Source organism: Dipteris shenzhenensis, chromosome 4 (assembly GCF_047967505.1).
Source record: "Dipteris shenzhenensis isolate YYH24624 ecotype China chromosome 4, Dip_SZ_1.0, whole genome shotgun sequence".
Lineage (NCBI taxonomy): Eukaryota > Viridiplantae > Streptophyta > Polypodiopsida > Gleicheniales > Dipteridaceae > Dipteris > Dipteris shenzhenensis.
In genome coordinates this window covers 9,042,261-9,186,439 of record NC_141599.1, presented here as the reverse complement: position 1 = coordinate 9,186,439, position 144,179 = coordinate 9,042,261, and the positions used below count along the sequence as shown (strand labels likewise).

Sequence of the window (144,179 nt, the reverse complement as noted above, 5' to 3'; positions counted from 1 at the left end):
GCAGAGAAATGGGGGTGCATCTTCTTCAGGAGGAACTTCAAAATTCAGTGGAGGCAATGGAGGCTGAGTTTGGAGTTCATGCTCGGGGAGAATACAAGCTGAGTGGATGCTCGGATGCATAGATGCAGAATCTCTATCGGTGGATACTCAAGTCTATGTTTTTGCAGGCCAAAACTTATACAATCACTCCTAAGACTCGAGGGATGATTGTGATTGCTGAGCAGCGGATGGTGCCATGGGGGCAGATTCTGAAGGAGCAGATTCATGCAGAAGCTTTACGGGTGGTGACAGCAGTGGAAAAGAAGCAGACGGTGAATTCAAAGATTGGGCAGATTCTGGAGATATTGTTCCCCTTGCATCTGGAGTCTACGGCACCTCGACGGACTACTACATTGGTACTCACTCTTCAGCCTGAGGGGCCTACATAGGAAGAGGATGAGGGGTCTACTGGAAGAGTGGCTAAGAAGCAACGAAGAAAAGGGCCTCATCTTAGTCTCTACCCTTGCACCCTTGACTACTTCTCATGCAGGTGGAACGGTGGGTGTCTTCACTAGTGGGGTGGCATCAACGCAAATTCATGTAGTTCCACCACTTGCACAACTGGTCATGGCAGAAAGGGTGATGGTGACTCTAGTGACCACTACATCGAGGATTTTTGGAGGTACTTCAGACATATTGCGGTGGATGGTGTGGGCAGAATGGGACAAATAGATTGCACGCTGAAGTATGGCTGTTATTTCGTAAACATGTCAGGAGTTGGTTCTGCATCAGCATTAGAACGGATGGAGATGCAGGGGCTAGTGCGGATTTCGATCTGCAAAAGAGTACACAAATAAGGGGAAAGGAGTTGTCACGGAGTCCGTGCAGATTGCGGAGGATTAGCAAGCAAAGTATGAAGAGTTGGGGGATGGCATTGTGGAATCCATTGTTTGTAATAGCAAAAGAGTGGATGTGCTAAAGCGACAGAGGCATTTCCTATGTCTATGGTTAGAATTGTGCCACTCCTTTAGTCTGACATTGTCTCCTCGTCCTCCTTGGTGGAAAGAAGCGGATAAGTATTTGGAGAAGTTCTATAATAAGCACATGGCTTTCCCTGGATTGCCAAATCCTCCTTCTTATGAACCGATGGTGAGATTTAGACCAGTGATGGCAAAGGAATGATGGCAACAGCAATTGCTTAGATAGATGAGATGCTGCCCATGGAGGAGTGGCCTGAACAGCAAGTGGTTGTAGTGGCTGATGAATCTGGAGTAGGATCGCAGGCTGAAAATGTGGTTGCAAAAGAGGCAACTAGAGACTACTGCTACTGGTTCAAGTGGAGCGATGACACATTTGCAAATGGAGTTACCTGAAAGCGGTGATGTGGGACTAAGCAAGGTGGGTGTCATTGATGCACCTGTTCAGTGTATTTCTAGTTCAAATGAAGAGTAGGACTACGGCAATGGCTATGGAAAGGCCTCGTAGAATAAAGATAGGAGATGTCCGAAATGTGGGTTGCTTTTGGACAGGCAAGATCAAGGATGTTTGAAATGTGGCGATGCTTTTGTACAGGCAGGAGAAACAACAACGGACGTTCAAACAACCATTTTGACTAATGACAATGGATGTTTTTCTGAGTGTTTTTGGAAATGAGATGCTTTGTAATTCATGTGTACTGAGTGAAGGGTGAGAATTAACTTCCTTCACCTGGTTCTATATCGAGGCTATGCCTAAAATGATTGTTGCACTTACACTATACACTATGTAGGCATCTAACTTCAGTTCCGGGGATGTGCATGTGTGGTTTGCACAATCCACCATGAATGCCATGTGTTATTGCATAACCATATGGGTTAGCAATAGTGACTCTGAGGGGTGTGCGAGGGTAGGTTAGCCGCAAGGGTTGGTGGTCCAGATCTCCAAGTGATTGAGTCTTCAATGGCCACTTCTCTAACCGCCAGATGGTTCTGTACGCATGCTATTACTAGCATTCCAATGTTGTATTGTACACAGTTGTTATGTGAGCTCTTGCTTTGGAATATAGTGATCTTTAGTGTTTGGTCTCTATTGCATTATCTATATTCCGTTCTCATGGATGTTACGTGTGTTGTTTATCTTTGTTTCCCATAGCATCTACGCGTATTTATGATGCTACACTCCCAGTCAATGTGCTTGATCTCATAAATGAAACCAGCATTCAATAATTTTTCTAGTTTTTCATAGACATGGGTGCCATACTTTGGAAATGTTCTATAGGGTCTACATACCTTAAGCTTGGATCCTTTCCTAATTGGTATGGTGTGTATTGCAACTTGAGGGGATATCCCTTTCATGTCCTTATAGGACCAAGCCATACAGTCCCTGTAATCCATTAGCAGCACTTTTGGTTCTTTTTCTTCCTCTTTAGTAGGTTGCTTGCCAATGTACACAAGTTTTTCCTCTTCTCCTTCCAAGGCAAGATCCAATTTTTTGGCCTTGGCCGGCGGTCCCTCATAAATAAGGGTTTCCCTTAGTCCTTTTGTTTTCTTGAGCTCATATTCTTTGATTGGTCTAGGCATGGCCATTGTCGTGTTTCCCCTTGTATAATTTTTGAAATAGTCAAGTACTTCCCTAAGGCTCTCATAGCATTGTGAGGTGCTAGCCTCACTAATCATGCTACTTCTTGATGTGGAGGAGTCTTGATATGTTGAATTGACATGTACTTGCTTTTCATTTTTCATGTGTACTATCTAGCTTAGTCTTCATTCGCACATTAGGTTTGAACTTAGGCTTTCATAGCATTATGAGGTGCTAGCCTCACTATTCATGCTACTTCTCGATGTGGAGGAGTCTTGATCTGTTGAATCGACATGCACTTGCTTTTTATTTTTTTGTGTACTATCCAGTTAGTCTTCATCCACACATTAGGTTTGAACTTACAAACTTCTTTCTTTGGGAGACTAGTGCTAGATTCTCAATGGGCACTTTGTTTTCAAAGAGTGGTCCCTCCACCATGCATGCACCCTCATGACCCTTTGAGTCCCATTCTAATTTTGCTAGTTCCTTCAATTGGGTGGGCTTGGTTAAGTATAGTTCCACCACTCTGGATTGCATCCTTTCAGACTCATTGAAGTTCTCCACCCTAGTCGTTTGGAATTGCACACCCTCTTTCTTCTTCCATGACCATATGTTGTTTGTTTCTGCTAGAGGATCTAACCTGGGATAGTCTACCACCATCAATGCGTGAAGGATGGCCAAGTCATTATCAAAGATTTGACCTTCTAATGTGGTATTCTCCACTTTTGTTTCTAGATCCCAATCAAAATCTTCACCATAGCCTTCAATTATGGCCTCTTTAGGATCATTATCCCATTCAAAGCCTGTCATGAAGATAGGTACATCCATCACCTCTTATTCTTCATTCCAAATTGGTGGTTCTAGCTGTATCATTTGTGCATCCACATCTGGTGGCATTGGATGTGCTATTTGCAGTTGTCATTGTGGCCAATGCTTGTATCCAATTGTTGATGTCACTTTGGCTATCACCTTCTATGGGTTTGAGTTCAAGTGATGCGTGACTTATGGCTATGGTGGAAGAAGTGTCATCAATATTCCTGTGTATAGCAGGCTTGATTTCCCCAGTTCTCAACTGGATTTTCATAGAAATATCTCAATTCTAGATTGTAATCCTATTTGTACCCCAATCATGGAGTAATGATGTCTCTTGAAGCCATGGTTGTCCTAATAATATCTAGTATGCCAGCCAATCCTTGGGGAAAATCTAGTATGGTGAACTTGACTCCCACAATTTTTGTTGCCACATTGTCAACAATTTCTAGTGGTGTTGAATGTGGCATTCCTCATTGGTGGGAGGTCCCATTCTTCATAAAGATCCTTTGCAATAATGTTAACACCCACCTCACATCCACTATTGCAGAGTATTGATCGAAGGTTTTATGCTTTTGGGGGATGGTACATTTTTTATGTCATCCCTAGCACCAAATTTCATTGATATAGCCTTTATCCTCTTCAAGTGGTGGGAAACATTGTGCCGATTCTATCCAACCCTTGAAATTCTCCCACATTGTAGGACAAATTCTCAATACAACAAAAATTCAATAAAGAAACCACATGGATGTATCATCAACAGTGGTTAAAGAAAAAGCAAATGTAAAACACTAGTACAGGTAAAACCTTACAATACCATGATATACAAAAGGGATACACAGATGTTGTTTAGTATGGCTATCCTTGAAAGAATAAAAGTTATGAGAGAAGGTGGAAAAAGAGAACTATGACCTTTTGCTTTCTGAGCAAAAATTAGTTTTTGTTGTGTTGCTTCGTTTTTCTTCCTTGCTATCACTAGTACTACTTGGGATGCAACACATGGTGTTGCCACATTGTGATTCTCTATGCCAATGATTCCAAGGGGCACATCCAGCTTTGCTTGATAGGGAGATAAAGGCTTTGCTCTGCATGGGAAATCTATGCACACATGCCTAACTCCATAATCTCTGCACACGTGTTGGAAAGTACTTGGGCTACCTTTGTGAGGGCACCTAGCAATCTAAAGGTTTTCTCCACAACCAAAGTACTTGATGGGCGCTCGATATGTGGTTGCTCTTACTTGATTGGCATACACTGGAATGAGTCCTCTGGCACCATCCATGTAGTACATGGTGTATTTTATTCATATTCATATTGTGGTTCCAGTTCTTTAGGTTGGAGGAACTCTGGAGCAAGATTGGGGGCTCGAAAGTTGTGCGGAGGATTGGGCTTTCTCAATAGTTGAGGCACTTGTGTCGTCGCAAGGATGGGATTGAGCCATGGCACTTGTGCATTGGGTGCTAGTACTAGCTACCTATATACTAGGATTGGTGGCCGTTGGTACTGTTGGGGTTGGGATTGTGCAACCCTCATATTGTAGAAGCATGTGTTTACATCATGGCCTACAACATTGCAAATGGCACACCATAACCTTGGGGTTTGGGCCACTTCTAGTGGGATGAGCATGCTCCTTAGGATTGGCACTCATTGGCTATGCAGTTGGCCATATAGTGTGGGAACCAGACATTCTCCCTTCTTGGGTACTATGATGGCTAAGAGACGTGCAAATTTTGCGCTATGGCTTGCATCATCTCTTCCTTCACCCTTAAGTCCATGGCTTCCACTCGGCAGTCCTCAGTGGTGCGATCCTTGGTGGAAGTGCTTCCGTTCTTAGAAGACTTGGTGCTTCAAGCTTTCTTGTTTTTGGTTTTTATATTCTTTTGTTTTTAAGGTCATTTACATGAGCATCTCTAATGGAAGATCTAGAATCTAAATGATGCCATCCAACTTTAGGATTTCCTCTAGGTTACACATATAATGACATCCCTCCCAAAGTCATCAAATACTTGTTCAAAAAACTAGTCCCAAAGCTAATGTTCTGAAGAAGGAAGAGAAGGAAAACTTGGGCCTTCCCAAGTTATAAAGAAACATTATTGAGATACAAATGATTAGGCTAAGGTTGACTTGTGTGCACCTCATGCACACTTCTAGGAAGGCTTCCCATGATTAGTTTAGATCAATAAGGAGGCTTTTACTATTCTCCATAATTAGTGTGAGTAAAAGCATGTGTACATCAGTTTGGATCAATACATGTTGAACCAATAGATCTGTAAAAGCCTATGTACAATAGTAAAAGCCTGTCTACATCAATTTGGATCAATACATGTTGAACCACAATCCTTGTAGACCACAAGGTTCAGAATGGCTAAACAAGTTAGAAATTGCATCTTTTATAGTCCCTCATCTCTCCACTACATGGGACAAATGGAACAGTTTCATGCATACTGATGTACACATGCTTTTACTCTTCTCCACAATTAGTGAGTAAAAGCCTATGTACATCAATACATAGGCTTTAGTAAATTTAGAAGGAGAAGAGTAAAATCTTGTGTACATCAGTACATAGGCTTAGTGAGAAGAGTAAAAGTGTACATCAATAAGGTGGCTTTTACTCTTCTCCACAATTACTGAGTAAAAGCCTGTGTACATTAGTTCCATTAGTAAAAATTTGGAAGGAGAAGAGAAAAAGCATGTGTACATCAGTAACTCACTAAAGCCTGATTTACTCAACTAGATTGTGGCTCACTGATGTACACAGGCTTTTACTCTTCTCCTTCCAAATTTTTTTCTTGGCCAGCCCCTCATAAACTAGTTTCCCCTAGTCGTTTTGTTTCCTTGATCTATGATTCCCTAATTGGTCTAGGCATGGCTATTGTTGCATTTCCCCTTGTATAAATTTTGAAATAGTAAGGTACTTCCCTAAGGCTTTCATAGAATTATGAGGTGCTTGCCTAGCTATTCATGCTACTAATTGTTGTGGGAAGAATCTTGATCTATTGAATCAGTGCCCACTTGCTTTTTTCTTTTGTGTATAATATCCAACTCAGTCTTCATCCACACATTGGGTTTCAACTTGCGAAACTTCCTTCTCTTGGATATCAGTGTTGGATTATCAATGGGCATTTTGTTTTGAAAGAGTGGTTCCTCTACCACCATGCATACACCCTCAAGGCCCTTTGCGTCCCATTGTAATTTTGGTGGTTCCTGCACTTGGGTGGCCTTGGTTCAGTATAGTTCCACCATTTTGGCTTGCATTCTCTCAAACTCGTTGAAGTGCTCCACCTTAGCCTTCTAGCTTTGCACACCCTCTTTCTTCTTCCTTGACCATCTATTGATTGTTTTTGCTAGGGGGTATAACTTGGGATACTCTATTGCCATTCATGTGTGAAGGATGGCCAAGCCGTTATCAAAGATTTGACCTTGTAATGTGGCATTCTCCACTTTTGTTTCCAAAACCAATCAAAATCTTCACCATAGCCTCCAATGATGGCCTCTTCATGGTCACTATCCTATTCTATGCATGTCATGAAGATAGGTTTATCCCCACTACTTTTGATTCTTCATCCTAGATTGGTGGTTCTAGCTTTATCATTTGTGTGTCCACATCTAGGAACATTGGATGCCTTGTCTTCTAGTTGTCAATTGTGGCCAATACCTATATCCAATTGTTGATGCCACTTTGGCTATCACATTCTATGGGTTTGACTTCAAGTGATGTATGACTGGTGGCTGTGGTGGAAGAAGTGTCATCAATATTCTTGGGTATAGTGTGCTTGATTTCCCTAGTTCCTATATTGATTTTCACAGCAGTATCCCAATTCTAGATTGTGATCTTATCTATACCCCAATCATCAAGTATTGATGCCCCCAAAGCCATGGTCTTCCCAATAATATCTGGTACGTGTACACGGCATGCGGCACGGCATGCGGCACCCGATGGACCAGACACTCAGGGGAGGGTGTGCAAGCAGAATGAAGGGGGGGTTAGAGGGAGGAGAGAGGTGAGAGGGAGAGGGCTTAGAAGAGGGGGTAGAGAGAGGTTAGAGAGGGGGGTAGAGAGAGTTCAGAGGGGGTGTGTAGAGAGAGGACTAGGGAAGAGAGAGAGTGAGGGTTGTGTGAGAGTGGACATGAGGGGTGAGGGACGAGAGTGAAGAGTATAATTAGGGAAATAATGGAGGAGTGAGAAGAGAGAGAGTAGAGAGAGGTGACATGCAAGGGGGGGAAGATAATGGATGGTGAGGAGAGAGGAAAGAGGGAGGGTGGAAGAGGGGTGGTGGAGTAAGAAAGAGGGTGTAGAAAGAGGAAGGGGGTAGTGGGGTGGAGAGAGGAAGAGGATGGTGGAGTAAGGAAGAGGGTGTAGAGAGAGGATTTGGGTGGTGGGGTGGAGAGAGGAAGGGCGATGGTGGAGGTGGACAGAGTAAGGAGTGGAAATGGAGGCAAAAGTTTACCTTGAGTGGTGGAGATGGAGGTGATGGAGATGGGGGGGTTGGGGGCTTTGACAAGAAAGCAGCATTGGAGGGGATGGATGACAAAAAGTGATGGTGGAGGGGAGGGAGAAGGTGGAAGGAAAGTGGAGGAGGTAGGGAGCTAGATTGAAAAAGTTGTGGTGGTAGTGGTGGAGATGGTGGATGAAAGGTTGAGGATGGAAAATGGAGGTAGACAAAAAATAATGGAGGCTCGACAGAACTTGGATATGGAGGAGAGATGGAAGTGGCTTGCAATAGTGAGATGAAAGAAATGAAGGGGGTGTGGTGTTGCTTTTATAGGATTTGGGGCGTTTAAGAGTTAATTTTTTGTGATTAGTGTATCAATGTGCTCATCTAAGTCAACATTGTTTAGGATGTAAATCTCATCCTTTTCCACCAATTGGAATCATTTTTGCACTCTTTGGCATTGAGGGGTGTCTTGAATGGTTTTCTAAAGGGGGTTCTTTTTCACACATGCAAACACGTGCTCCGTTTTCACTTTAAATGCTAACCTCCCATTAACCATGCAAAAATGTCATCATTGTCTCTCCCAAGTCTAGGTTCTTAGGGTGTTGGCCACCTATAGTCATGTCAATTCTTGTTGTAGCATAGGGCCTTGGGATGTATTCCATTTAGGCTAAAGCATGGAAATTAGGTCTCATTTGTGTCTAGGCAAGAAAGATGGATGGAGGCTATTGCCTCTCATGGGAGTTCAAGGGTTGAGAAGGGGGTTGCAAGGTTTAGAAGAGGATAAGGTTGAAAGAGCTAACTAGGAGTTCTAGGGTTTAGAGAGGATTGCAAGACTTAGGAGGACTTCAGGGTTGAGGAGTGGGAAGATAGTCTCCTTCGCAACTTCAAGGGGTAAAGGATTGAGGAGGACACACAAGGGAGGAGAAAGGAGGAGGGGGAGGAGGAAGGAGGACGAAGAGGTAGGAGGAGGAAGGGAGGAGGGGGAGGAGGAGGGAGGAGGAAGAAGGATGAGGAGGGAGGAGGAGAAAGGAGGAGGGAGAAGGAAGTAGGATCATGGAGTACAAGGGTAGGGAGTGCAAGGGTAAGGGCATGCTAGAACATGATAGTGTAAGGAAGCATGGATGCAATGAAGATAAAACATATGAACACAATAATGAGCTCAAACACTGAACCCTAGAGAGTGGGAGCTTCATTCCATTGAGAGATATTTATACATTTTGGTCTCTACACAATTCATAGGTAGCTCCAGGGGGGACCTCTTTTGTAGGGAACCTCGTGGAAAAGAGTCCCTTCACTTTTAGGGGGACCTTAGGATCTCTACACAAAGTGGGGAAACCTCTAGAGTCCCCCACAAGGTGGGTGGAACTCTTGGGTCTCTACACAAAGTGGGAGAACCTCTTGAGTTTCCCAAGGAAAGGATGAGGATAGCCAAAATCCACTCAAGAAAAGATCCAAGCATACTTGCAAAATCAGGATCTAGAGAGAGAAATACTAAAAGCCTACCCTTTTTGAGGTCCCCCAAAAAAGTGGAGGGACTCAAACAATGCATTAGGGTTTACAACTTTTGACATAGGGAGAGCTAAGAGAGGGAGCAGTGAGTGGTACATGCCAACCATATGCCAACCATATTGTAGGATGTATTTGGCCATCTTCTCACTCCAAGGGATGGAGTGAGGTGCAAACATCCTCACTAGGAGCCACCGTTGTTGCAAGAAGTAGGTAGCCATCTTCTCTCCAAGGGATAGACTGAGGCTAAACATCCTTGCTAGGACACATTCGATGGCTTGAGAATCGAGCATCTCGTAGAGCCAGACTTGATATCTAATTGCATTAATGGTGAGGTGAAATTTGTACATGAGCTTGGCAAGAGGGAGTTTCTCACCTTTGTAGACAAGGTGGAGAGTCTTGATAACAAACAGGAGGTGATGGTGATTTGTGTGAGTGGAGGCCTTTTTGAGGTCTCTAACAAAGAGGCTAAGAGTATTTTGCATGTACATATCAGAGCCCAAGACACAGAGCAAAAATCATGGCCGAAGTCTAGCCATAATTATCCCTATTGTTTTGAGGTGCCTATGGATAGGATTAGAGTATGTTGGTTTGGGGAGGTGTTTACCTTTTCTTCATAGGGCATGTTACTTCCTTTGGTAAGTTGGGAAAGTTTTTGGAATATGTGAAGCTCCTTAGAATGGATATGAGGCCAAATTCCTTAGCGAAGGGCTCTTTCTCCTATGTTGCATGTCGAAATTGATCCAAAATGAGCTCATCAATCATTCATTTGTCTCCACTGGCATTGTTCTTTTGGTCATTCCTTGGACCCCTTCTTACATTGTGGATGAATTTTTGTACCATGGGTATCCTTTATGGATAATCTGTTGCTATACGACTAGGGGGTGCCCTGGAGAATTTGGCATGTACATTGGAAAAGACCTCCTTTGGCAACCTTTGGGGCTAAAAGCGTGTGGATTTTATGGGATCGGCCTTAGAAGGTCCTAGGACATTCACACATATTAGGTATGTTTTTTGGTTTTTTTTTTAATGTACGTTTTTTTTTGTAAAGAATAAGGTCATTATGCCTACAATTGCCCCTTGAAGGTGTAGAAGGAGTTGTAGGTAGAAGGGAAGGCTTTGCATGTCACTGACAATGTTGTTGTTGTTGTTGCAGCACCTCATGAGGCTTCTAGGCTTTGTTCCTTGAATAGAATGAGCAGAAGAGTTGGGTCTTGTGGCCGGAGTGGCTACTAAGGGTGTGGCCATGGTGAAAAATATGTTCGAGTTAGGAATAAAAGAAAGGTGGTGGCTATGGATGCAAGCAAGGGGGCAAACGAGAGGGTCGCTAGGATCAATGGCAATGGTGTAGTGGGATACTGCCAACTTTGATGGATAATGTTAACCTTGTGGCAATAAGGGCCAAAAGTGCAATCTAGAGCAATGACGATGAGATCATTATGTGCATAGAGTAGTGACAAATCTCCGCTTGTAATACCTTGAGCCTCAAAAATGGTATGATGAATCTTAAAGGATGAGGATAGCCAAAATACTCTTTAGGAAAGATTGAATCATACTTGCAAAATCTGGATCTAGAGAGAGAAATACTAAAAACCTACACTATTTGAGGTCCCCCCACTTTGTGTAGAGACTTAAAAGGTCCCCTCACTTTGTATAAGGATTCATGAGATTCCCCCACTTTTTGTAGGGACTTATGAGGTTCCCCTACTTTGTGTAGAGACACGAGGGGTCCCCCCAAAACTTGGAGGGATTCTTATTTGAAAGGTCTGTTGGAAATTGGTATCATCCTAAAATCTAAGGACGAAAGAGAAAGACAAGGAAAGTACTCATGATAGAAGGCACAAAGATCTAGATTGCTTTATTCATGATGTGACACTACAATATATAGTGCCAAGTACAATGTACCACACACTAATCTATATGGGATAAATCCCTAAGTGCCACATGGCACACCTACACACTCACACACAAAGGACCACACACAAAGAGCACTCCTAGTGGAGCACTTACACCCAACAAACCCTCCTTAAGTGATACACTAGGAGGATAAAAACCACAAAAGAACCAAGATCCAAAGAACCCCTCCTCAAGGAATATCCTCATACTGTGTCAAGGATAAATCTAGGCTTATGGTTTCTCATGCCAGTGTCTCTGGTCAAGGATAAATCTCATAGCACTAGTGTCACATGCCAGTTATGGGTTTCCAAAGGTAGAGACAAGAGAAGGATCTGGTAAACACAATCACATAGAGAGAGAGAGAGAGAGATGGACCTTGCCACACAACCCTCCTCAAGAGACATCTCTCCTGCTGGTCAAGGATAAATCTGGTACTCATGGTCCAGTTTCTCATGCCATGTCAGGGGTGCCTCATGGGTAGGGACAAAATAATAAGGCCCACAACTCATTACACATATCAAAACACACATAAAAGAGAGATCTTCCACATGGCCTACATCATGGGGTGGCCAAAGGTGTGTACAAAGGTTGTACCAGGGCAGAGTACCCATAATCATAAAATATCATCATGGAGAATAAATCTTTTTATGCACAAGGCAAGTGCATAGAACCCAGCAGAACCATGAAGCAAATGGGAAGGTCTTACCACTTTTCGTGGCAGTGTCTAATCCCTTACATGAGAAATAAGATTCAGTTCTTTAATATCTTTGAGAAGAGAACTGAAATAAAAATCTGCAGCTCATAAAAAAAAATACATCTTTTTGTATGGCAAGAGAACGCAACAAAGAGCTGAGATATCAGAATATCTGAGTGAAAACAACTCCCTTTGGAACCACATAATCAAGAGCAGAAAAATAATTTGTTCTTCAGCAAGATATCCAAAAAGAAGCAGAACAATAATATAACAGAGGACAGCAGAACCTCGAGTAGAGACCAATCACAAAATGAATGTGTGCAGCGCAGCTTGAGAAGGAAGTGTGGCGCACTGCTGCAGCATCACGTTATATCGACGATAATGAATAAAGAAGAGATGGCTGTCGACATCTTGAGCAGCCAAGCTTTCAAACCGGTAGATCCAGAAATGTCACACGCGGTTGTACCCGAGAGAACTCCTTCAAGCTGAACTGAAAAAATGATGATATCTCCCTGTCATTCTACCTCGTCATTCTCCTAGCTGGTTGAACCATTGTCCAAATCCTCTAAAAGCTGGGCGACGAGATGGAGAGAGGGCATGTGTACAGCCCAAAGTTTTCCGGTCAGGAGCAGCTCATGAGATGCGCACAATCTTGGAAAGGTATTCGTAGCCAGAGGTAGGTGTAACCAGAACCATGGCGGCCTGCAACCAGAAATAGAGGAGTTTGGAGAGGATAATCTCGAGCTGAGAGGGAAGAAGAATCTACGTTAGGCTAGGTGAGCTATGACTGAGGTGAAGGAGAGGAGAAGAGAATAAGATGAAAGGGCGCTAGGAGATAAGCTAGAAGAGGGAGAAAAACTAGAGTAGACTAACTATGAGCTAGGAAGAGGGAGCTATGGGTGAGGAGTCTATGGCTCTGATACCAATTGTTGGAAATTGGTATCATCCTAAAATCTAAGGACGAAAGAGAAAGACAAGGAAAGTACTCATGATAGAAGGCACAAAGATCTAGATTGATTTATTCATGATGTGACACTACAATATATAGTGCCAAGTACAATGTACCACACACTAATCTATATGGGATAAATCCCTAAGTGCCACATGGCACACCTACACACTCACACACAAAGGACCACACACAAAGAGCACTCCTAGTGGAGCACTTACACCCAACAAGGTCCCCTACAAAAGGGGTCCCACCCTGAAGTACCTAAGGATTGTATAGAGACCAACATGTATAAATCTCTCTCAATGAAATGAAGCTCCCACTATTTGGGGTTCAATGTTCAAGCTCACTATTGTGTTCATGTGATTGATCTCCATTGCATCCATGCTCTCTCACACTATCATGTTCTAGCATGCCCTTACCCTTACACTCTCTACCCTTATACTCCCTCCTCCTCCTCCTCCTCCATCCTCCTCTCTCCTCCTCCTTCCTCCTCCTCCTCCTCCTCCCCCTCCTCCCTTCTCTTCCTCCTCCTCCTTTCTCCCCCCTTGTCCCTCCTCCTCAACCCTTACCCCTCTTTGGTTCACGACTCTTTTCTTTGGGTCCTATGAGAATTTGTTAACAGAGAAGGTTTTCATGCAACATGTTTTTTTACCCATCTTGAGCTTGAAGGGGGTATTGATAACCAAGCCTTGTTGGGCTAGGATTAAAGAGGGGTAGATTAAGCTTGTGTCAATTGGCTACTATGTGTTGTATTGCATGAAAGCTCCTAGTATGGCTATTTTATGTAGATGGAACAACCGAGATCATAGGCAGCTTCCTGAGAAGATCACGTAGATGATAGAGGAGGTCTAGCTCATGGCAGCATTCCATACCTCTACTTTAGTGATGGCTTGGTGTTCAGAGACTCTCTCTTGTCTCGCAATGCAATCTCTTGAGTTTTGCAACTCTATGAATACATTATCCTTTCTTCTCAACATCTATTATCTTGTGCATGCATTTAATTGGTGTGGTGGGACATAGAAATGTGAATTATCACCATCTCTCTCCACTCCATCTCTCTCCACCCCACCACCCCTTTCGTCTCATCCCTTCCATCCTCTCTCCACTACCCCTCTTCCATTCCCCCTCACCCCCCATTATCTCTCCACCACCCCTCACTCCTCACACTCTCTCTCTAGGTCCCTCCAATCTTGCTCTCCCTCCCTCACTTATTTCTCTCTCTAAAACACCCCACACCCTCTCTTTACATCCCCCCTCTAACCTCTCTCTACCCCCTCCTCTCTAAAATCTCTCTACCCCCTCCTATCTAACCTCTCTCTACCCCCTAACTCCTAACCTCTCTCAACCCCCTCCTCTCTACTACCCCCTAACTCCTAACCTCTCTCTACCCCTAACTCCTAACCCCTGCTATCTCTTGACCCCCCTCAATTCGCTACCCTCTAAAGAGTCATGCCTCGACAACCTCACAAGCTCGCTTGCATGCGGAGGCGATAGCAGTGGTGCTCGCTCGTCAACCGATCATGCCTACGATGATGACATCATTAGCCCACTCGCCGTCCATAGAGCGACAACGGTTGCATCCATCTCGGTGATGACCCCAATGCACCATGTGGCACCTTGGTGTGGCAAGGCCCACATCGGTATGCCTCAACTCTGCCCCATACTCCGTGCCTCCACCAACCATGCCACAACTCTGCCTCATGCTCCATGCCTCTACATGGCTACAACCCGCTCCACCCTTCGCGCATGATGCCCAAGGCCACCATCGCATTGCCAAAAACCGCCTTGAGATGCCCTCGCTCCACATTAACCCTAACACGAGACTCCTGCACGTGACTTAGATGACAAGGGAGAGGAAGAAGAGGAAGAGAGAGGAGAGGAAGAGAGAGTGAAGAGAGAGGTAGAGAGAGAAGAAAAAGAGGAGGGAGGTAGAGAGAAGAAAGAGAGGAGGGAGGCAGAGAGAGGAAAGGAAGAGAGAAAAGAGAGAAAGTGAAGAGACAAGTAGAGAGATAAGAAAGAGAGAGAGAGAGAGAGAGAGAGAGCAGATAGAAACTAACTCTTAGGTAGTTATAACTAATTATATTAGGTTAGGTGATTCTAACCAACCCTTTCAAGCTCAAACAAAGAAGAGAGGATAACCCTTAGGATAGTATAGTTAACTATAGTTAGTATTAGGTTAGATTAACCAATCCTCCCCCCCCAAAAAAAGAGGAAGGGCTTTTATAAAAAAATGCCCATTTTGGCCCTTTCTTCAAGGGCTCGTATCTTGGCCATTTGGAGGCCAAATTGCACCCAGTTTAGACCCATATTTCATGCACGCAAAGGTCTACATCAAAAGAAATTTTTGGAATCTTTTTTCCATCATTTTGGGTCCCAATAGTCACCACCACATAGGCACTAATTTTGACCCATCGATTGCATATTTTTGCCATTTTTGAGCTACAAAGGTCGAAATCAATTGTGGACTTCACAATCAGATGCATCACTTTGAGAGACACAATTGAGAATTGTGTATGCATTTGAGATCAAGATGAAGGCTAGCACCTGCCTACTTCTAAGAACTTTCTTCTATCCTCAATGCTCTCCAAGTATTCAACCTCTCACCATCAACAAGCAACATGGAGGATTGAAGGATTGAAGAAGAAATAAAAAACAAAGCTTTGCATCCCAAAGATTTCTTCAAACAATGACACAACAACAACAATAGAAGAATACATTTTGGAAAATTGTAAATGCCAAAGTACAATGGATGAGAGGATCCTATTAAATTCCTTCAACTCTTTGACACAGCATATTGTGCTAGAGGTGACCAATCAAATGAAACTAAAGCTACCTAGTTCCTATGGCCTTAACGGATGAGGCATCAGAATGGTACCTAGACCTTCTCATAGAAAACAGAGTCACATGGGCACTGCAATCCAAGTATTTCAGAAGGAGGTTCCAAATTGAAAGGCTACAAGATGACCCCACCTTGCAATTGGAAAATATGGAAATGTAAAAAAAAAAGAAGGTCAAAACATTCTTGGGAAGAGTGAAAAGATTAATAGCCAAGTGTGTTCCCCATCCTTATGACAAGCACCTCAACACATGGTTCATCTGTGGACTAAAAAAGTGCATTCGTAAAGACATGAAAAAAGTCAGTAGCAGCTATGTGCATTTTAGCGATGCTCTTGAAGCTACAATTGACATCATGGATGGCATGATCGACTCAGATAGTGACACTGATGACTATAAATCAAGTCATCCTAAAAATCTTGAAAGATAGATTTATTGCATTGAATTAGTTTATATCAATATAGCAATGTTATCATTGTATCAACTTATCAGCTATCTAACAACTACCCAAGTGATATTTTTGTCTTTTATCAACTTATCGGCTATCTACTAACTACCCAAGTGATCTCCCTCTAATTCTTTTGCCTGTCCTAGGGGGACCCCTCCCATCCCTATTTTTTGCGATCCTGGAGTGTGGGTACATTAAAGACATAGGTAATCCATGGATGGTAGCAACAATATTAATAGCAATACTAGAAGTGTATGAAAGCTACCTTGAATAGAGTTTAATACTACTTTAGATGATGCAAGCAATAATACTAGGAAAGATTGTACAAGCTATCCTACCAATGTTTAGCACCTCATCAACTATGGAAGGAAGAGATGAGTCAAAATGGTCGTGAGAATAATGGATTGGGCATAAAGTGGAAAATTGCATATAGTTTGGCTGTGGAGTAAGGTAATGTATAACCTATGGCAATATATATGCAAAAACCTTGGAACACCAAGGCACATCATCTAGCATGACTCAATGTTGACATGTAAATGTTTCATGATGCTTTTTTTAATTTCCTAGGGAGAAATTTAAGAGAATAGGTTGTACAATATATATGCAAAAACCTTGGAACACCAAGGCACATCATCTGGCATGACTTAACGTTTGTTTCATGATGCTCTTTTAAGTTTCCTAGAGAGAGATTTAAGAGAATATATAATTTTGTAGATGTTATTGCATAACCATGTGGGTTAGCAGCAGTGACTATGAGGGGTGTGCAAGGGTAGGTTAGCTGCAACGGTTGGCAGTATAGTCCTGTTGGAGTCTTCAACAGTCTCTAATTGACAATCGGTTCTTGTACGCATGCTATTACTAGCATTCCTTCTCTGTTCTTTACACATTTGTTGAGAGAACTCTTGCTCCAAGAATTTAGAGTTGCGCACTATTGTGATCTTTCTATTCATGTTCTCTCTATTCTTTTCATAGATGTTGCTCATGTTGCTTTATCTCTATTCCCCATAGCATTTGCGCTGAGTTATGATGCTACACATTGGCAATCATGATGTGCATTCTTACTATCATGAAAGGAATTCATGATCTAGAAATTAACTTACTTCCAGTAGGATGTGTTGGCGATCTCATGTCGTCCTCTCCTTGCTGTCACTATAGAGGCACTTCACATGGAAGGTTGCATGCATCGGCACACACTCTAAAGGAGGTTCAAGAAGAGATTATAGTAGTGAGGCATCACATTCATGACTTTCAAGTGAAATCCAATGGATGTGGACTGACCCTCAACACTCTGCTTATGGTCAAGCAAGTGCAGAAATTCCCATGAAGAACCTCATCCGACAGTCTTGGCAGCGCATTTTATAGTTGCTATCTTTTCAGTAGGCATGCATGCAAACACGCTCACAAGGCCCTCCTGGTTCTTTAACACTGACGATATGGTTACAGCAAAGGACGAGTGATCCCGAACATGGAGACGTTATTGAGAGTGCTCTCAACGGAAGCAAGAACGGAAGAGGGAGAGAGAGAAACAGAGAGCCACACAAGTTTTAGTGGGTGTAGAACCACCCTAATCTTCTTTTTCATTCATTTATATATGTGTTTGAGTATTGTACATAACCAGGGTAAAGGCATAGTGACCTTTAACCCCCACAACCTCCTACTTAAAGGACAATGTCCCTTTAAGGGAGAACAACCAGTGAGCATACTATCCAATGCCCATCAATACACGACAATACTCAAGCCGCTGACTAGGTAGACTCTTCGTCATCATATCTACAAGGTTATCATTTGTATGAACCTTGACAAGCTCTATGCGCTTGTCCTCAAGTACCTCCCTGATGAAATGGTACTTGACCTCAATGTGTTTGGTCTTTGCATGAAAAACCAGATTCCGTGCTAATTGAATAGCACTCATGGAATCACTATCCAATGTCGGTACACCTGTATGAATCCCCATCTCCCACTAGCCAATCAAGCCATATAGCCTCCTTGCAACCCTTTGTGGCTGCAACATACTCAACACCTGTGGTAGACAAAGCAACGCACTTCTGTGCATGAGACATCCACGACACTACACCACTTGCATAGGTGAACACATAACCGAAAGTGGATCTCCTACTATCCACATGCCCTGCATAGTCTGAATCTGTGTACCCAAGTACACGCATGTCTCCTTTACCAAAGCAAATGCACATCTCCTTGGTACCCTTCATGTACCTCATGATGCACTTAACTGCCTGCCAATGCCTCTTTCCTAGATGAGCCATATACCGGCTAACAACTCCCACTAAAATACAATGTCTGGTCTAGTAGCTATCATAGCATACATAAGACTCCCAACCACTGATGCATAAGGAACCTTGGCCATCATGGCCCTTTCCTCATCTGATTTGGGACTATCTAGATGACTCAGTTTCACATATGGAGGCAATGGAGTACTCACTGCCTTCCCCCCCTCCATATTGAAATGTTGCAATACTTTTGTAACATACTCTTTTTGTGAAAGCCAAAGGAGTTTCCTACTCCGATCACGCATGATGCGCATACCAAGAATATGACCTGCAAGTCCCAAATCCTTCATATCAAAGGCCTCATGCAACTTGGCCTTTAATGCATCTAGCTCATAAGTACTTTTGCTAGCCAATAGCATGTCATCCACATATAGTGCCAAGATTATCAGGCTATTATCCTTAGCCCTTTTAGTGTAGAGGCAGTGATCAATTTCACTCCTTCTAAAACCCTGGGACTGAATGAAAGCATCAAACTTTTGATACCATTCTCTAGGCGCTTGCTTAAGACCATAGAGACTCTTCTTTAGCTTGCAAACTAAATGCTCTTTGCCCTTTTCTTCAAAGCCTTCCGACTGCACCATGTAAATTTCCTCATGCAAATCCCCATGCAAGAAAGCTGTCTTGACATCCATCTACATAAGCTCCATATCCTCTACTGCCACTATGGTGGATCATCTATTGGTGGAAATGATGAGCCAAATGTGGCTGATATGCAGGTGGGATAGCAAGCTGAAATGCTCTTGAGAAAATCATCTAGAGTGTCTAGACCGCATGATAGGTTTGTTCCAGGAGTAGACTATGTGATGCTTACTGATTGCGGGGAGCCTTCTTACTACAGAGAGGCTATGATGTGTGAGGATCAATGCAAGTGGGAGTATGCTATGCAATCAAAGATGAGTTCACTTATGAAGAATAAGACTTGGGACTTGGTTTCTTTGCCACATGGAAAGAAAGCATTGCCATGTAAATAGGTCTACAAGATGAAGGTAACACGTGATGATGTGCCTAGGTACAAGGCCCGTTTGGTCGCTAAAGGGTTCAAGCAAGAGAAGGGTGTGGACTTTGATGAGATATTCTCTCTGGTTGTGAAGATGACCACACTTAGATGCATGCTTGGAATGCTGTCTATCAACATATGCAGGTGGATTCACATCCTGGAAAGTGATTCTCCTCATTTCCACATCCCTCATGGGTGCCTTATGCATCTTCTTCTCATTGAAGACTACATCATGGCTGCATATGATCTTCTTTGCTTCTGGATCCCAGAGACAATAGCCCATCTCTCCACTTTCACCATAACCCAGAAAGATGCATTTCCTAGACTTAGGATCTAGCTTCTTTTGAAGCTCTTTTGGCACATGTGCATATGCCTCACACCCAAATATCTACAAATGAGAGTAAGAAGGCTTCTTGCCACTCCATGCCTCTTCAGGAATACCACCATTCAAACTCTTACTAGGTGATCTATTGATCACATGCACTGCAGTCTTCATTGCCTCAGCCCAAAAACCAGTAGAAAGACTTGCATTGGAAAGCATGCATTACAACCTTTCTTGAATGGTACAGTTCATCTTTTCTGCAACTGGATTTTGCTCTGGAGTACGAGGGGGTGTGAGCTCCCTCTTAATCCCACATGTATCACAGAAATGCTGAAAGTCATGAGAGAGATACTCTCTACCATTGTCAGTCCATAGGCATTTAAGCATTCTACCTGACTGATTCTCAACCAAGTCCAGCCATTTCTGAAATACCTAGAACACATCACTCTTCTGAGCTATAGCATAAGCCCACACTTTCCTAGCTGCATCATCAATGAATGTCACATAGTATTCAGCCCCGCCTAATGACCGTGTAGGCATGGGACCACATACGTCTGAATGCACCAAATCAAGCTTTTCAAACTATTTCTTTCCCCTTCTTTTATGGGCTGATTTAGTCTGCTTCCCATAGAGAAAATGCTCACAAAATTCAAAATCAGAGAAACTCAAATGCAGTACATAACCCAAATGGCATAAGAGTTTCATCCCATTTTGGCTCATATGGCCCAACCGTCAATGCCATAAAGAAGTGCTTGGCTGCTCGGTTATTGCAACAACATGATCAAACACCCTTGATACATGTAAGGGATACAAAGTCCCACACTTGTCACCCCTAGCCAAAAGCATAGAGCCCTTCTGAATTTTCCAACTCTGAAAGCCAAAAGTGGTGTGAAAACTAGCATCATCTAGCTGACCCACTGAAATAAGACTCTTGGTCAACTTAGGCACATGTCTCACATGTTTCAAAATAAATGCAGACCGATTTGCAAAAGAAAACTTTATGTCGCCTACTCCCACTATGTCACATGCATAGTCATTTCACACAACCTGTCTTTCCACTGTCATAAGTGGAGAACCATTCCCTATGGGGAGTAACATGGAATGAAGCACTAGAATCCAAAATCCAATCCTGGGAATATGCATCATCTGAAGTGGTAAGCAACTCTGCAGATAAACTAGACATGAAGAGAACGTCATTGTCACTATCATGTGTGACTGCATTGATCTCCTCAATCTTCACTTTTCCTTTGTCCTCCCTTAGACTCTCTTCCTTTTGATTTGCACCCCAATTTGCATTCTTTTTCTTATCCTTTTGCTCTGTTTTCAGCTTGTAGCAATCCTTTTTCATATGGCCCTTCTTGCCACAGTGGTAACACTCAATGTTCTGTGCCCTGGATTTGCTACGAGACTTCCCTCTTTCTTGGGACTTCCCCCTGAACTGTGATCTGCCCCTTTCCACATTTGCTTGCAAATTCAAGATTGAGAGACAAGCACGTAGTTTAGACATCCTAGCATCCTCGTATAACTATGTTGATTGCAACTCTCGCATTTTGACCTCAGACTCTGACATCACGTGTACATGGGATGTAGTGCCCCTAAAAATAGAGTCCCATCATGTCGACCATACTCATCATCTGGGAGACTATAGTCTTGCTCAAAGTGTGAAGGTATATGCGTATCCTCGTCAGTCTCCTCATCCTGTTTTAAGATTTCGTGTAAATATAAGATCTTGTCTCAAGGTTTCTAATATTAATCACGAACTCAAATAGCTTTGACTTACCGTTAATCCATCAACACGTACAACACCAATGGTGGGTACTAGTTCAGGTTCCTCCCCATACATCCATAAGTGGCCAAGGTTGCATCCTTCTTGTTGCCGTCCATAAACTTTCGTCTAATCTCCTCGGCCAACAAGCTACCCACAACATCATCAAATTTCAGTACTCCACCAAGTGCAGAGTTACTAACAGCTGTAAGGAAGGTATCCCATGAGGATGGCAATGAACATAAGAGAAATATTGCCTTAGTCTCCGCATCAAAATTCATCTTCTGAGCTTGAAGCTAGCTGAAAATAATATTGAATTCATTCAAGTGAGAGGCAATGGAGACCCCTTCCTTCATCTGCAGCTCAAACAACCTCTTCATGAGGTAAACTTTATTAGAGGCAGTTTCCTTCTCATAAGTGGCACACGGTTTCTTCCACAAATCTTCCGTAGTCTGCTCATTTACTACTGTGAAATAAACTGACTCTGCAAGATGAAGTCTAATGGTAGATTTTGCTAATGCATCCAACTCATTCCAATCATCCTCAAACATATTTGCAGGCTTAGCTTCAATCCCTACCAAGGGTTTAATCTACTTCTTTTGAATAAGCACATCCCTTATTTGTTCTTTCCACAAAGAAAAGTTTGTCCCATCAAACTTTTTAATGTTGAAAAACTCCTTTTCAGACATGGAAGAGGATGCCATAATGCAAATGAAGCAAAAATCCCAAATGCTAGTGCCTACACGAGATAATCACACCAGGTGCACCCAAATGTGTATGCCACAATAGAGTGAAATATCACCAAAAACTCATGTCTCAAAGCATCTGACTCATGTGCATATACTATGCATCCATATGAGCAAATCTGGCCCAAAAGAAAATGCCAACTGCAATGGCAATCCAAAATGCCAACAAATGACTCAAGCATAAACACTGTCCACTGGCATATGCATTAATAATATCTCATCCAAGAGAGCATAGCACTATTAGTGCATCACCTACAATGTGTCAAAGCTATCCCTCAGCATAAAATAGCATCCATGTGCAAAGGGTCCATAAAAATAGCATCCCACAAGGCAATTTGGGCCTATCAACACATCTAATAAGGACCGCAATGCATCCAAATGGCCTATAAATCATCCACTGCAACCCAATGCACACCACGAATGAGCGCACACTGCTCAAACTGCAACTAGAGTGATCTGCATAAGGTATGCTCAAGAAATCATAGTCCCACTATAATGACCGCTACTGAAAATAGAACCTGAGATGCCTCAAAACATGGATGCCATTGCATAATCGGCCTCAGTAAGAAAATCTACAAATATCTCTCTTCTGCTGGAACTCCAAAATCCCAACCAATGAGTGAGAAATGGGAGTCAACACTTATCCACTACCATGTGGCATAAATCTAAGGTTTCAAAACCTTAGAATGAAAAATGCATAACAGAGAGACGAAATCGAATACACAGAGATCTATAACTCTGAAAATCCTCCACCGAATCATGTAAGAACTGACAGGTGGGAGTTTTTGGGTGTCGGGAACGCAATGGGACGAACGGTTTTGGAAACCGTGGTCTCAATCATTGGGTCCAATACACGGACTGAAAAACGTTTTTGGACACAGAGCTATTGTAAACTCCACCGGAGTGCGAATGATGAGCAACATAGAAGTTTTAGGACCTCCTGAGTCCACTTGAACTGACAGATCTGCAAATGGTTGCTCCAAACTTGAGTTCCAACACCTGGACAGAAAAACGCAGAAACTGACACAGTGAGACAGAAATCCAATGAAATAATCCCAGATTCAAGAATGAAGGTGTTTCCAAGCTCCTAAAGTGAAGTGGACACCAAAAGTAAGCAATAGTTGCCTCTACAAGTCAATACGGAGTCTTTGTCATGGAATAGAACAGGGAAAAGCTCAAAAAATGACTTTTTCTTTGAAAACACTTAACAGGCTCTCAAAACCACTTCGCAAAACCAAAGTGACTTTTCCAAAGGTTCCTCCAAGGTCTCTACACACTCGGATGCAAGTAAAGTCACCACAAAGCTTCCCATAGAGTTTCTCCTTCCTCCCACAGAACTGCTGAGCTTCAAGCATTCACGCACGCTCAGCTAGATCACCCGGGCTCTGATACTAGTTAAGAGTGCTTTCAACAGAAACAAGAACGCAAGAGGGAGAGAGAGAAATAGAGAGCCACACAAGTTTTGGTGGGTGCAGAACCACCCTAATCTTCTTTTTCATTCATTTATATATGTGTTTGAGTATTGTACATAACCGGGATAAAAGCACAGTGACCTTTAACCCCCACAGTTATGTCTCAGGGCTCTCCAGGCGGAGCTGACCATCGTCAAGGAGCGCCTTCACATTCACTCTCATCACCAAGGTTGTGGTCAGAGTAGCGGGTATGGGTCTCATTGGATAAACATAGGGTGTTGAGTGCATCCTTGTCTCCAATAGTAGTTTCAACTACTTTTTGCAACCTCTTCGATTAAGGAGTACCATCAAGAGTAGGAGCACTGAATGTTAGAGTCATCGTGATGGTGGGTCAAGTCAAGTATGCTTCGTTTTCAGGGAAAAAATCCGATGACCCAGATGCTCATGTCCGACAGTTTGAGAAGGTCCATGCAGTCAACAATCCACCACCTATGGTACCACTCCAATAGGAGGCAGTGTTTGAATCAACCTTAATAGGCAAGGCATCAAGGTGGCTTGCGGAGTATGCGGTGGATCAATTCACCACATATGATCTCGTCTGCACCGCATTCTTGAGACGATTTTGTAAAGAGAAAACGATTCCACAAACTCTGGATAGATTGCGGTAGTTGGATCAGGGAGATCAGGATGTGGAGGATTATGCATCCAAATTCAATTTACTCATGCAATGTGTGCCACAAGTGAATCGGCCTTGTCAGGAGGTGACTTCATTTTTGGGTTGTTTGGGATGTGCGTACAGCATTGGCTACAGTGAATCAAACACAAACGATGCTCACAGCGGTCATGGCACAGGCAATGCGAGCAGGGGAATCTCTATACAGTAGGATGGCCAAGAACCGCAAATCCTCAAAAAGCAAAACCAAGAAGAAATTGGCAAAATCTAAGAAGTCAAATGATAGCGATGAAGATTCAGATGTTGCCACCTCTGAAGAAAGCTATGAAGGAACCAATTCAAAGAAATCCGACTCGAAAGCAGAGATAAAGAACCGGCGAGCCTCTAAAGGGGTTAAGGGTGCTCCAGGGGCTTCCAGATAAGGATTAGTTGTCAAAGGTTTGAAAGGTTTATGGTGCACTCACTACCACAATCCTAGTCATTCCGTAGTCGAGTGCACCCTCAATGCCAATTGGTGTGCGATCTGCTTGACCAACACCCACAACATAGTGGGATGCCATTATAATGGTGTGGGGGTTAAAGATCAATGTGCCTTTACCTCGGTTATGTACAATACTCAAACACATAGCTAAATGAATGAAAAATATGATTAGGGTGTTCTGCACCCACCAAAAACTTGTGTGGCTCTCTATTTTTCTCTCTCCCTCTTCCGTTCTGCTTCTGTTGAGAGCACTCTCAACTGGTATCAGAGCTCGGGTGATCTAGCTAAGCGTGCATGAATGCCTGGAAGCTTAACAGTCCTGTGGGAAAAAGAAGAAGCTTTGTGGGAAGCTTTGTGTGTGATTTTACTTGCATCCAAGTACGTAGAGACCTTGAAGGAACCTTTGGAAAAGTCACTTTGGTTTTGCGAAGTGGTTCTGAGAGCCTGTTAAGTGTTTTCAAAGAAAAAGTCGTTTTTTTAGCTTTTCCTTGTTCTGTTCGACGATAGAGACTCCATATTGACTTGTACAGGCAAGCATTGCCTGCTTTTGGTGTCCATTTCCCTTCAAGAGCTTGGAAACACCTTCATTCTTGAATTTGGAATCATTTTGTTGGATTTGTGACTCACTGTGTCAGTTTCAACGTTTTTCTGCCCAGGTGTTGGAACTCAAGTTTGGAGTAACCATTTGCAGATCTATCAATTCCGATGGACTCAAGAGGTCTAAAACTTCTATGTTGCTCATCATTTGCACTCCGATGGAGTTTACAAATAGTTTAGTTTCCAAAAACGTTTTTTAATCCGTGTGTTGGACCCAATGAATGGGACCACGGTTTCCAAAACCATCTGTCCCATTGCATTTCGGACGCCTAAAAACCCCTATCTGTCAGTTCTTGCACGATTTGGTGGAGTATTTTCAGAGTTATAGCTCTCTATGTATTTGATTTCGTCTCTTTGTTATGCATTTTTAATTCTAATGTTTTGAAACCTTAGATTTATGCCACATGGCAGTGGATAAGTGTTGATTCCCATTTCTCACTCATCGGTTGGGATTTTGGAGTTCCAGCAGCAGAGAGATATTTGCAAATTGCCTTGCTGAGTCTGATTATGCAATGGCACCCATGTTTTGAGGCATCTCAGGTTCTATCTTTAGTAGCAGTCATTGCTGTGGGACCATGATTTCTTGAGCATACCTTATGCAGATCACTCTGGTTGTAGTTTGAGCCATGTGCGCTCATTCGTGGTGTGCATCTAGTTGTAGTGGGGATGATTTATAGGCCATTTGGATGCATTGCGATTCTTATTGGATATGCTAATAGGCCCAGATTACCTTCTAGGATGCTATTTTTTATGGACGCTTTGAACATGGATGCTATTTTATGCTGAGGGATAGCTTTGACACATTGCAGTTGATGCACTGATAGTGTTATGCTCTCTTGGATGAGATATTTTTGATGCATATGCCCATGGACGGTGTTTATGCTTAAGCCATTTGGCACTTATTGGCATTTTGGATTGCCATTGCAGTTGGCATTTTCTTTTGGGCCAGATTTGCTCATATGGATGCATAGTACATGCACATGAGTCAGCTTTATCTTTTGATGCTTTGAGCTTTGAGTTTTGGTGATCTTTCAATCTATTGTGGCATACACATTTGGGTGCACCTAGTATTTGGTGTGATTCTCTCTTACAGGCACTAGCATTTGGGATTTTGCTTTATTTGCATCATGGTATCCTCTTCCATGTCCAAAAAGGAGTTTTTTAGCATTAAAAAGTTTGATGGGACAAACTTTTCTTTGTGGAAAGAACAAATAAGGGATGTGATTATTCAAAAGAAGTAGATATAACCCTTGCAAGGGATTGCAGCTAAGCCTACAACTATGTCCACAGATGAATGGAATGAGTTGGATGCATTGGCAAAGTCTACCATTAGACTTTATCTTGGGGAGACTGTTTATTTCATAGTAGTCACTGAAAAGACTACAGAAGCTTTATGGAAAAATTTGTGTACTACATATAAGAAAGAGACTACCTCAAACAAAGTCTATCTCATGAAGAGATTGTTTGAGCTACACATGAAGGAGGGAGTATCCATAGATTTGCACTTGAATGAATTTAATATCATTTTCAGTCAGCTTCAAGCTCAAAAGCTGAATTTCAATGTGGAAATGAGGGCAATATTTCTCTTATGCTCATTACCGTCCTCATGGGATACTTTCCGTACTGCTATCAGTAACTCTGCACCTGGTGGAGTATTGAACTTTGATGATGTGGTTGGTAGCTTGTTGGCCAAGGAGATTAGACGAAAGTCAATGGAAGGCAACAAGCAGGATGCAACCTTAAATGTGCAAAGGGGCAGATCACAGTCCAGGGGGAAGTTTCAAGAAAGAGGAAAGTCTTGTAGCAAGTCTAGGGCATGGAACATTGAGTGTCACTATTGTGGCAAGAAGGGCCACATGAAAAAGAATTGCTACAAGCTTAAAAGAGAGCAAATGGATAAGAAAAAGAATGCAAATGGGAGTAGGTGACATAAAGTTTTCTTTTGCAAATGGGTCTGCATTTATTTTAAAAAATGTGAGACATGTGCCTAAGCTGACCAAGAGTCTCATTTCAACGGGTCAACTAGCATAAGGAAAAAAGGGAGCTCATTTTGGGGCCCTGTAAGAAATTCACTATTTTCTCTTTTCTCTCTCTACAAAAGCAAGAAAATATAGATACTTGTGTGAGAAATGTCAGTGTGAAAAGGAATAAATATATTCTTTCACATGCTTTACATTCAATGTTCATATAAGAGCAACACTTTTCTATGCAGAATTTGGTGATTCTGTTGAAAGGTACCAAATCGCGTTTTTCTGCAAATCTCACTTTTCGGCATTTTTTGGCCGTTTTCGAGCCTCCAGATGTCCGATTCCAGTATTTCCAGTGCCGTTCTTGGGGTTTTGGGCCGTTCCTAACAGGTTTGCGGTGTCAAAATCACCAAATTCTGCACAGAAAATAAATTTTTTAAAGATTCAAATTAGATCACCTCATTAATGTGACATGCTTCTACGAACATATAGTACTATTTCTTTTTCTTATTTTCATCTTCTTTTGTTGAATTTTCAACGTTACGTTGGCCCACTCCTGATTGGTTGAGAGCCTATTTTCTCTCTCTTCTAAAAGGCCCCAAAATGAGCTCCCTTTTTTTCTAATGATGATGCTGGTTTTCATACCATCTTTGGTTCTAGGAGTTCGAAAATTCAGAAGGGCTCTATGCTTTTGGCCAGGGGTGCCAAGTGTGGGACTTTGTATCCCTTAAATGTATCAAGGGTGTTTGATCATGTTGTTGCAATAACCGAGCAGCCAAGCACTTCTTTATGGCATTGCCAGTTGGGCCATATGAGCCAAAATGGGATGAAACTCTTATGCCGTTTGGGTTATGTACCGCATTTGAGTTTCTCTTATTTTGAATTTTTGTGAGCACTGTCTCTATGGGAAGCAGACTAAATCAGCCCATAAAAGAAGGGAAAAGAAAAACGATTCTACTTGATGATTCATTAGGAAGGTCGAATGAGTTTGAAAAGCTTGATTTGGTGCATTCAGACGTATGTAGTCCCATGCCTACATGGTCATTAGGCAGGGCTGAATATTATGTGGCATTCATTGATGATGCAACTAGGAAAGTGTGGGTTATGCTATAGCTCAAAAGAGTGATGTGTTCTAGGTATTTCAAACTAGCCTTGGTTGAGAATCAGTCACGTAGAACGCTTAAATGCCTACAGACTGACAATGGTGGAGAGTATCTCTCTCATGACTTTCAGCATTTCTATGATACACATGGGATTAAGAGGGAGCTCACGTCCCCTCATACTCTAGACCAAAATCCAGTTGCAAAAAGGATGAACCGTACCATTCAAGAAAAGTTGTAATGCATGCTTTCCAATGCAAGTCTTTCTGGTGGTTTTTGGGCTAAGGCAATGAAGACTACAGTGCATGTGATCAATGATCATCTAGTAAGAGTTTGGATGGTGGTATTCCTGAAGAGGCATGGAGTGGCAAGAAGCCCTCTTACTCTCATTCGTGTATATTTGCGTGTGAGGCATATGCACATGTGCCAAAAGAGCTTCGAAAGAAGCTAGATCCTAAGTCTAGGAAATGCATCTTTCTGGGTTATGGTGAAAGTGGAGAGATGGGCTATCGTCTCTGGGATCCAAAAGCAAAGAAGATCATATGCAACCATGATGTAGTCTTCAATGAGAAGAAGATGCATAAGGCACCCATGAGGGATGTGGAAATGAGGAGAATCACTTTCCAGGATGTGAATCCACCTGCATATGTTGATAGACAGCAAGCTGTCCATGCACCAAATGTGCAAGAAATGGTACCACCAAGTACTCCCACAGGTATACAATCAAGGGTAGATGATGGATCATCTATTGGTGGAAATGATGTGGCTGATGTGCAGGGGGATAGCAAGTTGAAATGCCCTTGAGAAGATCATCTAGAGTGTCTAGACTGCGTGATAGGTTTGTTCCAGGGGTAGACTATGTGATGCTTACTGATTGCAGGGAGCCTTCTTACTACAGAGAGGCTATGATGCGCGAGGATCAATGCAAGTGGGAGTATGCTATGCAATCAGAGATGAGTTCACTTATAACCCCATTCTACTTCTCAAATTCCATCCACCTCGGGCACGACCTCTGTTGACCCTGCAACAATGATATGGTTTCTTGCTCCCCTTCTTGTCGATGGAGAACAATACCTCTTTCTCCATGACATAGAGGTTATGTTTGGCCTCTGGGAGGATGAAGCTCTTGGTATCTTGTGTGGATAAGAGGTGGACACGACTATGCAAGAACCTAGGTTTTTGGGAGCAAATGATTCAATAGAAGAGGTTCTTGCTTTAACACTGGCCCAAATCAAAGATGCAAAGACATCAATCTACTCCGACCTACCTGATGTTCCAGAAGAAGCCTCCACATCTCACCCCAGACAGTAGGACGCCTCTGGATTCATCCTCATTGACAAAGAGGAAGGGATTGAGCATGATGACTCCATAGTGGTAAGAAACTATGAGTTTTACTTTCTTCTCTCTTGGTATACTTTTTCTTTAATGGAATTCTAATGTAATGTTGGACTATTGCAAGAGGCATTTGAGGTTGACCTATTCTCATCTTGGCAATGCCTTGTTCGGGCCGAGATCACTCACTGGCACATTACCTTGGCCAAGCAAAAGGGCGCTTTGTGGTTATCCACAAAAAGTTTTCTCCACATGGCACTGATGACCTGAAGTGCAAGGCCTTGTCAAGAGTTATTGGTCATGTTGACATCAATTGCAATGCTGACAAGGTCATTTTGGTGAACAGCATGGCTACCCTCAATGCCTTTGAAACCAATTTTCAAGGTATGGCATTGACAGCAGTAGCCATGTCCCTGGCCAGCAACGACAATAGCATTGACTCTCTATCGACTAGGTTTAGAGCTAGGAGTGTATTTGGGAATTCAAAGCCCGATGTTCTCAGTGTTTTAGAGAAGAGAGAAAGGCTCTGAAGCCTTATTGTATAAAAATTTTATTTTATATGAATACAACTATACTTTTTATACAGTGTCCCATTTTGTGTTCTTTTACAAAATTTATTTTATACTGTCATTGTATTTTGTAACTTTAATTGTTGTTGGCATTAATATTTTCATTCACTATTCTGTTTAAAAGCATGCGATTAGATAAGTATTTGCACTATAATGGTCATTTTTGAGCAATCCAGTAAGAATCTCACCATGCGGCAGAAGGCAAATGTGTTCGGCATCGCGCGGGGAGCCCAAAAATGGTAAAACCCTCTATGGCACATATGGGGCCTGTTTCATACATGCCATAGCGGGTTTTACCATTTTTGGGCTCCTCATGCGATGTTGAACACATTTGCCCTCTGTCGCACATTGAAAAAACATCATTTGACCACTCAAATTCACACTGAACTTGCATAAACTGATGGAAAGCATCACGTAACATGTATAATAACATGGGAACAGTAATAGAACATAAAGATATCTTTTATTCATTGGCCTCAAAAGGCAGAGATTTACAAAATGATTCAGGTTAGACTAAATGAACCTAAACATCTAGGGCCTAAGGGAGGGATCGGAGCGGATGCGCTTGGCAAGTGCAAGGTCCTTGTCCATTGTCCATCACTGTTACTCTTTTGGCATGGATAGCACATAAGTTTGTGTCTTCAAAATGACCTATTGTCATCTGCTCCATTGCCTCCTAAATTGCTCCCATAGCACTTGAAGTGAAATGCACATCACTCTTGTAATGCTGTGCTATTTCACGTACAACACACTAGAAGGGTGCACGGGGAATGAGATTTGTCCACAGTGGTTTGGAACTTGTGGATATCCTGAAGTGCCTTCACGCCTGATTTTTTGTGCCTCTTAATCTTTGGGGGACCCTACACTGGTGGCCTTTGGACATGGCTCCATGGTCGCTTGTTTGCTTTGAACCTCTTTCACCTCTCCTCCCTTGCAACCACCTCTTTAGACTCCTCTTCCTGTGTCTGGTGGGTCATTCGAGGTGGCTTCTCATGCCTAGGGGTCTGCTTTATCCTTGGTCTCTTTTCCTTTTCACAAGGCTGTGAGACAGCAGGCTGAGGCTCTTGCTCAGCTCGTACTAGAGGCTCCTCATATTTGATCATCTCGAGGCACAAAGGGTTGATGGTGCTCTTCTGTGCAGTCTGCTTGGTTGGAGGATTGGGGCCAAGGTTCATTATATATGCGAGCCCGCCAAATACTTCCTCTTGTTGTGGCCCCTGTAATCTCTCCATCTCCTCTCTTTGCCTTTCTTGCTCCCCTTGTTCATCTAGATGCTCTACGCCAGGACCCCACGGAGGAGGGAGGGGCAGTTGATCAGGATTGACTGGACTATTTTTCCCCTCTTGGGAGACCTCTCTACTTCCATGGTTAGTTCTGTGGAAGGACTGAGAGGACCCCTGATCATGCTTGGATCCTTCATCATGTTGGGATTCCTCATGGTGTTGAGATCCCTAGGATCCCCCATGAGAGTCAAATGGTGGGGACTCGCGTTGCTTGGACTCTTGATGATGAGAACCGCCTTCAAATCCCTGGTGATCATTGCCCTCTTGGCCACTGGAGCTTGCAGTAGTGTGTTCAGAAGCCATGGCGTTCTGAGGAGGACAATGGGTAGCATCTAAATGGCATCCAATGGATCTAGCAGTTTGTTTAACTTGTGCCATAGAAATGAGGGATTTTAGGGTTTTGAAGTGCTTTATATAGTCTTTTTAAAAGCACTTTAGGGTTTTTCTTTTAAATTAGGGTTTTTTGAGTGCACCTCCTCCCCCCCAGTGTTTTGTCACCAGTTCGATAATGCTTAATCTTCACCACCCTCCCTCCCAACCCACTCACCCCTCCGCTCTACCATGTCACACATGCAATTCTGTAATTTCCAAACAAATTTGTGAATTTTAGAATCTATAATTGACTCAAAATAGTGTTAACTTTATTCATCAAACATTTTACATTTGGGGCTCTCTTAAGACCCAATGCCTCCCCTGTCTAACTCTACATTGCAACCAAAGTGCAACCCCTTGGCTCCCTATTGAGGACTTCCAAGCAGCACATCTCCTTGTCTTCTTGACATGTTGCACCACTTTGCCGAGACTTGAGACCTCTACCTTATTGTGCTTGAGAGTCCTAACCTCTAGACATCTATAAAACCAATCAAACATTTTGTGTAGTGCATTGCTTCGTGCGATACCACCCCCATGCCTTGTATCCTTGAAGTATGCTGCCTTTGCTCTGTAGTGTGATTTCTCCATTCCTTGAGTATTCCAAATGGACAGAGGGCCCCATTGCTCCACAAACCATGGTGCATGTGCGTAAAGAATATGTTGTAAAGAAAAACATTGTATTAGAAACATAAACTGACTCAAGTTTAAAGCACAAAATTTCAACCCAAGGAGGATTAACATGTAATGTGTAATATGTGACTTCCCCCATGCTTCTACCATCAATGATATGAATTCTCCCAATGTTGTCCTGAATCTTTCATAATAAAGCTCATCTATTTGACCTTGTCTAAGCAACTTTATAAATGCATCAAGCTTTGTCCACAGTTTTGCTCTTAAAGCAGCAATTCGCGGATGTGAAGCTTGATTTGTGATACACTCACACAAATCTTTCTAGTACTCCCAACCTAGGGTGCTTTGAGCCAATGTGTGTTTTTCTTTATCAGCATTGTGGTTGGACAAGAACCTCCTTGCCTCCTCCACCCATGGACACTTTAGTAGGAAGATTTTGTGTCTTTCCTAATTGTTTCTTGTTCTGCTGAAGCTTTACATTACCTCCGTGAAGTCCCATTAGTGAGAGTAGTTCTTCAGCTATACATTGTGTAGATACTTGCTGTGGCCTCAAATTCCAAGCATAAACTAGATGGAGATAGATAACTTATCAGGTATATGCAGTTCAGCATGCAAAGTACACATGTGTACCCGCTCCAATGGAATTGGTAGAATCCGGTCCCACTTATGATTTTTTTTGTGATGATCAGGGGCTACACTTTGGTTGCAAGAAAGGATGCCATTTTCCCACTGTAGGCTTCCCTTTTGCATCTTCTAAGAGTGGGTGCAAGACAAGCATGTCCATTTTGCATCTGCCCCTGTATCACAACCATACAAGCACTTGAGGGTCTTCAAATCACCAGCTAGATGCCATTCAACTTGAAACGTTCCATGCCCATCCACAATTAATGTTTGCCCTGCCTCTTGTCTTCAAATAATCAACGGGATGTCGGTTCTCTCCAAAACCCACTTCAATGTCTCGTGGCACTCCTTTGGGGTCTCAAAGGCTACAAGCCACCATATGTCCTTCTCAGATTGGACTGAGAAACTCTGCTCAACTTCCTCATCCCCTTAAGCAAAATGCAAGGCATCATTCGTAATACAAATGTCACTCTCTCTAGCTTGTGCTCGTTTACCAACTGAGCTTCATCCATTTTTATAACAAATACTAGCTTGCCATCTATACAATGAAAGAGAAATTCAATAAGGATATAGAAATCAGAAGAAATAAAGTTGAATGTGAAGAGGGAATTTTTCTTACCTTCTTCTCTCATTCCATAGAATTTGACCATGGCTCTCTGCAAATTCTCTACATCCACGTAAACATTACTGAAAGCATTCATCTCAAATGTTTGGATGCCAAATTTCTTTTTATTCTTCCAAGTCATTGTGCCACTTACACAATGGTATCCTCCAAGCTTTTCTCTAGCACATTGGTTTGTTTCTTGACATGCAAGCCTTACAGACCATGGTGTTGGCAATGGCATTGTAGATATTTTAAATTTTCCTCCATAGCAGACTTGAAAATTTTAAAAACAGAGCTATAAGCTTCATGACTTACACCAGCAGCATCACAAGCTCCAAGCACCTCCTTTGCTTGGATGAGGCCCTTGAAATCCTTCATTAGCTCTCTAGCAACTTGTTTACGTAGCCCTTTTTGTCTAGGGTCCTTCAACACTTCCATGACCACTTGGCTTTATTAAACTTCTTAGAACATATGATCACTATCATCCATTTCCATTGTTCCCATCACATCCTCCATGAAATTCCTAAAGTAGAGTACAAATGAGTCTTAGTGGAAAGAATGCAACACCACAAATATTTTGGGGTAAGAAATTTCATTGAAAATTTGGGGAATTAACCTTGTAGCCCATATTCTCCTCTTTCGGGCACCACTATTGGTTGACAATGCATCCATAGATTGCAATTGTCTTTTCCTCTCCTTCAGTCCCAAAAATGTTCCCTTCAACTTTTGTACTTGTTCTATCGACTTCTCTCATTCCTTCTCCATAGCACATTGAACTTGGCCATAGATAGACCTTTCCAAATCTTGTTTGCTTTTAGCAAGCTTCTGGATTGTTTCTTCCAATTCATGTTGCTCCAAGACGAGTGCATGTGCTTTGTCACTGAGTTCTTTGTTTTGCAATTGGAGATCCTACATATTATTATGCATTGCCACAATAGTAATATTTCCCAAATGTGCAAGTTCTTTTGCTTGGGCTCTCTGCACCTCGCTTGCTTGCATAGCCAATGTCTGAGAATGGTTCAATCGATTGCAATAACCGAGCAATCCAGCATGTCCCTTGCCAACAAACCGAACAACATCATGCACTATATGAAAAGGAGGACTCTTTTGGGTGGTAGGGTCTAAAGGATACAAGTTTCCATCCACCCAAAGGTCAAGATGTTTCTTCCCTTGCAATCAAAGACTGTGGAGCACACTTTGAGGAGTTCCACTATATCCCAAAGAGCGTGTGCTTGCATATTCTGCCTCTAATTGTAGGTTCACATGGTACTTGTTGGATATGTCCTCGAATGGTGCCATGAGTACTCAAAGAGAGGTATCAGTGATGCAGGCTGAAATGTAGAGGAGAGCTAGCAAAGATGGAGCAATGAGAGGGAGAGAGTAGCAAGGAAGAGGGAGGAGGAGAAGCAGATGAGGGCAAGAGGAAGAGGAGGAGAAGAGTAGGGTGACAGGTGTAGAAGGGAGGAAAGGAGCTGCTGTAGAAGGGAGGAGGAGGGAGAAATGCTACAGGAGGGAGGAGGAGAGGAGAGATTCTACAAGAGGGAGGAGCAGAGGAGAGGGATCCTGGGCAGCTAGAGAAGGAGGGGAGAGGAAGGAGGGAGGAGGAGCCAAAAGGAGGAGGAGGAGGGGAGAGGGAGGAGGGAGGAGGAGGAGCAAGACAGAGGAGGGGAGAGGAGGAGGGAGGGGGAGGGAGGGAGAGGGAGAGGGAGAGGGAGGAGGAGGAGGGAGGGAGGGAGGGAGGGAGGGAGGGAGGGAGGGAGGGAGAGGGGGAGGGAGAGAGAGAGAGAGAGAGGGAGGGAGGGAGATTCAAATTTTGAAGTTCAAATTTCAAAAAGTGGCCCCCTCCCCTCATTGATGGGGGGAGAGGTGGGCTCAAATGTGGGCTTAACCCACCTAGGTTGGGCTGGTGAGGCCTCTATGGGACCCTCCAAGCCCCTTGCATTAGCCCACTAAGCATTCCAACCAATCAATGGTGCATTTAGTTTTGGCATGTCTGATAACTCTAGGGGATACTTCTTACCTCTATCGGCCCTTCACCAAGCTTTTATATCATGCTCTCTTTTAGCTCTTTCTCCTTCATATTGTTTGAGCCATTTCTCCACTTCTCCACAATTGAAAGACAAGATATTGTGACAGACAGGGAGGAGGAATTTGTACGAGCTTACGATCTAAAGGTATGTAATCATTTAGCTTTTATTTACATTCATCTATATCCTTTTTATATAAGGTAATGAGAATTCATTACCTTTGTAGTACCATTCGTTCAATGCAATGTGGGCATATGGTAATCATTACCGAGTAGAGAAAATTGATGTAAGGTGCAACACATCTGATCGAGGAGTCATGTCCAAATTTTCACAAGAGAGTAGAGCTAGTGCAAGGTCATCACAAGCAAAATGGATTATGTTGAACCATACAAGATATTTTGCAAGTGAACTTTAGGAAATTCCAAGTATTTATATTTGATGTGAAATGGTTCAAAGTTGTTTGTAGAAGTGCTCAGGCTGTGGTTAGGAAGGATCTAAGTGGATTTTTTGCCATTGACTCAACAAAAATATGGGATGACCTTATTGACACATTTATGATACTCGCGCATTGCAAGCAAGTAAGCATTTCTTGTATGGATATCATTTTCTTCTCAACTTCATCAAAGATTGTATGAACATATCATGGATTTTTGTTTTAGATGGTCTTTTAACCCAATCAAGTGGACAACCAGTGGTGGTTTGTGATTCAAGTTGCACCTAGAAACCAACATGTATTTCAAGATGTGGAAGTAGAGAATGAAATGGAAGAGCAAGAAATAGATGTGTCGGAAGCTAGCACTTCCAATACACCTTCTACATTAGTTTTGGAAAGTGAAAATAGTTTGAGCTCTTCAGATGGTTAGTGCAAGGGGCTTGGAGAGCCAAGATTGAGTTGAAGCCAGAAAGCAAGCCAGTTGTGCAATGCTTAAGGTGATTGGGAGTGATCCAAGCTGAGGCACATAACACAACTACTTAAGGTGGAATTCATCTTTCCTGTTGATGATTTAGAATGGATATCTCGTGTAGTTGTCACACCAAAGAAAGGAAATCATTAGGGGAGAACTGGGGTCTCAAAAGGGCCTCATAATCTAGCATGGGATGATGACTTGCAGAATGGCAATTCATACGACATTAGATTAAATATGCCTTAACTATCAAAACCTACAAGGAACAACCAATTTTTTATTCATGTAAAAAAACAAGTGCTCATGGAAAACAACAAATACTTTGGGAAACTTCGATCATTGAAAAAAGAACAACGTGAATTGTTTGATGGCATCATGCTCCAAAAATGTCTATATCCGAAAGAGAAAATACATTTGTTCCTAATAGGAGGGGCCAAAATAGGGAAAATATATCTGTGGCTCCTAATAGTTCAAGGTTTGCTACGTTATTACAATCATATTCAGCCAAATGTGGACCAAATTTTACCTAGAGTTTTGATGTTAGCTTACACTGTTAAAGCATCATGGAATATTAATGGTAGCATAATCCACTCGACATTACACTCACCCACACACACAAAGAATCTTAGGCCATTCCCAAAAGAAAGCTAGGCACACTAACCACTCTATATTCAGAAATACAACTAGTTTTTTATGAGATCTCCTTGGTGGGAAAAAGAACATTGAGGAATGAAGGATGCACACCTTGAAAAAAAACCCTAAGCTTTTCTTTGGTGATGTGAATGTCATCACATGTGGGGACTTCTACCAAGCAAAACCAATGAAAGACTTGAGTTTTCAAAATTGATGATAATGACCTAGAGTGTCTTGTGGCAAAATGCTATGAGCTGAAATCCACCATGCATCAAAACAACAACACGTTCATCAATGCCCTCAATGCCTTTAGGAAATGCATGCACTCGAGTCAATACATAAATAGAATGTATTGTCATCTAGTGCTACTTGATCACACCTTACCCCACCTAGAATATACAAATTCTCAAATGAAAAAGCACAATGACAATGTCATGCATCTTGGCATAGGATAGAAACACGTGCTCACAACAATAGATCATTTCTCACAAACAACATACAACAAGGTTAAACTACTAGATGATCTGAAAAACACATGTGGCCTACACTCTAGAATTGAAATAAAAGAAGGAATGCTAGTAGAGCTATGTTTAGGGAATATCAACCAACAAGACAGTTTGGTAAATGGCACGGATAAAATTTTCATGGGAGCATCAATGTACACTGGAAAGGACATAGTTTGGATACTTTTTCATTTTAAAGAGATGGGATCACAAGCTCGAAGAAATAACATCAATGATTAGAACGAATGCATCAAACTGGAATGGACACCCATATTTTGAATTTCAAAAGAGGTGCCAATAGGGCCATCAAGAACAAACATCCTTATTCAAGAACAATTTCCAATTCAACCAACAACAACAAGAACAATACACCAAGCACAAGGACTAACATTAGAGAGGCTTGCATTTTCCACAAAAGGAGTGAGTGCACATGGCTTGGCATACACAACTTTGTCGCCAATCAGGGAAATCAATAATTTGTACTTGCTAGAGCCACTTCAAAATGATAAATTTCAAGTGGATAATGATGTGAAGAATGAAATAAACAAGTTGAATGAAAAGGCGACATTGGTGCATTTGAATTAAAAAACAAAGCAAAGCCACAACTTACTGGTTACATCCTTGAACACAAGATCACTCGCAAAATACAAACATGACATTAACCAAACAACACAATTAATGGATTCCAACATCATATGCCTATAGTTTGATGTGGTTGAAAATTTATCTCATTCAATTGGACAGAGGAGCTTTGAGAATTGTAAGCCTTGGCACGTCAAGAAACTCAAAGACATGAATTTTTGTTGTTGCAAAACACACATAGACTTTGACCTGGCTTGACAAGCTATGAATGACTTGATATTTGGTCGTGTTGGAGCATTGCTCCATGGGGATCGATGCCCATGCCTCCCCGATGAATGCGCATTCTATATGCCACCTTAATGCGCATCATCTGTTGCAAGGGAGGGCAAGTTTTATAGCCTAAGGTCTCTGTGGCTACTAGTATGAAATTCTTTATCCGCATCTTTGAGGAAATTAAAGTGATTTTCCTTACCTCCACCTGCATGGTGTGCCACTTGCTTGAGTCTCTTAGTGAGACTATGGCTAGCAGACGGTTTTTCCTTGGGTCCCCTTTCTTCAGCCTACAGGGCCTTAGGGGGTTTAGCCTCATGGGTTCTCTTCCTCTTCGTGAAATCTGGCATTTCTTCGTCATCTGTGCCCTTCACTTCCTTCGCTTTTTGCTCAACTTATGCTCACTGGGTAGTGGGGAGAATCCAGCTTGTAGCTTTTAAGCCAGAACTTGCACGATGAGGGAGGAGCTTCTCACACTACCTGATAGAGAATCACCAAGAAGCTCTTCATTGCATTGGCATCGTTTAGTGTGCTCGACATCCTCCACATGAAGTGTCTCTACAGGACCTCCTCATACCACCACCTTGTTTTCTCCTGACTCATCTCGATTAGCGCCAAGACAAAGACCAAAGGCCACTGCTTCCACCTCACCCTCTGAGCTGGACTCCTTGGAGCTACACCCTGTCTCTTCTTCTTCATCAGTTAAGTTAGAGCTTGAACTCTTTGATGTTGAAGACTCCTCCTTGACAACTTCCTTTTTGCGGTTTTCGATGTTGTAGCGCACCTTCTGATCATTTCCCTGCAAAATCAATTCTCCAATATCCCACTTTTGGATAGCCTTCACTTTGCATAGCCAAGGCCTTCCCAAAATCAATGGATAGGCACGTGCATCTAGCTTGGTAGGGATCACCTGAAAAGTAGTCGGCACAAAAATTCCACATACATCCACTTCTAGATTCTTCACAACTCCCAAGGTCTTTACCCTAGTGTTGTCAGCAAATTTGATGCGATAAGGAGAGGTAGTACTAGAGTATTTTAAATCACCATCTATCATGGTTTTCTCACTCATGACATTAATCGATGCACCTCCATCAATATAAACATTAGAAATCACTTGACCATTGATGATCACATCAACCATAGGTACATTATCACAAACCTCTATATCTACATTTGGAACAATAGGAATGGCGCTTTTCTTCTTTTTCTTCTTTGAAAATCGTGTGCTTGATAGCTTTCCCCATTCTTTCCATAGTTTTGGAGACAAAGCAAGTAATTGACGAAAGGTGATATGAGCTTCCTTTTCTTTAAGGTCGGACAACAAGTCATAGCTTCCAATGCCTTGTCTAAAAGGAAAGTTTGACTAGCTAATTCTCCTTCTAGATGCCTTCTTTTTCTTACTACGACATTCCTCTTCTTGATGTTCCTCATCTACTTCCTCCTTGCTTTTTTCTTCTTCTTTTGCTTTACCACGCCCCTATTTAGCCACCATCGTTACCTCTCTTTCCTCATCCCCTAAAGAAGCTTCTAACAAGGATACTTGTTTTTCTTCTTTCTTTCTCACTCTAGGACACTCAAGGCAATAGTGACCTTTTTCATTACATTCATAGCAAGTGATCCCACTCTTATCTCGAGGCCTATCCTCCCTCTTTAGTGCTTTAGGTTGTCGTGCACTGACCAAATGCAATATCAAATCAACAAACTCTACCATCAATTGGGAGATATTATGATCTAACTCACAGGACTTTGGTACCTGAGGAGTGCCCATTACCTCCACCTTAGAAGTTGAAGCTATTGAAGACACAAAAGAGGATTCGATCTTTAAAGAAGCTTCTTTCTTAGTCGCAATGCAAAGTGCCTCCATGTATGTTGTTGGATCTTTACTCATTACTTTCGAGCGAAGACGAGGCTCCAAAGCCATAATAAATTTGCTCATCTTTAACTGCTCCATCCCTACAAGACTTTGAATGGCCGATGATGCAAATGCCACAGCTCACAAAGCTACCCTTTCATACTTTGTCCATAAAGTTTCATATTGGATTGCCAACACAGAGACCATCTCACACCTTCATGGTTGGGAGAATTAAGTAGTTCCAAATTAGAATGAGGGACAATTGACCACTGACAATTCTTTCAATTCATGATGCCTATTTCAACCTAGACACAAGTTCAACATCTAACGAACCCTATAGTCCACCTAAGAGGACTATAGAAGGACACAGAGAAGAACATAATCTTCTATAGATAGTTATTCTATGTAGATACACTAGTCAAAGAAGGAACTATACCACGTGGTGGTAAAGAAGCTTGGTTTTTGGATATTAGAAGTGTGTAGTAAAGATAAATTTCAAGTCTTGGATTTTCATAAGCATGATATAATATTGGGTGGATAGTCTTACTAAAATTTGAGCCATGCTTAGTTTTGTTATAATTGAGTTACAAGAGTTAGAGATAAAGAAGAAAATAAAAATAGTATTTGCAAGGACAACTTTGCATGTGACGTACAAGAAACCTGAGCTATGCAGCTAAAGAAAGCTCCTAAGGAAACAACATCTTGTTTTGTTATTATATTTATAGGACATCCCTCCTAATGAAGAATAGAAACCTAAATACATAAAGAAACATTTATTGAGTTATTGGATCACCTCTTAGTCTTGATTATGCACTAGAACTTATACGAGGGGTTATACCTCATGTTGGGGCACCATATAGATATACATAATTAGAAGTACAAAATTGAAACTCTAGTTGAATGATTTTCAAAGAAAGGATTTGTTAGACTAAACATGTCTCTATCGAGACCTCCAATATTATTTCAAAAGAAGAAAGATAGAACTTGTTTGTGTGTGTGTGTGTGTGTGTGTGTGTGTGTGTGTGTGTGCACGCGTGTGCACGTGTGCATGCATGCATGCGTGTGTGAAGACTCGACAAAACCCCATTTCATAGTGAAATGAAAACAATTTTGGTAATGGATGTAGAAGAGAAAACTGCTATGAAGCAATACAAAAAAATCAAGAAATGCACAAATTGCAAAAGGTTTGTATAATGCTTGACTGTACAAACAAGTTTTTCTTTGATAAGTCATAGCAAGCATCATTTTTCTTGAACAAGGGAGTCCGCAATACCTACCACCATCCCAACAAGAAAACCATGGTGAGAACCAGCTTGAGCTTAGTTGGGAAGACCGGTGTCATAAACACCCCTCCCTTGTTATCAGGGTCACAATCAAAATTACCGCTTAACTACAAACTTTTAAAGGTATAAAGATTAAGAAGAGGAGAATTGATCTACAGAAAAGCAAGACAATTTTGGGTTGAGTTAGAGGGAAATTTATATGAAATTTTGGAAAGAGTAGAGGGGGGGAAAAGGGCAGGAAAGTTAATGTGATTTTATGCAAATAAATTTAATGTGGAGGGAAATACATAAAGGAGGAACAATGATTAACAATAATGGACTAGAAGTGTAATTGTAAGGGGAGAGAGGATGTTTTGAGAGGAGAAAAAGAAATAATTATAAGTAAAAAGGAGTATGACATTTAAGAAATAATTTCAAAGGAAACTAAAGAAAGAATTTTAAGAATTTTCAAAGAAAGAGTTTTAAGATATTTAAAGAAAGAATACTTAAAGAAAGAAAGAAGAATGAATTTTTTTAAAGAAAGAATTTAAAAAAAGGGGGTGGGGGATTAAACCTTTAAAAATGTAAAGAAAGAATTTAAGAATTTTAAAGAAAGAAGAAAGAAATTTGAAGAAAGAAGCTTCAAAATCCTATGTGTTGAGGACAAAATCCTCTTCCATGTTCTCTCCAATGTCCTCTCTTCCTATATTTGTTTACCTTTCTTTATATCTCTACCCAACTCTCTTTAATCTAGTTTAGTGTCTCTTCCTCTGGCAAAGGAGTTGGTTCCTCTACCCTTGTCTTTTTCGATGCCTCTGGCCCCTTACTATTCTCAGCTTGCTTCTCTTTACCATGATTGCTGCAGGCAGGACAATATTTTATAAAGTGTCCACCCAATCCACAGAGGAAACATGAGTTTGGGATATTCTTGTGGAACACCTTTTGTATTAGTTTAGACCCGACGCCATCTAGCAATCGAATGGCATTGGGAGGATCTATAGACAAATCCATAAGAACACAAGCTAGTGAATTTACTCTAGGACCTATGAATCTTTCCATTTCTAATCTAAAAACTGGCCAAGAGGGAGACAAAGCACTTCCAACTAGGGGAAGAGAGACAGGGGAAGGTCTGAAAGCTCTATCCAAATGGGCGCTTTGGAAGGTAGAGATAAGTCTAGATTAAATGAGGGTTTCCACAACTGGGGACAAAGAGGGGTTGGTTCCTAATCATCCACGTGCCTTTCTGCACTACTTCTGTCACCATCTCTACCTTCTCAAAGAGAAAGACAATATACTCGTTCCTCAAGGAGTGAATGCTTGTGACATTTAGTCCTTTGTGCGGCCAAAAATTCCTAACCCATCCCTCTAGAAACACCATAGGAGGATGAGGGCTGTGAATGTATCCAACAACTACACAGGAACACAGCCATTTGGTTGTTTCATTAAGTATTCCATTTTGGACCTTCGCGGTAGGTAGCTTACCTTTGAGAGTGCTTCCATCTGTGCTAATGAGCTTCTCAGTTGGTCCGGTGCTGGAGGTGTCGCCGAAGATTTGTTTGGCCCTCGGGGTGAGCTGTTCCCACAAGTTTACTTTGGGGCATGTGGCACTTTGAAGAGGCTCCTTCCTCCACCTTGAATAGCTCCAACGTAGGAGCCTCTCGACACGTCCTACATGGATGCCCCTACTTGGGGCTGCTACATCAGATCTTGTCATGGAGCTCCACTGGACTGGTGTGTTTGTTTTTACACTGAAAAGGTGACTCCTTTAGAGTTTTCTATCATTTTTTTCCTGAGAATGATGGGAAGCTATCAGGGGCAGTTTTGAAAGCGCTTAGAAGTTCTCTGCTGGCTACAGTTCCGCCAGTGTTTAGCATGTCACTATCCTCCACTTGGAATGTGAATCCCTTTGTCGTACCATCTTTTTCATTTTCTTTGGTTCATTCAAGATCTTGCATGATGAAGTCTATCCAACTATTGTCTTCATGATTCAAGGTTGGCAACTCAAGTTCACAAGAAAAGAGGGGGCTTACTTTAGCAGGGTGATCTCCCACCCTATCTCTACTGCCATCATTGGGGGAGGCCTTGTCCTCGCTGCCATTGCTATGGGGCACCCTATCCCTACCGCCATTCCTAGAGGACACCATATCACTTATTAATCCCGAGAACTTCTCGGTGTATGCTAGAGACCAGAGCTCTTCTGTGGGAAACCGTTCGCTTGGCAGACAACGTGCTTCTACTTGGAGGCTTTAATATGGTCGAGAGTAGAATGGACAAATGGGAAGGGATTGGCACTGTGAGATAAGAGGCCATGAACTGAATACATGGACTCACCTCAAAGAAATTGCAGAGCTAGTTGACATATCAGAATTTAAATTCTTTTTGTATGGCCTCGGGCTCTAAAGTTAATCATGATAAGATGGGGATATATGGCACCTTGAGCCCTCCCCCCCTTTTCCTTTATAATAAGGGTTGTAAAGAGATCAGAAAAAGAGAGGTTTTCATACTACTGGGAATCCCTATGCAAGATAGATGGGACTAGGTCCTAGAGAGGGTCAAATGCAAGGTGAACAAATGGCAAGGGCTACACAACCAACACTAGCAAGAACAAATTTTGTCCTCAACCACTACATCTACCCCTCCATTATCTATTTCATTTCATGCCGATACCCAACTAAGAAATTCCTTAGACAAATTAATAGCTTATTTAGATCCTTTCTTTGGGGAGGAGACGTTGTCAATCACAAGATTCCTAAAGTCAAATGGCAAACATGCACAATGCCAAAGGCAGCAGGAGGCCTAGGAATTGTAGATGTGGAGAAATCTACGGCCAGATTCATGGCTCAGTGGATCATCAAGGCGGTGTAGAATCCGAAAAAGATTTGGGCCTAATTAATCCTCAAAAATATTAGCAAGGCCAAGATTGACAGGTGCAAGCATTGGAAACACCTTCTGGTAGGTTCAACCCTCTATGGTAAAGAAGTCTGCATAGCAAAGGGGTCAGACTTATGGAAAGGTATGTGGTTAGCTTGGGAGTCTTTGAGACCTTACATAATTTGGAAAGGATTCTCTAGGAAAACGGGTACACTCTTGTCCAAGGACTCAATTTGGTTCTCAACCATCTGGACAAATGCCCCTCTTCATGAGATGAGGAAGTTAAGAATGCCTTGCACCTCATAAAAAAGGGATTTGAGTCTGGGGAGATATGTGGGACATAGATCAAAGGAAGTGGATAGAGAATGATATATTAAGAATTAGATTTAAACTAAACAGATATGACTTGGAGCTGCTCTCTGAGAGCAAGCACTATGGGATAGAGAAGTCATCTCGTGGATAGGGGGAAGGTCCCCTCCATCTAGTAAAGAATTTAGATGGGCAAGGCAGGAATTACTCCATCCCATCCATATCTTTGTGGAAGGACAAGAAGAGCAGATAGCTCAACTGAATCAGAAATGGATTAGAAAAGATTCAGAAAGGACTTGAACAAAGAGATTCGAAAAATTGTGGGACACAAATCTGCCAAAGAAGGAGGCTTGTCTCTTATGGCTCATTATGCACAAAAGAGTATGGATTGCCAAACGGATAGTAACAATTGGACAGGGATATGAACTATGCCAAAAATGTAACAGAGCTCAGGAAGACATCCCCCACTTGTTTCTTAAGTGCTGCAGGTTCTGGAGAGAGGTTTGGGACAATGTGCACAATCTATTTGGTTTTTCACGGTTAACTACATGTTTCTTCTATTGGGAGAGGTACCAACCAGAGCTCTGTACATCTGGAACACCATGCGCAGCTCCATTCTTTGGTCTCTATGGGTGTAGAGATGCTCTAAGGTTTTTGGTAATGTGCTTTTTGATACTAATGAAATCGTGATGAATGTATGGTTGACCATAGGAAAGAGCTGCAAATCTTGAGATGATCTCCCGATTGCAGCAGCAGTAAATCCAGGAATGCTGCAAGAAGGATGAACATATCACAAAGAAATAGACTACCCTGTTGTGGCACAGATGCAACAATAGGTGGGAAAAGAAGATATGCCCTGGGGCTCCACCCCTCACCTGGTACTATCACACAGCCAAACAATGCCAACCACCAAGAATGCTAAGCCTTTTCCGTTCTCCTTCCCTATGCTTACGAGTCAAGCTTCTATGGACTCCCCTTTGGTATAGCCTTCCCTTACTGCTTCAAAAGCCCTGCAAGGATCTTTGGCGCATGCTACGCCTTCTCCTATGGCCCCCCCTCCCATGTTTGTTTACAAGAGACCTGTTTCACAAAACGATCTTGTCGGGGTCACTATCAAAGTTTGCAATGAAGTCACACCACCCGACTTCAAGTCCCTTGCTCCCAAACCAAGAGCCAGATTCCAAAATCCATGCCCTCATCCACAAATCCTAGGCATCATTATACTTCGGGTGGTGGTGCGCTTGGCCCTCAAAGAAGAGCCACAAGACACGACTGGGTAGTTTGATGTTTTTTATTAGTGTTGTTGATGCTTCAGCTGAACAAACTTTTACTACTACCATTACTGTTACTGTTAGGTAGGATATTGTTATAGATCAGAGCAGGATTTTGAAGTCTTAAGGACTTCTTTGAAGTTGTATATACTTGACTCCTTCATATTAATACAAACCCACATTTTTCAGAGAAAATTTTTTAAGAAAGAAATTTTAAAGAAAAAGGGGGGATTTAAAATTTTAACGGGGCGGGGGGATGAATATTTAAAAGAGGAAGGTTTATAAATACATTGTAAAGAAAGGCTAAGGGAGGAGTTAAAAAGGGAATTTTCAAAAATTGAGATTTGGAAAAAAAAAATGTAATAATGACAATAGCGAGAAGAACATAATAATCAAACCTACAAATCCATGGTGGAAGGCGACACAGATGGAAGTAGGCATGAAGTAAAGGAAGAAACCAAAATTGTATCAACATTCAAATATAGGTTGCACAAAAAAGTCTCAAGACTCAGAGGATCACACAGGTAGGGATGGGAGTAAGGACGGCACGGGGGCCAAGAGACACAAAGGGATCATGACTCATGAGCTCAACGAGGCGACAAGGTCAGACTGTAGAGTACTTGCATAGGGGAACCATGCGGAGAAATGGAATGGGTGGAGAGCACAGAGGGGTGGGGAAGGGGGTGTAAAGCTTTGGAGGCCTAAGGTATGGTCAACCAAATCAGAGCATGAAGGCATCACAGTAGCATCAGGGAAGGAGCTAAGGAGAGCAAAATGAGAAGAAGGGATTTAAATAGTTAGGAGAAAGCAATCGGGAGACGGAGGGTTGAAAGTCGGGAGGTGGTGAAGAAGAAGAAGAGAGATGTGCAGTCAAGTGGGGGGTAGTTAGGTAAGTTAGGGTGTAGTTAAGAGAGAGGTTAGGTAGAAATTAGGGAGAGTGTAAAGCGGGAGTAGTTAGGGGGTACTTTAGGGAGTAACTAGAGAGAGAGGGGAAGACAGTAAGAGAGAGAGTGGGAGAGCTCTAAGAAAAATTAGAGAAAATGTAAGGGGAATTAGGAAAAAATAGGGAGTGTTTGTGAGAGAAATAAGAGGGCAATTGAAAAAAATAGGAGAGAAGAAAATGGGGGAAGGGGGGGGGAGAGAGAAATAGGAAAAATGGGAAAAAGTTTGGGGAGAACTACAAGGGAAGAAGAACAAGAAAATAAGGAAAATATGGAGGAAATTAGGGAGAAGGGTAAGATAAAAATGGGGTGGCGGGGTAAGAAAAGATGGGGGGGGGAGGGAGAAAAATAGGGAGAATTTAGGGAAATGTTAAGAAATTTTAGGAAAACAAAATAAAAAATAGAAAAATATTAGGAGAAATTTTAGAAACAGGACTAGACTAGGGGAAAGAAAAGGGGGGGGGTTAAGTTGGGAGAGAGAGAGAGAAAGACAGAGAGACAGAGAGACAGAGAGACAGAGAGAGAAAGAGAGAGAGAGAGAGAGGGTGAGAGGAAAAAAATGGGAAAGAGAGGGGGGGAAGTTAGAGAGAGAGTGGAGGGAATTTAATTTGGAGAAAGAGTGAGGGGAAGGGAATTTTAAAAGTATTTCCAAAGGGGTATAAAGGGGAGAAGTGTAATTTTCATGGATAAAAGAGAAAAAAGAATTGTGTTTTTGTGTGTGTGTGTGTGTGTGTGTGTGTGTGTGTGTGTGTGTGTGTGTGTGTGTGTGTGTGTGTGTGTGTGTGTGTGTGTGTGTGTGTGTGTGTGTGTGTGTGTGTGTGTAACCCCATTTTATAGTAGTGAAATAAAAACAATTTTAGTAATGGATGCAAAAGAGAAAACTGCTATGATGCAATACCAAAAAACCAAGAAATGTGTGAATTGCAAACAGTTTGTAGAGTGCATGACTGTAGAAACAAGTTTTGCTTTGATAAGTCATAGCAATAAGCATCACTTTTATTGAAGAGAAAAGTCTGCATTACCTATTACCATCCAACAAGAAAAATATGGTGAGAACCACCTTGAGCTTAGGTGGGAAGACAAGTATCATAAACACCCCTCCCTTGTTATTGAGGTCACAATAAAAATTACTTCTTCACTACAAACTTCTAAAGGTATAAAGATTAAGAAGAGAGGGTTTGATTTGTAGAAAAGCAAGACAATTTTGGATTGAATTAGAGGGAAATTTATATGAAATTTTGGAAAGAATAGAGGGGGGGAAAAGGGGGGGGAAGTTAATGTGATTTTATGCAAATAAATTTAATGTGGAGGGAAATATATAATGGAGGAACAATCATAAAGAATAATGGACTAGAAGTGTAATTGTAAGGGGAGAGAGGATGTTTTGAGAGGAGAAAAAGGGAAACTTATATGTAAAAAGTAAATTGAAAGGAGTATGACATCTAAGAAAGAATTTCAAATGAAATTAAAGAAAGAATTTTAAGAATTTTTAAAGAAAGAGTTTTAAGAATTTAAAAGAAGAAAGAAGAATGAATTTTTTCAAGAAAGAATTATTAAAAAAAGGGGGGGATTAAACCTTTGAAAATGTAAAGAAAGAATTTTAAGAATTTTAAAGAAATACTTTTAAAGAAAGAAGAAAGAAAATCAAAGAAAGAAATTTTAAAGAAAAGGGGGGGGGGGAGAGGATTAACTTAAGAATGTAAAGAAAAGGGGGGGATTTAAAATTTTAAAGGGGTGAGGGGGGGGGGATATTTAAAAGAGAAATGTTAATACAATACATTGTAAAGAAAGGAAAGAAAGGTTAAGGGAGGAGTTAAAAAATAATAAAGGAAGAAAACTTGCAAATCCATGGTGGAAGGTGACACGGATGGAAGAAGGCCTGAACTAAAGGAAGGAGCTAGACGTTGTATCAATAAATCAAATAGAGGCTACACGAAAAAGTCTCAAAACTCAGAGGATCACACGGGTAGGGAGGGGAATAAGGATGGCACAGCGGCTGATAGACACAAAGGATCACGACTCATGAGCTCAACGAGGCGACAAGGTCAGACTATAGAGTGCTTGGGTAGGGGGACCATGTGGAGAAACAAATCGAGTAGAGACACAGAGGTGACGAACCAACAATAGCAGGGGCGGGGAAGGGTTGGTAAAGCTTTGGAGGCCTGATGTATGGTCAACCGAATCAAAGCATGAAGGGATCGCAGCAGCAGTGAAGGAGCTATGGAGAGCAAAAGGAGAAGGAATTTAAATAGTTAGGGGAAAGTAGTCGGGAGATGGGGGGTCAAAAGTTAGGAGGTGGTAAATGAAGAAGAGAGAGGTGCAATCAAATGGCAAAGAAGAAGACATAATCGGAGGGGTTAGTTAGGTAAGTTGGGATGTAGTTAAGAGAGGTTAGGTAGAGTAATTAGGGACAGTGTAAAGCGAGAGTAATTACTTTAGGGAGTAACCAGAGAGGGAGGGGGAGAAAGTAAGAGAGAGAGTGGGAGACCTCTAAGAAAAATTATAGAAAATGTAGGGGGAATTAGGAAAAAATAGGGAGTTCTTGTGAGATAAAAAATAGGGGAATTAGAAAAAATAGGAGAGAAGAAGAGGGCAGGGGGGGGGGAGAAGAGACAAATAGGAAAAATGGGAAAGGAAGTTTAAAGAGAACTACAAGGAAAGAAGAGTAAGAAAATAAGGAAAAGGTGGAGGAAATTAGGGGGAAGGGTAAGATAATAAATGGGGTGGGGGGGTAAAGAAAGATAGGAAAAAAAAGGAGAAAAATACTAAGAAATTAGGAAAATTTTACGAAAATTTTAGAAAAATATTTTGAAAATTTTGGAAAATAATAGGAGAAATTTTAGAAACAAGGATAGATTAGGGGAAGAAAAGGGGGGGGAGGAGAAAGAGAGGGGGGGAAGTTAGAGAGAGAGTGGGGGAATTTAATTTAGAGAGAGAGTGAGAGGAAGGGTAGTTAAAAAGTTTTTCCAAAGGGGTATAAAGGGGACAAGTGTAATTTCATGGATAAAAGAGAAAAAGGGATCATGTGTGTGTGTGTGTGTGTGTGTGTGTGTGTATGTGTGTGTGTGTGTGTGTGTGTGTGTGTGTATGTGTGTGTGTGTGTTCAATCTCTAGTCACACATATCAGTACTCTTGCTTTCGGTCATTGGCAACCCACTCAATGGGATTTCTTGTTTGGATGCATTGATGGCACTTTGCATGGCTGCCCTATGGTCTCCAACTTGCTTCTTGATTGGAAGCATATTCTGTCTCACTTGGAATGGCATGGTCGGTAGTCTCCTTTATTGGGAGGCGGGTTGGCTAGGTGCCTACAACTATGTGTTAGTGTAGAAAACCAAGATAGGTATAGACTAGAGGGCTATGGGTAGGTAGAAAGTGCAGGGAGGGGGTTCATTAGTGTAGGTAGAAAGCACTAGGTTAATTTGGTTTAGGTAGCAGGCAGTTTTGGTAGTAAATAGGATTAGGGGTTTAATTAACAAGGTTTACGGATAGAAAAAGAATTTAGGAGTAGTTTTGGTTAAAAGGGGTTAGGAGTAGATTAAATCAAGGGGGTTAGAACTTAACGGAAGAAATTGGAAAAAACAGATGAAAATAAGGGAATAATTAGGAAAAGAAATAATTAGGGCAAAAAATTTTAAGAAAAAGAAAAAAAATCAAGAAATTTTTGAAAACCATCATGAGGTCAATGAGCCAAACAAGGGAGCGATGGGTAAGAGCTTTGAATGAGGAGCGAGACAATGAGGGGGGGTAGTGAACGGAACGGGGAAGCGAGAGATTAGCAGCAGGGAGGTGGAAGAAGGAGATAGGGAGGGTAAGTATTTATAGCCAGTAGGATTAGTCGGTTTAGTTACAAGAGTAATAAAATCAAGGGTCGGGAGAGGAAATGATTGAGGGTCAAACAGGTAGATGTAGTTACGGTGGGGTGAGGGAGATTAGGACAAGTGTAAACAAGTGGGAGAAGTGAATAATAAGGGGGGGTAGGGTATATAGGATTTTAGACAAGGGAAAGAAGGTAAAATAGGGAAAAATAGGGGAGATGAGGGAAAATAGAAAAAAATAGGAAAAATAGGGTAAAGTAGGAAAAAGAAGAAATTTTATCTATAAAAAAAAGCTAAGGAAGATTTAGGAAATTTAGGAAAATAAGGGGAAAAGGGAAAAATAATGGACAATAAAGGGAAAAAGGAAACATTTCAAGAAGGAAATACGAGGGAAATGAATGGAGAGTGGGTGAAAAGAGAAAAATACGAGGGAATAACGAAGACCAATGGGGTCGAATGGGGGGTCGAGGGGGGATTAGAGAGAGAATTAAGAAAATTTAGAGAAAGGGGGGGGGGGTTGGTTTGGGAGAATATTGAAGAGACAATAGAGAGAGAGAGAGAGAGAGAGAGAGAGAGAGAGAGAGAGAGAGAGAGATTAGGAAAAACAAAGGAGATTGAGAAAAAATACGAAGACAATTAGAGACAAATTAACGAAAAATTAAGGGAGTTTGAGGAAAAAGAAATTAGGGGAATTAAGGGGGTTGTCGAGTTGAGCGCGTGTGCGCATGCATGCGAACACACATATAATAATTATTATTATTATTAAATTATTATTCTTATAATACAATTTTGAACAAGCAACTCTACCTAAAACTGATCATTTTTTGGAACAACTCTCGGGAGCTAGAGCCTTCTTCAAAATTTATACAAGACATCAAATCAAAATAAAAGAAGTGTATATATTCAAGACTATGTTTAGAACTTGTTATAGACACTATGAGTGTACTATCTTGCCTTTTGGATTGACTAATGTATTGGCCATATTCATGTGTCTGATGAATTATATTTTTCATAAATACAAATGATTTTGATCATATGTGTTTTGAGATGATATTTTGATTTATTGTGAAATCCATCTTAAACAAGCTCTCCAAAAACTACTTTGGTTGGAACCATCAAATGTTATTTTTGGAAGGGATTCAATCAAATAGTTGAGACATATAATCTCTGAGGAGGGAACACACATAGATCATAAGAAAATTAAGGCAATAATGGAATTGCCAACTCCCAAGAATGTGAAGGGGTGGGCTGATTTTGAGGCTAAATTTTGCCTCAACATGCCATCCATTACGAATTACAAGTGGCTTGTCTTCATAGACCCTGCAAGCCTATCCCGTAAGTTACTAATTATCTATCTATTGGATTCAGCAAGTGGCTACAATGAGTTCTCTGCAAAAACATCTCTACTTCAAATGGAGGAAAGTTAAATATGCTGTGATCTTGGATTTGAGAAGCTAGTATTGAATGACAAAAGCTCATCAAGGAGGACTGTCAACTCTTCTCCTCTACGACCACTAAACAAAGAGGAGCTTGAGAGCTTTTGTGTTACAAACTCTGCCAAGTCAGCTTTGAAAAATCAAATGATCACGGTCAGCGGAGTGTGATCTTATTCCACTTACCACCAACTTCAATGCTCTATAACATGTTGATGCAGAGGATACAGTCATAGTTTTGTACACAAACACAAATAGCAACAAGCAAGTGGATTTCGAGATCATGGAGAGCTTAGGAATGGATAGCACTACCTTGAAAAAAAGATTAGAGGTAGAGCTTGCTGCACATGACGAGGAAATTCTGGGGAGTTTGGACATTGATCAAACCATGCTGCTAGTTCCCATGAAGGACAAAGAGGTCTAGTCCACTCAGTCAATATGTTAACAAGTACATTGGCAAATGTAATAGCAAAGCCTTCAACTACAGTTGCCAGTAGTCATGGCTCTCGAGTCTCATAGATTGGCCGTTTTGCAATGATATACCCAGATTGATTGTGTCATATCTCAAAAATGCATTATCAATAAAGAAAAAAACATTTTTTTCCTCACCCCCAAAAAAAACATCTCTATTGTCAAATATTCTCTACTTGTGTGGATCAAAGAGATGGTATCCCTGTTGAAAATGGGGAGAGGGTGAAAGACACATGATTGGAGACAAGAGCTGAGGCACGAACTGATGTTGATTGATTGATCTGTTCACAGCAAGTACATAGCCTCTTTTATAGGCTGGGCAAGCCTTATCTTCCCACACAGACACCTCATAGATGAGGTCACACACAAGAGAATCTAGATCCTATAATCTAGGGGAGGAATCACACCTACCACATGAGGTGGCACAAGTGGCCTCAAGACTCTTCACACTCACACAATTGTAGGACACTCCTAGGACTCTAGGACCACACACTAGGACCACACACACTAGGACTCCGATTCCAACAAACCCCCCTTTGGAGCTAGGGTGAAAAACTATGACATCATCCAGACTGTGCATCCCAGGCAATCTTAGAGGCTAACAGCTGAGCATAATTCAAAGGTTGAACCAAGCACTCTCGTGGCTTAGGTGTCAACGTGATCAGAGACTCAAATCTGAGCATGGATGCATGACCAACTCATAGGTCTAGGGAGTACACCAACATCCTGGAACTCGGCAGACCTGATAAAGGAAAGACATAACAACCCCCCTGTCTCCTAACTAGGTACATGGAAATAAGTGGAGCCTTTTATAGGACAAGGCACACAAAAAGACAAATTATTACATCATTTTAGGGGGGGACTACCCAAGGCAGAGTACCTAACACACATGACTCTAGAAAGCCCACTCTTCATCTATCACCTCATGGAGGGATAGACTAGAAATAGCAGCAGTGCAGGCTTGTTCCTCAGGTCCAGAAGGTGTAGCTTCATCGTCTTTGTCCTCGCTCTGCTCCGCAACGAGAGTGGCATGCTCTTTGGCTTGTACCTTTGCCATTTTCTTGAAGCAACAATCCTCTGGATGGCCAAGTTCCTGACAATAATTACATTTAAGAGGTTTTCCTTTCTTCGTGGGCTTATTCTTGAGAAAGAATGCTTTGCCAGATTCGAAGGAAGATTCTGCTTTCTCTGTAAGCCTACGGTCCTCATCAATGAGATGAGCTACCATATCCTTAAAGCTCATATTGCGGCTGACTCTTAGGATAGCAAGGATCTCATTGTACTTGGAAATGTCTTCAATACTTGAGAGAAGTACAGCAACTTGATCATCACCTTCAACAATGGCTCGGATGGCAGATAATTGTTGGAGAATTGACCCAAGATTGCTCAAGTGTTCATTGAGGGTGTCGATTTCCTTCATCTTGAGCTTGAAGAGTTTTTGTTTGAGAAATACTTTGGAATTATTGATCTTATTTCCAAACAAATTCTCTAATTTTTCCCAAACGTCATTTGCAGTCTTATCAAAATCCACATGGTGGATAAGGTTTTCAGCTAAAGCTAGGCCAATGATAGCCATTGCTTTATCATTTTGGTTCTCCCACCAACTGATTCTAGCATCATCACTTTGGGGTTTTGGCTCCTTGCCATTGGTGAAATTCCATATCCCTTCTCGCATAAGAAGAAGCCAGAGTTTCGTCTGCCAAGTTGGGAAATTGCTCCCTGAGAATTTCTCGATGAACGAGGAGTTTTTTATGCTATCCATTGGTGGGAAGGTCTTAGGTGTTATTACAGCCAATGTCTAAATCCCTTACAATGTTTACTCGAACTTCAAAAAGGCCCAAATTTTACATGGTAGAAGCTTCAATTATGCCAAAGGAAGACACAGGACAGAAAAGCCCTAAATTTTTGGGTTAGGGTTGCTGCAAAATTAGGGTTTGCAAAAAATTGGGGCTTTTCTAAATTTCTGACATAAGAGCTCGTTCAATGGGTGGGAACCCTCACATCATGAAAACACCCCAAAAAAAAATTGGAGAAGTTGAGCATAAATTGTAAAGGGGCGAAAATTAGTCACGAACAGGGCCTGTGGCAGTCAAAATGACGACTGAATTGCTGCAACATTATCTTCATATGTTGGTGGAGAGGAATCAATTGGAGATCTTCAGCAGCACCTGATCCTTTCCGACTGAGGGAATTACGAAAGGGGAGCTACAACGTGGGCAGGAGCTATAGCATGGGCAAGAGCTGGAGCAGCATCATGGGCAAGTTTGGGTCAGTAAGAGATGCGTTGACGTGCGAGTCGATGGCCACAGCCCTCAGGTCGTCAGTCACCGGTACATGTGAGACGCCGCCTAATCATCAACGGATTTTGACACCTTCGTAGGAGCTGATACCAACTGTCACCAACTGTTGAAGAGATGGATGAAGACCTTCGTTGGCGCCTAGATAGTTGTCGATTTTTAGAGCTAATGAAGGAGCTCGATTACTTCTTAGATCATTCGAAGTGCGGTCTTTTTGCTGCTATCAACTGGTGCAAGGCTGGAGCCTCGTTTCATTGAGGCATAGAAGCTGTTGGCTTATTGGCAGCTCATTGAAGAGCATTGCAGATCTGCAAGTTGTAGAAGCGGTTGGTCAAGTCGTTGATGGCGACTCGTTAGCTTTGTGGAGTAAAAGCTCATTGAGGAGGCACTGCTGGAGCCATCTTATGGAGAGCAGTGCAGCTTGTTGTGCAAATTACGAGGTAGGGCAATATTACGAGGTAGGGCAGCAAAGGCGGTAGAAGAGTGAACAGAGGAGCGGGCAGAAGATCCGTAGGATGGCAGGTAGAATGGTGCAACATCAGGGAAGATAGCGGAGAGGCGGCAGAAGAGTGGCGCAACAGAAGAGTGGCGCAGTGGAGGAGATAGCGGGCAAGAGGAATGCCATCAGGCAGGAGCTTCAACCTGGCTCTGATACCAACTGTTGAAAATGGGGAGAGGGTGAGAGACACATGATTGGAGACAAGAGCTGAGACACGAACTCATGTTGATTGATTGATATGTACACAGCAAGTACATAGCCTCTTTTATAGGCTGGGCAAGCCTTATCTTCCCACAAAGACACCTCATAGATGAGGTCACACACAAGAGAATCTAGATCCTATAATCTAGGGGAGGAATCACACCTACCACATGAGGTGGCACAAGTGGCCTCAAGACTCTTCACACTCACACAACTGTAGGACACTCCTAGGACTCTAGGATCACACACACTAGGACTCCGATTCCAACAATCCCATACTGCCATGTTGTAACCCAACAAATATACATTTGATAGACTTGTCATCTGTTGTAACCCCACAAATATGCATTTGATAGGCTCATCATCTAATTTGATAGACTTGCCTCTGACCTGTGAAGACACATAAACATAAGCAAAGAATCGAAAGTCTTGAGAAAGTCAACCTTAGGCTTTCTATCACACCATACCTCAAAAGGAGTGATGGTCTTCAAGCCTTTGTGGAATATGTTCACAATGTGTACTGCACACAGGATGACCTCGAGCAAAAACCTGTGTGGCAGAGGTTTGCCCTTTACCATGCATCTTGCCATCTCCATCAAGGTCATGTTCTTCCTTTCTGCAACATCATTCATCTGTGGTATGTAAGGCATAGTCTACTAATGCTTTATCCCCTTTTCTGCCAAGCACGTTTTGAATGCATCTAACTGTACAAAGGGTCTGCACCTTGTAACCTGAAAACACTTGAATACTTCAAAGTTTTCTTTAAAAGGGTAAACCCAAGTAAACTGGAGAAATCATCAATGAGAGTTACAAAATATACACACTTTCCAAAAGGTGGTGTCTACATGGAACCACCCACATCAATGTGAATGAGCTACAATTTCTTGATTGCTCTTACTGACCCATCCTCTGGAATTCATTTTACCCACGATGCACAATTCACACACATGCTTTGGTGGCACCTCTCTATGAAGCATATTCACACATCAATGTGAATGACCCATCCTCTGGAACAACATTCCTGCTCATTTTACCCAAGATTCACACGTCACACACATTCTGTGTTTCTGCAACAACATTAGGCTACCATAGTTCACATGCCGACGCTTGGCATGCCATAACGCTGCCTCATACATCAAAGCTGTACATGTTGTAGCAACCATAGATGCACTCTACACCCTTTCTCAAAATGATATAAGCCCTAGTACAAAATTCCAAAAGTGACAATCATGTAGCTTGAAGCCCCATTGTCAAAAGAACCATGTATCCTATTTTTCATTCATATTCACAGATATTTGCTCATGTGATTCATCATAATTGCAAACCAAAAAAACACACTCATCCTAGACAAAATTTGCTTTCTGAATATTTGCTCATGTGATTCATCATAACTGCAAACCAAAAAAACACACTCATCCTACACAAAATTTGCTAAGTCATCAGTTTTATTTGCATCAGCAATAGAGGAATCAATGGCCGGCACCCCCTCTAGTAGAAATACTGATATCCTCGTCCCTAGACTAGACTCTGAGATGTACACGAAAGAGAGTCTTGACCATGCAAGAGAGGAGATGGAAGAAGCTCAAGGATTGAACCTACTTCCAAAGTCCCCCAGCAGGAGTAGAGCAAGAATATGCATTGGAGACCGCTGACCCAGAAGCAGAGTATGGTTCTTGACCCTTCTCATCATTGACTATTTGCAATATTGGCAATTTCCTCTCCTCTTGGGCTGCCTTGCATCAACGTTTTCTTTATTTGCCTGTTGTCTTAAAGTAACCTTTGACTGCAAATCTTTGACGACTAAAAGCAATTAAATTTCTACCTTTGCCCTTGTCATGGGCAACACATGCCTAATCATGGCCACACATTGACAAAGAGTATTCTTCCTTGTTTGTTGCTCTTGTAACAACGAACTCACAAGATTGATCACTACCCTACAAAGATAAAGTAGGAGAAGTGTGGAACGTCAAGTAGGCCTCTAGCAATGACGACAAAATCATTCTTACGAATGACTTCATCAATATTTAGGAGCCACTCCCGAAGATCGTAGATCTTTGTAAGATGACCAGCCAAGATGTCACCTTCATGCATCTCCAAATTCTCAAGCTCCATCTTGAGAAAAGTAACTCATGATGGATCTTGATTGACATAGAGATCATAGCTAGTTCTTGGGCATTAAATACATCCCCTCTCCATTGATAAAGGTCATGTAGCTTGCTATCCAACAACTTTCTATTCATCTTTGACTCATGTGACAAATGCAATATCTACAAGACAAAGCTTATCCCGATTAGCATATCCACATAAATTCTTTGTAACCAGCAAATTATTGACCAAAAAACTCCAGAAGGTCCCCCAAGTTGAACTCCTTCCGCTTGTTCCAAGCTTTTGTAGGCACTAGCCTGAGAAACCCCGTGGCCCAACCCGAAACAAGTTGCACTTGCAAGTAGTTGATTTCTACTTATTTTTGTTAGCACTACCTCCTTAGAGGGAGTGCCATAATGAAGATCGAAACTCCTTTGTGAATTTCCATATTAAGTTGTGTGCTTCAAATCATCTTTTCGAAACTGCCTTAAAACAGCCCAAATCCCTTTTTAAAACGTTCGATTTCTCTTTTACATCCAAAAGTGCTTGCTTTACCACTATACTGGGCGGCAATGCATACGCACACTTGTGCACTCTTGTTTTAAGTTTTGTCAAAATTGTGAAGTTTCCTACTTTGGGAAAAGGATGTACTAAGAAATGATATTGAATGTCTACTGCATGTGAGCACATCCAAACATTGAAACCCTCAACAAGTTGCAGCTTGTATTTCTTAACAAAATAAATGATACAATGAGTAGACTCCAGTGTAACTTCTTGCATCACCTTTTATATACCATATACGAGCTCAATAAACTCATATTTCTTTAAACCACACTATCAGCATTTATTGGTGAGTGGATCCCTAACACGATTTAGTTACAAAACTTGCGCACTGATTTAACAAAAAATCAGTAGCCTCTACTATGATTTCGTCTTCACAGATACTCCATCAGTGCCGGCAATGATAACAGCTGTGGCCATATCAAGGAATAATCCATGCTCCACTACTCCCTCAAGTGAAGAAATGGCCTTGGCAGCAGCTCTGGCATCTTTTATCGGTGTCTGTTTCAAAAGAATGATAATGCTATTTAGAATTATAAGACAATATGACAGATCCTTTTGATTTTAGTACGGAGTTACATGACAAAAGTGAACATAGTTCTCTAAAATCAGAGGGCATTAAAGAGATTATAAAATTAAAAGTTCTAGAAGGCGCGACTATGCCCCAAGAAGATCTGCGATATCACGAGCAAATCAATGGTTAATAGGATTGCAAGAGGAGACCTTGAAATAAAGATCCACAATGTAATTGGAATTGTCGGTGACATACGGCTTGTCACCATCCAGCCGTAATTTAGCCTGCATAGAATGTGAATTGTCTTTCAACTCAAAACCAAACACTAAAAGAGAAAGCAACTCCATCTTGCCAAAAAAGGATCATTAAAAGTAGTGATTCACACGACATTCGCCATGATGATAGCATAGCAGCAATCTAGGTGAAACTTGAAGATGTGAACACAAATACCAACATTGGTAAAACCCCTCTTAATGAACCCATCAAGGCTTTTATCCGCGGAAATTTTTCCCAGTTGGCAGGGGTTGTAGGAATTACAAGGCTCACACAGCCACCAACAGTGCCCATCATTAATGTCTTCTGTAACTTTATGGCTTGTGCTCCCCCCCACACACACACAAGAGTCTACTCTCGCCCCAGTAAGAATTTTCTAATACAAACCTTCTCTTGAGTTCCCTCATTTTAACTTTAAACGTGAAATTATGGGATACACATAAAAATTCACCAAGGCTTCCTTAAATCTTGGAACATACAAAGTAAATACTAAAATATAGTAACATATCATATCGCATGAAAAAAAGCATGAGAGGGGGGAGTGTAGTGAGAGAGTGACACTCTAGTGCGGGTGTGAAGAATGATGAGCCACACCACAAACTCACTTATGTTTTATTAGGATTAGATTTACCCTATGACTGTCTTAAGACAGTCATAGGTGTCCTATCTTTTAATGAAGGGTTGGCAATGTGCCTTTACCCCAACAAAGCATACTATAGGAATCTTGTTACACAAAAAACACATATATGAGAACAGAACTTGCACATACATGTGTGTGTGTGTGTGTGTGTGTGTAGGGACAATGATACACCTACCCCTACTTCTATTGCAGTGGAAGTTGAGGGAGTGCCATTGGGGAAAAAAGTATTTTGAATTGAAATGGGGTGTGTTTGCAGGAGCATGTTTTGCATGCCACAAGTTTGGGCATCTAGCCTCTGAATGCCCAATGGTTCTGCATCAGCCCCCTCCCAATGCCTTGCCGCCCCAGACATGGGAAAAGAATGAGAATTTGCAAGCTAAGACAGCAAATAGAAATGGAGCAAAGAATGCCAAACCAATCAATCAGGTGCAGTCACTTGCTGGAAAAGGAAAAGATAAAGCAAAAGAGAAGATGAAGGAATCTGCGGGAACTGATCGGGATGGTTTTCAACAGCCTAAGAAGGTGGTTATATTGAAGCAACACCCCTTTCAATCTCATCAATGGGATGCTTCTTCTCCCTCACCAGGACAGGCTTCTACTTCAGCTCCTGTCCTTCAAAATTGGGTGGGGGTATTGAAGAAGGGCATCCCCATATGTGATTTTGAAGAAGGGAAGAATGCTGTCTTTCATGGATCATGAAGGAATGCAGCCCATGCAGGCAAAGGCTTTGCCTCTCTAATGTCTTGTTTTATACTTATACTTTACTATATATACGTCTTTCATGCATCAAACACTTAAGTGCTTTACATACAATGTACAGAGCCTCTGCAATGTCTCAAAGTGGAGGCTTTTATGGAATTGTGTACATAAAATGCAGCCAGATATTGTTTGTTTGCAAGAGTATAATCAACACTCCAAGGTTGGTCGTTATGATTATTTTGGCGGTTATGATATATATTATGCTGGTACCACTACCTACTCAGGTGTATGCATACTGGTTAGACATGAGCTGGAGCCTCAGTTAGCCTTCAATGACAGCAGTGGCAGATGGATGGTCATACAAGGTAATGTCAATGGTGATATTCTTGAGTTTGCATCAGTCTATGCCTCCCAGACCTCTGCCATGAGGGCTTCTTTATGGGATTCTTTAAGCAAATATCCATGGAGATCTAATGCATTCATCTGTGGAGATTTTAATAATTCCCCTCTGCCAAGAGATAACACCACTTCAAGATCTCATATGCTATCATTGGAAAGGCAGAAATGGGATAGCATGCTTCTTTCTGTGCAGGCTGAAGATTTATGGCTGCTTCTCCAAGGGTCAGTGCCTGGATATACTTTTCATCATAATGCACTTACTACATACTGGGCAAGGCTTGACAGATGGTATTTGTTTTACCCACAACAATATGCAGATTTTAGCCCTCGTCTCCTTATAGATTTCTCATTGGGCTTGTCAGATCATGCTCCATTATCGATGAATTTGCACCTTGGTATGCCACTGGACGATTTGCCACCCCTTTCCAATAGATTATTGCATGTTAATCAGGCTTATTTCCGACATCACTATTTCCAGCAAATGATCAGACTTGCAATTCATCCCTTGCCTTTGCATGCCCAGGAGGAGACGGATTATGCTTGGGACAGTTTTGTCTCTTGTATACAGAATGTCATTAGGGAGTATGGAAACTGGCATATGACTAAATGGAGGAATAAGGTTAAATGGGCAAAAAGGACAGCACAACAATTGACTGAATTTTCACATTTAAGGCCTCTCTCCGAATCAGAAAATGATTCCCTTTCACATGCTCGGATTAAATTGACTATTAATGATCAGAGGAAATTGCACAAATGGCAGATTAGGGCAAGAATGAAGTCCCTCATGGATAAGGGCTGCTCATCAAAAGCCTTTTTCCAGGGCCTGCATGCTACTCGAAAGAAAAACTCATGTCTAAGGGTAAGGAAGCTAGATGGCTCTTGGACGCACTCTTTCTCTGATCTCCAAGATGAATGCCAAAATTATTTCTAGAAATTGTTCTCTGCTCCGAGTTCCACATCAAATCAAATGACTGATGCGAGGACCGAATTCCTCCAATATGTTTCTGAAATAGTGGAAATGGATGATGCTCTTACCTTGGAGAGACCTTTTACTGACACAGAACTTGATAATGCATTGTTCCACCTCAGCAAATACAAGTCCCCTGGCTGGGATGGCCTTACGGTGGAATTTTATATTTCTTTTTGGGATGATTTGAAAGATGTCCTCTTCAAAATGATCAATGTTGCCTGGCAAGAAAATCAGTTACCGCACTCTTGGAAGCATGGCATAGTCAAACTTGTGCCCAAAAAACATCTGTGTGACCATATGTCAGATTGGAGACCTATTACTTTGATGCCTATAGTTTACAAACTCATTACCAAAATGATTGTGCATAGGCTTCACAGGATACTAGATGCGGGACTTCATCCTCATCAACATGGATTTGTGCCGCGAAGACAAATCCATGATAATATTTCCAATGCCTTGACTGCAATTGAATATGCTAAGTATTCGCATCAAGATGTCCTTATATTGCAGGTGGATATTGCTAAGGCATTTGATACTGTTTAATGGGATTTTATCTCTCAAATCATGACAAAGTTAGGCTTTGGTCCTAAGATAGCAAATGCAGTTTACTGGCTTTATTCTGACTCTACTTCTCAGTGCATTCTTGGGGGTCATCTGTCTCGGTCATGGGCATTGGGTCGATCAATTAGGCAGGGCTGCCCTCTTAGTGCTCTCTTCCATGCCATTGCGACTCATCCCCTTTTGATGTATCTTGATCATCTTACAAACACAGGACAGATGACTGGTCTTAAAATCCCTCAGGCTGCATCTTTTTTGGCACAAGCATATGCTGATGATTCCTTCTTTATGCCAAAGAATTCTCCCCGAGAAGTTCACATGCTTATGACCACTCTTTCATTGTATGGTTTGGCAGCAGGATTGCATGTCAATTTTGACAAATCTAAATTACTTCCCCTAACACAATGTGATTGGCATTCTATTCTTTGGCCAGGTCAGGTGGTGCATTCCAAAGATATAGTCAGGCATTTGAAATATCCCATAGGATGGCATATCACTAGGAAGCAGCAGCTAAAATGGATCTTCCAAAGGCTTCAACATAAACTGGAATACTGGAAGATTTCTACTTGGCCTCTTCATGTCAGGCTCAGAATAGTACAGTCCATTGTAATTTCCTATGTCCAATTCTATTTGCCTTTGATACATTGGTCCTCCAGGATATTTCAGCCTTTATGTCTCAAGCTATGGAGATGTTATGGAGGACAAAAACTGCTGTGAAAGCATTGAGACTGATGAAGATGGAAATGGTGTGCTCTCCTAGGATGCATGGTGGACTTAATGTCCTCAATATAAGATATCATGTGCTTGCAAGGAAGGCGACTATGCTGCATACTTTTTTCCGCCAACAACAGCCATGGACTTGTTTGCTAGCATCCATGTGTGTCAACATGAGGACTTGTGCTTATGGTCATTGGACTACTGATCATTGGGAGGTTGTTATTGGCAGATTTGTAGGGAAGATACATGGCTGTCCTTTCTCTACTGCTCTGATACTTGACTGGAAACAAGTACTTTCTAAGGTCAAATGGGCTCCTGATAATTGCTTGGGGACAAACTCAATGAGGAAAGAAAGTATTCATTGGAGTGCCATTTTTGCAATTCCGCTAACTTTACAAGAACCTGTTCGGGCCTACAATCTCATGAAATTGGGAATTAGATACATACATGATGTGGTAGATGATCAGGGATATGTCTTATCTTTTCCTCAGGTCACTGCTTCCTATGCATTGGGAATGCATCATAGGTCTATATGGAAGAAAATTGCTGATTTATTACATCCTTTTCTACCTGTTCCTCCTGTGGCTGACACCGACAGGCTTACGGATTGGCAATTGCAACCCTCTGCTACATGCACTCATCCTGTTCCTCTTCCTGCCTTCACCTCCATCAAAGCCTATAGGCTTCTTCAGCCTGCTCCATGGATTCAGCAATATGCTAATTCTCAGTGGCATATAAGGAAGCCCCTCTCATGGTGGCAGAAGAATCTCAGGATGTTATGGAAGTGTAAAATGCCATTGAAACAAAGACTTTTTCTTTGGAGATGTATGACAGGTACATTGTCACTGGGGGTCACACTTGCTAAACGTCGCATTGCACCATCCACATGTTTAAGATGTCGAGCTCCTTCAGAGACTGTTATTCATTTGCTTTGGCACTGCCCGTGTACTAAGATCCTTCTCAAGAGAATTTCGGATTATCTTCGGATCCGTTTCCCGAGTCACAGATTTGGGAAACATTCATGGCTCTTTGGCAGATTTATGAAGTCTTTGTCTCAATACTCACTATTTCTCTCTTGGGTGCGATATTGGGCTCTTTGGACAATCTGGAGTGAGCATAATTTGGCATACTTGGGTCGGCAGATTCACAAGTCATATGAATCTTTCCGAGCCTCATTGCGGGAATCCTTACAGGATGTCTGCCATGAGGGTGATATGGATGCTTCTTGCATACAGCTTTTCTTTTTATGCTTCTGAACTTTGGGATACTCTCCATTTTGGAGACCTCCCATCATGTAAATTTATGATCATATAAATATATGCACTGGATATTACCCAAAAAAAAAGTGTGTGTGTGTGTGTGTGTAGGTATACATACATACACACACACACACACATGCATACATACATATATACATACATACATACATGCATGCACGCATACATACGTACATACATGTGTGTGTGTGTGTGTGTGTGTGTGTGTGTGTGTACATATGTATATATAAATATATATACACATATTTGTATATATCTATGTATACATATGTATGTATACACATACACACACATATATATTATACATATATGTATACAACACATACATACATATGTATGCGTATGCGTACACACACACACCCCCCCCTAGATGAATCCAAGAACATTCCCAAACTCATCCTCTAAAAACACAACATAGTGCAGTTTCAATCTCATGATAGTCACTCATAAGGTTGAAAATCAATAGCTCCATCACATAGGAGGGACTAGCTACTATGACATCCCCATTGACGTCATCAAGGCCCAACAGTGGGTGTAGACCATAGTGTGAAAATATCCCAGACATACTTGAGCATCCATTTATACAAAGTCTTCGTACTGAGTTTCAGTCGGCACTCTGAAGGTGAAGGGCATACTCAGTCATGATGAAGGGTAGCACCAAAGGAGAAAGCTAATCAAAAAGTAGCCCAAAATCTCTTCATGTGTGTGTGTGTGTGTGTGTGTGTGTGTGTGTGTGTGTGTGTAGAGAGAGAGAGAGAGAGAGAGAGTCAACATACACACACATGTCTATATACATATATATATACACACATATACATGTGTGTGTATGCTCTCTCTCTCTCTCTCTCTCTCTCTCTCTCTCTCTCTCTCTCTCTATATATATATATATATATATATCTGTGTGTGTGTGTCTGTGTGTGTGTGTGTGTGTGTCTGTGTGTGTGTGTCTGTGTCTGTGTCTGTGTGTCTGTGTGTCTGTCTCTGTGTGTGTGTGTGTGTGTGTGTGTGTGTGTGTGTTCAGATATGCATGATTTCTGCAGCCAGAGGGTCCATAAGGCCCAGTATCTGATCCATTGAAAGAAAAGAGAATACTGTGACAAAGAAACTGATAATTTGCCATACATCCAAAAAAACATGTAGAACATGTGTGCAGGAAATCTGAGAGATAAGAAATAGGAGATCTTGTCTAGAAGGTCTCTGGAATATGAACAAAACCACAATAAATGTGGAATACTCTCAGGAGTATGATGACATCTTGGACAAAGAGGTGAGGCAATCCTTCTTTGAGCCAATTTCACTCCCACTGGAAGAATAACAACTATGCATCTCCATAGAAAGAGTCTCTGCTTCAATGGCATTTTCAACTTCCATATCAATTGCAATTTTCCTTTCCACCAGGCTGATGACTTATTGAGATGCCATAGAGAGTTAACATGATGAGCAATCCAAGGAGGAGGTAATATCAATCGATAAGCCTGTATAGAAGTCAATAAATGCAAAGGCTGAGAGGATATTCCTGGACTTGAAGACTGAAGGTGCCAATCTTGCAGCCTGCCTCTTACATTTAATGTTGGAATCGGAACCAAAGGGAGTAAGAGATCAGCAATGGCTTTCCAAATAGTTCTGTGATGCATCCCAAGATTGTATTGTCGACATGCGACCGGAAAAGAGAGAAAATGTCCTTGCGTATCTACCACATCATCAATGAACCGGATGCCCAACTTCATAAGATTGTAAGCTCTAATTGGTTGTTGTACAGCAAGGGGAGAGGAAAACACAGCACTCCAATGAATGCTTTCCATTCTGAGTGAGGAAGCTACAGAAGCAGGATGGGGAGACCATTTGATGTGAGATAGAACTTGCTTCCAATCCTGAATCAAGGAAGTAGAAAATGGACAACCAGGGATTTTACCTTGAAATTTGCCAAGTACTACTTCCGATGGATCAACTAGCCAATGTCCATAAGCATTTGTGCGCATCTGACCACACAAAATTGCCAACATGATAGACCAAGGCTGCTCTTGTTGAAAAAAAGTCTTGAGCATAGTGATCTTTCTTGCCAACACATGAAATTTGATGTTTATTATATTCAGACCACCATGCATTCTTGGTGAGCAAAGAAAGTCCATTTTGAGTAACCTTAAAGCCTTTTTATCAAGCTTAGTTTTCCAGAAAAATCTCCATGGAATAAAAAAAGTGAGATCTCGAGATGACCAATGTAATAGAGGAAGGTAGAACTGGACATAAGCTAGAACAATGGACTGAACAATTCGAAGCTGTACATGCAAGGGTCAAGTGGAGATCTTCCAATATTCTAATTTGTCCTAAATTTTGTTTTAACACCCATGATATTTGTTGCTTATTTCTGATTTTCCAACCAATGGGATAGCCCAAATGTCTTACTCTGTTTTCCGGATAAATAATCTAGCCGGGCCACAGGATAGCATGCCAGTCACAATGCTTGAGAGGCAAGAGTTTTGATTTCTGAAAATTAATTTTGAGACCAGCTGCCAACCCAAAATCTGAAAGGGTATCCATCAATAGGCGAAGCTCCAAAGGACTGTTCTTTGGCATGAAGAATGAATCATCTGCATAAGCCTGAGCAATGAAAGGTCGTGAACCAGAAATCCGAAGCCCCACTAACTGTCCAGTATCAACCAGATGATCCATATAAAGAAGCAAAGGATGTGAAGCAATGGCATAGAGCAAAGCACTGAGAGGGCATCCTTGTCGAACTGATCGTTCCAGAGTCCAAGACTCAGACAAATGATTCCCTATAAAGCATTGTGTAGTGGAATCTGAGTAAAGCCAATATATGACATTAACTAGCTTTGGCCCAAAACCAAGTTTAGACATGATTTGAGAGACATAATCCCACTGTACCGTATCAAATGCCTTTGCCACATCCACCTGCATGACCAAAACATCTTGAGCTGAATATTTTACATATTCCATTGCAATGAGAGTATTAGAGATATTATCATGGATTTGCCTTCTTGGAACAAAACCATATTGCCTGGGATGAAGTCCATCATGAAGGATATCCCTATCCGATGTACTAACATTTTAGCAATAAGTTTGCATATAACCGGCATCAAAGTGATGGGCCTCCAGTCATCCATTGTCTCACATAAAGGTTTTTTGGGCACAAGCTTAACCAGACCATGCTTCCAAGCTGAGGGAAGATGTTGATGCTACCAGGCTACATTAATGAACTTCAAAATTGGACCCTTCAATTCAGCCCAGAAGGCTACAAAAAATTCAACCGTCAAACCATCCCAGCCAGGGGATTTATGTTTACCCAAATGCTTGAGGGCTTCATCCAATTCAATATTTGAAAAAGATATTTCCAGCATTGAAGCTTGTTGCAAAGGACCAATAGGAGAAACAAGCTCAATAAATCTGTTCCGAGCCAATACTACCTGAGGTGTAGAAGAAGATGGCTGAGAAAAAGTAGCTGAAAATGATCCAGACATTGTTTTTCTAGCTGAGATAAAGTCTGGGTCCAAAGATCATCAAGTTTCCTGACCCTCATGATAGATTGACTTTGTCTATGTGCATGTAAATTCCGAAAGAAAGATTTCAAGGAACAACCCTTATCCAGCATAGGTTTAACTCTAGCCCTCGTCTGCCATTTGGAAAGCTTGCGTTTATCATTGGCATCAATTATGGAAGAAGCACAAGACAATAAATGCTGCTCAGAAGCAGATAGAGACCTTTGATGTTTGACTGAAGAGAGCTGCATGTCATCCAGAGGCATTCCAAATGAAAGGGAGAGCCAAAGTGGAGTATGATCAGATAGTTGCTGAGAATAATCAGTCCACATTTGACATGTATATTCATCATATTGCTGAGCATGAATAAGATAACATCTATCAAGCCTGGCCCAACATTCTGTGAAAGCATTATAATGATATGTAAATCCCATGACTAATGGGTGAGTTGCTGTCCATAAATCTGCAAATTGAAGTGATGAAGTCATATGTTCCCATTGCTGGATTTCAGAGGGCAGCATATGGGATTTATGCGTGGTATTGTCCTTCCGGTTAGGAGAATTATTGAAGTCACCACAAAGTAGAGCATTTGAAGACCAAGGATATTGCTTTATGGAGTCCCACATTTGAGCTCTAGAAGCAGAATTTTGAGAGGCATACAAGGAGCCTATTTCAAAAATCTCTCCATTGATTATACATTGGATAATCATCCATCAGCCACCAAGATCATTATATGCTATCAAGGGCTGCAGATCATGTCTAGCTAAAATGCACAGCCCAGAGAATTGTTCAGATCCGGCATAAAATATATCATATCCTGAAAAGAACCCATGCTGGCCACAGCAAAAGAATGCTGATTATGCTCTTGCAAACACACTACATCTGGATGAGTTTTATTTATATAATGCCATAGGAGCCTCCATTTATTCTGGTTGCAGAGGCCCTGTATATTATAAGAAATACATTTAAGAGAAGCACGCATGAAAATATGTACAAGAGATGAACAGTCCTCAAAAAGAAAGGGAGGCATCAAGCCTCTGCCATTGCCACAGGGTCTTGCTGACCCTCAAAATCCAATTCCCTTACTATTTCATCTTCTTCACAAAGTGGAAGACCCTTCTTGACTGCATTAACCCATGCCTTTGAAATGGGATTGCTCGAAGAGGAAGAAGGTTGACCCGGAGAAGGAGCAAAAGCATCCCAATTACGAGATTGGAGAGGTCTTTGTTTGAGAGGCACCGTCTTCTTTGCAGTCTGCCATCCCTCATGAGAAGATGAATTATTTTCCACTAACTTGCTTTTTCCTTTATCCTTGTTTTGAGCTGAGTTAGCCTAGCTCCCTGTATGAACTGAAAGCTTTACTCCTTTAGCTTCAGTCTTTTCCACATATGTCTTCTGACCACCTTTATTAGATGACAAAGGAATAGCTGCTGGAGGAGGCGGATGAAGGATAGAGGGACATTCTGAAGCCAGGTGCCCAAACTTGTGACAAGAGAAACAAGCTCCAGCAAAAATGCCCCATTTTAAAGTAAAATATTTCTTTCCCAAATTAACACCCTCAATCTCAACTGCAATAGCAAAGGGGGTTGGTCTATCAATATCCCATAAGATGCAAAAACGATTTTTATTACCTGTGGGACGAGGGGGACAAATCACTTGTCCCAATGTCATGGCTAAGCCTGGAAACTCTGTTCTCATGTAATCTAGAAAATCAACCACTTCAACCCATACAGGGCAATGATGCTTGATGAGATTCTGATAGTCCTTATTAGGGGACTAGGGCATGATGTGCACCATTTGACGACCAAAAAATAAAGGGGACATTTCCAGCATATTTTGTTTTGTCGAGGCATCCAAAAGATCAACTTCATAAAATCCTCGGGAGGCAAAATAGACTCCTTCTACATAGCATCCACCTAGGAGAGAATTCACCCATTGTCCCACATCATTAGCTGAGGGTATTTTTCCTGGAAAAAAGATAATAACTGCAGTTTGAGAGAGCTTCTTCAAAGGATGCACAAGAGAAGGCAACTTCATCTTGTAAGTGAGATCCGGAGCAGGTAGAATCCATTCTCCTCCTCATTCAACATGTCAAACACATAGGAAGCATCTTCAGATGAAGAAGCTATGGGGGGCGAAGTTTCCCTGGATTGTCTTTTAGGTTCAGGAGAGAGTGCTCTCTTGACATAATACTTGCTTGTTTCTGCCATTGAGGCTAAAGGATTGAACAGGTACCAAATGGAGAGAAGCAGACGGGGCATGAGAAGGATCAACAGGCTGTACGGTAAACCAGAGTAGGGACTGTACGGAGAAACCTGACTGCGTCCGTACAGTTTGTTGGGATATCTCAAGGTGTATGCCTCAGGCACACCTTATGTTTCTATGTGTGAGTGCTAGAGGCACAGTTAGGTGCCCACAAGCACAGTTAGGTGGTGGAAAAGCCACATAGGATGATTGAGTGAATCTAGGAGCAGATTGAGGAGATGATTGTGGAGCTTTGAGGTCATCAGTGATGTCAGTGACCTTGTATGAGGTGCCTACTTAAGGACCTCTTTCTTCTTCATTCTATAAGCAAGTATTCTGAGTTTGTGTCCACTCTACTCTTTCTTTTCAGTATTCCAACATGGTATCAGAGCCATTTGATCCCCCTTGAGCCCATTTCTGCCACATCATCATCTTCTTCTTCATCTTCTTCTTCTCCATTTTCCTCTTTCTTCCCAAAATCTTTGAGAGCTTGGTTCTCCATCTACAAACAGCCATTGCCCAAACCCTCTGAGCTGGAAACTCCTCTAGTATGGGCGAACTTCCACCTGCAAGCAATTGAAAAAAAAAACGTCTGTGGTGGCTGCCATTCTCCAAACAGCGAATTTCTTCTGTTGCTCAATACTCCCTACATACTCCGCCATTGCCTAAGCCCTCTTAGGAGTAGATGGGCGACCTCAAGACGAAGATTTTGAGCCATTTTTCAAGTCATTTGGTTCAGTAACGAGGGAGAAATCGTCAAAACTCAGTTTCAGCCTGTAGCAACTCTCCCGGGCAAAAGTGCGCACCATTTCGTCCAACCTCTGTGCTGGACCTTCTCTGGTATATGAGCTTTCTTTTGCTTCAGAAAGCCCTCTTTTCCTTGCTTTGAAGAGTGAGCTACAAGCCCTCCAAGTTCAGCTTTTCAGTTTTGACAGCTTTGGACAAGTTTTTGAAGATGATGCTACATAAAATGCTACTCTAGCATTTCTGGTTTTTTGAAGCTTTCAATAACTTCAGTACAAGTGTGGATTCAGTTTTGTTTTGACTTGCTAGACCTGGTTTTGATTGGAAAATGTTTATTTCATCCACTTCTATGAAGCATGTAAGAAGAAGCATCATTGTTTGAAAACTAGTCACTACTATTTGCTACAACAAGTGGCTATACTTTGGAAGTATTTCAGTTCTTTTTGCCTTGTAAGAGAGAAGACACTACCCAATACTTGGGTTAGAGCCTCTCATGGCTTGCTTATGCCAAATATGTGAAAAGCCAAAACATAAAGCAATGTCTTGTTATGCTACAAAGGATGAAAATGCCAACCTGACTTCCTTATTGAAGATTGCCAAAACAATGGTTGCCAAAAAGGAAGCAAATACAGAGATCTACACTCTCATGGCATTTTTATTTGACTCCAAGTACAAGAAAAAGATGAAGGTCAGACACCTAAGATATGCTTCTCTACACAACTATGGAGATGACAAGATAATTGTTCTCATGAAGGATATGACTTTCAGATCCACTTGTTCTATCATAGTACCATCTTATAAGGCACTAGACACTGCCCATGTGGTAAGACCTTGCCTTGACATGGATATTTTGCCTCCACAAGATGAGGCATCCCATGAAGATTATGCATTTTAAATCATCTCTATGTATGCTCCAGATCTCTTTTCTTTTTATGTCAAGGTACTCAGCCTGGATAGTCCTCCAAAATGAATGAAATAAACTATTGTGTTTTTGTGTGTTTTGTAAACACCTCTGGTCACCTTATGATGTAGGCCATGTGTATGTTTTGTTCCATGGTACCTCCTACAGACATTGTGTGCATGTACATGTAGGAGAGATAACCATTGGAAGGTCTGTTTGTATCCCTTTCTGTTTACCTTACACCCAAGGGAACCCTTGCTAGCATGAGAACCTAGCCATAGATTTATCCTTGACCACCATGAGATGGCATGAGAAACTATGAGACTAGATGTATCCTTGACATAGCCTGAGGCATTTCCTTAAGGGGGGGTTTGTTGGGATATCTCAAGGTGTATGCCTCAGGCACACCTTATGTTTCTATGTGTGAGTGCTAGAGGCACAGTTAGGTGCCCACAAGCACAGTTAGGTGGTGGAAAAGCCACATAGGATGATTGAGTGAATCTAGGAGCAGATTGAGGAGATGATTGTGGAGCTTTGAGGTCATCAGTGATGTCAGTGACCTTGTATGAGGTGCCTACTTAAGGACCTCTTTCTTCTTCATTCTATAAGCAAGTATTCTGAGTTTGTGTCCACTCTACTCTTTCTTTTCAGTATTCCAACACAGTTGTAGGGAAAACCGTACGACAGAGAAGACAAGAAAAAAGAAAACTGTACGGCAAAACCTACAGAGCTGTACGGAAAGTGAAACGGGTTCAAACTTTGAATCTGTACGGCGACCGTACAGATGTACGGAATCTGTACGGATGGAAACAGTGATTCGCACGACGACACACACACAGAAAACGAGGAGCTGCAAGAGGCTGAAGACTAAGCGAAAAGAAACCCACGACACATGCAAGAAAGCAAGGTAGAGGCGGGGAGAAGCTCTGGATGTACGGCGGAAGGCAGCAGCAAGCCTACGGGGACCTGTACGGCAGGATGGCAAGATGTAGAATCAGCTGTAGAGGCCATGACGCAAACACATGCAAGAAAGCAAGGTAGAGGCGGGGAGAAGCTATGGATGTACGGCGGAAGGCAGCAACAAGCCTACGGGGACCTGTATGGCAGGACGGCAGGATGCAGAATCAGCTATAGAGGCCATGACGCAGGTGGAAGGCTGAAATCGCCATAGCTAGAGTTCTTCCGAGCCTCATTGCGGCAGTCTTTATATGATGCCTTACATGAGGACGATTTGGATGTTTCTTGTATTCAGCTTTTCTTTTACTCCTTCTGATGGATAGGGCATTGGCTCTTTTCTCGAGCACTGCCCTGATGTAAATGAATGTTACATAATATAATTTTCTTGGTTTCACAAAAAAAAAATGTGTGTGTGTGTGTGTGTGTGTGTGTACACACACACACACACACACACACACACATTTTTTTTTTGTGAAACCAAGAAAATTATATTATGTAACATTCATTTACATCAGGGCAGTGCTCGAGAAAAGAGCACACACACACACACACATAATATATATAGAGAGAGAGCGAGTCAACAACATACATACATACGCGCGCACACACACACCCCTCTCAATTTGTACGATTGGATATATTCTAGTCTTACATATGTGTGTGTTTGTGTGTGTGTGAGTAGAGAGAGAGAGACACACACACACACACACACATATGTAAGACTAGAATATATCCAATCGTACAAATTAAGATTTTTGCTGTTCTAAAGACCAAAATTCTACAAAGAAAATAAAAGAGAAAATGAAAGAGAAGAAAAATGAGGTCACCAAAAATTTTTGAAAAACAAAAGGTAAACATACTTAGCAAGTAAAGCAAAATGTATGTCATCATCAGTGCCCAAGCATAAGCAGCTATACTGGGTTTCTGAAGACCTGCGGAGTCTCTTATAAGGACCATTCACTTTCAGGAAAAGCTGTCTCAACCTAATATCTCAAATCTCAAATGGAGATTTCTACACCAAATTGACATTGCAGCATTACAAGGACCATTTCACTTTACTTGCATTATAAGAACGATTTCACTTTCAGGAAAAGATGTCTGAACCCAATATCTCAAATCTCATATGGAGATTTCTACACCAAAGCAGCATTGCAGCATGCAGAGGAACGTTTGTGCCTTACCTCACAACCTGCTACCTCCGGAAGATTCTTTAGTCGCTCTGCGTTATACTTCCAACAAAACTGCACTATCTCCACGGGCATTGCAAGCTGACTCCCACCTAGACCATCAACCAGCTACATTCACAGAGCAGGTAAGCTCCCTGATACAGACCTGATTAAGAGAACATGGTAATTTCCAGGTTCAATCATAAAAAAGATAAAAGGCTACCTTTGTCTCGTCAACAACCACAACAAACTTTGATGATGCTGCTTCCACCATCTGACATGATGTAGCCAAAAATGTCATTCAAATGAAACATAACTGTCTCTCTCTCTCTCTCTCTCTCTCTCTCTCTATGTGTGTGTGCAGCCCCCATACAAGAATATGCTTAGCTCTCCACATTTATAGAAACTCTTTGATGTTAACATCAATTCAAGTTTCACTTCGGTTGTCTTGTTGAGAATTTTGTTAACGGATTGAGCTCTTTGGAGCTTCAACTAATTTTCGCTACATACACTCTAGGCAACTGTTATCAGAGATTGTGCTACCATTTCTCATAAATATTTAATGGTCTGTCATAAGTTTGCCCCACATGGGAGGTAGAGAGTGATGAACGCATGCTCCTCCATTGCCAAGCATACACACGTCAGGGAAGAATAGAGCAGCAAAGCTACCAGCCTCAAAACCCTCCTAGAACAGCCAGCTAAGCAAGTGGGCATCCACATAAAGGAAGTGTCAGGACACCGCAGAAAACCTCTCAACCTAACACATATGTCTAAGTGTGCTGCACCCATTTAACAATTGGATCAAGCCATTACAAGAACACATTCGCCACTTCCATCCATACGTGTAAGGTTGTCACTCACTCAGCTGTCCACAAAGGTGCTATGCCCTTGGCAGCCAGCTTGCGAGGCTTCTTTCATCACTGCTTATAAGAACTGAGATCAGCTGCATAAAAGCCACTTGGAAAAACAATCAATGGATACCTCAATTCCTGATAGAATGCTCGGAGGCCAGGCTTTATAAAAGCTTTTTATGATGATTTGCATGTCCTACAAGATCCTATGCAACCCAAACATTGCTCACACAACACTTGTAACCGGCCTTAGAACACTAAGGGCAGTGTAACTGTCTCTACTATCTCACAAAGATGAAAATACAGCCAACTTAATTGATTGCCTTTGTTCACAAACCAAACTCAAAGCATAGAACTTCATTGCAGAGCATCATGGAACCATTCAAGACAAGGGAGGCTAGAATGCCCCTACTCAGAAACATAGAGAGTGACACATGTTGGCCCCAACACTTGGCGCCCCTTGCGGTATTTATTTAAACTGGTTAGCTTAAAGATACAAAGGGGCTCCCTTCAAGAGCTCACCCGCAGGTACAACCTAGTACAACGCCAACCCATGGCTGTGCTAGTGACCAACTTCCAGTGCTATTACCTTGGTTCCTTTCAGCAGACATGCATAATCACAAGTAGACCAGTCTGACACCATGCCAAGCAATGCATCACCCATTTCCAAGTCATTACCGAACCCAAGACCAACCATTGCACCCCCAAGAAGAGAGTATCACAACCAGTGCCCCAATCCTCTCCCGAGCCAACAGCAGGGCATCCAACCTAGCAGGAACTCAGTAGGAATGGCTGTAGCAAAGAGTGCAGAAGGAAGATGAGAATTCAACCAACAAAAAGAGCCTGTTTCAGCCCGAAACAGCTCCAGAAGTAGGATGAGAAGCGGACAGCAAACTCTGGTAGGAGAGAGAGCTGCCTAGGAGTGTCTTCCAACACTAGAAAAGATCAAAGAGAAGTGCGTCCAGCAAGCTGTAGCAGATCAGCCAAGAATGCGTCCACCAGAACAGAGTTTACAGCCCACAAACAGCTCCGTTTTTCAGTGCGCCTTGCACCAGGCAAGAGCAGGAAGAGAGGCGCCCATGAATATGACTTCAGATGCAGAAAAGAAGAACTTCTGTCGCAAATAAAGTCGAAAACAGCTTCAAAAGTGGCCCAGAATGAAGGCGTCCAGGTCCCAGAAGCATGCCAACAAGAGAGGGCACCAAGGGAAGGAGAACTGTCGTGAAGGAAACATGAAATTCCAGTTCAGCAAGGAGAGGGAGAGCTGCAGAAATCCGCCATGAAGAGAATGAGGCTGCCCTCGTAGGGGTGAAGTCTCAAAACAGAAAGGAAAGGAAAGGAAGGGCTCCAGGGCCTTCCAAGGACTTCCAGAGGTGACACAAGGCAAGCAGATAGGCCACCAGCAGACACCTAAGCAAAATGAGGCGTGGGATTTTTAATGCCCCTAGGGGGTCAGATGGCACACCATGACCCTAGTGCAAAGGAACCAATGACCCTATTTTGAAGGATCTCTAAGGGGTCAATTTTTAAAGGATGACCCCATTGAATCAAACCAATGACCTTAGAAAATGAAACCACTCTAATAGCACCAAGAGTTGCACTCGTTGCACATTAATCATAGGTACCTTTTGGGCATTAACTAAGGCCCCTAACCTGGTACCCTAGGCCCATCACCACCACATCCCCGTGACAACACTCATCTCACTTACAATGGGCACATGATCAAGCACTTGAGAGAGGACTTGTATTCAATGTACCATTATTGCTTTTGCAAACATTGATGCACTACAGTCCTTTTATGAGTCCCATGATTTGAAGGTCAACCTTGGTAAAACCAAGGTCATGATCTTCAATACATCTTGAGTTGTTATGCGCCAAGAGTAGTTCACGTTTAATGGGTCACCTGTTGAGATTGTTTTGTCATATACACACCTTGGGGTTATCTTCTCTGGACCTATCTTCACTATGAGACCCGCCATGTAGACCCGCCTGAGCAAGGGATATGCTTCATTGCCCAGATTAGAGAGGTAGTGCTTCCGCTCATACTTTCAGGATCCGCGGACCAAGGGATTGATGTTGATTCCTTGGTCCGTCCTACGTGGATGTACAGCAGCCCTTGTTGGGGGCCGGATCAATCAGATATAGAGTGGGCTTGTGTGGAGTGGCTATAGGTTCTTATGCTATCGCGGATGATCCACAGTAAGCCGTCCGTCCCTCACTAGATTATTCAGGCTGAGTTTGGGTCCTCCCCACTACAACTGGATGCAGTATTTCGGGTTATCACCTACCTATATCGGGTCAAGGGGTAAGGGGATTGCACTTCTGGGCACAGCAGATTACCATGGCTAGCATTGTCCTCTTCTATGGCACTATCAGCAGCAAATGACCAGAGATGCTGGTATGCACACACAGAGAGATGGTTTGAGCGATTGGGGCTCCACATGGACAGACTCCCTCCCTTCCAGTATAGCATTGACGCGCCATGCTCTCCTCTCTTGTCACACAAGGTCAATTAGATCATCCGCGAGGATCTTTTACAACTACACACATTCCATACCTGGTTGCGACCGAGCGAGCTTCCAGTGAAGCTCAGCTTCTACAGGGATCATTGTTTACATATCACAGAGGAGGGTTTCATTGACCCACCAAGACATACACAGATCCACTTACCCCACTCACTGAGGATCTCTATTGGGCAGTTTCGGGTCTCTTCACATAGACTGCGCATTGAGAGTGGCAAGGCAGAGGGTCCACCCTAGGAGAGACGCACATGCATATTATGTGTCACACAGGAGGTCGAGTCGGAGGAGCATTTCATTTTCAAGTGCCTAGTTTACTATGAGATCCGAGGACGCTTCTACTGCCTCTTCATAGACAGTTCTGGGGTGTTGTCCCAGTTTCTCTCCCATCCAGACTAGAGATTCTTGGCGCCTTTCAACCATGAGGCAATGAAGGATTCACAGCCAAGACAATAAAGTGCTTGAAGCAACAATGGCAGATCCAAGAGCTGTTGTGCATAAAAAGTTACGAGCGCTCCTGTGAGCTTCCCCTCCCTACCGCAGCTCGCTCTACCTCCCCCTTGCTCCTCCCCCCCCCGCCGCGACCACCTCCACTTCCTTCCCTCCCCCTCCGCCCTCGCCCCCCGCCCCCCTCCCCCTCACCCGCCGGTCACCCCACCCCGCTGCGCCCTCCCCTCGCCTCGCCTCGCTCTCGCCCCCCCCCCCTCGCTGCTCTCTCTCGCCCTCCGCTCCGCTCCATCCCGCCCCCCTCACTGCTCTCCCGCCCCGCCCCGCCGCTCCATCTCCCCTCACCCCCGCCGCCTCCATTCCCCCTTCCCCTTCGCTCCTTCTCACCTCACCCTCGCCGCTTCCTCCTCACGCCTCCACTCCCCCTTCCCCTCGTCGCAGCCGCTCTCTCACCCCCCCTCCGCTCTCATCCACTCCGCCCCCTCCGCCCCACCTCGCTTCACCCCACCCCCCCCCTCGCTTCGCCTCACCCCCTCCCTCCCCCGCTCTCACCCACCCGCCGACCCCTCTCACTTCACCCGCCCCCCCCGCCTCCATTCCGCTCTCCCCGCCCCCCGCCTCCATTCCGCTCTCCGCCCCCGCCACCCCCCCCGCCCTCCCGCGCCCCCCCGTTTTTTCCCCGCACCCCGCTCCCTTCACCCCGCCCTCCGTTCCGACCCCCCCGCCCCCTCACCTCGCCTCACCCCCAGGCTCCACCCCCCGCTTCGTCCCCCCTTTTTTGGGGTGGCAGCCTGTTCATACTCCTCATCGGAAGCTTGCAGTTAGTCTTGGCGGTATGGCGGCCCCTCGCCCGGATCCGGAGGCCCAGTCGGACTCTCCCTCTCCAGATGCCTACCGCGTTATCCTGACAGAGCGACAATCATCTCGTGTTCAGGAGGTTGCCATTGACTTTGCGCGTACCTCTGTTTACGGTAGAGTCATTGGTCACTCCCCCTCCAGGGTAGCCATCAGGGACTGGCTCCAGTCCACTCTCCTGCTAGAGGATGGGCATATTGAGGAGGTGGCCCTTATGGGAAGGGGCATCTTCTGGCTCAAACTCTCCACTGAGAAAGCTGCGAGCAACCTGATTGCCAGTTCCCCCACCTCGGTGGATGGGAAGATTATCATGATAGTCCCGTGGTACCGTGGATTCAGCGCAGCGGAGTTCGATGCTCGGTTCCGCATACCTCGACACCCAGTGACACTTGTTTTTCCAGGGCTTGCTGCAGAGTTGCGCCCGATTGTCAGGGACTTGGGCTCCCATTTTGGCTGGGTTATGCACGACACCTTTGCCGACGCGGTGACCACGGCAGGAGCCCCCCGAGTCCGAGTGGCTGTGGCGGATCCTGCGACTCTCCCTGCGGTGATCGAGATTGTGACAGGTGCCGGCAGCATCACCCAGAGCATGATAGTCACCGGACAGCCAGGTCAGTGCCTGCGGTGCCACGGCTTTGGGCACTTGGCGGCTGCTTGTCCACGTTTCGCCAGCTCGTCTCGACCCCCCCCGCCCCCGCCCCCGACCCCTCCGCCTCCACCCCCACCCCCTGGACAGCCACGCCAGGAGGAGCCGGGACAGCAGGAGTCTGGCCCAGAGGTAGTGGGCGGTTGGACTGAGGTTAAAAGGAAAAGGGGAAAGAACAAGAAGACTTCGGATAAAGGCAAGGAGGCAGAGGTTACCCTTCCTGCAGCAGCACCCCAGAGACCTGTCAGGCAGCCGCCCCAGGGGTCTGGGAGAGCTTCTTCCTCGACGGCAGCCCGCCCTCCACAGCCTCAGTTCCCCCTCTCTCCCGTTCCCCCGCCCCTTTCCTCCCCGCCCCAGCCCCCTCCCCAGTCTCCCCCCCCCGGTCGCCCGACCCGCAGCTTCAGTCCCCGCCTCCTCTTCCTCAGTCTTCTCTTCCTCCCTCTCAGCCCCAGTTCCAGTTGCACCCCCATCCCCCCCCCCCTGGTCCCCCTCGCCTCTCCCGCAGAGTTAGCTGCACCACCGGCTTTCCAGCCGAGTGCAGCCCCCGCTCCACCTCCTCCACCCTCTCCGCCAGTCGCCTCCGTGGAGTCAGAGCTGCCTGTCCCTCAGCCTCCTCCCCCTCCCCCCTCGTTGGCAGGACACCCGGAGTCTACACCACCAGTGGAGCAGGTTCCCCTTCCCGCTAGCCCCTCAGTGGCAGACTCAGTTGGGTCTCAGCTCCAGGAGAGAGAGCTTCCTCGAGACTTTTACAGATCTGGCCCCTGGGACTACCTGGATGTGGCCGACCTTGGGACCTTCCCGGCTTGTCTCGACATCAGTATTTTCCTGCTCCGCAAAGGGGCGGATGGGAGGATTGGTGCCTTGGCTCCCAGGGATGGCCCTAGCTTCGCATTCACGTTCCTCAGCGATGGCACCGAGACCTGGACAGACGACTCGGTTTGGGAGGCTCTCAGAGAGCAGACACACGCCCAGGTGTGCTCCTGGATAGGCCCGTCCGGTGGGCAGCTCCTCGAGACTCAGTGGTCCGAGGGCGATGTGCGCTTGCGGTGGCGTTGCGCCGCCAAACGCTTCCGACTGATTGTGATCCTCCGACCTCCCCTGTCATGGCCTCTCCCCCAGGATGTCAGAGCTTGGTCCCAGCAGAAACTCCGAACCTTCTATGGGATGACCTCTTCAGAGATCTCGAGCTGGATCGAGAAAGCTTTTGCTCATGGCACCAAAGGCCTCTCGCCTTTGCTGAAGGTGTTGAAGAACGGGCAGGACGACCCCGTCTCCCCCTCCAAACCTTCTCATAAGCGGCAGCGCCTCCATTCCGATATGTCTGGTTCTTCTTCGACTTCGACCGCGAGCAGACAGCTGTTCGCAGCCCCCCATCCCTCTCCATGAGCTTACACCTCGTATCCTGGAATGTGAACGGGTTTCACTCTTCTGGCACCCGTGGTCCCAGGAAGCTCATGCTGCGGCAGGAACTTCAGCCTGCAGTGATTGGTCGTTTGGATGTACTTTTGCTCCAGGAGCACAAGCTTTCTGCGGCTCATTCCCGTAGCTGCAGGAAGGTTCTCCCTAGACGGTCCTACACTTATTGGGAGCCCTCGATCGGCGCTCAGGGGAGGAGTGGGGGTGTTTGTACTTCCGTGTGCGAGCAGTTAGCCCAGGGAGTTTTCGGTCACGGCACGTTGATTCCTGGCCGAGCCCTTTGGGTAGGCCTGGACTTGGAGGGGTCCAAAATAGGCATCCTCAACATTTATGCCCCCACAGACCTCCGTTGCAGAGCCACCTTCTGGAGGACACTTACAGGGATTCTTCCGGACATGGATTCCTGGATTGTTGGAGGAGACTTCAACAATCTGGAGACCTTGGAGGACCAGCAGGGCAGAGGTCCGGAGTTCACAGGTATGGCCCAGGCAGAGCAGTCAGCTTGGGACTCTTTCATCTTCGAGACGGGAGGGAGGGACAGTTGGAGAGACCCGTCCTTCCGGCGTTGGCACGGGAGTCTGGACTTCTCTTGGGGCTTCCGCAGGGAAGGAGGCAGACTCCTGGAGAGGCTTGATAGATTTTATGTCAGTGATTGGGCCATCAGCAGAGGCGGCCAGGCGGGTATAGTTCCAGGGACGACACTCTCCGATCATGCGCCTGTGCTCCTCTCCTTAGATTCGGCAGCCCAGACCCTCCCCTCCCGATCATGCAGGATTCCCGACTCCATCTTCTCGAGAGTGGACGTGCGCAGCAGCATATGCAGTCTTTGGGACAGAGATTGGGGGGAGGGCGTGGATCTGGTAGACTCAGTCGCACAGGCTCTGCAGGAGTCTAGCCAGATCTGCCAGCTCGCAGCTTTACAGGTTCGACAGGATTGGTGGGGCAGAGAGAGAGCTCTTCGGAGGGACCTCGCCTCCATTCAGCGACTCCAGCAGGCTTCCCCGGGTTCGGAGGAGCTACGGATCCAGGCCCTTCGAGCCAGAGCCCTCCTGGAGGAGATATTCCAGCGTCGTTCCGAGTTTTCCTTTCACGCCTCTCGCTCCTTTTGGGCCCGAAAGGGTGACCGGATGTGCAGGGAGTTCTTCAGGACGCATGGCCAGAGAGCTGCAGGTGATCAGCTTCGGAGTCTCAGGACAGCGGATGGTCACATCGTTACGGATCCGGGGGAGGTCCTGGGGTTGGCCACTGACTTTTACAGGACCCTCTTCCAGCAGGAGCCGCTTGCCCCTCGTGCCAGTCGTGCCCGTGAGGAGGTGTGGAGGCACATTCCATCCCTGGTCCAGCCTAGCATGCAGGCGACGTTGATGGCGCCGTTCACCTCGGATGAGATGTTGGAGGCCTTGATGGCTATTGACGGACAGAAGTGCCCAGGTGAGGATGGGCTATCCCGAGCTTTCTTTACCTCCTTCTGGGACCAGATCCATCAGCCCCTCCTTGCAGCTCTGCAGGGGATTTTCAGCAGCGGTCGGATGCCAGAGAGCCTCTCCTCGGGACTGATTTGCCTCATCCCGAAGGGAGGAGATAGACAGGAGATTCGCCAGTGGCGACCGATCACTCTCCTTACCTCTGCCTACAAAATCCTCGCCAAGATGATCAGTGCCAGAGTTCGGCCTCTACTCCCAGACCTCGTCCATGACACTCAGACAGGCTTTGTCCAGGATCGCAGTATCCTGGATAACGTCTTCACCTTTTCAGAGGCGGCGGAGTGGGCTCAGCACAGCGGATCACACCTTGCCATTCTACTTCTCGATTTCGAGAAGGCCTATGATCGCGTGGATTGGTCCTTTTTGGAGGGGACTCTGGAGCGGCTAGGTTTCCCGGCAGGTTGGATTCAAGGTATCTCAGCTTTGTACAGGTCAGCGTCTAGCAGAGTTATCATTGGAGGCAGGTTGGGCGAGCGCTTTAGCTTGGAGAGATCAGTACGTCAGGGCTGCCCCCTGGCTCCTTACTTGTTTCTCTTCTTCGCTGAGGCCATGACTTACTACCTTCGGGCGAGGTCCACAGGGCTCAGGGGTATTCGCCTTCCACTCCGGGAGGACACGGAGCTCTTGGACTCGGAGTACGCAGATGATACAGCCCTTTATGTCCAGGACGACGAGCGGATGCTAGAGAGGGTGCGGATGGCCCTGGAGGTGTTCTGTTCGGCCGCTGGGGCGAAAATCAATTGAAACAAATCCGTTGGTTTTCTCACAGACCCTGGGGCGTGCTCTCAGTGGGGGCGATTTCTGGGCTTCAGATGGATTCCACGTGGACAGACAGCTAGATACCTTGGCTTCCAGGTTGGCCTAGACATCACACCAGCTCAGCAGTTTCTCCCGGTGCTAGATTCCATCCGACGGAAGCTGGCTTTCTGGAGCACTGCTAAGCTCTCTCTTGCAGGTCGTGCCTTGGTAGTCAACCAGGTCCTCCTAGCCACGGCTTGGTATGTGGCTTCCTGCTGGTGCTTCTCGAGATCCAGCAGGGCACAGCTCAGGAGGTTGGTTCGGAACTTCCTTTGGTCTGGGGAGGATGGTCATAGAGATATCAGAGCCAGGGTTGCGTGGCAGACAGTCATTCTTCCACAGGCTGAGGGTGGCCTGGGGGTCATTGATCCAGAGCTTCAGAGTCAGGCCTTGTTAGGCAAGCTTGTCATTCGCGGTTTGACCCCAGGGGGGCAGACGTGGAAGACGCTACTTCAGCAGGGAGTCGGCTCCTGTGTCCCGCGCCGAGGCGGAGATTGGCTACCGTCCTTCAGGTGGATCTTCACCTCCGCCCCGCTCACTCAGCCCCGCTCCCCTCTCGTTCGTAGCCTCCTCATGGTTTGGAGGCGGCTCCGTCTCAGTCTCATTCAGTCCCCTCCCAGCTGTCAGGAGGAGATCGATCGCCAGCCGCTTATCTGGAATAGTCAGGTCAGAGATGCCGAGGGCCTTCAGTTGGGGGAGAGATCACATATCAGGTGGGACGGTTGGATGAGGGGGCCGGCCCGATCCCTCCGTGTTTGGAGGGATACGTACAGACATCTAGAGATGGCAGATCTTGCAGACGCAGCTGGAGGTGCACGTGGAGCCTAGGCGAGACGCACGGAGATCGACGGAGCGATCCCAGCGGCTTGGTTGGCCCCACCTGAGTCCCAGATCATCATGCCTGGTGACACCCGATGGCTGGGACAGTTCACCCCCCGTGGCATTCCACTGGTGATCGCAGGACGTTTGGATGACTCTTCTATTTCCTTCTTCGCGGTTTCTGGGGAGGGACGACTCAGGACAGAGGGTGCGCTCATCGACCCCCTACTCCCGTGGCAGAGGGTTCGGATCGTAGGCCTCTTGGGGAAGGTCTGGCGTACCGACCCTAGCATCGAGCAGGACCAGGTGCAGCTCTGGCGTCTTTGGCTTTGGGAGGGGCGGGCATTGGCAGAGCTTGATTGGGACCCAGGAGAGTGGTGGTGGCCAGAGATTGTGACAGGTCAGGGGCCGACCTCTTTCTTCGCCTACAGTACGACTTTGGGCAGGCGAGTTCTCGGGAGGATGCAGAGCCGCCCCCCCACCCAGCGACCCAGCTGGTACGCACAGGGTCTCTCCAGGTTCTTTTTACAGGCATTCTGGAAGGCCTTGTGGGAGAGTTGGCGGCCACGGAAGATCTCATACTTCCTGTGGCTTCTCGCCCACAAAGGTCTTCCAGTGGGGAGCTGGTTGAGGCAGATAGGCCAGGACGGATGCTGCCAGATTTGCCATGCGGATGAGGAGACACCAAAGCACTGCCTGTGGAGCTGCACTCGCGCCCAGGAAGTGTGGAGGTGGACTTTTGGGATTCTTACTCGCGCAGCACCAGAGCTAGGATTGATCACTTGGGGCGCGTTCTGTTGGTGCAGCACTGCACCTGGTCTTCATCACCTTTTTGAGGCATGTCAGCAGGACCCCACTTTCCTTATCACACAAGGGACGTGGGGACCGCTCGAGGGTATCCCACAGCACCTAGCAGAGGCTGATACAGGAGTTCGGGAGAGGCAGCCAGTCTGGGAGATTATTAGCAGCATTACAGGGTGGCACATCTGGACCTCGCGCTGCGCGCAGATCCTCGGTGGCACCTCCTTATCGACTGCCCAGATCATGGCGGAGATTTGGAGTGAGATTATTCATACCCTCAGAGGCCAGTGGGACCAGATTCAGGGAGACTCCCGGGCCGGTCAGGAGAAGCGGAGACGCTTCCTCCGGACTTGGGACACACAGGGCCTCTTCTTCGAGCAGACTACGCAGGGCCTTCGGTGGCACTACTCACCACCCCGATGGCTATTCGCTCATACTCGTTTTCTCCCTCCGTGAGAGGATGGTTTTCTATTTTGCTACTTGTTAGGGCTGTGTCCGATTTGTGAACGCAGCCCGTCAGCTATAAGCTGACCCCTTGTATCTTGTTCTCAAAGTAATATAATTAGCACTGTTTTTTCGGAAAAAAAAAAAAAATGAGGCAATGAAGGGCAAAAAGGACCAAGTTAGAGGTGGAAAATGTAGAGGGACTAAATAAGTCTCCATCCACCCCCTACTATGTACTTTTTTGATGTGACATCTAATCCTATCTACTCCCACCTCCTTCCTCCTCCATGCTCCCTACACACTCTCTCCCACTCTCTCTCTATCTCTCTCTTTCCTTCTCCCTTCTCTTCCAGTCTCTCTCTTGCTCTCCCTCTTCCCCCTTCCCACACTACTCTCTCCTTCTCCCTCTTCCTATCTTTCCCTCCTCCAGTATGCCCCCTTGTCTCTTTCATTGCATTGGTATCAGAGCATCCTTCTCTAGCACCTTCAAATCCCAGCAAATGTCACGTTAAGAATCTCAGCAAGTGCCACGCTAAGCCAGCGCTAGACTTGCATGCGACAAAAGCTATCTAAGATAGACCAAGAGCCTGCAAATTCAGAAGCAATAGGATACTACAGGCCCAACGATTCAAGAGTAACAAGATACTACACCGTGCGCTGAAGTCTTGGGCTGACGAAGGAGACGGACAACAAAAGCACGTGGGAGCCGTAGGCCACTTCTGAAGGTTACGCAGTCCCTATCCGACCCAACGTCCAAGAACTACACCACGTAGAACGCTCACACCCGTTGACACCAAGCCGCCATGTAGCTACGCCCGCGCTCACGCAGTGATGCCTAACCCAGCCAGTCTGCCTTCCATTCGCTTTCATCATCTGCCAATCTGCTGCCCATACGTGAGTCATCCATCCTCCAAGATCCATGTTGCATCGCTGACCATCGTTGCCCGTGTTGATGCTAGATGCAAGGATCAAGCTGCATCGCCGCCCGCCATCGCCCACCTTGCCGCCTACCATCGCCATATCCACCGCGTCGCCGCCCGTCTGCAAACCTTATCTTAGGCTTGCAATTAATGGCATGGTTAGCTTAGCTGGGTTAATCAATTAGATTTAGTTAGTTAGGTTAGTGGGGTTAAGCTAACTAGGGCTACGTAAAGTAGTGGCTAGGTTAGGCTTACCTAACTCAGAGTCTCAATTGTCTTAGCAGTCCTAGGAGTCTTAAGCCCTGGTCCCGACTGTCCTAGGTGACTTAGGGAACCTCTCCCCCCCCCCCCCAAAAAAAAAAAGGGGGATAAAAGGTTCACCTTTCAGCCCCTTTTTAGGGGCCTTTCACAACACGTTTGGAGCCATTTTGGCTCTGTTTCAAAGCTTCTTCGACGACCTTTCTTCCGAGTCTCTCCATCGACATTTTCGCATTTCCACGCACTATCTCAAGTGCTCATTACACAAGGTTTTGCTATCCATTTCTCCTTGCCTACATTCGAGCTCCTCTCTCCAACGCCAGTCACCATGCCAACGAAGCGTGCCCCTCATGACATATTGCATGACAGTGATGAAGCTACTCAGTGTGAGCAAGTGCCTACCACAATGGTTGCATCCACTGGTGGTACAGTGGTTTCTTCCACTCAGCCTCCCTACTGCATTCCGGGAAGTGCAAGCATATACCTAGATGAATCCAGGAACATTCCCAAACTCATCCTCTAAAAACACAACATAGTGCAGTTTCAATCTCATGATAGTCACTCACAAGGTTGAAAACCATAAACTCCATCATGCATAGCAAGGACTAGCTACTATGACATCCCCACTGACGTCATCAGCGCCCAACAGTGGGTGTAGACCATAGTATAAAAATATGCTCTCACACATACAAATCCACACACCCACATATACTTGAGCATCCATTTATACAAAGTCTTCGTACTGAGTTTCTGTCGGCACTCCGGAGGTGAGGGCAGACTCAGCCATGACGAAGGCTAGCACTAAAGGAGAAGGCTAATCAAAAGGTAGTCCAAAATCTCTTCATTCAATCTACAACTACTTGTGAAGTCTATAAATGTTTTCATTTTAGTCGCTCCCCAACGAGCATCTAAATCTAAATCTAGCTAATAGGGCAACGCACCATCTAAAATAGAAAGAATTATCACAATACCAGCAGGCCGCAACTTGGACGAAAACTTCACAAGGTGAAATTTGCAAGCAACGCAGACAGAGTTTCTAGATGCCCTTTCCTCTATGCTCCAAGGTGCTTTCCAACAGATAGGACAAGAGTTCAGCCAGCAGCTTACCACAGCCATGGCTATGCAGGATACGGCTCTTGCCCAGATGGGACAGCAGATTCGTCAACAAATCACATCTGCCATCGCTATGCAGGATAAGGGTAAGCAGCCCGCACCCCAGCAAGGCGACCATTCAAACAATCAGGATGTTTTGTCTGCTCCACACAGGGGTTTTATGGCAGATGCCCGTCGTGCCTATGAGCATCAATCTTATGGACCATTGCATGTATCCCAGCATGGGGATTATCTGGACTTAGATGATACATTTTCTGTGCCACAGAGCACCTTCTTGCAAGATGTCAGACCATCTTTTGGCTCACAACTTTCTAAATCTATGCAGACTGAGCCGTCTCTTTTAGGCTGACCCGTTGGTGTGCATCCGGTTGGTTAGAGCTCCTTTCACCGCACCAATCAGTGCCTAGAGCTGGCTTTGGTTTATATGGCAGCCCACACCCATGGGAGAGAGGTCATTCCAGTCCTTTGGTATGCCATCATTTCGAAGAGATGCATTTGGCAGAGAGACCCAACCCGGGGTTCATGCACCTATCGCTCCGCCAACGAGCACATATAGCCAAACGCAGCCAGTGCATCAGATGGCCGCAGCTACTACGCAGCAAGGGGTTGGTGGTGGACAGCAAGCGACTTTTGATGACATGTTTGCAGATTTTTTGCGTTCATATAAGGCCCTACCTGAGGCCATCAAACTTGAGATGCCCTTCTCCGATTATGTGAACCTCAAGCGTGATGATGCCCGCACTTCTGGAGGTTACACACAAGAATTATGCAGCCAAGGATATCAAAGACAAACTCACAGTGCATAAGGTTAAAGGGGACACTCACACTCCCAATGAGTTGGAGGAGTGGCTCACGAAGATGGAAGACTATTTCCGCTTCTATCCCAAGTCTGAGGAGGAGCACATCATTTTTGCAGGTATTCATATCCAGGACTATGCCCACACATGAGGGTTTCGCCTCAGAGACCAACCACTTGGAGGGGTTTCAAAATAATTGATGGTCACTACATTTGTGATGGATCAATACTTGGCTGAATTTTATGCCTTGTCACAGATTGGTACGGTCCAAGAGTACTTGTAGCGCTTTTGGAGGCTTTCCCTATTTGTGCAGGACGTATCTGAAAAGGAAAAGCTGTTGCATTTATCCATGGGTTAAGTCCTTCTCTTGCTACAGATGTGAAGGCACATAACCCTCAAACAATTGAGAGTGTAGCCCAATTGGCAGAGGTACTTGAATCCAAATATGCTAGAAAATATAAGATGACAGCGGGCAGCGCATATGGGAATGCAAATGAGGCTGAGAAGAAGCCTAAGGTGAATGATTGGAATGAAAGAAAATCAGCAGCAACACCATTTCCAAGGTTTCCCACAGTTACAGGCAGCAAGATGTCATATGCTAAGCCATACAGGTCATTTGATGCTAAGCCAAGTGTTGGACTTGAAAAATCAGAATTTAAACAACACACCAGGGCTATTATGGACAACAAAAAGAGGGCAAACTTATGCTTTAAGTGTGGTGAGAAGTGGACTTCTGAGCATTGGGAAGTTTGCAAAATGCGTAACAGTGGTACTCCAAAACTCAACATGATTATTGAGATATTGGATGATGAGGATTTGATGGATGCTTCTCAGACTTTGAATGCCACTCATGATGATTCTGAGGGTGCACAAATCGTGGAAGAAGCTCCAGATGTTGGAGCCACCAAGGGAGCTGATTTCCCCTTTGACCCCGGTGGTACTAATGAACATAATATGCATGGTATACATTCCGATGACACTCAGCCCATATGTAACATGTGAGGCCGTTGGCCTAAAGTCTTTCATGTGGAGCATCAAGTTGCTATGCCTTTTCTTGCGCAAGAGGATGCAAATGGCAATGCTCCTGTGGACGAGGAGGAGATCTACTGGGATGAGCAGCAAGCCATTTATGCTATCTCTCCTCATGCCTTGATGGGTACCAAAAGTGCTGAAACTATCAGATTGAAAGGACAAATTAATAACAGGACTGTTCACATGCTTGTGGACAGCGGTAGCACTCATAATTTCATCAATTCTACGACCTTACAGAGATCATGGGCTGAGAGTAGAAGTGGCAAATGGACAGCATTTGGTCAGTAAATTTTGTTGTCAAGATGCAAGGATCAAGCTGTTTGAGGATTATGAATTTGTTGGGGATCTCTTGGCATTGGATATGAGCCCAATAGATGTTGTCCTAGGCTGCGATTGGCTGAAATCTTTGGGTAAAATCAGCATGGATTTAAATGCCCTATCACTCAGCTTTGTCCACAAGGGTAGAACTGTAACATTGCATGGCATTGCCACTCATAAATTGCAGGTCATTTCAGCAAGCCAGAGAGCTCTCTACACATGGAATGTGTCAATATCTCAAAGGGGTAGCATTCCCCGTGTTGCGGATTGTGATATGCAATAGTTGCTATCGGAGTTTGTTGATTTATTTGCTGATATGCCATCCCGATTACCTCCCAAGAGGAATGTGGATCATGCCATTGTTCTAGAGCCTGGCAGTAAGCCCATAAACAAATCCCCATACCATCTCTCTAAGGTTGAGCGGGAGAAAGTGGCAATACAGGTGCGGGAATTGCTTGAGAAGAACTTCATCTCTCATAGCACTTCTCCTTTTGCCTCCCCAGTGCTTTTGGTGAAGAAGAAGGATGAATCAAACCGCATGTGCATTGATTACAGGGATCTAAATAAGGCCACTATCAAGAACAGATTTCCAATCCCCATGATATATGACCTGTTGGATGACCTCAAAGGTGCTCAATTTTTCACGAGGATAGATTTGAGGTCTGATAACCATCAAATCAGGGTGAAAGAAGGAGATGAGCACAAGAAGGCCTTCCGCACAAAATGGGGCTTGTATGAATTCAAGGTGATGCCTTTTGGATTGACTAATGCACCGGCCACCTTCCAGGCACTGATGAACAAGATATTGCAGCCACTTCTTTTCAGATGCATGCTGGTTTTCTTTGATGATATCCTCATTTACAGCAAGGATAGACAAGAGCACATTAAGCATGTGAAGCAAGTGCTGGAAATTTTAAGGATGCATCAACTTTATGCAAAAGCCAGCAAATGCACTTTTATGGTAGAGGTGGTTGAGTACCTGGGGTATATTGTGAGTAGACGTGGCATTCGGGTGGATCCTACAAAGGTGAAATGCATCGAAGATTGGCCACAGCCACAAAATCCCACCCAATTGAGAGGACAGGCGCTTTATTCGCAAATTTGCCACGAGGGTAGCTCCTCTTACTGACCTCTTAAAGAAGGATGCTTTTGGGTGGTCAAGGGTTTCGCGTCCCTTCATTGTGGAGGCAAATGCCAATGGCAAAGGATTAGGGGCTGTTCTGAGGCAGGAACGCGGGGTAATAACCTTTGAAAGCACAAAGTTTGATGCCAAAGAACTCAATTTCCGTGTTTATGATCAAGAGATGCAGGCTATCTTGCATGCTTTCAAGAAATGGCACCACTATTTGTACGGAAGTAAAATTAAGGTGAAAACAGATCATAGGACACTCAGATTCTTCCTCACCCAGCGAAATTTGTCCTATAAGCAGAAGAGGTGGTTGGCTGCAGTCAAATCCTATGATTTTGACATTGAGTACAGAAAAGGGAAAGAAAATGTGGTTGCAGATGCCTTGTCCAAGGTGTGGGCCTGCAATTTGTCTAGAATTCTAAAGCCGCTCCCATATTTTCAAATTTGCAGAGGCTTCTAGTCAAGGCCATCTGGATTTCAAATTCCATAATGAGCTAATGTGGTACCAAGACAGGATTTATTTAGTGTCATACTCAAAATACCGCCAGCTGGTTTTGCAAGAAATGCACTCTTCTCCCATGGCTGGACATGCAGGTATCCCTAAAACATATGAAAGAGCTTTACCTGGGAAGGAATGTGGAGAGACATGGTTAAATATGTGGCTGAATTCTTGCCTTGCCAACAAAATAAAGTGGACAGCAAATTACCCGGAGGCCTCTTGCAGCCATTACCCATCCCAGAGGGCAAATGGACGCACATAGCAATGGATTTCATCACAAGATTTCCTTCTACAGAGAGGGGATGGGACAGCATCTTTGTTGTGGCGGATAGAATGACAAAACAGGTCCATTTCATACCCACTAAGACCCGGTATTCAGCATCACAGGTTGCTTGCCAATTCATTGAGCATGTCTTTAAACATCATGGTTTCCCTCAGGAAATTGTCAATGACAGGATGCAAAGTTTATGGGTCACTTTTGGCAGGAGGTATTTACAGCAGTGGGTACTTTACTCACACCTAGCACTACTTACCATCCTAACACTAATGGACAGTCGGAAAGGGTGAACAAATGGGTGGAGGAATAATTGAGGCATTTTTGTCATGATACTCAAAAGTCTTGGGATAAATGGTTATCACTTTCTGAATTTTGCTACAACAGTACCAAGCATCTCTCCATTGGCATGAGCCCGTTTGAGGCGATGTACGGATGCAAGGTCAGGATGCCTTCTTCAATTGGCGACATGGCTGTGAAAAATCAGCAAGCACGGAATGACTTGGAGAGGATGGATGCCCTTCTGCAGTTGGCAAAAAGGAATATGCAAGATGCCCAAGCCAAGCAAAAGAATATGCGGATGAACGCAAGAAATATTTGTCTTTCAAAGAAGGAGATTATGTGCATTTGCATCTCCATAAGAACCGTTATGCCTCGCTGAAAGGTAATACCGACACATAGCTTGCTCATAGGTATTCGGTCCTTACACGATCATCCGCAAGGTTAGGGAGGTAGCATTTGAGTTGGAGCTACCCAGTACCTCCAAGATCCATGATGTTTTCCATGTTCTTTGCTGAAACCACATGTTGGATAGCATGTCCATGTTCTTACAGAGTTGCCACCTATGGATGAAGAGGGCCATATCCTATATGTCCCGAAGCGCGGGTTTCAGAGACCATGTACTCCGGAACAAGGCCTACATAGAGGGACTCCCTAAGGATGAAAATTCATGGCAGCCAGAAAGCATTGTCCAAGACCACCCCTATCTCCTACCGGATTGATTAGTAGTTGCTGTTTGCTGCACTTTTGGCCAGCCATGCTGTAAAATTTTGAGGAAAAAATTCTATGGGAAAGGATGGTTGTAATGAAGGGGAAAAAGGGCCAAGTTAGAGGTCCTTTAGGTGGAAAATGTGGAGGGACTATATTAGTCTACATCCGCCCCCTACTATGTACTTTTTTGATGTGACATCTAATCCTATCTACTCCCACCTCCTTCCTCCTACGTGCTCCCTACACACTCTCTCCCACTCTCTCTCTCTATCTCTCTCTCTTTCCTTCTCCCTTCTCTCCCAATCTCTCTCTTCCTCTTCCCCCTTCCCACACTACTCTCTCCTTCTCCCTCTTCCTATCTTTCCCTCCTCATATCTGCCCCCTTGTCTCTTTCATTGCAGTCAGGCACCACGAGCATCTACTTCGATCATGGAGACATAGCAGACCTCCTCCTTGGTAGACCTTCTCACATCTCAATCATGGGGTTCTTTCAACTAGAGTAGGTTAAACCCCATACTACGAGACCCTGACGTGATTAGGATCCAACGACACAACAACTCAAACAGAGGGTTGATGCACAGATTATAGTTGGGACTATCCCCTCTCTGTTTAGAGTCGGAGCTCGATCGACAAGGGTCACTGTAGCCCTTGTTAGACGCAGAGCTATGACCAGAAGACGACACGGGACCACACCCGCAAGCAGCCGACAACACTCTATCGCCGACTTCATGCTCCCGCCGTCTCATCCACTTGGATGAACTGATGATGAGGAGGAGGAGGAGGATGATGATGATGATGATGATGTTGTTGATGATACCGATGTGTAGTCGATCACTCTGACATGACTATGTAGTACTTAGCACTAGCTTTTTGCATTCTGCACTGGTGTGGACGCTTGTTTAGTAGCTCCACCCTCACAATTTGTTTCTATTAGGATTCTCACAGCCTCATAGACCCATTGGTCTTCCAAAGACTTTAATAAACTTTCTTCTTTCTTTCTCTCTCTCTCCACCAAGTTTTGTAAAACCAGTGTGGGTCTTATTGGTTGAGGCTCTGGTGCATGTCGTGTTGAGTGTGTGTATGCGCGCACGCACGATCGATTCCTACAAATTGCTTCGAATGAGGCAATTTGGCTCCTTGGCATTATTGCTATGAGGTTAAGAAACCTTCTCACCATGTCTCCCCATGTGTATAAGCCTTTCTTCCCCACCAAGTTTCGTGAAACCCACTTGGGTCTTGGTGGTTTAGGCTCTAGTTCATGTCATGGTGTGTGTGTGTGTGTGTGTGTGTGTGTGTGTGTGTGTGTGTGTGTGTGTGTGTGTGTTTGATTCCTAGGAATCGCTTCGGATGTGTATAAGCCATCCTTCCCCACCAAGTTTTGTAAAACCTGCATGTGGATCTTGGTCGTTGAGGCTCTGGTTGATGTTAATGTGTGTGTGTGTGTGTGCGTGTGTGTGTGTGTGTGTGTTCAATTCCTAGGAATCGCTTCGGATGAGTCAATTTGGCTCCTTAGCATTGTTGCTACAAAGTTAAAAAACCTCTCTCTCTCTCTCTCTCTCTCTCTCTCTCTCTCTCTCTCGTGTGGTTTGATTATGCATGCACACTCTATGATATCCCAAATCAGCCAGTCCCAAACCTCTCACATATGCCACGCCCCACATCCTGAGCCCTCTTCACTAGGGGAGGGAGGGATAAAGGATGCCATAATGAAACTTCATAATGGCCGAGCGAAAGATCATGAGGGACTATGCACTGAGTTCATTGCATATGGGATAAACCTCCTAGCCCCGATCTTAGCAAAGCTATTTAATGAAGCTGTTTGTTTGGGGTTTCCACGTACCTAGACCATTAACACTATCTCACCCATTCACAAGGCAGGGGATTCCATGAGCCCGGAAAACTACAGGACCATTATGATTGAACATGTCATGTCCAAGATTTATGCATCAGGACTTGATTCTGAGGTCAGCAGATTTGCGGAGTGTTGAGGACTTAGAGCAGCAGGACAGGCCAGATTCATGCGTGATCATGGGACTATGGACCACATTCTCACACTCAGATGTATCATCGAGGAGATGAGACGGAAGCAGAGGGTTTACTGTTGCTTTGTGGATTTCTGCAAGGCATTTGACACGGTTCCGAGAGCCCGCCTCATACGACGCCTACAAGATTTGGGTTACAACAAGGAGATCATTTGGGTTATCGTGGCACTTTATGAGCGAGTTTCAGGCAGAGTCCGAGATAGTTTTGATGGACAGACGAGATCATGAGCACTATCGGGGTCAAACAAGGGTGTCCATTATCACCTACCTTGTTTGGCCTCTACATTGACGAGCTGGAGACAGTGATGCAGACACAGGAGGCTGTAGCTTGCTCTCTCGTGGGCACGCTAATCCAAATATTGCTTTACGTAGATGACGTGGCTCTCTTGTCTTCCTTAGCAGAGGAGCTCCAGAGACACCTTGACGCACTACAATCCTTTTGTGAGTCCTATGATTTGAAGGTCAACCTGGGTAAAACCAAGGTTACGATCTTCAATACATCTCGAGCCGTCATGCGCCACGAGCAGTTCGCATTTGATGGGTCTCCTGTTGAGGTAGTTTAATCATACACTTATCTTGGGGTCGTCTTTTCCGGACCCATCTTCACTATGAGACCCGCGATGTAGGCACGCTTGAGCAGAGGATATGCTTCATTGGCTAGACTAGAGAGGCAGTGCTTCCACTCTCACTTTCAGGATCAACGGACCAAAGGGTTGCTTTTTGACTCCTTGGTCCGTCCAGCAGGGATGTATGGCAGTCCATGATGGGGGCCAAATTTATCAGATACAGAGTGGGTCAAGGTGGAGCGACTACAGGTTCTCATGTTATCACGGGTGATCCATGGTAAGCCATCCGTTCCTCACCAAATCATTCGAACGAAGTTTGGGTCACCCCCATTACAGCTAGATGCTGCATTTCAGGTCATCATGTATCTATACCGAGTCAAGGAGTATGGGCATAACACCTCTAGGCGTAGCAGGATACCATGGCTAGCACTGTCCTCTTCTATGGAACTTGCAGCAGGGGGAGACCAAAGATGCTGGTATGCACGCACAGAGAGATGGTTTGAGGGACTAGGGCTCCACGTGGACAGAGTACCTCCATTCTAGCACAGCATGGATACTCCGTTTTCTCCCCTCCTATCACACGCGATCAACCAGGTTGTCCATGAGGATCTATTACAGCTACACACATTCTGGACCTGGTTGGACCCGAGTGATCTTCCAATGAAGCTCGACTTCTACAGAGATCGCTTCTTACGTATCACAGCAGAGGGTTTCATTGATCCACCAGGATACACACAAATTCACCTACCCCACTCACTAAGGATCTCTCTTGGGCAGTTTTGGGTCTCTTCACACAAACTTCGTATCAAGAGCAACAGAGCAGAGCAGTTACCCAGGGAGAGGCGCATATGCACACTGTGTGACATGCAGGATGTTGAGACAGAGGAGCATTTCATCTTTAGGTGTCCTATTTACTATGAGATCCAAGGGCGTTTCTACTGCCTCTTCACAGATAGTTATGGGATTTTGGCTCGTTTCCTCTCCTACCCAGACCAGCGGTGTTTGGCAGGTTTCATTAATGAGGCACTTAGACACTGCGAGAGGATACTCCAAGCACGGAGACAGGAGTAGACTTCTTCCTCGATTAATCCCTCTCAAAGCTCTATCACGGAGTTCTTTCAGCCAGATCACATAGACCCCCACAAGACAAGACCTTGACATAACCGTGACTCGAAGCCTATGACCCAATAGCTCAGACAGAGGGTTGACACACAAATCATACTTGGGGACATCCGCTCCTTATTTAGAGTCGGAGCTCGACCGACAAGGGTCACAAGGCCTTGGTTAGATGCAAAGCTATGACCAGGAGACGTACCAGGACTGCACCTTTGAGGGACCGACAGCACTCTATTGCCGAACTCATGTCTCCACTGCCTCATCCATTCGGATGTCCTGCTGTTGATGATGATGATGATGCTGAGATTGATATATAGTCGACCATCGACATGACTATGTTGTACTTAGGACTTAGTACTGCCATTTGGCATTTTTTGCATTTTGCATTGGTGTGGATGCTCATTTAGTAGCTCTACTACCACAACTCATTGTATTAGGTTTTTCATAGTCTCATAGACCCATCAGTCTTCCGAAGACTTTAATAAACTCTCTCTCTCTCTCTCTCTCTCTCTCTCTCTCTCTCTTTTAGTGAAATCTTTATATTTCTGTGAAAAGAGGTAAAAACCCACCAATAAGTACAAGAAAAAAGTTTTTACAAGTAAAACCTCATAGCAAAAGTCATGAGGGCCACATAAAAAGTGACATATCAAGCTGGAGGAGGATCAAACAAGGCATCCTCCAGCTTCAAATTATTGCTCTATAAAAACTGATGCAGTGATGAAACCACACCATCAATAAAAACAAGCTGTTTTTTGCCCTTGTGATTCTTCTTGATATAGGCTGGTTACACGAAACTTTTGAATCAGAGGGTCAAAAACCTGTTGTAACATTGGACGAAAAGATTCCAGTAAAAAGGTACTGCTACATCCCAGACAGAAGAAAACTCTGGCGCAGGCAGCAAAGGCAAAGAAGCTAAATCAACATCCGTATCTTCCGATGAAGAAGCTGCAGCTGATAAAGCAGGGATTAGCATTTGAGCTTCATTCGGAGGATCAATCTGAGTAAGAGCAGAGGCAGCATCCTGAGAGAGAGCATGCATATCATCCTGTAAAATGCCCTCTGCAAGGGGTACATCCATATCCTGAGTAGAAGGAAACTAATGGTGCTCAACAAGGGTGCAATCCTGAGCTTCTTCAACACGAGGAAGATTTGCCTGTGATTTATCAACCTTCCTCCAGTAGTGCTTCGGAGCAGTAGAGGGCTTCACCAAAGAAGCCTTAGCAGAAACCGGAGGAGAAGGGAGAGTAACCTTGACAGCTGAAGAAGAAGCAGGAGGAATGGGCCTGGATGTAGAAGGGCAAGCACATGCAAAATGACCAACCTGTCGGCACCGATAACATGCAATGGGAAAAGATGCAAAATGGAGCCTAATGCGCATCGGATGGGCAAATCCCAAATCAAGATCCTGAGTAGATGGTACGTGCTGCGTCATGTCCCACAAAATGCAAAGACGAACATCATGGGAGGCTTGCAAGAACTCCTGTCTCGGAACATGAAGAGGCCTTTCCAAAAAAGCTGCAAGAGTTGGAAGATGCTGAAGAAGAGGCACAGGCAGCGCTTTGAGAGTAATCCAAACCGGACAGTGAGTCAGAAGGATTGCAGAAGGATCAAAAAGTCGATCCCAGGGCATGACATAGAAACCAGCCCCACGAACACTAGCATGACTGACAAGGCGCTCTACCACCTCAGTCGAAGAGCAGTGGGCATAATAAAATCCTTTGCCCAGAAAGACAAAGGAAGAAATACAATCCAGACCCACTGCAACATCAGCCCAATGACGAAGCTGAGCCGAAGATAAAACCCTGCCCATGAAATAGAGGCATACTCCAAATTACTGAGCCTGTCGAAGACCAGAGACCAAAAGGGCAGAATCCAAGGAACAAACAAACGGGAAATTCATTGAAGGAACTTATGCGACAGAGATACAGCACAATTAGCGAAGAAGATCCATCTAGAGGGAAGAAGAAGGGCGATCGAAAATATCCAGCTTCGCCAATTTGATCAAAGGTGAGGCAGACAAACCACCATGCTTCCGCCGAAGAAAAACACGAGTAGGAGAAGCAGAGGCAGAAGGAGGCGCTGAGGCAAAGAAGACAAAAGAGGAGGAAGGAGGCTGCGCAGTTGACCGTACAGGCTGTACGGTCGACCATATAGGCTGTACGGATGGCCGTACAACAAGCACGAAAGGCCGTACGGGGAGCTGCAGGGAGCACGGAAACTGTACGGGGGTTTGTACGGGGGGCAGCAGGCTGCACGAAAATAGTATGGAAGGCAGTACAGCTGACAGCAGCTGTACGGAAGGTAAGGTAGACGGCGAGGGTGACTGTACGGACAGAAACGGGGAGGAAGACGAGGCTGGCGAGGCAAAGGAGGAGGGCTCCATCGCTCCCTTCTCTCTCTCTCTCACACCACAAATACACACACACACACACACAAACTCTCTCTCTCTCTCTCTCTCTCTCTCTCTCTCTCTCTCACGCACACACATAGATACACAACCAAAATGGGGTGAGGCTTTTAAGATATTCAAGGTGCACCCAAGCAAGTAGTTCATAAGTTTAAAGGACACGCTTAAAGGCTTAAGGCTCTTAAAAACAAAACCTCCAAGGAGCAAAGATATGTGTTAATGAAGACCTTACAAAAGAACAAGACCTCTAAAGGAGGATAGTACTTGACAAGGAAAGAGGCAATAGGCAAGGGCACGTTAGCAATTTTGAAGAATGGGCAAGCTCATGTTGTGGATAAACAAAAATCAAAACATTAGAAAGGCAAATGGATTCCTAAAGACAAATAGGGATGGGAGGCAACATAACATGAACAAAATTATCTCAATTTCAGAAGAGCTAAAAGATATAGACATTCTCATTGCACTAGAGACTTGGGAGCACCACGGTTATGAGGTACAAAAGATTGAAGGTTTCACAAATCACTCCGTTTGAAACGGTAGAGATTATACACGGGGAAGAGGATATAGAGGGATAGCTTGCTACATGAGAGACGCCCTCTTGTAACAAGAATCCATTGTCAAGAAGACTCCTTCAAGCAATATATATGGCTTCACATAGACAGAAAAATTTTGGCTGGCAGCCTGCTATTTCGCTCCCTCCAAATCAACTATCTACAAAATTTGGGACATGTCAAGTGAAGATCCCTTCTTTTGCCTAAGCAAGGATGTCAGCAATTTCTTGGACCAAGGTGAGGTGATTTTGACAAGGGACTCTAATGCAAGGACACAATCACTATACAAGGTGGAAAACTAGACCAAGACCCCCTATGGTTGGAAGATGACAATGAAGAAGCCAACTTGAAATGTGTAGGAAATTCAAAGCAGTACCACAAAAATGGGCAGACATCTTTGTCACTCGAAAGGCATTTTGATCTCAGAATTATAAATGGAAGTACCTTGTACCTAAATCAACAGAATTTACATCCCAAATCCCTCAAGGGAGGAGTGTGGTAGACTATGTACTTATGCAGCCCCAAACATCAAAAAATTTCAGAACTACTACATTGGCAAGAAACTAATGGAGTCCCCCACAGCACCCTGATTCTCACAGTGAATTGCTCTTTCAAACTCAGCCAATCAAGAAGCAAATGTGACAAAGCAGGCTTAAGGTGGACCACAAAAAATCAGACATATAAGAAACAGAATAGAAAAGGAAGTCAGTAAAATCGAGTGGCCAGGTACATGCCAACTCTCTCAGGTTCTCAAGGAAACAGCTCATAAAGTATTCAAAAAAGGACAAGGAAGATGCAAAGCGATGCCATACAATGGCTGGCTTGATGAAGAATGCAAAAAGCCAGATTGGACTGGTCATTAGCCTCTCTTGAAGAAAAGGAAAGCAAGTAGAAATTTTATAAAAACATGACAAGGAGACAAAAGTGGATTTTCCTCAAATACAAGCAGCAAGAACTTTTCAAGAATCTAAGGTTCTACGCAAAAGACTTTTGGAAGAACTTACACTCCAAAATACCAACTGAAATTGAAGTGTCTTGGGAAAATGCAGCTCAGTTTCAAAAGCACCTTAACGTTCTCTCAGATTTCTGTAAATATTGACAAGACCAAGGTATGATCATTGGAAGAGGGTAAGTCTGATTCTATTTCATTTGATGGAAGCAAGCTAGAAGTGGTGAAATCCTACAACTATCTAGGGCTAGATACTTAGAGGATACTTAGAGGCTTAAAAGCTTTGTTCAGCTTACAAAATACTTAAAGGATACTTAGAGGCTTAAAAGCTTTGTTCAGCGTACAAAATAAATGCAGGAGATCGAACCGAGGAGATTCCTTTTTTCCAAGTGGACTTGTATGGCTGTCAAGTATGGGGCACAAGTCTAGCAAAAGAAATGTGGAAAAGAATAGAAAGAATTCAGAAAAGGTTCATGATAGAAGAGCTAGGGGTAAGAGTGCAATCGGCACAGTATATGCAGACGGTGGTACCACAATATCTAATGACCTCTCTCCCTCCCAGCATGACAGTTTGGAGCTACATTAATCTACGTGGCGACACATAGGAACGCTCCTAGCATCTAGGAGCGAGCACTGACCACCCAGCCCTCTCTAGGACCACATATGTCCATACTCACTGCTACTAGTTTTCTCATCTTTTTTAGTTCTACATGTTTGTAATTTTGTTTCATCACCTCAGTAACTATAGACTGAGTTGGGTAGGTTTTAACCCTAGTGCAGTTTGTCCTATTTTAGTTTCTTGTCCAGAGGAATTCTGTCTAGAACTCCCTGGACCTTGTATTTTCCAGTCCCATAGATCCTTTGGGTCTCCTTACTCACTGGCAATATTTCTCAGCAAATTGCAGCAGTGCAGTCCATTCTTTGTCAGAAATTTGACTGGGCCTCTTACACTATTGTCTTGGCATTGAATTTTGGCAAGCCCAAGGGGGAGATTTCTATGTCAAACCAAATATGCCCAGGGATTCTTGCAGAAATTTAAGATGGAGAATAGAAATTTCTCACGTTATAGCATGGCTACATGACCAGCTCATAGGTCTAGGAATACACCAACATCCTAGACCTCGGCCAGGCCTAATGACGAGACCTATCAAAGCCAATGCATATGGCTCCCACAATACATCCCCCCTTGGCTTCATAACAAGACATGTTAGGAAGCCACACACCAAAATAGGGAAACCAATACATCTTTTTAGGAGGACTATCCAAGGCAGAGGACCTTTAGACTTTAATACAAGCACTCCATTTCACACCTCTCTCTCTCTCTCTCTCTCTCTCTCTCTCTCTTTCTCTCGCATTCAACAAGTCTTTTTGTTGTGCATGTAGTTCTATGCTCATATGGAATAGAAGGGGCCCTGGTGTCATCTATGACACTCTTTTTCTTGTGTGTATTCCAAGATCAGCTTGGCCACTGCTTTTTTAAACGGTTGCAGGTCCGTCCATAGTATTGACAAACTGACAGAACTGGCCACTGCTTGTTTAAACCATTGCAGGTCCCCCCATAGTGTTAACAAAACTTGACAGAACTATCACTTCACAAAAAGCTCAATGCATCTTAAGATAAAGAACACACTATAATCCATACATCAAATTTGAAAGGGAGAGCATGTCAAAAACTGTTTAGACGTGAGACCTCAAAGGCATACATCATATCGCATAATTAAACAATGAAGATTATGATATAGTGCATTTATAGTCATCATGAACAATGCCCCATCATGTCACATAAATGATCCCCAATAGGACCAATAATTACAGACCCAAGACCGTTACAATCACCGGCAAGTCCTTTTTTTGTGTGTTGTAGAAATCTCATCCTTCAAACAAATAAAGTACCTAACATGACTACTACCCTGGCACAACAGACAGCAACTGACCTTTTCACGCAGGAGAGCTCCTCCCCGTCCTTTCACTAGATTAAGATCGGGATCGACCTCATCAGCACCATCAATGGCAAGATCAATCTGAAATATTCAAAAAGAAAATCTTGTAAGGGATACCTGCCAACAGTACCAACCAGAGACATTATTTCCACACTTCAGTTAGCTTTACAGCTGCTGGAGAATAAGTAATAAGAATAGCATCAAAGACTCACAGTATCATATTGGGAATATCGCTTGCAGCCAGCAGAATATATTGACAATTCTTCTAAGGCAAGTTTAATATTTCCAAATCGTTTCCATAAGAATATCTCTCATTACTAACTCAAAAGAAATGAGAAGAACATGAAATGTTGGACATTTATATCGTATAAAATGGGGGACACAAATCATAAATTTGCAGTTCGTGCAATCTCTCGATGGATATATGACATAGAGGTTGAGACAACACCCTAACAAGCACAGCATATAAGATATAAAACCCTGGAGGCTTGCATAGCCTCTTTAAACAGTGCCAGCCAACATAAAGAAAGTTCCAAAACATTGCAACAGAAAACACCCTTGCCAACTTTGTTTAGGAAACAACAATGGACAAACATGTGGTACAGATGCAACCTGTAAGCATTGACATGGATTTTATATTATGTCCATAGATATTGTTGGATCTCCAAACAACTTAAATAATATAATAGAATATCCTATCCCTGTTAGAATTATCGCCATAATTCATGGCAGTGACCAATGTATGGTCAATAAGTGAGTTAGGGGCACTTTTCCCTCACTAGGGCCACTTTTCCCTCATTAGAGGTTTTTCCCCCTAACCACAATTAGGATCCCTAACTATGGTTAGTGGATAGGATAAGGTTTTGTCGATTAGACAAAACCTTCTCCTTTGTATGTTTTTTAAATCTCTTCTATTCAGACGTTTTGTGTGGCTTGCTCTTCATCTCTGTTTTTCCTTCATTTGGTATCAAAGCCAAGCTGCCAGACCTGCCTCTACTTCTGCTCATCAAAGCCCAGCTCCCAGACCTGCCTCTGCTTCTGCTCATCTCTTGCTCCAGCACGAAATTCGTACAACCAGCTCTACCCATCGACATACGTCAGCCCATGTGCTGCTTCGTCGATGCTGTTTGTACAGCTCAACCGCCAAGCTACCGTACAGTTCATACATTGTACGGACTGACTGTCCGTCGCCACACATACTTGTCGCTCCATCTCGTCCGTACGATGCCGCACGTACCTGCAGCTCAGCGTCGTCGATACAACAGTACGGAACTGTATTGTTTGCCGTCCGTACATCCTGTTGTTCATCATCCATACACCCGTGCTGCTTCCCGTCCGTACACACCTCTCTGTACACTTGCATCCATACAGTCACACATTGCATACAGCCCAGTCCGTACCTGACCGTACAGTCCGTACAATTCCAACTTCCGGGTGCCAATTCTACCTGCAGGTGCATTTTGCAGGGATAGCCATTGTTTGGCAAATCTGTTGGAAGAGAAATTTGGGCAGATTTTCCTGCTTTGCAGATAAATCTGCAAATTGGGGGCTTTTACAGGCAAATTGCAAATTTGGGGCTTTCAATAAATTTGCCCTCTTTCGGTTGCAATTTCCCAAGAATTTGGGGCTTTTGGTATTTGGATGCAATTTGGCAATGTACAGGCTATATGGCATCTTTGCAGGCAGTTTTGGACTCAGTCTGAGTGACATTGCATACATTTGCCATTTTTGCAGTGTTATTTTGACAGCTTCTGGGCATTTGCAAGACATTTTGGGTGCATTTTGAGCCTTTGATTAGCTTTGACAGTAAGCTGTCACTGTGGACAGATTTTTTGGCAGTTTTGGGTTGTGCATCTGAAATCCCAAGAAGGCATATTCTTTTCACATTTGCTGCATTTTGTTTTTCTTTGGCAATTATGGCCCAGAACAATCCTAACGAAGTGTTTGGAGTCCTTACACAAGAAGATTAGTTGGATGGTACCAACTATTCCTTATGGAGTTTTATGGTAATAAGAAGTTTTACGGCACACAATATTTTAGTTGGCAAACACTTGTGGGACTATGTGTTTGGAGTCCTCACACAAAAGGATAAGTTAGATGGTACCAACTATTCCTTCTAGAGTTTTATGGTAATAAGGAGTTTTATGGTACGCAATATTTTAGTTGGCAAACACTTGTGGGACTATGTCAATGGGGATGAGACATGGCCAGAGAATGTGGTTGCACCTGCCACTCCTCCTCAGCAAGGTGGAGGAAGGGGTAGAGCCAAGTGCTAGGTGCAGTAGCTGCTGCAGTGGTGCCTCCCACACAGGAACAGAAAAGATGGGATTCACGTGATACACAAGCACTTTCAGCAATCTCACTTTCAGCTAGGGATGAGCAGCATGACAAAGCACTGGCGCTTATTGGTGTGACGTTGGCCAACAAACTGCTTCATCAAACTTGACCTCAATACTTCAGCCAAGGAGACCCTGGACAAGCTCAAGAATATTTGTGCCACATCTACTGGACTTGAAGAGCAAGCTTTATCAGCGATATTGCATGATCTATCCCTCTCCGAGGTGGTAGATGATGCTTAGCTCTATGTGTTTTTGTGTTGAGTCAATAAAGGTTCTCAGCCTAGAGTTGTCCCTCTAAATTGAATGTACTTGGAGTCAATAAGAGGTACTTTGCCCAGGTTGTCCCCCAAAAACGATTATATGGTTTTTTACTTTGGTTTGATGGTATTGACCACCCAGTTCAGAGTAAGGGGGGGTGACGAGTGATGGTTTGCCCTTGCCGGTCGCAAGCTAACTGAGAAGTCAATATCACACGGGAGGTGTTGGCTAGTTGGACTTGTTCTTTGCAATATTGCAGTGAAGGGGGATCAGTATACTCTTTGCGTGTTGGGTATCACACTCTTTGCTCTAAAGGGGGGTGTTGGAGATATCATAGCCAAAGAGTGTGTTGATGTGATGTGTTGGTGTGTAGTACTAGAAGATCTAGTACTAGTCATTGTGTGAGTCATGTGTGAGTGCCACATGTCACTATGGGACATATCCCATATGCACTTGGTGCAAGTGTGTGAGTGTGTAGCCTATAAGGCCTGTACATTACTTGTCTCATTTAGCGATTAAGCTGCCTTAGGCACAGCCTTAAGCACCTTACTCTGAGCATCAAGGCAGAGGACAGGTGCCTACCCAAGCTAACCAATTGTTCACCAGGGCAGGCTAAAAGGCCCTTGGCCAATCCAACCTATTCAAGCTATGAGCGCCAGGGCAGAGGACAGCTGCTTACAGAAGCTGACCAATTGTTCGCCAGGGCTTAAGGGCCCTCTGCCAATCTAGGGTCACGCCAAGCAGAGCCACACCAGCCCCTACAAGGTGCTTCGATATCCAGAGCAAGACGCCACCACACAGCAGTACATTGAATTGCATTGAGAAGAAACAAAAATTACCCCCCTCAAAAGCAAATAAAGACAGAACAGAACAAGAGAAAAGGGTCAGAATTGAATTTCATGGCAGAAATCTTTGTCAGAATTTTCTTTGCCAGGGTTATAAAAAGCTAATAAAAACAGAGTCTTCAACACGGCATTCGCTGGATACATCGATAATATTACAGGACAAAAATGAGAAATATACCCAAAAGGAAGAAGAGCATCATGATCCCCTACTCCATGTTCAACAAATCTACAAGAGAGCAAACAGCCAAATGCGTGAGACTATATTCACACTCCAGCAGGAGAGCATGGAGATAAAGGGACAGAAGTTGGAACTTTTTCCAAAAGTACAAGGCCTCTCAAAGAGGTCAATATGGAACAGCAAAAAATCCATCCAAGGAAGAGAATTTAGTAGAATAGCATGCTACATCCAAAAAGGATGGGAAAAAGTAAAAGAAAAATCACATAACCATACATGTGGATAGAAATTACAACAAGGGAGCAAAATACAATGCCCCCACCATCCCCCATCTACAAAAATGACGTACCCCTTCATGCACCTGATAGTAGACATGGCAATGTACTCTAAAGAACATCAACCATACCTTAACTTATGTGGATGTTTCAGCCTACAAATATGTAATGGCACACACATTGTCAAGGACAAGGAAGGCCCCACAAGGATCAAGTGTAATGGACTACATCATAAACCCACTTGCAAACCAAATCATCAAATACCTCAAGCTCAAGAAAGAGACTCTTGATCTGATCTTCATAAGACACCTTCATTGCAGTTTCCTACTTTCCCCTAGAGACCTCGTTAGCTCCGAGAGGAGGTAGAGGCATCAACCTATACAACCCTACATCCAGACAGCATGGATTACATGAGCTATGGGAAAGTTCTCCTTCTTGGAGACATCAACGCCAAGACTGTAGACCCCCAGGTATCGATCATTGATATTTAGCATGAATCAATCATGTTGATTGACATTGATCTAGATGAAGTACGTTTCTCTCGAGTTTTTGTAGACGAATGAGCCCAAGTCACCTCATATGGGCATGCTTTCATAGATTTGGGTAGGAATCAGAATGCATGATCTGATTACCTACAATGGTCTGGAGAGATGGCCTTCTTCCAATGGGCTCACTAATTTCCTGCATGGAGGAGTTTCCAATGTAGTTGACTACCTCAGGGGATCCCCTATCTTGGCCTCTCACATTACAGATTTCTAATCTCCACCACCTCCACCTGAAACCGACCATACCTACTTGTTTTTTAGCGTGTGCATCCCACTCCCGTCACTGAGCACATCCCACCACACAAACACCACCTCTCTGCTATGCTTGCTGATATTGATGATACCCCTACTAGAGGATAGAGCCGCTCTTATCACCCATTCCCTTCATAATGCCGCTCTCCAATCTTTCTCCCACACCACCAAATCCACCTGCCCACCACACCCATTGGATCAGTCTCCCACAATAGCTGGTATGATGACAACCATAAAGCCATGCACTGTCAACTTACACGCAGATCCAAGCTTCACCTTCTGAAAGAGAGGAGACTAAATGACTAATATCATCATCTAGTCCATCGGCACAAGGGGGACTTCATCCGCCAAAATGAGGAAGGATTCCTCAACATTTTGTTTGCAGTAACTCCAAGGACTTTTGGGAGAAGTTTCTCGAGCAGAGGTACAAATCGCTCTCATAGACCCGACCATCTGACACGCATATGCACGCACACATGCACATAGCCTCTATGACATCCCCCATCAGCCTACACCAAACCTTCCACAACTACCTGGCCCTACCGCTTGTTCACTCTTCGCCACCCAATGATATCAAGCATGCAACCCTCAAGTTGTTGGAGAAATAAAGTCAATTGCCCCACCTATGAGCCCCCAAATGAGGAGAGCTCATGCAGTTGACATGTCGCCATGCATATGGGTATGCATATGGGTAGAAGAACCTGTAGGGGGAAGGGCTAAGGCTGCCATGTGGACAGCAATCTGGCTGTCACATTGGCAGCAGCAAGATCCACTGCTACGTGAAGAGTGCATATGCAGAGGCCTTGGCTCGTACAGCAGGGAACCATGAGCTGAAGCAATGTGAAGCATCCAAACAGAAAAAGGGCTGTGACTGTACAGAAGATCTGCAGCAGCAGATGCGGAAGCAGTACACCAGCTTCACCAGCAGGAACTGGTGGTCAGGTACAGCAGCAGAAGGTACAGAAGGATGCGTGAAAGCTGCAGCAGGCTGTACAGGAACAGCAAGGGCCTATTTATAGGCAAGATGGGTCAGCAGAATGACTGACTGCAGTCAGCAGTCTGTCAGGGTCAGGGCACGTGCCCTGGTCTGTAGATACTAGAAATCTACAGACTTGCCCTGCAAGAACACACTGTGCTGATGTAGATTTAGGCTTACTGCTGCATTCCTGTCCTCCACAATGTTAGAAATGACCCAACAGAGGGTACACGCAGCGGAAGACTTATAGTAATGCCCAGGAGCTCACACGGTGTGGTGTGGGGTGTGGAATCACAAACTTCTTTACTTATGTGCATTCAATAGATGTGCAGACTCATCAATAGACAATGAACCAACCAGATAGAGAAACCACCAAATATATATTTCCGTCCAAAACTATGGACACAATACAAGAGAGAGAGATCCAAAGTCCCACCAATGGTGTGGTCCTCTGATCTTACCACAAGGTCCTTCTCCTATCAGCTAGCTATCTCTAGACTCGAGCCCGCGTGCTCCACCTGGAGCTTCTGTAGACTTTCCGTCCTTTGACCTCAGCCAAGGTCTCAGCCTCACACTGAGCTAAGTCTGCAGCAACACTGGTACTCCTTCAGCTTCTGGATGTAGGCCCCAAGGGTTGTGCTCTGCTGCTCCTTTCTGCTCTGCTGGAAGCTGCACTGCTGGATATTGAAATGAGGCCTGAGCCTCTCATTTTATAGACCCTGAGGCCTGGCAAAAATACCGACTGGTCAGCCCTATTTTGGCCGACTCAGTCTGGCTGAAAACCGACCTGGTTGGCTGTCCCTACCAGCCTAACCAAAGCCTGGTTGGCTGGCTCAACTAGCCCCAACCAGCTCTACTGTTGGCCGACCTGTTTGCTGATCTGTCCCACCATATTCCTGCTCCATCTTTAGGGTATGCTGCAAGCCATGTGCTTACCCACACACCTTGCCAGATAGCTTGCCATGTAGGTGCCTGTACACCGGGATACCCCCCCATCTCGTGCTGCTCCAGATATGTCTCTCCCAGGCCAGATCTATGCCATGTATCCATTGCCATCTGCCATGGTCTCGACGCCATGTGTTGCAGCCACTTTGATGCGTCCAGGTACTTTCCTTATTCTCTCTTGGGCACATCCTGAGAGGGAAAGAATGGGGGAGTGGAACAAAAGGAGACAGAGAGAGAGAGAAGGGGAGACACAAAAGTGTGGGTGTGAAGTGTAGAGCCATACCACAAACTCATAGGTTTTATTAGGATTAGGCTTTCACCCTATGACTGTCTTAAGACAGTCATAGGTGTCATATCTTTAATAAAAGGGTGGCAATGTGCCTTTACCCCAACAACCTCCCACCTAAAGGCCAATGTGCCTAAAGGGGAGAAAAGAATAAAAATTACAGCAATATACAGTTACTGTATACAAGACCATAAAATAAGAATGGTCTCATCCTAATCCCATGATGTGGCGGCAATGTGCAAACCGCTCTGTAGACAAGCTCTTAGTGAGCAAATATGCAGGATTATCATCAGTATGCACCTTCACAAGCTCAAGTCGCTTGTCTTCCAGTACCTCCCTGATGAAATGGTATTTCACATCTATGTGCTTGGTCTTTTGATGAAAGACCGGATTCTTTGCCAACATGATAGCACTCTGACTATCACAATGCAAAACTGGCGTATCTCCTATAATGCCCAAATCTCCCACCAGCCGAGTAAGCCATATTGCTTCCTTGCAAGCCTCAGTGGCTGCAACATATTCAGCTTCAGTGGTTGACAGTGCAACGCATTTCTGCAACCGAGACACCCATGATATAGCACCTCCTGCAAATGTGAAAATATAGCCGGTAGTAGACTTCCGGTTATCTGCATTCCCTGCATAGTCTGAATCTGTAAAACCATGCACCAATGCATCCTGCCTACCATAGCATATGCACAAGTCTTTGGTACCCTTGAGATACCTCAAGACACCTTTCACTGCTTCCAAGTGCCACTTGCCTGGATTTGCCATATACCTGCTGATGACTCCCACCGCAAAAGCAATATCCGGACGAGTGGCAACCATGGCATACATCAAAGAACCAACTGCAGATGCATACGGAACCTTGGCCATTTCAGCCTTATCATCATCTGATCTGGGGCTGTCCTTACTGCTGAGTTTTAAATGTGGAGGCAGCGGGGTACTAATAGACTTCCCCCCCTCCATTTTAAACCTCTGCAGCACTTTGTCAATGTACTCCTTCTGTGACAGAAACAAAAGTCCCTTGGACCTGTCACGAATAATCCGCATACCAAGAATATGGTTTGCATCACCCAAGTCTTTCATGTCAAAAGACTTATGCAGTTGTTTCTTCAAAGCACTAATCTCCTGCTGAAATTTGCTGGCAATCAGCATGTCATCCACATATAGAATGAGTAGCATCAAGCTGCCATCCTTTGCCCGTTTGGTGTACAAGCAGTGATCGGTCTCACACCTATGATACCCTTGGGACTGCATGAAGGCATCAAACTTCTTGTACCATTCTCTTGGCGCCTGCTTGAGTCCATACAAGCTCCTCTTGAGCTTACACACAAGCTGCTCTTTCCCTTTAACAGCATATCCCTCTGGCTGACTCATATAGATCTCATCATGGAGATCTCCGTGAAGAAAAGCAGTCTTCACATCCATCTGACATAAATCCATGTCCTCATGAGCAACAAGAGCTAACACTGCTCTCAAAGTAGTCATCTTGACTACAGGGGAAAAGATCTCATCAAAGTCAATGCCCTTCTCCTGCTTAAATCCCTTGGCAACCAATCTGGCCTTATACCTCGGTAAAGCATTTGAATCCACTTTAACTTTGTAAACCCACTTGCATGGCAAAACCTTTCTGCCTGCAGGTAGCTGCACCAAATCCCATGTATCATTTTGAAGTAGGGAGTCCATTTCTGACTGCATGGCTTTCACCCACTTCCTTTTCTCTGTTCTTCCCATAGCTTCCTTGAAGCTGGAAGGCTCACCACAATCTGTCAGCATGATAAAATCAGCCACATTATTGGCTCCTGAAACAAACCTGTTAGGAGGCCGTTGTACACGGGTGCTCCTCCTAACAAAATGTTCCGGATTAGGCTGCTGTCTAGCCTATTCGTCATGCATGACGGGTGGCTGTACCACCATACTTGGCTGTTCTACAGCCCCAGCCCCATTTGCTGGCATATCCAGTGGTGCATCATTGGCAAAATTGTCTGGCTGATTTTCAGCCTGTATACCCTCTTGAACAGGGTTATCTACAGCAGCCTGCTGCTGCATATTAATGGGCATTCTTTGCTGTCCGACATCATCATAAACAACCCTCCTATATTCCACAAGTTGCACGGGTTCTTTGTGTACACTATCCTCTTTAAAGATGACATCATTGCTGCGTATAATCTTCCGTTTGACGGGATCCCATAACCTGTACCCCATTTCACCTTCGTCACCATAACCCATAAAGATGCATCTGGAAGACTTTGGCTCTAGTTTGGTGTGCAGTTCTTTGCGTATATGAGCAAAGCACTCGCAGCCAAACACACGTAAGTGCTTATATGAAGGTGGCTTGCCAGACCACACCTCCTCTGGCACTTTCAACTCCAAAGCCTTGTTCGGCGACCTGTTAATTATGTGAACTGCTGTTTGCACGGCTTCTGCCCAAAAGCCATGGGGCAATGCAGCATAAGACAACATACATCGAACCTTCTCCTGCATAGTTCGATTCATCCGCTCACTCACACCATTTTGAGATGCATTATGAGGGGCTGTGAGTTCCTGTTTAATGCCCTTAGCTTCGCAAAACTGTACAAAAGCATGTGACACATACTCACCCCCATTATCGGATCTGAGGCATTTCAGCCTGCGACCTGTCCGATTCTCAACCTGAGCGACAAACTTCTTGAAAGCATCTAAGGCATCGCTTTTATGCTTCAAGAAATAGACCCCCACTTTGCGTGTGGCATCATCAATAAAAGTAATGAAATACTTTGCACCCCCTAGTGATAGCTGTGGCATCTCACACAAATCAGTATGCACTAGATCAAGCGGTGCTCTATTTTGGGGAGTTCTCCTCTTATGAGGAGTCATAGAATGCTTGCCAAATATGCAATGATCACAAGTAGGCAAATCTGAAAATGAAAGAGACGGCAGATAACCCAAACATGACAGTTCTTGCATTCCTTTAACGGACATGTGTCCCAACCGGCTATGCCACAATGAAACCTTTGGCAGCTCGGTTATGGCAACAACATGATTACCTACACTGGAAACATAAAGAGGGTACAAGGTATCACTCTTATAACCCTTAGCCACTACAACCTGGCCATCAATAATCGGAATCCCCAAATGTGGTGTGGTAACCACTGTCATCCAACAAGCCAGTGCTAATCAGATTTTTCTTGATTTGCGGCACATGGCGAACACCATCAAGCATAAATGTGCGTCCATCAGGGAATACTATCTGTATACTGCCAATCCCTGCAATCTGACATGCATAGTTATTCCCAAGGTGAACAACTCCATGAGTACCTGTGTAGAAAGTAAACCACTCCCTATGAGGAGTAACATGAAAAGAAGCACCTGAATCCAAGGGCCAGGTGTGCATGTCATGGCCATCAATAACCAATGTATGTGCAATTACAACAGAAGAGCATAAAACATCATGTCTGTCACTTTCACTGTCTTCTGCTGCAACATTTACTGCATCGAAGTCATCTGCCTTGGCCTTGCCTTTGCCTTTGCTTCCACTGCCTGCATCCTTTGTCTCAGCCTTCTTGGCTTTCTGATCCCGTATAAACTTGAAGCACTTAGACTTCACATGTCCCTTCTTGCCACAGTAAAAGCATTCAACATCCTTTTTGCCACGGGACTGACTGCGGGATTTGGACTTTCCAGCAGATCTCCCCTTCTGCTGAGTCCTGCCTCTTTCCTGTACCTGCAAAGCATTTGAAGACTTGCTGCCCGCATTATTCTTCCTGCTCATCTCCTCCATAAGGAGAGAGCTCTCCACATCAGCATACATAAGAGTGACATTTGAATTAGACAGGGTGGTCTTGAGAGTGTCCCAACTCTCAGGGAGGGTACACAACAAGAAAGTAGCCTTGAACTCCTCATCAAGGTTCAATCCCTGTGCAATAAGCTGTGTAAAGATGGCATTGAACTCACTCAGGTGTGAGGTCATAGATGTACCTTCCTTCATGCGAAGGTCTACAAGCTTTTTCAACAACCAATAAACCTTACTGGCTGAACTCTTTTGGGCATACAACTCTGCTAGCCTCTGCCGTAGGCCATAAGAGGTCTTTTCAGCCTGAACATTGAACACAAGAGAATCACTGAGAGTAAGCATGATAGCAGCCCTAGCGGACAAATCAAGCTCCTCCCACTCATCATCTGACATCCCAGATGGCTTGACACCCTTCACCCTTATGGGCTTAGAAATCTTCTTTAGCAGAAGTACATTCAGACACTGTTCTGCCCATAATGCATAATTGTGTGCCCCTTCCAATTTCTTTATGTTCAGAATTGAAGATTCACTTCCCCCTGATGCCATATCAGATAAGGAAAGTACCTGACTCCCTGTAAATCAAAAAATGACTAAATAAAATTCTGATTTCTCAGAAAAAACCTGCTCTATCAAGAGCCAGGAGCACTCACAATAGTGCTGTTTTTACTGTAAAAAAAATCTGCAGCAAAACAGAAAATTTCCCTCCAATCACTGTACCTTCTGACACACTGTACCGTGCTCAAATAGGCATAAAATAGTAACTTCAGAATGCTGCAGCTGTTCCACAAGTGCTTTATCAGTGCATCATCAGCTGACGAAGCACAAAACACTGCTGTCCTGGACACTTCTCCCACCTCAGATGAGGTATTGCACTGATTTTATATGCATAAACCACTTGTCATACACTGTTTTGTTCACTGAAAAGAGGCTCCAAACACTTCAGCCTGTCACAAACCTGCAACAAAGAATGGGACAAATCCCAAGCAATCACCCTTCTGCCAAGGGGATAAAAGGCATCTGAAGGTCTCAAACAGTAACTCAAGTGCTCACAAGCAAAATCTGGGCAAAAGCCCCTTGATTTGACACCTGTACCAAGTGAAAAACACCTCAACACTGAGGTAGCATACAAAATACAACGCTCTCCTGGTACTTTCACCTGACAATGTGATGCATAAACGGCCCTGTGTACACAGTAACAACACAGATCCCAACGTACAACACTGAAGAGAAAATCTTTTGAGCACTGTCAACGATGGACAGTTAGGGACCGAGTAAACTCGATGCGCCCTGGCCAAGCGTGGCTCAACTGAGATTTTTCAAGTTGTCGTACACAGAATGTGACCTGCAAGAAATGTCACTGAATACACTGCGGAAACAAGACCAATGTGAGCATTCTGGCTCCACACTGCCTCAAGGCATACACTGCATAAACTGCCAGGCAAAAGCCCTTTGAAATTGTCACCCAAAAGCTGAGATTTGCACTCAGCAAAAACATAAAAGCCCTCTGCAAAATCAAGGCATTTGACCTTCCCGAAACAAGATAACTGTGCAACCACCACACACTGTGGCACTAGTCACCTCAAGCACGAGGGACACGAGGGTACTGGAAGCCTACCAAAGAGGCATGTGGCAGGGAGGAAGAGTTTCTTACAAAGGGTGCAGCAAAACAGAGCCTGGAATGGTACTTTCCAGAGGTGTTGGTATATATTCGGGCCAGTTTTTGTACTTTCCGTTTTTGGCTATCCATCTGAGTACTCATTCAGATCTGGATTTTCCTACATTTAAGTAAAGCACATATCTTTGAGTTTTGTTCCGCATTAATATCTTGAGATCTCGGGGTGCATCTTCTGCTGCGGAGTAGTGTTGGCCCTAAGCAAGCACATTCTGTAGACGTGACAAGCCCCTGACATCTCACATGCAACCTTACAGGCGGGGCATTGTCCCTTCCAACCCAACATGAGCTGCATTTGTACATCCAATGTGTTTCACTGGATGCCAGGTAAAGGCATACATTTACCAAGTAACAATGACTCTACATGCTGTCATCAGGTGGGCATAGGTATCTCCCCTTTCCACATTATTATGGGCTCCTCCTAGATAATTACTCTACAGGCTTCATTTCCCTTGGAGTTCCACGCCTAACATCACAGTGGGTAGTTCCTTTTTGACCCCTTTTGGAGGTGATACAACTTGCAAAAGGTGCTGCTGTTGCTGCTATAGCAAAACTAGCAGCCTCAAGTGCTGCTGTCCAACATTAGAAAACCATAACGGGTACCTTGAATGCATTCATGGAAGTATGCACACTCCAAGTACACATATTTAGGCTCTCCATTACCTTGAAACTTCTCAAAGGTTTTGCAGGAGCTTCCTGAAACTATTGTATTACAGTCAAGCAGCAGCTTTGCTTGGCTGCTTTCTATGCACTTTTGCTAAAGAAATGGCATGACGATCGGCTAGCCATTGGATTATTATGTAATTATCAATGATTAAAAAACATTGACCTTAACTATCTCAATCGTATGGCCACGCCACACACAACTTTGAGAAATAGTGATCCAAAAAGACAGGAAATTATATTGGGATACACAAGCATGCTGTATGGATGATACTAAAGTGCACAGAATAGAATTTGTAAAGTCAGCCGTAGCTGCACAAGGATCATGATTGTATGGAATAATGACCGAACAGAGACCTGGGAATGCCAAAAAAATAGGTTGGAAAGCACAGCAAAAATTAAGGGTTTCATGTCATTGAAACAATGTAGTACCAGTTGCAGTTAGAAGCTCCAATCTTATAATTCCACAGACATGGACATGGGGTGAGGGACAAGATAGATTGGGACATTGAAAAAGCTTAGGACCTTTTATGTTGGTTGGTAGACCGGATGACATGCAACACAAATAACAGCAAGGCACTAAATGTCTAGAAGAAATATACTTTACTTAAACCTAAGCTGCCACGTTACAATTGGCAGTCTTTACAAAAAGTAGGAGACTAAAACGTAACTCCTGACCTTAGGATGGTCGTCTAAAACAGAGAGAGGTATTCCAAGTGAAGCCGCTTGCTCTGCTGTCCGCTGCATATAACAGGCAGAAAGAAACATACTGTGACGGATTCAGTCCCAGTTGACGGATTTCAAGATAAGATCAGATTTCGAAGCATCCAGAGGACTATGTATACCTTGGAAGTAGGAACTCCAACAATGTTCTTCAACTTTCCCTCCTGCAAGCCTCCACAGTTAAACAACATAATGCAAAAAAGAATCAGACGTCTGGAAGAAGTGAACAACACTAAAGTTCATGGGATTATCATCATTATAGACAGATGCACAGAAGCTCAAACCATTGAGGCTGACAAAAAAAATAGGTATTCACTTAGTGAAGAAAAATTCTATTGAGCACCTTCAAAAGTTCTCCAATTTTCGCAACAACAAACGCAGCAGTAGATCCAGTGCCAAGCCCCAAAACCATCCCACTCTCTACGTAATCCACAGCCTGCAGAAAGAAAGTTACACTCACGCTTAGTTACATGACTATGGATAAAGTGACACCAAAGGACGGTGAGCTGTGCAATGCAGGACTCGACAGTGCTAACTGTCCTTTCGAATTCCTGCCAACTCAAAGCGCTTGCTCCCACTCTGAGATTCTCGCGTACCAACCCCATTTTCCCAGTCTGTAAGATTTCAAGAGGAAACTGGAGACGTCGTGCAAAAGCGGGCCACATGTTCAAAGAGAGGAGCGCATTCAAAACTCGAACAAGATGGCAAAAGTGTGACATCTCTAACCCACCTTATCAGCAGCCAGCTTCTTTAGCTCATCCTGAGTGAGAACTTTCGAAACTGCAAAATGCACAAGAAGCCATCATGCGCGGGGAAATCGATGCAGAAAAAAGCCTGTAAGAGACAGGAGCTGCAAGCACGCGAGGGGGAGAAGTGATTACCGGAGGCACGGATGGCCATGGGACGGGGGCGAGAGGGATGAAAACGGGCAGAGGAAGGCAAGGGGGAGGAGAGGAATGAGGATGGAGGGAGGGAAGAGGATGGGGGGGAAGAAGAGGCGGGTGCAGAGGCTGAGGCAAAGGCTGCCATCGCCATAGCTACAGCAGCAAGCTCAACTCACAAAAAGCTCGATTGACCGCTAATAATGAATGAATGAATGAATTAATGAAGCAGCAACAATTGCGCACTTGCTACTTTTTATGTTCCCCTTTTTTCGAGCTTGCGTACTTTTTAGCACTTGTCGGAATATTCCCCCATCTCTATGATGACCTGGCTGCTGACTCGGCCCACACCACGGATAAGGCTTTCCCTTGCCTCCACCCAACATCCCCCTCCTCTCCTCTTGAGGCCTCGGTCCAGGTATCTCTGTGTCTGTGTGTGTGTATGGGGGGCGCTTGAGTTTTCGACCCCCGCCTCGCCTACTGGTCCACAGCAATCTGCCCCTCCACAGGACCACGTGACAAGTTGAGTTAGTTGAGGCCATCGACTCCACTTCCTGCCATTTGCATGCGCAGGGGGCTCAAGCTCCAACCAATGGCATTCTTTCCACCTCCGCACCATGATGAAGCACTAAATACAAGGAGAGCACAATGAGGGGATTATATGAGTAATTCTCTACAATAAGTCTACGCATATCCCACATAGTCTTTGCCTTGTGGATGAAGACTCATTTGAAGTGATGGATAAAAAATACAATAAACCCCATAGATTTCCAACCAAATTTAACTTCAATGATGATTGAATATCTAGTTGCATCTTTATCTTAAATCATCTATAGTGAATGGATCACAAAGAGGCCATTGTTATGTAGGAATACCTAGGTAGTGGATAAATGCATCTAATATGCCTTACTTTGTTAGGGAGATATAACTTTCAACTTTTCTCTTCAGAACACTAACTCCCCAATATCTAAATGGAAAACTTAACATGTTCTTATGAGATTCTCAAGGGTTGGCTTTGACTTTCATGAAAGGACTATGCTACATAATAGCTAAGGAATGAAAAGAAACATGTCGAAATGCTTGCCCCCCCCCCCTCTCTCTCTCTCTCTCTCTATGCCTTAACTCCCCAATATCTAAATGGAAAACTTGACATGTTCTTATGAGATTCTCAAGGGTTGGCTTTGACTTTCATGAAAGGACTATGCTACATAATAGCTAAGGAATGATAAGAAACATGTCGAAATGCTTGCCCCCCCTCCCCCCCCCCCCCCCCCTCTCTCTCTCTCTCTCTCTCTCTCTCTCTCTCTCTCTCTCTCTCTCTCTCTCACACACACACACACACGTGCATGTGCGCACACACATACGATGCACATACACACACAGTTGAAATGTGGAGGATATTTTTGAGGTTGTACATGGTTACAATTAAAGAATCATAAATGTCATGTTTATGGTAAAGTGATTACACAAACATGAACAAGTTCCGTTTTTAAAAGATCTGTGGTTTGTTAAGATCTCATTGGAATTGTCAATATATACACACAAAATGAACCAAAAATCAACTAGGCATTAATCTTTGGGTTGGTTAGTATCGATTTTCAAATATTGGTGTTGAGGCCATGTGTTAAGGTTATTAAGACCTTTAAAGTAGTCCATATACTTTAGACAATTAGCATCACAAAGTATCGGATATTAATACTATAAACACCCACCAATTTAGCTCAATAGTCTATCGATTCAAGAAGAAGGGTAAAGAGGAGAGTGATTAACCAGGAATTGGGAGAGTGGAGGAGTTGCATGTCAGGAGTTGAGCCGTCCTTCATCCACTGGTCTTGTCCTCTTTGCATCCGCGAGAGGTGTGACCTACTGTAGAGCAAGGTTTTCGAGAAGGTGTGACCTGCTGTAGAGCAAGGTTTCGAGAGGCATAAGAGGTGTGACATGCTGTACAGCAAGGTTTTCGAGAAGGTTTCAACGTTCGGAGGGCTTGTTGAGGTAGGTGAGTTGGTGTGCAAGAAGCTTTCGGACTCCTCTGGTCCGAAGCCATCTTCTGTGCCCGTAAGACCAGTTGAAGGGCTAGTGGCAAAGGGTTCTGATGTGCATGCAACATATTTGGAGCTTGGGGATGCTATAGGGTTGAGGAAGGGACACCTTCCAGAAACTTTTCGAAGAAGGAGTAGACCTTCTATGTCATAGACCCTTACGAGAAAGTTTAGGAGCGAGTTCTCTAAGCTGGCTGACGAGGGTGCATGCGGTCTTCTTTTTCCTGATGTCGCTCATAGCGAGTCTAAGCCATCAAAATGCTAACTTCGAGAGGTCAGGGTCAAGTACAAGACGATTTGTCATCTCTAATTCGATGTTATCAAACCTAAAGTACAAAAGCTGGCAAATGGACGTGTATACTTGTTCTTTATGGATCGAGTTCCCACCATTGGTGGACTTAGGGAGTTCATGGCCTATAAAGGCGATGTTTCGACAAAAGGGTATGAGGTGCGGTATTTGGGTAAAGGACTCTTTCTTGTGTGATGTGTTTTTGAGGAGCTGCACAATGGTTTTCTAGGTCAGTCTCTTATGTTTATGGGTGCGGTGGTATTGGCAATACCCTAGAGTCCTTTTTTTTCGATTGATGCATTTGTATTGGAAGTGTCCTATGTGGTCGGAATTTCCTTCCTTGCTTGCATAAATGGGTTCTAATCTGGGTGCGGCTGCTCATTCTTTGGGAAAGATTCTGGCTATTCCTCCATCTATCAGTCAAGTGTTTGGTCCAAAGAAGGTGTGGATCTTGTGAGACAGAACTCAGGAAGTTATGGACTATGTGGAGGTTCAATTGTTTGAGAAAGTGTCGATTACTCAGAAGGTGTGTTTTGGGCCATTTCCAAATGTATGTTATCTTTGCAAATGGACTGGCCATTATGCTACTAGCCTCTAGGAATTGTCCCACCGATTTTGAGAATTCTCAACTAGTTCAAGATGAAGCGATGGATGCAAGGGACTCGAGGAGTGAAGAAAATTCTATGAAAAGTGATGTTAAGTTTGGCACACTAGAGGTCGCTCAAGACGGGGGACGAGATCGAGAAAAGGCTAGTGACAAAACTATTTACTCATGGCGAGGATAAGGTGTATGTATCCCCCCATTCCAAAATACTTCTCAAGTAGCTCAAGAACGGAAGGGAGGTGGAAGTCCAGCTCCAAGCAGATCAAGACCGGAAGTCATCATCCTGCCTCTCTAGTGACATGCAAGCCCATCTAGCGATGTCGAAGTCCAATCGGAAGGAGAAACGGTTCCGTCAAGAAAAGATCCCCCATGTGTGGGAGGTGTTGTCTCTGATATTCGAGAAAACATAATGATTGGATTGGTGAAGATGCCCAAAAGGTGGTGGGGTGAAAAGGTCGGGTGGTGGTTGCAGTTCTCCCTCCCCATGTGTTGGAAGTTTTGGAAGAAGGCAAGAGGCGTCTCAGGAAAAAGCAGATGGGGTGCTTGATCCAAATGTTGAGGATTCTCCATATGATGGCAAAAAAAAGCTCCTTAAGGCAAACAACAAAAAGAGATTGATGGAAGAGAGATAGGCAGCTTGCCAACCACTGGAAGTGGGTGTTCAAAATAGGCTGGTTAAAGAGTTATCCAAGAGGCTCAAAAATATGGCATGAAATGTTAGCAGCAACAAAGAGAATAGGTTCAATTTCATGCAGGATGCATACAAATCATTGGCACAATAAGGGTGCAGTGAAGGGAGTTAGGATGGTCTCCCTGGTGACTTGGAACCTATGAGGCTGTTGCGATAGAGTGAAGCACAAGAGTTGTGTTGTGAGAGTTGGAATCCAAATGTAAATGCTCCTTCAAAAAATTAAATGTGGCCCATAGGAGGCGATTTGGCTTGCTTTTTTATTAGATTGGGTATGCCTTCTTTATGAACTCTCCTGTTAAAGGGAAAGGGAACATAGCTATTCTGACTAAGAAGAAGGTGCTAGCGGGTATGGAGCTATTTGCAGGTCCTTTAGGTAGATTTCTTACTGTTGCTAGTTTTCGATTTAGTGTCATGAGTGTGTATGCACCGAATGAGACTCAAAGAAGGGGGAATTGTTGGAGAGAATTGATTTTAAAAATTGAGGGTGATAGGCGGATCTTGGGTGGGGATTGGAACATGACTGAGGTTTCTTCTGAAAGATCTCACTTGGAAAATGCTTGTCTGGAGATGAGGTCGAGAGGCTTGGGAAGAGTTATGTATTGAGAGGGTTAATCAATATTGTACAACTAGATGAGGAAGGGATGGGAAGCTTTTCTAAGAGTGATAGGAGGAAGGGTCTTGATTTTTTAGCAAGTAGGATTGATAGATTTTACTTCTTTGAAGAAGGTTGGTGGCTACTATCTCCCATGGGGGGCAGTTTTTACTGAATTTTGATGTTTTAGATTATGTACATGTTGGTTGGTTCTTTTCACTTCCCGTTGCTATTGGCTGGTCTATCGATATCCTCTATAATTTTAACAAGTGCTATTGCTGTGGCTAGGAGAGGGTCTAGGGAGGAGGATGTTTGCTCTATAGGGTTAGAATCGGTGAAAGAAATTGTGGATTCATGCTACAGGTGGGATGTAGCCATTCGTGTTGTAATGCAAGTCAATAAATGTTGGGAGAAATAGGTTCATGGTGACAAGTTGTCTCCTAATCTTTGGCTAACTCAGTGTAAGCTCAGCTTATGGACGACTATAGAGCAATGCCCTATAGACCTGGTGTTGTCTACCTTGTTGATTAAGACGGAGGAAGCCTTACTGGCAGAGAAGTTTGATAAGGATGAGAAGGCCCGACTTCAAAGTCGAACCTTGAGACTATCTCTTGGGGATTGTCCCTCAAAATCCTTTTTTCAAGCAGTTAAACGAAAGCATCAAATAAAGGCTGTAATAAAGTAGAAGATAAGGATGGAGAGTTCGTCCTTGAATTTTGGCACATTGCAAAAGTGTTCAGCCTTAAATAAATTCCACATGCACTTGTTGTTATATCAATTGCAACAAAACTATCTTGAATTGCAACATGGCTATGTCACCGACACACCCATGTACATCATACATGTAGCAGACTCTGGTTGGACAACTGACTCTATGAATTGCACCTTGCGTGACCCTATGGGTGCCTTTGCAAACTTGGCCAACTACATCAAGGGTGGCTCCTCCGTCACCAACTCATGGACTTGTCGTCGTACTTGCTACTATACTAGCCAATCTAGCAGCTTGTCACCTTCCTTACTGGTCAGCGGGCCCCTGCAGCTTTGTACCCGCACATGTGATTATACTAATCTCCAAGTATACCAACGGGTCATCCCCAACAATGTGCACCATGGAGTTACTCAGCATTTTCCCTGTCAACTTTTGCTACTCTGCTCATTGCCGATCCCATTCCTGAGCATCCAGGAATTCATTCCGCCAATGGCCTTCTCCCAAGTAGAGAACAAGCAAGTTTTCGGTTGATTTTGGCCATGACCACCACCACCGCATTTGCGGATTGTGGCCATCGCTGCTACCACCTTGTTGGAATGATGATTGGGGTTGCTCCTCTTGCACATAAGATGCACTTGGATCCTTATGTTGATCAATTGCTCTTTGGCCACGACCATTTGAGAGTGCTCTCAACGGAAGCAGAACGGAAGAAGGAGCGAGAGAAATAGAGAGCCACACAAGTTTTTGGTGGGTGCAGAACACCCTAATCTTCTTTTTCATTCATTTATATATGTGTTTGAGTATTGTACATAACCGGGGTAAGGGCATAGTGACCTTTACAGCCCACAACCTCCCACTTAAAGGACAATGTGCCTTTAAGGGAGAACAACCAGTGAGCATGCTATCCAATGCCCATCAATACATGATAATACTCAAACCGCTGACTAGCTAGACTCTTTGTCAGCATATCTGCAGGGTTATCATCTGTATGAACCTTGATAAGCTCTATGCGTTTGTCCTCAAGTACTGTGGACTTCACATACCTGAGTATGCGTCTAGCCGCATCCAAATGTGGTTTCCTTGGAGCCTGCATAAACTGACTTACCAATCCAACAGCATAGCTTAGATCTGCTGGCCTGGTAATAGTCATATAAATCAAACTTCCTACTATGCGTCTATACATAGTAGGGTCTTCCAAAAGCTCACATGCATCTGTGCTCAGCTTCACATTCTGCTCCAAAGGAACTGAAATAGGCTTACAGCCTGTCATCCCATATTTGGATAGCATGTCCAATCCATACTGCCTCTGCAAGAGCTGTATCCCACTTGGTGATCTAATCACCTTGATGAAATGGTTGTAAAGAATAAGGGAGAGAGATAGGAGACTCAAGTTCAGCTTTCTTCACAACACACAAAAGAGAGAGGACACAAGGTTGGAGGGTGAAGCCTTTCTTCACTTTTGCACACAACAAGGATACAATAGAAGAGGGAAATACCCTATATGTCAAAACCTAGAATACGTGGTTCATATGTGAACCCAAACCAAAAACATACGTGGTAGTCTAACTACACCACGAGTACAACTAACATAGGCGGTGACATAAATGATAGTCATCCAGGAGATATATCGGGGGTAGAGCTTGATATCTCAACACTCCCCCTCAAGCTCAAATCCATCTCATGTACACCAAGCAAGCTCCTAAATCTGCGAAGCTTCTCGGTACCCAATGCCTTCGTAAAAATATCAGCCACCTGCTCCTCAGTGCTGACATAGACAAGATCAATCTCACCAGCTAGAACCTTCTCTCTCACAAAGTGATAATGCACCTCAATGTGCTTTGTTCTAGCATGATAAACTGGGTTATTAGCAAGCATGATGCTGCTAATGTTGTCACAATGAATGACAACTGCTGCATGAACTGACTGTCCCATATCTGCAAGTACCTTCCGTAACCAAGCTACCTCACATGCAGCCATTGCTGCACCCCTGTACTCAGCCTCTGTGCTCGACAAGGCAACTGTTGGCTGCTTCTTGCTGCTCCAACTGATGGCACCACTCCCAAGGGAAAACATAAAACCACTAGTAGATCTCCTGTCTGAGACACTACCAGCCCAGTCAGCATTTGTGTATCCATGTACCTGTAATGCACACCCAGCTTCATAAAACAGTCCATAATGCAATGTGGACTTCACATACCGCAGTATGCGCCTAGCCGCATCCAAATGTGGCTTCCTCGGTGCCTGCATAAACTGACTTACCAGCCCCACAGCATAGCTCAAATCTGGTTTGGTTATAGTCATGTAAATCAAGCTACCTACTATGCGCCTGTACATAGTAATATCTTCAAGAAGCTCACCTGTCTCTGCATTGAGCTTCACATTCTGCTCCAATGGAACAGAAATAGGCTTACAGCCTGTCATCCCATATTTGGACAGCATGTCCAAACCGTATTGCCTTTGCAACAGCCATATCCCACTCGGGGATCTAATAACCTCAATGCCCAAGAAGTAACGCAGCTCTCCCAAATCCTTCATCTCAAATTTCTGCTTCAACAGCAGCTTCACTTCATTAATGTCTGCATCACTATCACCTGTAATAATCAAGTCATCAACATAGATGACTATAAGCACAATCCCTCTGTTTGTCCTTTTCACATAAAGTGAAAAATCTGAATTGGAAATCTGAAATCCAATAGTGACAAGATATTGCCCTATCTTGTCTGACCATGCCCTCGGCGCCTGTTTTAAGCCATACAAGGCTTTGCGCAACCTGCATACAAAATCGGGGTGTAAATTATCCTCATAACCTTCTGGCTGCATCATATAAACCTTTTCCTGCAAATCACCATGCAAGAAGGCATTTTTCACATCCATCTGATGCAAAGACCATCCCTTTGCAGCAGCCATAGCAATTACTGCTCTCACGGTTGCCATCCTTGCAACTGGGCTGAAAGTTTCCTCATAGTCAATTCCATATGTCTGTGCAAAACCTTTGGCAACCAATCTTGCCTTGTACTTGCTAACAGACCCATCAGCATTGTGCTTTACTTTGTAAACCCACTTGCAGCCAATAGCCTTCTTATCATGAGGCAAAGGCATCAAATCCCAAGTGTGGTTTGCATCCAAGGCAGCCATCTCTTCATCCATAGCTGCTTCCCAATTTTTATGCCCTGCTGCATCCTCAAAACATGTGGGCTCTGGCTCCTCTAGAACCTTGACCATATAAGCATAGTGATGTGCTGTATACCCATCATATCTCAGCCTGTCAACTGGATACTTAATACGATGGACCTCCGTACAACTGGATCAGTTGAAGGAGTCTTTAAATCATGCCTGCTTTTCCTTGCACCAGGTGTAACAACAGAAGGAATCCCAAGTTCCTCATCAAGGCTCATTTCAGAGCCGCTTGACTCTCCATCAACATGAGAGCTACCAGCAGACACATCAAACACTGGAGCATGGTCCACTTTTTCTTTTCCCTTATGTGATACCTGCACAACACTATCAGGACTGCCATCATGTGACGATTCACTAGATCTCAATCTCCCTGTCCATGCATTAGATCCACTAGTAGAGGACTCTCTGGGTCCACTCAAGGCTTGAGATTGCTGCTCTGGATTTATTGCAGCATTCCCATTTCCTGCATCTGCATCTCCTACCATAACAGTTGGTGCATACTAGCTGCTCATTTCATCAAAAACAACATCTCTGCTCACTTGCATTTTGCGGGTGGAAGGGTTATAACAGCGATACCCTTTCTGGTGCAGAGCATATCCAATAAAGATGCATTTTTCTGCCTTTGGATCCAGCTTTGTTCTCTTCTCATCAGGAACATGAACATAAGCTATGCAACCAAATACCTTCAAGTGAGAAATATCTGGTTTTTGGCCTGTATACATTTCTTCAGGCGTCATGCCATGGACAGCTGCAGTGGGGGTTCTGTTCATAATATAAACAGCAGTTGCTACTGCTTCAGCCCAAAAATAATCAGGCATGTTTTTCTCATTTAGGATCGCCCGTCCTACTTCTGCAATATGCCTGTTCTTCCTTTCTCTGCAACCCCATTCTGCTGAGGGGTAGACCTGCATGAGTACTTCCTTTGAATTCCCTGTTCTTTCAGATATTCACAAAATTCTTTTGAAAAGTACTCTCCCCCTCCATCAGATCTTAGCACTTTAATATGCACACCTTTTTCTTTTTCAACCATGGCCTTAAAAGCCTTGAAATGGCTGAACACTTCACTTTTGTGCTTCATAAAATAAACCCACACCTTCCTAGTGTAGTCATCAATAAACGTCACATAATAATGGCATCCACCAATAGAAGCAGCTTTGGTTGTCCAAACATCTGAATGGATCACTTCCAAAGGTCTTCTGCTCACCTTAGCATTTTTGGGAAATGCATGTCTGGCCTGCTTACCCATTTGGCATGCTTCACATACCTTTTGCATTCCCTCAACTCTGAATTTAGGCAAACCTGCAACAATGTTTTTCGTTTGCATAGATTTCAGCCTTTGTATATTCACGTGCCCAATGCGCTTGTGCCATATCTCAATATCTGCAATGACACCTCTCCCATGCGCAAACATAGCAGCTTTCACCTCAGGCATATCAACATCCAAGGTGAACATTCTGCCATTTTTGTTGCCTTTCGCAACCAAGCGGCACTTATTTTTCAAGTCCTCAACAAAGCATCCATCAGGATTAAATCTAACCTGCAGACCTTGCTCAACCATCTGGCCAACTGAAACCAGGTTCTTAGTGATTTTTGGAACATGAAGTACATCTGCCAAGTACTTTGTTTTGCCATCCTGCATAGCCAATGGCACTTTACCAACCTGCGTAATTGGGTGCGCAATATCATCACCTGTTTCAACATAACCTGGCTTATCCAAATTTCTAACATCATGAAACCACTCACCATGACTGGTCATGTGGTTAGAGGCACCTGAATCAACATACCAAACATCATTGCAAGCTGCAGCATCTCCTGACATGGAGTTAACCATATGCTGCATCACAAAAAGGTGCTCATTTCTGTCGTCACCATGCCCACTTGATGATGCATAGTTGCTTTGCTGCAACTTCCCACTTTTGATGTCATTCTGTTTTTTATAGCATGTATTCTCCTTGTGTCCAGGCTTTCCACAATAATAGCATTCTGTGCTGCTATTTACTTGCTGGTTCCTTTGCCATGAACCACGGCCTCTTTGGCTCCCCCTGCCTCTAGAACTACCACGTCCTCCTCCATAGGACTGGTTTTCCTGTTGTTGCTGTTGGTTCTGATTTCCTGCACGGCCACCAAAACGGCCTCTTCCTCTACCCCTGCCTCTACCTGTATTCGAGTAGAAAGCAGTCTCTTGAGAAGTTGAGGTGGCTCAACCACCATTCCTTTGCTCTTCACTCAGCAAGAGAGCAATAAGTTCCTGAAAATCAGGAAATGTTTCACGGACTCCAATGGATGTCCGAAACTGTGCATAATCTTTCCCAAGACCATTCAAGGTCACGGACACTAAGTCCTCATCATCAACAGGTGCTCCAATGGAGGCAAGGGAATCTGCAAGGCCTTTCACCTTCAAGGAATACTCATTTATATTCATATTTTTCCTTTGCACATTGTGCAACTCCTGCTTTAGCTGCATCTTTCATGCTTTGGTATTTGTGCTATACAGCTTCACCAATGTATCCCATGCCTCCTTAGGTGTCTCTACATCCTGTATATGCACAATCATAGAATCTGAAATGCTAACAGACAGCCAATACAAGCATTTTCTGGCTTTTTCATGCCATTCTTTAAAGGCCTTCAATTCAGCAGGAGTGGGAGCAGCACCCAACACTGGTTCTGCAGTTTCACCACTGATGTACTCCCAAACTCCCTTTCCCATAAGGAAGTTTGTCATCCTGAACTTCCATGCTTGGAAGTTGTTCTTGTCAAGCTTCTCACTGACAATGGTAGACAGATTCTCAGACATTTTATAAATCACGAATTGCAACAGCAACCTGTAAACACAGCAAATGCCTCACAAGGGCAAATAGCAAAACTTCTGCAAACAGCCTCACAGGGGCAGATCCGCAACACTGACGAAAGTGGTATTTCACCACACAGTCACTTCCTAGTGACGATTTTGCATCAACAGGCAACAGGCATGAATCTGCAACTCCCAATATCTCTGCACACAGGCATACGATGCAATTTCTGTGGCACCTTTCCACTGACTAGCCGCGCAGTGGTCGCACAGCAAAAAACAGGGCCTTTTTCTGAGTACCTGCGAAGAACTTCCGCCTTCAAAACGGGCCCCGAAACGGCCTCAAATCAGAAAAATAAAGTCACCGAGGGCAAAACCTAGAATACGTGGTTCATATGTGAACCCAAACCAAAAACATACGTGGTAGTCTAACTACGCCACGAGTACAACTAACATAGGCGGTGACATAAATGATAGTCATCCAGGAGATATATCGGGGGTAGAGCTTGATATCTCAACAATGGTACCTGACCTTAATGTGTTTGGTCTTTGCATGAAAGACCGAATTCCATGCTAGCTGAATAGCACTCATGGAATCACTATGCAATGTCGGTACACCTGTATGAATCCCTAAATCTCCCACTAGCCGATCAAGCCATATAGCCTCCTTGCAACCCTATGTGGCTGCAACATACTCAGCCTTTGTGGTAGACAAAGCAACGCACTTCTGTGCATGAGACATCCACAACACTGCACCACCTGCAAAGGTGAACACATAACCAAAAGTCGATCTCCTACTATCCACATGCCCTGCATAGTCTGAATCTATGTACCCAAGTACACGCATGTCTCCTCTATCGAAGTAGATGAACATCTCCTTGATACCCTTCATGTACCTCATGATGCACTTAACTACCTCCAATGCCTCTTTCCTGGATTAGCCATATACCGGCTAACAACTCCCATTGTAAATGCAATGTTTGGTCTAGTAGCTATCATAGCATACATAAGGCTCCCAACCACTGATGCATAAGGAACCTTGGCCATCATGGCCCTCTCCTCATCTAATTTGGGACTATCTGTATGACTTAGTTTCACATATGGAGGCAATGGAGTACTCACTGCCTTCCCCCCCTCCATATTGAAATGCTGCAATACTTTTGTAACATACTCCTTCTGTGAAAGCCAAAGGAGTTTCCTACTCCAATCACGCGTGATGCACATACCAAGAATATGACCTGCAAGTTCCAAATCCTTCATATCAAAGGCCTCATGCAACTTGGCCTTTAATGCATCTAGCTCATAAGTATTCTTGCTAGCCAATAGCATATCATCCACATATAGTGCCAGGAGTATCAAGCTATTATCCTTAGTCCTTTTAGTGTAGAGGCAGTGATCAATTTCACTCCTTCTAAAACCCTGGGACTGAATGAAAGCATCAAACTTCTTATACCATTCTCTAGGCGCTTGCTTAAGACCATAGAGACTCTTCTTTAGCTTGCAAATTAAATGCTCTTTGCCCTTTTCTTCAAAGCCTTCCAGCTGCACCATGTAAATTTCCTCATGCAGATCCCCATGCAAGAAAGTTGTCTTGACATCCATCTGCATAAGCTCCATATCCTTTGCTCCCACTAGTCCAAGCATGCATCTAAGTGTGGTCATCTTCACAACTGGAGAGAATATCTCATTGAAGTTCACACCCTTCTCTTGCTTGAACCCTTTAGCGACCAAACGGGCCTTGTACCTAGGCACATCATCACCTGTGACCATCTTGGAGGCAGTCGATAGAGCGAGCGAGGAAAAGCGAGATGGCCCAAAAAAGCGAGCGAGCTTTTCCACAATTTCCTTATCGAGGTATTCAACATAGCTTTGTGGAAACCACTATTTGGGAAGATTGTCAAAAATAAAACTTATGTTACTATGTGTAACTATACCAATATTGCGAATTATAGCCTACCTTAACTTCCAATTGGAGCCATACTCACATTATGCAACAATAGTATGTGGTTTGAAAGAAACCGAATTTCCACTCCAAAGCGGATTCCATTACTGATACAACAATTCTTTTGCATTTGAAATGGGTCTTATTATCAAACTCCTTCAATAATCAAAACAAATGCGTTGCTTGATATGTTGAACTTAGTAATGTAAACATCACTTCACCCATATGTGGGGAAAAAAAACTGTCTGTAGACTTCATAGCATGGGATTGCATCAACACTTATGACATTCAAAATGGTTCTTCTTATTAAAAGTGTTATCAACCATGAAAGAAAATGTTTAAAAATAGTTCACCCATATGTTGAAAAACCCAAGTGTCATTTATGACATTCAAAATTGTTCTTGCAACCATCCTGTAGTTCCTAGAGATTTTGCCCATAACCCCTTCCCTTCAACCACTAAGAGGTATCTAATAGTTTTATAGAACACTTGAGATATCATCACCTCCTAATACAAAACCATTATTACTATTTGTAGAACACTTGAGATATCATCACCTCTTAATACAAGACCATTCTTACTATTTGTAGAACACTTGAGATATCATCACTCCTTCCCTTCAGCCACTAAGAGGTACCTAATACTTTTGTAGAACACTTGAACCATTCTTACTATTTGTAGAACACTTGAGATATCATCACCTTTTAATGCAAAACAATTCTTACGGTTTGTATAACACTTGAGATATCATCACCTCTTAATATAAGACCATTCTTAGTATTTGTAGATCACTTTAGATATCATCGTCTCTTAATACAAGACCATTCTTACTATTTGAGAGATTAATGGATTAAAGGTTTGAAGCTCATAGGAGACGAAGGAAGAGAAAGTCAGTTTCGACATGAGGACAATAAAACTAATTGGAATATTTTGACTTATGTATTATACCTTTTTGAAGACTATGAATTTAAGTCAGTTTCAACATTAGGATGATAAAACTAATTAGAATATTTTGACTTATGTATTATATATTTTTGAAGACTATTAATTTTAATGAGGAGAGGCATGCACACTACTTAGTAAATACACTAGTACTACTACTAGCCTACGACTATTAAGCCTAGTAGCACCAGTGTGATTTTGAGCCTTGTATCAGCCTTTTGATAATTTTCTTTCATCTTTAGTGCAATAGAAATTATTCCCTCTATCAGAAGAATCTTGCCAAATTTATTCAAAGTGATGATTTTGTAGTCTATAGCCACTATCCTCTGACTCTCAAAAATATATTAAATGTGAGCACCCATTTATCTTGTTTGATCAACCCTAGACTATGCTGCGATAGGACATTACTAGAACAAAAAAAAAAAGAATTGATATGGCGATGTTCGGTGTGAAATAACCAAATTAAGGATTTAATAAGAAAGAAAACAATCAGAATCAATAGGCTATTCAATGGCTCAAATCTGCATAGAAATTATAATGTGCCTCCCAACTCTTATGCATTCCAGCTCCTCATGTTTGACAAGAATGCAAACAATAATGAAATCACATTATCTTTAGTTTCAAAGTAAGCAAAGCACCAAAAATAAATGCAAACATATTGGATGACGAATAAATAGGTATATAGATAGACCTATATATATGCATTCATAGATATAATGATGATTAAAGTTGGACGGTCGTAATAATATTATGTGTACTATCATTGGGATTAGGACTACTATTGGTAATATTGTATGTAGTAGTAGGAGAACTACCATTAAGGAACACTCAAATAAAATTACTAATGGTGGTGATAAAACTACCACTAGTAGTTCGGTAATTACCCCTAACATCTACAACAAATATTTGATGGGTAGCTAGTATTAGGTCAAAAGGCCCCAATTGTGCTATAATAATGGACCAAAAAAGGGAGTGCTATAGCATCACCTAAGGGTCACTTTTTATCCATGAAAGAAACAAGTCGGTGCAACCTAGGTCATACAAATCTAGGTCATGTGGAGTGGTTTGCGTCTCTTTCCTTGACAAAAAAGTTACACTACCTTTAATAGTAACTACAAAGATTGCTGCCATAGTGCCGTAGAGTAGCCCCTAGGTTGCACCATCATCCCTTTTTGCTTTTGAGCCATTAAGTTTGATCCACTGATTTTATGTAGAATTATTCTACTATATGTTCACATGTCCTTAATAGGATCTTGATATAATCCCTTCCATTGTAAGTACTTTTACTTCAAGTTTCACATATCCTTAACAAACCACTAGGCTTCAACACAAATTCATTCTTATGTTTCAAGCCTTAAACTCAAACACCCTTGTAAAAGGGATAATGTATTAAAGCTACATTCAATCCATCAAATCTTTTGAATAACAGTTCTATTGAAAATTCATGTATCATCAATAGGATTTCATCCATTATATGTTCGTTTGTCTTTAATAGTATGTCTAAAAATTCATGTATCTTCAATATTATTTCTCTCATGTGTTCCAATATCTTCAAAAGGATACCTTTATTTAATAATGTTCAAACTTGAGCATTGATTTGTATTTATCAAACACAATTTCACTCCACCTATTCTTTAGAATGAATTTTTTTCGCCAAAAGTGGGCCAAATGTAAGGTCTTTCCACATATTCTTAAGAATGAAAATTTTGGCCTTACGTTGGCAAGTCTATGGAATGAGGGTAAGGCCAAAGTCTCTGGTACGGTGCATTAGGTCTTGATTAATTCTTCTTTAGGCTTGAATATTTAATGCATTAACTTCACAACTATTATTTATGCTTGAACTTGTAATGTATTAATTTCATGACTTAGGATTTTATGAAGTTATATCTAACATGTCCCAAATTTAATGGAAATTAATATCCTACATAACACAACAAAGTATCATCATATCCCTTCCCAAAATCAATGCTACCTAGCAAATCTCTTGGCATTTTCACTACCTTGCATTTGAGTTAGCTATGATGAAGAATGTTGCCTGCCTTTGGAACCTCTTAGAGTTACTGTTAGCATGATATAATTTCATGTACCCCAAAACTTGAGACTCGGAGATTCCCATATCACGCCAGTAGTAGCTATCTTGTCCACTCTCAATGCTAGTAAGAGCTAGGCCCCATAGACCAGTAAAATAAATCTTTTTGGAGGTTCAAATTTTTCCCTCCGTCTTCTGCAGGCCCCCTGATGAAATAGGATATATTCATCACCCTACATTTAATGCAAGAATTGACACAACTTTTTTGGACCTGACTATGTAGTTTACATCCCAAAATTGGTGCTAAAGTTGCAGATTGGGAGATTCCCATATCACACCAACGGTAGCTATCTTGTCCACTCTCAACACTAGTAAGAGCCACGGTCCCCATAGACTGGTAAAAGAAGTCTTTTTGGAGGTTCAATTTTTTGCCTCCGTCTTCTCCGGCCCCATGACGGAATAGGATATATTCACCACCCTACATTTAATGCAAGAATTGACAACTTTTTTTGGACATGACTATGCAGCTTACATCCCAAAATTGGTGCTAAAATTGCATACCGGGCATCTCCATTTGCCGAGAGGTGTCCCCAGCGACCCCTTGGACTTGCTCTATTTGTCTAGTTGTGTCTCTCCACAAAAATCAGAGTAGGGCCTATTTTCCCCATCTAGTAAAACTATATGCATCAATATGTATGTATGTATGTATGTATGCATGCATGCATGCATCCATGTATGTATGTACACACACACACATATGTATGTATGTATGTATGTATGTGTACTAAAACTACTAAAACTATATGCATCAAATAATGTTGTTGATCAATTTTTAGCATACCCCACCAAAATCAAGACCCCCATTGCAAAGAAAGGTAAGGAACACAAGTGCTTGTTCTTATGCTCATGAGACAATAAAATGCATGACATAGGCAACCAATGGGGTCTTACTTTTGATGTTTGTATGTATGTATTTATGTATGTATGTATAAATGTATGTATGTATGTGTGTGTGTGTATATGTATGTATGTATGTATGTATGTATGTATATATATATATATATATATATATATATATATATATATATGTATATGTATATGTTGATGCATATATGTATATATTGATGTATATATTGATGCATACAATTTTGATATATGGAGAAAATGGACATGAAAACCATCTAAATTGGTTCTTGTCGTTCCATTTGATATATGACATGATCCTATTTGGATTTGTAAGTCCAAAGATATGGGGCCCTACTTTTAGGGCCTGAATGCCTAAAATAGGTAGCGCGTTAACGCGCTACCTATTTCATGCATTTAGGCCTTAAAAGTAGGACCCCATTGGCAACACAATGGGGTCCTAATTTTAAGGCCTAAATGCATGAAATAGACAGCGCGTTAACGCGCTGCCTATTTTAGGCATTCAGGCCCTAAAAGTAGTACCCTGTATCTTTGGACTTGCATATCCAAATGGGGTCATGTCATATATCAAATCGAACGGCAAGATCCACTTTAGATGGTTTTCATGTCCATTTTCTCCATCAACTAAAACTATATTCATCAAATAATGTTGTTGATCAATTTTTGGCATACCCCCCCAAAATCAAGACCCCCATTGCAAAGAAAGGTAAAGAACACAAGTGCTTGTTCTTATGCTCATGAGACAACAAAATGCATGACATGGGAAACCAATGGGGTCTTACTTTTGATGTTTGTATGTATGTATGTATGTATATATATGCATGTACATACATACATACATACATATACATATATATATATATGACTTACAAATCCAAATGGGGTCATGTCATATACATAAATCAAACGGCAAAAGCCAATTTAGATGATTTTCATGTCCATTTTCTCCATATATCAAAATTGTATGCATCAATATATACATATATGCATCAACATATACATAAATACATACATACATATACATATATATATATATATATATATATATATATATATATATATGTATATGTATGTATGTATTTATGTATATGTTGATGCATATATGTATATATTGATGCATACAATTTTGATATATGGAGAAAATGGACATGAAAATCATCTAAATTGGCTTTTGCCGTTTGATTTGATATATGACATGACCCCATTTGGATTTGTAAGTCCAAAAATATGGGGTCCTACTTTTCGGGCCTAAATGCCTAAAATAGGTAGCGCGTTAACGCGCTGCCTATTTCATGCATTTAGGCCTCAAAAGTAGGACCCCATTGGTGTTGCCAATGGGGTCCTACTTTTGAGGCCTAAATGCATGAAATAGGCAGCGCGCAACACCAATGGGGTCCTACTTTTGAGGCCTAAATGCATGAAATAGGCAGCGCGTTAACGCGCTACCTACTTTAGGCATTCAGACCCTAAAAGTAGCACCCCATATCTTTGGACTTGCATATCCACATGGGGTCATGTCATATATCAAATCGAACGGCAAGATCCAATTTAGATGGTTTTCATGTCCATTTTCTCCATCAACTAAAACTATATTCATCAAATAATGTTGTTGATCAATTTTTGGCATACCCCTCCAAAATCAAAACCCCCATTGCAAAGAAAGGTAAAGAACACAAGTGCTTGTTCTTATGCTCATGAGACAACAAAATGCATGACATGGGAAACCAATGGGGTCTTACTTTGATGTTTGTATGTATGTATGTATGTATATATATGCATGTACATACATACATACATACATACATACATACATACATATATATATATATATATATATATATGTATGTATATATATATATATATATATATATATATATATATATGTATGTATATATATATATATATATATATATATATATATATATGTATGTATATATATATATATATGTATGTATGTATATGTTGATGCATACAATTTTGATATATGGAGAAAATGGACATGAAAATCATCTAAATTGGCTCTTGCCGTTTGATTTGATATATGACATGACCCCATTTGGATTTGTAAGTCCAAAGATACGGGGTCCTACTTTTAGGGCCTGAATGCCTAAAATAGGGAGCGCGTCAATGCGCTGCCTATTTCATGCACTTAGGCCTCAAAAGTAGGACCCCATTGGCAACACAATGGGGTCCTACTTTTGAGGCCTAAGTGCATGAAATAGGCAGCGCATTGACGCGCTCCCTATTTTAGACATTCAGGCCCTAAAAGTAGCACCCCGTATCTTTGGACTTGCATATTCGAATGGGGTCATGTCATATATCAAATCGAATGGCAAGATCCAATTTAGATGGTTTTCATGTCCATTTTCTCCATCAACTAAAACTATATTCATCAAATAATGTTGTTTATCAATTTTTGGCATCCCCCCCCAAAATCAAGACCCCCATTGTAAAGAAAGGTAAGGAACACAAGTGCTTGTTCTTATGCTCATGAGACAACAAAATGCATGAAATAGGTAACCAACGGGGTCCTAATTTTGCTGTATGTATGTAAGTATTTATATATGTATGTATATACATACATATATATCTATATGTGTATATATGTGTGTGTGTGTGTGTGTGTGTGTGTGTGTGTGTGTGTGTGTATGTATATATATATATATATATATATATATGTATGTATATGTATATGTTGATGCATATATGTATATATTGATGCATACAATTTTGATATATGGAGAAAATGGACATGAAAACCATCTAAATTGGTTCTTGTCGTTCGATTTGATATATGACATGATCCCATTTGGTTTGTAAGTCCAAAGATACGGGGTCCTACTTTTAGGGCTTGGATGCCTAAAATAGGCAGCGCATAAAGGCCCTAAAAGTAGGACCCCATATCTTTGGACTTGCATATCCAAATGGGGTCATGTCATATATCAAATCCAATGGCAAGATCCAATTTAGATGGTTTTCATGTCCATTTTCTTCATCAACTAAAACTATATTCATCAAATAATGTTGTTGATCAATTTTTGGCATCCCCCCCCAAAATCAAGACCCCCATTGCAAAGAAAGGTAAAGAACACAAGTGCTTGTTGTTATGCTCAAGAGACAACAAAATGCATGACATGGGAAACCAATGGGGTCTTACTTTTGATGTATGTATGTATATATATGCATGTACATACATACATACATACATACATACATACATACATACATACATATATATAGGTATGTATGTATGTATATGTTGATGCATATTTGTATATATTGATGTATATATTGATGCATACAATTTTGATAGATGGAGAAAATGGACATGAAAATCATCTAAATTGGCTCTTGCCGTTTGATTTGATATATGACATGACCCCATTTGGATTTGTAAGTCCAAAGATACAGGGTCCTACTTTTAAGGCCTGAATGCCTGAAATAGGCAACGCGTTAACGCACTGCCTATTTCATGCATTTAGGCCTCAAAAGTAGGACCCCATTGGCAACACAATGGGGTCCTACTTTTGAGGCCTAAATGCATGAAATAGGCAGTGCGTTAACGCGTTGCCTATTTCAGGCATTCAGACCCTAAAAGTAGCACCCTGTATCTTTGGACTTGCATATCCGAATGGGGTCATGTCATATATCAAATTGAATGGCAAGATCCAATTTAGATGGTTTTAATGTCCATTTTCTCCATCAACTAAAACTATATTCATCAGATAATGTTGTTTATCAATTTTTGGTATACCCCCCCCCAAAATCAAGACCCCCATTTTGCTGTATGTATGTAAGTATGTATATATGTATGTATATACATACATATATATATATGTGTGTATATATGTGTGTGTGTGTGTGTGTGTGTGTGTGTGTGTGTGTGTGTATACACACACACATGTATGTATGTATGTATGTATGTATCTATATATACATATATATACATACATACATATGTATATATTGATGCATATATTGATGCATATCTTGATGTATATATTTATGCATACAGTTTTTATTGATGGAGAAATCAGGCATGAAAACCATCTAAATTGCTCTTGCCATTCGATTTGATATAGGACATGATCCCATTGGGATTTGTAAGTCTAAAGATACGGGGTCCTACTTTTAGGACCTGAATTCTTGAAATAGGTAGCTTGTCAATGTGCTGCCTATTTCATGCATTTAGGCCTCAAAAGTAGGACCTCATTTGGTCCTACATGGGTAACTACTTTTGAGGCCTAAATGTATGAAATAGGCAGTGCATTGATGCGCTGCCTATTTTAGGCATTCAAGCCCTAAAAGTAAGACCCCGTATCTTTAGAATTACAAATCCAAATGGGGTCATGTCATACATCAAATCAAATGGCAAGAGCCAATTTAGATGTTTTCATGCCTATTTTATCGATTTAATAAAACTATATGCATCAAATAATGTTGTTTATCAATTTTTGGCATACACCCCCAAAATCAAGACCCCCATTGGAAAGAAAGGTAAGGAACACAAGTGCTTGTTCTTATGTTCAAGAAACATTAAAAAAGAGGCCTAGTAGCCCAAAAATGGCAGCGCATCAATGCACTATCATTTTTGGGTTGCCAGGTCTCTTTTTTGTTGTCTCACGAGCATACATATGGAGGTTATTATACAATATAACTAAGAAGTAGTATTGAAGTAGTTCTACAATTTGGATGCATTAAGAGCATTCATATAGCAAGGAAGAATATAATAATTGAATACATTTTTTTTTGATACATATTGCTAGTGAGACTACCAAAAAGAGGCTCTACCCCTCATGATGTCTCTGGATACAGAATATGAGATTGCTTGATGCTTGGATTGCAGCTGGAAACATTGCGTGGGCAAAGCCACTATATGCCTCAAGTGTTGGAAATTGATATATGGCTCAAGTGCTAGAATGTGCAAATCATGGCCAAAATCAAGACCCCTTAGAGATTCCATGAGGGCTATCCTTTTACTACTACACACGTCACCTTTAGTCGAGGGCAGAACCATTCGTCGTCATAGGTAGCAGGTTCATGGGACCCCATCCCATGATCCAAGGCATTATTCAAAGACAAAGTATTTCTGACCATTCCCAAATTGAGTTTGCCAATTCCTAATCTGATTGATTTCATTTACTGGACTTGCAATGCTTGCAAAGCCCTTGCTTAAGCTTGAATGAGTCTCTTGATTTTGGGGGTATAATGGTCAAAAATGGCTTAACACGCCCAAAATCAAGAGGCTCATTCAAGCTTAAGCAAGGGCTTTGCAGGCCTTGTTTTTGGGTGGCAAAAGCATGAAAAATGATAGCGCATTAAGCTGTTGCCATTCTTATGCTTCCCCCCTCCAAAAACAAGACCCCCAAGCTATTCATTGGAGACACCGAAATGAGGAGAAGGATGACGTGAGGAGTAGAGGAGCTGGCCAATGAGGGGAGGGATAGCCTTGGAATTGCCAGCAACAAGCATGATGCAAGGAGGTGAGAAGGCAAAGAAGCAAGGAGGTGAGGAGGTGAGGAAGCAAGGAGGCGAGGAGGCAAGAGGCAGTCTTGAAGGGCAACAAGAGGGTGGAGGTGGCCGAAAGAGTAAGCAAGAAAGGGAGGGATGGAGATTGCTTGTAGGAAATGCTTGGATTAATGCTACAAATGCCATTTTTTTGTGTGTGTTTTGCAGCATGAAATGTTTATGGCATTTTTCTTTTAAAAAATAGAAAATTGTTGTGATTAATTGCACTACAATGCTCAAGAAATCATGGTCCCACGGCAATGATCGCTATTAAAAATAGAACTTGAGATGCCTCAAAACATGGGTGCCATTCGATAATCAGACTTAGCAAGACAATTTGCAAATATCTCTCTTCTGCTAGAACTCCAAAATCCTGACTGATGAGTGAGAAATGGAAATCAACACTTATCCACTGCCATGTGGCATAATCTAAGGTTTCAAAACCTTAGAATAAAAAATGCATAACAAAGAGACGAAATCAAATACATAGAGATCTATAACTCTAAAAATACTCCATCGAATCGTGCAAGAACTGACAGATAGGGGTTTTTAGGTGTCCAAAATGCAATGGGACAGACGGTTTTGGAAACCGTGGTCCCAATCATTGGGTCCAACACACGGATTGAAAAACGTTTTTGGAAACTAAACTGTTTGTAAACTCCATCGGAGTGCGAATGATGAGCAACATAGAAGTTTTAGGACCTCTTGAGTCCATCGGAATTGACAGATCTGCAAATGGTTGCTCCAAACTTGAGTTCCAACACCTGGGTAGAAAAACGTTAAAACTGACATAGTGAGTCAGAAATCCAACGAAATGATCCCAAATTCAAGAATGAAGGTGTTTTCAAGCTCCTGAAGTGAAATGGACACCAAAAGCAAGCAATGCTTGCCTGTCCAAGTCAATATGGAGTCTCTGTCATCGAACAGAACAGGGAAAAGCTAAAAAAACGACTTTTTCTTTGAAAACATTTAATAGGCTCTCAGAACCACTTCGCAAAACCAAAGTGACTTTTTCAAAGGTTCCTTCAAGGTCTCTGCGCACTCGGATGCAAGTAAAATCATCCACAAAGCTTCCCACAAAGCTTCTTCTTCCTTCCACAGAACTGTTAAGCTTCCAGGCATTCATGCATGCTTAGCTAGATCACTCGGGCTCTGATACTAGTTGAGAATGCTCTCAACAGAAGCAGAATGGAAGAGGGAGAGAGAAAAATAGAGAGCCACACAAGTATTTGGTGGGTGCAGAATACCCTAATCTTCTTTTTCATTCATTTATATATGTGTTTGAGTATTGTACATAACCGAGGTAAAGGCACATTGACCTTTAACCCCCACACCATTATAATGGCATCCCACTGTGTTGTGAGTGTTGGTCAAGCAGATCGCACACCAATTTGCATTGAGGGTGCACTCGACTGCGGAATGACTAGGATTGTGGCAGTGAGTGCACCATAAACCTTTCAAACCTTTGACGACTAATCCTTATCCGAAAGCCCTTGGAGCACCCTTAACCCCTTTAGAGGCTCGCCGGGTCTTCATCTCCGCTTTCAAGTCAGATTTCTTTGAACTGGTTCCTTCATAGCTTTTTTCAGAGCTGGCAACATCCGAATCTTCATCGCTATCATTTGACTTCTTAGATTTTGCCAATTTCTTCTTGGTTTTGCTTTTTGAGGATTTGCGGTTCTTGGCCATCCTATTGTGTAGAGATTCCCCTGCTCGCACTGCCTGTGCCATGACCGCTATGAGCATCATTTGTGTTTGATTCATTGTAGCCAATGCTGCACGCAGATCCCGAGACAACCCAAAAATGAAGTCACCTTCTGAGAAGGCCGATTCACTTGCGGCATACATTGCATGAGTAAACTGAATTTGGATGCATAATCCTCCACATCATGATCTCCCTGATCCAACTACTGCAATCTATCCAGAGTTTGTGGAATCATTTTCTCTTTACAAAATCGTCTCAAGAATGCGGTGTAGACGAGATCATATGTGGCGAATTGATCCACCGCATACTCCGCAAGTCACCTTGATGCCTTGCCTATTAAGGTTGATTCAAACATTACCTCCTATTGGAGTGGTACCACAGGTGGTGGATTGTTGACCGCATGGACCTTCTCAAACTGTTGGACATGAGCATCTGGGTCATCGGCTTTTTTCCCTGAAAACGAAGCATACTTGACTTAACCCACCATCATGATGCCTCTAACATTCAGTGCTCCTACTCCTGATGGTACTCCTTAATCGAAGAGGTTGCAAAAAGTAGTTGAAACCACTGTTGGATACAAGGACACACTCAACACCCTATGTTCATCCAATGAGACCCGTACTTGCGACTCTGACCACAACCTTGGTGATGAGAGTGAATGTGAAGGTGCTCCTTGACGATGGTCAACTCTGCTTGGAGAGCCCTGAGACATAACTATGGGGGTTAAAGGTCACTGTGCCTTTATCTCGGTTATGTACAATACTCAAACACATATATAAATGAATGAAAAAGAAGATTAGGGTAGTTCTACACCCACCAAAACTTGTGTGGCTCCTCTCTCCCTCTTCCATTCTTGCTTCCGTTGAGAGCACTCTTAACTGGTATTAGAGCCCGAGTGATCTAGCTGAGCGTGTGTGAATGCTTGAAGGTCAACAGTTCTGTGGGAGGAAGAAGAAGCTCTGTGGGAAGCTTTGTGGGTGACTTTACTTGCATCTGAGTGTGTAGAGACCTTGGAGGAACCTTTGGAAAAGTCACTTTGGTTTTGCGAAGTGGTTTTGAGAGCCTGTTAAGTGTTTTCAAAGAAAAAGTCATTTTTTGAGCTTTTCCCTATTTTGTTCCATGACAGAGACCCCGTATTGACTTGTAGAGGCAACTATTGCTTGCTTTTGTGTCCACTTCACTTCGGGAGCTTGGAAACACCTTCATTCTTGAATCTGGGATCATTTCATTGGATTTCTGACTCACTGTGTCAGTTTCTACGTTTTTCTGCCCGGGTGTTGGAACTCAAGTTTGGAGCAACCATTTGCAGATCTGTTAGTTTTGGTGGACTCAGGAGGTCCTAAAACTTCTATGTTGCTCATCATTCACACTCTGGTGGAGTTTACAAACAGCTCTATTTCCAAAAACATTTTTCAATCCGTGTGTTGGACCCAATGATTGAGACCACGGTTTCCAAAACCGTCTATCCCATTGCGTTCTCGATGCCCAAAAACCCCTACCTGTCAGTTCTTACGTGATTCGGTGGAGGATTTTTAGAGTTATAGATCTCTGTGTATTCAATTTCATTTCTCTGTTATGCATTTTTCATTCTAAGGTTTTGAAACCTTAGATTTATGCCACATGGTAGTGGATAAGTGTTGACTCCCATTTCTCACTCATCGGTTGGGATTTTGGAGTTCTAGTAGAAGAGAGATATTTGCAAATTTTCTTGCTGAGTCCGATTATGCAATGGCATCCATGTTTTGAGGCATCTCAGGTTCTATTTTCAGTAGCGGTCATTACCGTGAGACTATAATTTCTTGAGCATACCTTATGTAGATCACTCTACTTGCAGTTTGAGCAGTGTGCGGTCATTCGTGGTGTGCATTGGGTTGCAGTGGATGATTTATAGGCCATTTGGATGCATTGCGGTCCTTATTGGATGTGCTGATAGGCCCAAATTGCCTTGTGTGGATGCTTTGCACATGGATGCTATTTTATGCTGAGGGACAGCTTTGAAACATTGAAGGTGATGCACTGATAGTGCTATGCTCTCTTGGATGAGATATTATTAATGCATATGCCAGTGGACAGTGTTTATGCTTGAGTCATTTGGCACTTATTGGCATTTTGGGCGAGATTTGCTCATATGGATGCATAGTATATGCACATGAGTCAGATGCTTTGAGACATGAGTTTTTGGTGATATTTCACTTTATTGTGGCATACACATTTGGGTGCACCTGGTGTGATTCTCTCTTGTAGGCACTAGCATTTGGGATTTTTGCTTCATTTGCATTATGGCATCCTCTTCCATGTCTGAAAAGGAGTTTTTCAACATTAAAAAGTTTGATGGGACAAAATTTTCTTTGTGGAAAGAACAAATAAGGGATGTGCTTATTCAAAAGAAGTAGATTAAATGCTTGGCAGGGATTGAAGCTAAGCCTGCAAATATGTTTGAGGATGATTGGAATGAGTTGGATGCGTTAGCAAAATCTACTATTAGACTTCATCTTGCAAAGTCAGTTTATTTCACAGTAGTAAATGAGCAGACTACAGAAGATTTGTGGAAGAAACTGTGTGCCACTTATGAGAAGGAAACTGCCTCTAATAAAGTTTACCTCATAAAGAGGTTGTTTGAGCTGCAGATGAAGGAAGGGGTCTCCATTGCTTCTCGCTTGAATGAATTCAATATTATTTTCAGCCAGCTTCAAGCTCAAAAGATGAATTTTGATGCAGAGACTAAGGCAATATTTCTCTTATGTTCATTGCCATCCTCATCGGATACCTTCCGTACAGCTGTCAGTAACTTTGCACCTGGTGGAGTACTAAAATTTGATGATGTTGTGGGTAGCTTGTTGGCCGAGGAGATTAGATGGAAATCTATGGATGGAAACAAGCAGGATGTAGTCTTAAATGTGCAAAGGGGTAGATCACAGTTCAGGGGGAAGTCCCAAGAAAGAGGGAAGTCTCGTAGCAAATCTAGGGCATGGAAGATTGAGTGTTACCCCTGTGGCAAGAAGGGCCATATAAAAAAGGATTGCTACAAGCTGAAAAGAGAGCAAAAGGACAAGAAAAAGAATGCAAATTGGGGTGCAAATCAAAAGAAAGAGAGTCCAAGGGAGAACAAAGGAAAAGTGAAGATCGAGGAGATCAATGCAGTCACACTTGATAGTGACACTGACGTTCTCTTCATGTCTAGTTTATCTGCAGAGTTGTGTACCATTTCAGATGATGCATATTCCCAGGATTGGATTTTGGATTCTAGTGCTTCATTCCATGTTACTCCACATAGGGAATGGTTCTCCACTTATGATAGTGGAAAGACAGGTTGTGTGCATCTTGGAAATGATTTTGCATGTGACATAGTGGGAGTAGGTGACATAAAGTTTTATTTTGCAAATGAGTCTGCATTTATTTTGAAACATGTGAGACATGTGCCTAAGTTGACCAAGAGTC

General features: G+C 43.3%; 1 protein-coding gene across 1 annotated transcript; it reads right to left on the bottom strand.

Moving 5' to 3' along the window:
- Window positions 1–58,928: 58,928 nt before the first annotated feature.
- Window positions 58,929–117,051, bottom strand: EMB3119 (Ribose 5-phosphate isomerase, type A protein). The gene is made up of 10 exons (XM_087373147.1): window positions 116,804–117,051; window positions 116,653–116,702; window positions 116,266–116,358; window positions 116,045–116,086; window positions 115,878–115,940; window positions 102,191–102,277; window positions 74,439–74,489; window positions 74,231–74,344; window positions 59,386–59,460; window positions 58,929–59,163 (listed from the first exon to the last, which is right to left on the bottom strand). The coding sequence occupies exons 1-10, from the start codon at window positions 116,955–116,957 to the stop codon at window positions 59,023–59,025; spliced, it is 870 nt and encodes a 289-aa protein (XP_087229273.1). The 5' UTR covers window positions 116,958–117,051; the 3' UTR covers window positions 58,929–59,022.
- Between the last annotated feature and the right edge of the window lie 27,128 nt (window positions 117,052–144,179).

What these genes read in the sequence shown, in the direction of transcription:
- EMB3119 (XM_087373147.1), bottom strand. Translation starts at nt 116,957, where the DNA reads ATGGCGATGGCAGCCTTTGCCTCAGCCTCTGCACCCGCCTCTTCTTCC. An exon ending in AGAAGCTGGCTGCTGATAAG is followed by an intron (nt 116,359 to 116,652) that starts GTGGGTTAGAGA and finishes TTCTTTCTGCAG; the next exon opens with GCTGTGGATTACGTAGAGAG. An exon ending in TTTTAGACGACCATCCTAAG is followed by an intron (nt 102,278 to 115,877) that starts GTCAGGAGTTAC and finishes TGAATATTTCAG; the next exon opens with ATTGATCTTGCCATTGATGG.